Here is a 144179-nt window from a genome sequence, read left to right as displayed (position 1 = left end):
TAGTACCAGAGTCTATGGTTAATCTTAGTGATTGACTTATACGAGTATGTAAGGTCTCCTATATGAAAAGTCTTCTTAATAAATAGTTAAAGTAAGCACATCCTCTTAAGATGAATGACAGTTCGAAATTGGTGTTCATGGTTAATAATATTTATGCTAAATAGAGAGTGGACGAATGTGGAAGAAAATCACCCTTAAAAAAAATGGTTTAGAATCCAAGAATATAAATTTCACTTTCAAATAAAAAATTAAACTATCCCTAAATTGATTGCTTAAATGTATTTTTATTGAAAGTTGTGTTGATCTCTTCTAAGTAATTTAAAATATGTGCAAATTATTATTAAAAGTTAAAATGACTATTTAATTAATAATATAATTTATTATAAGTATAAACTTATAATAATATAGAAACTAAATATTGATTAATATCATAATATGTATATATATGATTAAATTTCTGGTGTTAATTGTTCATTTTATTTATATCAAATTATAAAAAACTTCATTAAATCTATGTAACTAAATTTCAAAATTAACAGCTTAATAAGTGTTTTCTAAAAATATTTAAATAATTTAGATGACATATTTCAAATATGTTTAATTTTGTAATTAAAAATATTAACATAATAAAAAAAATATTAAAACTAAAATAAAATACAATTTTAAATAGAAAGAAATTATAAAAAAAAAAGATCTCGATATTAAAAAAATGGAATATTGAGAAATCGATTCGCAGTCCATCTGATTTCTTAATATTAAGTGTGACTTATTTATATTTTTTATTAGACTAATTTTTTTATGTTATTAAAAGAATTCCCATGTTTACGAATAAAAGCAATGCCAATCGATTTGAACAGTTTTATTGAGCCTTCATTGTACGGCCTCTTGGGCTGAACACGATAACATTAGGCTTCTTTTTTATCCGCGTCCATTATTACTAACTGCACCCCATATTACAAATAAAGACTAAAATATTCTCAGCTTAATTCCAAAATAAAAAACATATTCAAGAATAATTACATGTGTTTTAGAAAGTTTGTTCTGGAAAAACTCATTTCAATATATATTATATATATTTTTGAATGTTTGGTCCAAAAATTTTGTTCCGAAAAACTTACTTCAGATCGCATTTCATGCATTTAAGAAAATTTATTCTAAATATCCAATTCCAGAAATAGTCGTTTTGAAAATTATGGAGGTGCAGAAAGAAAAATCAATGTTTTAGATTACAATGAATATTAGGGACTCGGGTTTTGGCCCATATGTTGGAATAGTTTTGACTTTAGTGAAAATCAAAAGTTTAGTTCGTATAAACACTCAAAGACTCAATTCATCTTCTTCCATTAACCACTTAATTATTATTTTTTTAAAATTACATGTTGAAAAGTTAACTCGCTTAAATAATAAAAATAGAAAGATAAATTTAGTTACGAAAAGGGGAAAATTAAAAACTGAATGGAAAGATATGAGAGTGTGAATAAAAGTACAAATTAATAAATTATTAAAAACATTTGGAAACTTGAAATTAAGAAATGAAAATTAAGAGAAAAAGTGAAAGTAAGATCCAAGAGAATATAGAATATATTGCCTTAGGTTGATTGAAGAATTAATATATATATATATATTATCCAAATTATTAAATGGATTAGGTTAAATGAATTTATTATTACAACCTCCAATAATAGCAAATGAATAAAGTTTAAGCCAATTTAAATATATATTTTTTAAAAATAAAACTGTAATAAATAAAAATTTCAAAATAAATAATAATTCAGATCTATACTGATTGATCTTAAGTATATTATTCAACATACTTGAGATAGGAATATTAAGATCTGTTATGAGTTGATAACCAAATTGGTTTCTTAAGTATTGTATGGAGAATAATAAGTCATTTCTTATACATCTTGACTAAGAATTTATATTTTTATTACATTTAATAGTTTTATATTGTTTAAAATAGAGCTATCAAAGCGGATAACTCGACTCGACCCGGCCCAACTCATCACGGATTGGTCACTTAGTGAGTCAATCCAACTCGGCTCACTTATTAGCGACCTAAAAAAATTTGAACTCGTCTCGACCCACCACGGGTTGGTGAGTTAAACGAATTGGCTCACTATCTCACTTAATTATAAGTTTTTTTTTAAAAATAAAAAATATATATAATTTTTTTAATTCAAATCTAAATAAATTTCACTCTATGTTAAACTCCAAAGACAATTCAAAATAAATAAAAAAATATCATATCATCCAAGCATAATTCAAAAACAAGCACAAAAGGCGAAGAAATAAGTTTTAATATTGATAATTTTTGTATCATTTGTCCATTTATAATAATAGAGTCTTGAATAGATAAATCTATAATATTTTTCTCTTAGAAACATTTTTTTTATCCTGGTCTACAATATAATAAAAAAATGATAACTAATATTATTAAAACACAAAATAATAAATAATTAAATTAAATTAGGTGGGTTGTTGAGTCAATTCGGCTCATCACGGTTCAATCCGGATGAGCCGAGTTTTAAGTGAGCCGAATTGAAAACTAATCTTTTTTCAAACTCCCGGTTCAAACTCATGATGGATTGGATTGACTCATGGGTTACAATCCATTTTGACAATAGCAGTTTAAAATATATTTTCTTTTTTATCCTTCCAAACACAGAGGATATTAAATATATAATTCACTCTAATAATAATACTTAACAAACTCTAATCGAAATAGAAGGCATTATCAGTTTTCGATTGAATGTGAGAAACACTGGAATAGTTATTTGTGCTTAACTTCGTGTCGTTTTCCAAAATGATGAAAAAAGTATTTTCGTACTTGACCAGAACGATGAAAAAATATTTGTAAGAATATTTTATTTTTTACTGTTGATTTATTTATTTGTAAGCAACACATGGGTTAACAGTGTTCCTTAGAATATAAATATTATTTTAGTGGAAGAATACAAATTGGGACAATGGATGACTTTATCATTATTATGAATATAAACCAAAAAAATAAAGGACAAGTCAAGGATAAGACCACTAACGTCCTTAATTCAGGATCATGTAATATTATATATTAATTATTAATATTCTCTTAAAGATTGAAAGGAAGTCACTAATTAATTAAGTAATGTTTTGATTATTACAGTAAACATTGATTACTGATTATACTTCTTTTAAATACTGTAAACATTTTTATTTCAAATTCCCATCTTTGAGAATTGGATTATTATAAGAAAAATTGTACATATAGAGAATTATATACTGATGGATATTTTAAATTACATAAGAATTAATTAAAAGGTATAAATTTGAATATGAATGGTGTGAATTTGAAAATAGAATAATATTACATCAATCTTTTCTTTTTTTCATTTGATATCTGAGTTCAGTTATAGTGTGGCTGTGAGTATCTCCTTCAGCTCATCCTTTCCAACCTCTCATTTCTGAATTCTTCTGAAACTTGTTGCTAACTGAGACGACCACAAATATTCTACACTGCTCTTTCTGTAAAACAAGGGACCCCTTATGCAGATCTTCTTATTAAATCCACCTACCTAATCCAAACACATTTCAATCATATCTTATATCTGATTTATTTTCAAAACATAATAATTAGTAACGTCAAATTTCATTATTTTTTTTAAGAAAGATTTATTTAAGACATACTGACTTTAAATAGCTTAAATAATAAAATATAAACAATAAATATTGTTAAAAAGTAAGACTAATCTGATGCATTTTATTATTTTCTGGTTTTACATTATTGATGGTAAATGCAAAACTTACTTTCTTTAAGCAGCTTTGGAAGGAACTTCACTAAAGTTGGTCTGAGAAGAAGTACTTGTATTGTGAGAAAACTGAAATGAAAACAATATCAATAATTGGAAGGAAAAAGTTTGGTAGAGATGGACCAAACACTATTCAAACACTTGTAGAAAAACAAATAATACAGAAAAACTATATGTACAAACCCTTGATATAATATAGAATTATATAAAAATCCTGATAATCTCGACTAAAAATAAAATTAATTATAAATAAATACAAATTTCATTTTACAATTTGATTTTGTTAAATTAAAATAAATTTAAAATTTATATTTTAACATGATATCAAAATCTATTATTAAATGGGTTTAAAATTCACTTTTTAACTATGTAAAATTTGTATGCCGTTCATTCATATACAATGCATTCATAAAATCATAATTTAAAATCTTACACAATTCCATAAAATTAAAGTTGATATGTTACTTAAAAAAAACAGAAAGAAAACGGGGCCACTATAGGGAAATAGCAAGTGATGGAATCAATGATATCGAAAATGAATTTAATAATGTGGTTCAACCGTAATAAACTCTTCTAAGTTTGTTCTAATTGCTTATAATTGGACACCAGAAACAAGTGGTAGATTATTAATTTTGCCCACACCATTTTTGAGTCACCATCAAATAAAATAACTAAATAATTAATGTGGCTCTTGCTCGATGAGACAGTGAAAGTGCGTGAAAAATTGAAGTTGTTGATTTTGAGTCCTATTTGAAGGAATGGTCTTTGATTTCTTGTACCATTGTTACTATTTCCTTCAAACCCCTTACAAAGATTTGAGAGATCTGACGGTTCACTTCACTGTTGTCACTTCATGTGGTTAAAATCAAAATCATGGGAAGAAAACTCAGAGGGTACCCCTTGTTCAGAAGGGACACTCGACTTTAAATGGCAAAGATATGCATACTATTTAATAGGTACGAACAAACGATAACGTGACATTACCTTATTGGCTCATCAAGTGACAATAAAATATTAGGTTACAAATACCATATGGTCATCTCACCTAACCAAACATTAGATAAAGTTGTTGTATATTTTACTTCAATTTCTGACCATTCATCGGTATTGACTAAAATATTTTATTAATTTTATATCATGATCAGAATTTGTATTTTTCCTAATAAATTATATTAATTAAAGGAGAACCTTTAGTACGTTCAGAAAGAGAGAAGGGAAAACGATAGGAACAAGGGCATTAAGCATTGCTGATCTTTTGCACCCCAATGGAGATCAAGCATTATCTGAATTATGGTTATAATCTATGGCATAATCCACTAATAAACTATTTTATTGGTTATCAAACTTGCTAATTACGTTGCTTGAGAAGCCAAACATACAACTATAAAATGACCAATATTGGCAAAATCAATCATTTAATGATAGAGCAGAAATTAGTGAAAGGGTTAAAATATATAAACTCAAAGCCCCATAAAAAAAACAACTAAAAGAGTAAAGGATCGTTTGGATAAGTTTTACGTGCTAAAATCGCTTAACTTTTCTAAAAAAATTACTTGTATATAGAGTTATATATTTTTAACTTAAAAAATTTGCCAAAAACATCATTATTGGAAAGTTGTATGATTCTGCCAGCGTTAGATATTCATTGATTTTTTCCATAAAAGGACATTTCTTCTTTTCCAATTCTCATGGACACTACATGTGTTTGTATTTCCATGTCTCACGTTAAAATTCGAACCACTGGATTGTGTTTTTGTTGTTGGAAACCATTGGTCATTTCATCAAATATTGTTGACCTTGATGTATCAACTAGTGACTAGCCTTGTTTTGTTGCAAGGTGACCACATAATATATTTTCTATATCCGACATTTACAACATATATTATATATATTGTTCAAGTTCTTTTGTCTCCCACATTGCAAATAATTGAGTATAAACATTAATATAACATTGAAGAATAAAATATCATACTTTGTTTTCCATTTATTTATGCTAAAATATGTTAATATGTGTTAACAGCATGTCTTACTATAGTTTTGATAGGTTGTTAAAAGGATAGAAAGTGGTTTAACAATTTATTACTAGGAAAACTAAGTGTTGTTAATTATACATGTGATATTAAAAATTCTAATTTTTTTACTTAATTTAGAATGAACATAATTAAGATTGAATTGTAATATAAATAATATTATAGATTATACAATTTTCATTTTACAATTCAATTTTATGAAGTTGTTTTTTTTAAATGATTTCAAAGACATTTAAAACTTATCATATTAAAAAATTATTGTTTCTTGAATTTATTATGTCACCAATTATTAGATATGTTATTATCACTCATTAATTCTCATACCCGAAATATAGCATTATAAATTCTCGATGGCTTATTTATAATTATATTACCTATATATCTTAAAATCGAACATTTAAAGAAATGATGTTATCCATATTACTCTTATTTAGTTCGAGCTAGTTGCACCTAAATAATATATAATATAGAATATACACCTTTTTACATGATTTGGCCCCTAACACCACTTTTTGAAATGGTAGGAATCACTTTTTTTAGAATTAGCACCATTAAATATCAACACAAAGAGTGCGTTTATGTGGGTGCCATATTCATTCACAGCCATTGGTGCTTACAAACTCATCAAGAGTTTTCCTCCATTCCTTCTCATTCACTGTTAAATTAATATCATTTTGTGGGATGACAAGGATCTTCATCACCAACACTTTCAGATATATAGAGAGAGAGAGAAAAGAAAAAAACTTTCATTTAGGTGGTGAAATTTACAAAGAAAGGGTATTTTTAGAAAAATTAGATAAATTTAAAAATTAAAAAAAAATGGGTATTAGAAATTCATATATGTGTATAATCAAATCCATGAATAAAGAAAAAAAAATTATGAGAGGTAGGTCATTGTGACAAAGAGAATATATAGCAAACCAACTCATATATACAAAGACCAGATAGTCTTTGTTTTTGTCCCTTTCACACAAAGATAAGGTTTTGATTAATATTATATGAGTGAATAAATACATCTAACATGATTATTTATTTCCATCGTCAATAATTCAATAGAAAAATATTTTGAAAAATAAAAAATAATGACATTGGAGAGATTTTCATGCAGGTCATAAATCTGGAGCTGATTTTTTGAGAAGAGACAACAAAATGACGTTGGGTGTGCATGATTATTACAGGCCACTGGGTGTGTAATGATTCGTAAATTGTGGATGATAATGGAAAACAATTAATCGAGAATTATTTTGCAGGAAACAAAATAATTTGTAGCAGAAAAAAGAAATATAATAATTGCTCAGGCACTGCACACTCGTCACTTGCCAATATTCTTGTTCTTTCACTTGCGAGGTAAATTCGCTGTGTTGTACCAAAACAAAAATGGCGTTTAGAATATGGAAAGAATCTAGCAAGCTTATGAATTTGATTCTTGGATTCTAGATTCTTCTTTTAGGGTTTGTTTGTGACATGTGTATGAATATATGAAAAGAAAATAAAAAATAAAAAATAAAAATTAATGAAGATTGTTTTCCCTGTGATGGTGGCAAATGGGACAAAGGGTGTATTCGTGTGGAAGTGTGAATATGGAAAAGTGGGCCTTGGAAAGACGATGGAGACAAGTAGTTCTGAGAAAAAGAATTTATTTGCTGCATAGCATCTCCATGGAAAAGGATTGAAGAGCACCAAATATGAGAATCAACAAGAGTACTATCAATATCTAATACATTTTCAAAGAGAATAGCAAAAATCTCTCATTATTTTACATTAACAGAAATATTACTTTTATATTATATATAAAATATTACATTTCTTAATAAACAAGATGATCGAAGAAGATAAATATACTAAGAATTTAATAAAGAATCGATTGATTTTATTCAAAAATTCACATCAACGTTAAGTTATATTTATTTGAAAGAGTTTTATTACTGATACTTGGACCTTAAAAAAACATTCATTTTAAAGGTTAAGTAAATGAATTCTGACGTAAATGAAATCTAATGATTGGGTTTAAAAATGATCTTACATAATCTTATATTTACATAATGGAAAACACTTTATTAAGTTAATTAAGGCTTAAGATATTAACAAAATGACAATTATAGATTATGGATAGATGCAAACCTATATATATATATTTCAGTAGCAAAACCGTTAAAAAAGAAAGAAACAAACTTCTTCACCTTTTATTACTTATTTACGTAACATCCCATAATCTCATACTTGATAATTCATAATTAATATTTTGTAGCATTAGTAACATCCCATAATCTCACACTTGATAATTCATAGTTGATATATATTTCAACTACAAACTCATAAATATAACTCGAATTCTTCTAATTTATTCTTTTATTTGTTTCTTCATTAGCACTGAATCAGACGGCATTTCCGTATAACGAATTATACGTTCATCGCACATACACAAACACAAACAAGTAGGGTGAGTTAATATGCAACAAATCATTTATAAAACATGCATAATTACTTTGATACACTCAACAAACATCATATAATAATTATGTCAGACACCCTCATACCATCATACAACAATCGCACCATAGATACTCTTCTTATCATACCACAATCCCTAATAGACATTCATCCCACAATACCCAATAGACACTCATCCCACAATACCCAATAGACACTCATCCCACAATACTCAATAGACACTCATTCCACAATACCCAATAAACACTCATTCAGATGATACGTTGATGAGCGATCACGGGAGGTTATGCACTTGTGATGACTTCTACTTCTTCTTACCAATACACTTCCAAAATACTCCATACCATCCACAAGGTTAGTCCTCAACACTATGTCCAAAACCGGCACATAGACCAGGACCTCCTGCCCCTCTCACCACATAATTCATCCTTCTCTACTTGAGACTGGATGATTATTAGAGTATCAGGATAACCTCCAACAACAGGACCCTCAACATCAACATATACATTAATATCATATCATTACAGAATCTCTCCACGAGACTCATACCATGCTCATATTCCTCAACTCATATTATACCATTACAAAATCTCCCCATAATACTCATATCATGTTCAGATGCATAAATTCAAATCCAATATAATAAAATACAATCATCACAGAAATCATATAAAATGAATGTATCACAAAATAAATTAACAATACTAAAATATCACTATAAATGGTCACCGGAGAAGATTCGAATGTTTGACGAATCAAACTCATCATAAACGCTAGTACATATGACTAATCACAACTTACTAGATTTGACCAGGGTTGCTCTATGATCAGGAATGTACTTCCGGTTTTTAAGATTCCTCTATCCTACCATCACAATTATAACCTTAATATAAACGTTCTGGGGAACTAAGAAGTTGAATCTGGCATAGCCGGTTAGACATCTTCTTATCCTTCCAGAAAGATGAATCCATCACATATTTTATATCAATTGAGTATATTGCATAATAGTTTAACAATACTTAATATGTTCAATAGGATTTAAGTTAAAACCTATCGAGTAGACTTCTACGAAAGAGAGGTGTGTCACCATGGACAACTTAAGTACCAAGTTTTTCCTTAGCCAAAGTTTTCCTCAACTAGTTTTTAACAAATTTCTTATTTACATATTCAAAACAACAACATATAATATTAACACAGAAATTCAATACAACAAACACATATGTTTTTCATTAACAATATTCACACAAAATTTCAAGACATGAATAGTAATAAAACAATACTAAATCATAATATAAAAGCTTAGAAAGGTTAGCTCTCCTACCTCTATTCCAAACTTAATCTCTTGCTCAAAATTTGTTTCTCCGAAAACCCTCAAGAACCTCTACTTTTCTTGCAACTAAAAATTTCTTCCTAACTCTTTCTTCTCTATTTCTCAAGATTTCTCACTTGATTCTTCCTTTCTTTGTGCAGAATAACCTCCCCTCTCATGTCTATTTATAGTCCAAAAATTTTACTATTTAACAATTTTTTTAATATTATTTATTATTTTAATATTATTTTATTATATTAATATTTTAATCACCACTTGACATATTTGATCCTCAATAATGACTTCAAACGTGGAGTGCTTATCCACTATCACTATTTTAAATTTTTTTAAACAAAAAGGTAGAAAAGAGTTTGAACTCATGTTCTTGAAATCATCACAATTTTCTACCATTTAAGCTACCAAAATTTCTTATTTAGCTTTCCACATTTTATTTTTACATAAACTTATAATAAAATTGTTACTACTAAAATAAATATTTTTCGTGGGTGTTACAATTTAAATCAAATGTTAAACATGGAGATGCCAAATAACAATTATTATATTGAGAATTTTCAAGGCATAATAAGTTACTACTTTGGGATTAATTTTCAGCCCTTTTCCTTTTTTTCAAAAAAAATTGTGTGCTTCATGTCAGATGATGCTTTGTGGTTAAATTTTGTTAAAAATGTTATTAAATATTTGAAATATATATATTTTATTTTCTTATTTTAATATATTTATGTTCTTGACTTAGGGTTTTAGATCTGTCACGATTAAAACAATTCTTTTAGCCATAGCTTGTTATGAGAATGATTGGAGAGCACCCAATGAATCAAATTGAGGATATAATGAATTCATTGAAAGGTTCAAAAAATGTTAATGGCATTGATTTTCATTTTTAGTGCTGAAAAAGACTCATTGATAAGAGCTTCGTAGTGCCCTTCTCCCATTGGTGCAATTCACAATCTCATCTTCTCTAATATTCCTCGAGAATTTTCATTTATTGAAAAAAAAAATAGAAGGGGGAGTTAACGAATAATATAAAGGTAAGAAAATAAATAAAAGTTGGATATCAAGATTTCTTGGAGGATGAACTAGATTCTATGTTTATCCAAAATCAACTAACTAATGATGATAGCTTAGAGTTCAAGTTTTGCTACAATTGGAAATTTTGAAGTTCATTGAATGTGTTCCTTTTTGGTATTATTTATATCATTTTCTAGCATATTTGCATTAATAAGTAGGTAGGGAAAATGGATAAATATGGTGTATAAAGAGTTATGATATTGGTAGTAAGTAATTGTTTACACATAATAAAATTTATTTCTTAACCAATATTAGAATAATTAAGACATTCTATACCGATATCTTACCATGATAGTTTTCACATTAAATATTGAATAACATTAAGAAGATGTTACGTATATAAAGAAGTTCAAATATTTCTCTCAACAAATGAAATTTGTGAATTTAATATTGTATAATAACAATTTGAGATAAATACTTAAGTGACATACTAGTAATTATATAATAACTAAAATATTGTATATCGATAAACAAAGATAACGGAGTTCTTCACCTTTGCGTATTGAATATTATGCAATGAAAATTTTAAGATTAAATATTGAAGGACATATCAAATTTAATGAAAATGTTATTTTAATCATTGATAAAACAATTAAAAAAATGTTATTTTGAATCATTCACACAGTTTATCAGAATTTGGGATAAAAACTTAAAATATATACAAAATATATTTATACAATGAAAAATTATTACTGTATTATATTTAGGATTACTAGCTAGATTAACATTTTTTATATAAAAAAAATAGAACTTGATAAAGGTGTTAATATTGTTAATTTTTTCCATCAAGAAGGAGTGAATTGTTTTTTAAAATTTTTTTTTTCAATTTTAAAACAATATCGAAATGATACTTTATTATCAATTGATAAAGTGACTAGATGATGTACAATTAAATAACCTAATCAAATTTTTAAAACCCATGAAAAATATTTACCTTAATAGTAACAATTTTATTACTAGTAGTAATAAATTTCTTTGTGAATGGAAAATATAATAAGTTTAAGTAAAAATAAAATATGGAAAACTAAATAAGAAATTTTGGTAGCTTAATTGGTAGAAAATTGTGGTGATTTCAAGAACATGGGTTCAAACTCTTTTCTACCTTTTTATTTAAAAGAAATTAAAATATTGATAGTGAATAAAGCACTCCAGGTTTGAAGGTATTATTGAGGGATCCAAGAAGAGTAGAGGTTCTTGAGGGTTTTCGGTGAAACAAATTCTGAGCAAGATATTAAGTCTTGAATAGAGGTAAGGGACTTTCTAAGCTTTTATATTATGATTTAGTATTGTTTTATTACTATTCATGTCTTGAAATTATGTCTGAATACTGTTAATGAAAAACACATGTGTTTACTGTATATCTATCTATATTGAATTTCCGTGTTAATATTATATGTAGTTGTTTTGAATCTGTAAATAAGAAATTTGTTAAAACTAGTTCAGGAACACTTTGGCTAAGGAAAGACTTGGTACTTAAGTTGTCCATTGTGACGCACCTCTCTTTCTTGGAAGTCTACTCGACAAGTTTTTAACTTAAATCTCGTTGAATAGATTATGTACTGTTAAATTATTGTGCAATATATCTTGTTGGAATGAAAATTTCTGATGAATTCATGTCATTGTGGTAGATATGGAATTATGAATTATAATTGTGATGGTAGGATAGAGAAATCTTAAAAACCGAAGTTGATACATCCCTGATCATAGAGCATCCCTGGTCAAATCGAGTAAGTTGTGATTAGTCATATGTACTGGCGTTTATGGTGAGTTTGATTCGTCAAACATTTGATTCTTCTCCGGTGACCATTTATGGTGATATTTTAGTATTGTTAATTTATTTTGTGATATATTCATTTTGTACGACTTCTATGATGATTGTAATTTATTATATTGGATTTGAATTTATGCATCTGAACATGATATGAGTATTATGGGGAGATTTCGTAATGGTATTATATGAGTTGAGGAATGTGAGCATGGTATGAGTCTCGTGGAGAGATTTTGTAATGATATGATATTTGTGTATATGTTGATGTTGAGGGTCCTGATGTTGGAGGTTATCCTGATACTCTAATAATCATTCAGTCTCAAGTAGAGAAGGATGAATTATGTGGTGAGAGGGGCAGGAGGTCCTAGTCTATGTGCCGATTTTGGACATAGTGTTGAGGACTAACATTGTGGATGATATGGAGTATTTTGGAAGTGTATTTGTAAGAAGAAGTAGAAGTCATCACAAGTGCATAACCTCCCGTGACCGCTCATCAACGTATCATCCGAATGAGTGTTTATTGGGTATTGTGGAATGAGTGTATATTGGGTATTCTATAATGAGTGTATATTGGGTATTCTAGAATGAGTGTATATTGGGTATTGTGGAATGAGTGTCTATTGGGTATTGTGGAATGAGTGTCTATTGGGTATTGTTGAATGAATGTCTATTGGGTATTGTGGGATGAGTGTCTATTGAGTATTGTGGGATGTGTGTCTATTGGGTATTGTGGGATGGGTATCTATGATGCGATTGTTGTATGATGGTATGAGGGTGTCTGACATAATTATTATATGAGGTTTGTTGAGTGTATCAAAGTAATGGATAAGTATATATGATGCGATTGTTGTATGATGGTATGAGGGTGTCAGACATAATTATTATATGAGGTTTGTTGAGTGTATCAAAGTAATGGATGTGTATCTATGATGCGATTGTTGTATGATGGTATGAGGGTGTCTGACATAATTATTATATGATGTTTGTTGAGTGTATCAAAATAGTTATGCATGTTTTATAAATGATTGGTTGCATGTTAGCTCACCCTACTTGTTTGTGTTTGTATATGTGCGATGATCGTATAATTCGTTATACGGGAGTAGATGAAGGAATGTCGTGTGATCAGTGCCAATGAAAAGAGGGATAGAAGAATAAAGTAGAAGAATTCAAGTTATATTTATGAGTTTGTAGTTGAAATCTGAGTTTAAAACACACACATATATATAAATTATGAATTATCAAGTGTGAGATTTTGGGATGTTACACTTAAGAATTTACATCGAGTTTTAAAAAGTTTCTTATATAAGTTTCAATATATAAGAAAGAACTTGAAACATATTTTAAAAATTACAAAACAAATGCTATATAGAATTACCCTAATATGTCAGCTACAAGGTCAAAACAATATAAAAGAAGGATTATACAAAAATAGAAAGAAAATAATTCACTTGATTTGTGAAGATATTACAAATTGACCTAGCCAAACGATAATTTCTTACCATCAATTGATGTTGATTGATTTTTTTTGAAGACCACAAATAATGCAACATTCTAACACTAGTACAAAATGTGCTTTTAAACTCGCACAATAAACCTCGGTTTACATCAAACCGCTGTCTATTCAGACACGGTGGCAGTTTTGTAATTAACGAGACCTTATAGGCCTCGGTTCAGACTAAACCGGTGCCAAAGAGGAATACCACTTCGGTTGTGAAAACAACTGGTGCCTAATTAGTGGTTTCTGACATGGTTTCTGACGCGGTTAAGAGAAACCCGAGGTAAAAGGGGTATACTGCACCGGTTGGTAAGAAGGACCGAGGCGTATAAGCCTCTACTACCTCAGGCCCAAAAGGACCGAGGCGTATAAGCCTCTACTACCTCAGGCCCAAAAGGACCGAGGCATATAAGCCTCTTATTTCCCCAGACATTTTCCCCAAACACGAAGACCTAGCCCCCTTCACCCCTCGCGCTCGCCTCCCTCCCCTCACTCTCGCCTCCCTCCCCTCACTCTCGCCTCCCTCCCCTCATTCTCGCCTCCCTCGCTCTGGCCTCCCTCCCCTCAGTCTCGCCTCCCTCGGCCTCGCCTCCCCTCGGTCTCGCCTACCTCGGTCTCGCCTCCCTCCCCTCGGTCTCGCCTCCCTCGGTCTTGGTCTCGCCTCCCTCGGTCTCGGTCTCGCCTCCCCTCCCCTCGGTCTCGCCTCCCCCTTGGTCTCGCCTCCCTCCCCTCGGTCTCGCCTCCCTCGCTCTCGCCTCCCTCCCTTCGCTCTCGCCTCCCCTCGCTCTCGCTCTGTCGCTCTCTCGGTCTCGCTCTCTCCTGCGAGTGCGTCGCCTCTGGAGGGAAGAGCATGCGGTGGTGGTGCGTCAATGGTGGCGGCGGTGATAGTGGTGGTGGTGGTGCGAATATGAGATTAGGGTCAGATTGGGGTCAGATTAGGGTTTTGCGAATCTGCAAAAGGTAAATGTGTTAATTTGCTTGTGTTAATTTGCCCGAGGCACCAAAATTAAATTCCTGTGTTAATTTGCCATCATTTTCTAAGCAGGCTAGTGCTCAGATCTGCAAAAGGGGTGAGGGGAGAAAAATGAAGAACTCCATGGTTTTGCTTAATCCAGTTCTCTCAAAGTTTCTTATTTGTGTAATTTGCAACTGTAAATTCTCTGGGCAAGTTTGTGTGTAATTTGTTAATGAAAATTAACTAAGGTAGATTATTTGTGTGTATTTTCTCTGGGCAAGTTTGTGTGTAATTTGTTTAAGCATAACGTTTGAGCATAATAACGCTTGCCACTGCTAGAATACTAGGAAAATTATAATGAAAAAAAAAAGACCCTGCTGCCTCGGTTCAGCCTCCAACCGAGGCAGTAGAGGGAGAAGAACAATCTCGGTTCTGTTAACCGAGGTCGAATCGGACTATTTTTTGTCTCGTTTTAAAACCGAGGCATAAAGTCTATCACTTTTTACCTCGCCTGAATATGCCTCGGTTCATGAACAGGTGCCTATCAATGAAAATAACCGGTGCCATTTCTTTTATCTGTACTAGTGTAAATTCTATCATTCGTTATTTTAATCTCAAAAACTCCTTTTTGAAACCAGAGGAAAGATTATTTTTAATGAAAAAACTTTTTCTGAATATGTTAATCAATTATACTAGTGGGATAATCGATTAAAACTATTTATTTTTTAGTTCTAAAAAATTAAGCTTTTATTGTTTTAATAGATTGTATCAGTGTCTTATTTGCTTAAAAGCATTAATATTTTAAGCCTAGTAACAAAACAAGCAAATTAATCGATTATGTTGATAATTTAATAAATGAAACTCATTTTTCAAGTATTACTATTTTAATCGATTATATTATATATATTTCTAATTTATTATAATAGTTTAGGCAATTAAGCATTTGAAAAAGATATGTTTCAGTGCCACAATAAAACTTAATCAATTACGTTGTAATCAGATTAATTTTAAGGACATTCTAGTTTGACTTTACAACATATCTAGACACAATTTCATCTATCCTAACATAGCTTAACTTTACATTAAGAATAAGAATCATTTTATCATTCTTATTAAATTGCATGAGAAATTTTTATGAATTAATCATACATAAGTTTTTAAAATACATTTATAAAGTAAAGAAGAAAAAACATAAAATATTATTAATCTTAGCCTTATACGAATAATAAAGAAATTTAAATATGAATGAGAAGTATGATTTAATAGTAGGTGATATAACAAACATAAATGCAATTCTTATAATATGATTTCATAATGTATGAAGAAATAAATTTAAATCTAACTTTTGAAAGGTAAAATAGTCTTACTTATATATTTTAAGTAGATTTTTTAATGTTGTGGAAAACATGTGAAGAAATTTTTTGGAAGAATGTGAATAAAGTAACTTGAGAAAATGAATAAATAGTTAGTGTTGTTGAATTGAAGGGGGTAATTAGCTCGTTGGAGCTACGTTTGCAGAGTGGTCACAAGACAGATTTTATGCAGATTTAAGGTTGTGTTTTATTTTCTTGATTTAGGAAGCAGATGGACCCACGAAGGCGATTCATTTTTGGCATGCTGAAATTGAATGGAGCAAAACAAAATAAGAAATTAGGGTTTTATGAAGCAAAGAGTGGTGGCCTTGTGGATAAAAGAAGGGAATGAGATGGGAGAAGCAAGATCGTGGTTGGAACTTATAAGGCAAGTGGCGTAGGAGAGAGACAAACAAAAAGGTTAAGCTTTACGGATTTTCTTTATTTATTTTATTGTTGTTTCGATGCAATATTTCGGTACTTAAGTTAATAATCTTTTCGAACACGTTAAAACAAAGTTTTAAATTTATAATAAATACGATCATATAAAATTAGTAAAATTTTAATCATGGTCTAATTTTGATTATTATACTGATTGATATTTATCTTTAATATCGATTCTTAGCATCTTTTGAGAATTACTTTGTTAGTGGACTTTCATTCATACGTGGTTTAGTGAACTTCATCTTCATTTTATCTTGTTTAGTGGATTAAGAGAAACGAAATCATTCGCTTCTATTACTATGACCGTCCGATCATACAGTATAATTATTATTATTTTATTTAATAATATAAAATAAAAAATTAAATAAAGAATATTGATAATTAGGAAGAAAAAGGGTCGATGAAGTTGAAGAGATGAATTGGGTGTGGGTTTCGAGAAAATAAAAGGACGAAGTGAAAGCTGGCAATAATGCGAAAGCCAAACGTGAATGAATGAATATACGTTCATCCACTCGCTCTGGGACCCACCGCCACCTTCATTATTTTATTTCTTAAAAATTAAAATAAATAAATAATTTTTATTTTATTTTTTCTTCATTTCTCTCATCCAAGTCTGGTCAAACGGGTCAAACTGTGAAAGACACACGTTCACTCTCTCCATATGGATTTTGTAACCGTTACTGGTCACCGTCATCGTGATGGTCACCGTCACCTCCATCCCTCACCAAAACCTTTTTTTTTTCTTTTTTTCTTCAATTGGATCATTAATAAAACAAAATAATTAACATTTTTCCTATCACAGTGTTTTCGAATAACATTCAAACATGTAATTGAGTGATGAAAGTAAATTATTGATTATATTCTTAATCACCACATCATTTCATGTTTAAGTCATGTTTTCACCAAATTCATTATATTTTAAAGTTCCAAGAATACAGTTAACAAATATTGGATTATATGCGTGTATTGTCTTGTTCTTTTTGTTTTTAACCTCGTGTTAAGAGTTCATTTTAACATTTTATATTTATTCAACGCACTTTTATAAATTTACTACAGCAAAGACTCCTATCATTTTAAAAACTCTTCCTTGTCACGTGTTCAATATTTACTAAATCTCTCCAAAATAAATCATTTTTCTATCTAAAATGGTTTGTTTGTTTATTATAAAATCATGTCTTACAAAATGCAATCAACAAAATTATTTGTGACATCAAATTTTTTTTTCTATTTTTTGAGTGTCAAATTTATCTATTTCGGTCTTTGAATACGTATTTTTTTTCAGTCTCTTAATAAAGATATTTTATTTTTAAGGAAAAAAATTGAAGTAAATGAATTTTGTCTTCAATCATTACAATATTTATATGAATTAAATATACTTTTATATCTTAACTTTAAATAAAAATTAAAATTAGTCTTTTTAAGAAAAAATTAGATCAACGTAATCTATTATTTTTAGAATTAATTTAATCAAATTTTGTTAAATTTATATAATCTTTTATATGTATTTCTTAACTAGTATTAAAACAAAAATATATAAAATACTGTAAATAATTCTAATACTATTATATTATAAAACAAGTTTGAAACATCAAATAAATTTAACAAAATTTAGTTTAAACACATTTATAAAATGTGATACTAAATTGGATAATAAATTATAAAAAAACTAATTCTAATTTTTACTTCAAATTAAAGGATAAAAAACATATAATTATTTTTATATATATGTAAGATAGTCAAAATAGAAGTGACAAAACTATCCCAAATGAGATCAAATAAATTAATTATTACATTGGATAAGAGAAAAATAGTATAAATTAAATACTATAAAAAACATTCTATTTACATAAATAGACAAAGTGACGGATTATTATCCTTTTATTTATTGTTGAAATAATAAGTATTCTTTTACATTAAGTTTTTTTTTTCTTTCACGTATGTTGTATAATTATTACTATTGATTAAGAAAAGTATTATAAAATAAAATGAATATCTCTCTATAAAAAATGTAAAGTTTAATTCTTTTTTAAGGTAATTGATAAATCAGGTTAACTTTCAATTGTTTTTTATTTGATGGTCTAACATTTAGACATGTTAAAGTATATTTTGTTGTTTGTTACTTGATTTTGCAAATGACAATCTATTTATACACATACGTGAGATTAATGTTACTAATTCGCTTTATTTTTGTTAAATGTTTAAGAACTTTTCAAAAGTCAAAAGTGAAAGTTTATACGTAAACATATGATAGTTGACTGAATTTGACTTGTAAACTCGTTTACATAAAAATAAATTATATGAATAACATCATAATTCAAACAAGTCCATAAAATTATATAAATTGAAATAAATAAGTTTATAAAAATATTGTAAAACATAAATTGAAATGTCAAAGTTTGTGTCTAATCCTCTAATAATGGCATCATCATTTCTATCATCATCTTCATCCAACTCTTTTCCTGATGAATGTTGTTCATCCTCATTATCTTAAAATGTTATGTTATCAAGATAAAAAACATCTAGAGCAGGATCGGTTGTTACTCCATCCAAGTGAACATTTTCACCATCATTTTCACTTTCAACTTACTCAATCTCACCAACATCATCTGCCTCTTTAATTATTCATTCATCATCTAATTCAATGTCATCAAATGGAAGAATAACCGTTTTTCGAATTTATCTATTTTTCAGCTTCAAGTTATACATCACATAAACTAAATCATTCATCTTTTTCTTATACAAACGATTTCTTCTATTTGTATGAACCTAAAATGAAATATCAAATTTTTAGTAAATATTTAAACATAATAAAGAAAACTATAAATTAAAAATAATTTAAATTACCATTTCAAATGAACTTCTATTGCACTCACATCATGAAGAATTAAAAGTCAAACTTAGAATTCAAATATCAAATATCTTCAACTCTAAAGTTCCATCCCCAAACATCTCCCACCATTCCCTGTGATTTAATTCTTTATTGCATTCTTTTGCATCTTCCATTCCAAAAAGTCTTATAGCAAAATGAAATTCAACAATTTGCAAATTAATTTTTCTTTTTCTACCATATTTGGTACCAATCTTCTCATGCACAAATACAATCATTCTTTCACCTCTCCATCATCATCATATTTAAAGTTATGTTCACAGTGAAAATGGAGGTTTATAAAATAGGCAGTTGCATATAAAGGCCTATGAAGTTGATTATCCCATGGAGCATCAATTATTCTCTAAACCTCTTCATAACTACATATAATGATCAAACCAATTATGCTATATTACAAATAATTTCACACATAAATAATTAAACTTTGAATGAGTAAAAGTTTGAAATTTTACCTCATCTTAATATTGTTAATGTTGAACCTAATATTCTCTTATGCACAATTCATCTCTTTATAAATGGAACACATTGTGGGTTTTAAATCTAAGTCCACCAATATCAAAACCACCATAAGAGGGGCAACAACTTTCAGGCATGTGGAGACATTCACTAATGCAAAATATACTTTTTATAGCTAATTTTTATACCGGTTGAAATCCAACAGATTTAAAAAATGGTGCGATGACAGTATCGTAAATAAGAGAAACTTTTTTATACCAGTTACATCCTAAACTGGTATAAAAAATAATTCTACATCTGTTAAACCTAGAACCGGTATAAAAATAATATAATAATAACAATATAAAATTGAAAAACTTCTTTTATACTTGTTAAACACTATAACCGCTGTAAAAATAAAAATTAGTTCTAATTTAATTTAGAGCTGAAAACGCACATGTGTTGAACCCTAGAAACCAAACTTCTGTTCTTCATACTCGCCTCTGAAAACGCTGAGGCCATAATCATGGTGGATGTCATGGTAATGAAGGAGATCGAAGACACTACACTGCTTCTCGGTGTCAATCTCTCCATTCTTGATCTCGACTCCATTTGTCTTCCTCCCAACGAAACTTGCAGAATTGTTAGGTGTCTATTTTGTGATTTTTAATTTATTTTGTTCTGGCCACTGAACTGAAACCCTAGGAAGCGATGTTCTCACGCTCTTTTTTTTTTCTTGCATTGTTTAGTGATGATGAAGAAGTTTACGAAGAGGATAATCTCGAGTTCGAGTCTGGATTTGGTAACATCATTATCTTCGACAACCTCCCTATCATTCTAAGGGAGAAGTTTGAAAAGCTCGAGAAAGAGTGATTGGTGACGAGAAAGGATAGGTTTTTCATTTACAGAGTTGCTACGAAGCCATCTTCGCTTCTCATCCGCATCATCTTTTCTTCTCCTTCAGAGCATTTTCTATTCACAGAAGCCTTTCTCCTATGTAAGTCATCTTCTCCTCCTCATAGATTTACCTTTTCATAAGTGTTTTCTTATATCTGTAAATTTATTATCTCCCAAGTCATTTTCAATTTTGTTTTTCATTTCAAGTTTCAAATTCTGATAAACCTTAATTTCAAATACTTTGTGATATGTGTTTCTATTTGTTTGTCTTGAATTGATTCAAGTTGATTGTTTTATGTTTTGATTGTTTTGATTTTCGGGTATCTGCTTGTTGAGTTTGTCAAATTTAAAGAGTTTAATGTTGTCGTTGAAGACCTTTCAGCCTGTGTGCAATTAAACATGGATAATAAGTTTGCCTACACATATTTGGTGGGTCCCAAGTCTTAACATTTTAGTCCTCATTGATTATGAGCCCTTTATGTTGGGTTTCTCACGTCACATGAAAATATATCTTTATTATTTTTCTGAGTTAATGCTTTCTTTTACAGGGTTTAGCATTATCTTCAATTGGTGAATATAAGAAAGCTGAGGATGCACATATAAAATCACTTCAAATTGATAGAAATTTTCTTGAAGCATGGGCACACCTGACTCAGGTATCTATCAACCTTATTGTACTAATAGATTGTTGGAACATTTAGTTATTAACTTAGCAGAAAGCTTTTTCTAAACATCCTGAGTCATTTGTGTGCATATTATTTTGTGGTTTGAAATGTAATCTATTGTATCAATGGATGCTCTATGTTCTCTAATAGTATCTTTCCTCACTTCTTTCATTCATAACATTTTTGTCTCGTATACTACTAACTCATTCTACTTGAATTAAAGTTTCCATTTAATGTCAGCCAAGTAACTTAGTTTACATTTGCATTTTTCCTTTAGTAACTTATAGGTTTAAGTTTAACTCTACAAAATAGGTTTCGTCTTTCATGCCTTTTAATGGTGGCTTTTCTGTTTGATGACTTTGTTACTAACCCGGTTCTGAATGTGTGATTTTTGTAGTTTATCAGGATCTATCAGTGTGTGATTTATAAAATTATCTATTAATTATGGGACATAGATTTTGGCCTTTCATTTTATGTATTTTAAATTATTTTGGCTGCTAAATTTATTTTGAACATGAGGTTTTTGGCAGTTCTATCAAGATATATCAAAGCCAACAAAAGCTCAAGAATGTCTAAGTCAGATGTTGCAAATTGATGGAAGGTAATTGTTGTTAATGAAATGGTATCATTGGCATCACAAGCATTTTAGCTGGTAATTGGTTTATAAAGTTTGAAGTACTTTATGCATGTTTGCTCTTTATCAGCAGCTGATTACTTGTGTTGTATGTTAGGTTTTCCAGAGCTCATAATTTGCGTGACGTTTTGTTCCATGCTATGGGACAACATAGGTATGTAAGCAACCTTAACTGTTGTTTAATTGGAGATTGACTATTTAATTGAGATAACTATACCTTGCAAGCCTTCAATAGTATTATGATTGGGGCCATGAATTAAAGTAACACACTTTGAGATATAGTGGCACACCTATAGGTAGTTATTGAAGAAAATATGGTGGTAGAAGTTGGAAATATGATGAAATCTGATAGGAAGAACTAAACTACTCAAAAGTACATAAAATCTTTATCTAAAAGACATTAAAAGACAATATTGATCTTTTTTTCTCCCCTCTCTATTGGTAAGAAGACCATGTTTGTATAACCTAAAAGCATGCCATCAATTAAATTATGACCCTACAAGTGCCATCATATAATTTATCTTGTTTCTGACTTAAATTGGGTTTGATTGTGACAGGAAGGCGATCAATGATTTGTCAATGGGTTTGAGCGTTGATGGCCCCAATGTTGAGTGTTTATATTTGCGAGCTTCATGCTACCATGCTCTTGAAGAATACAAAGAGGTGGTAAGGTTTAACTCTTAACTTTTTGGGAGAAATATTGATTCACATTTGTCACTCAGCAACTTCATTTATGATCTCAGGTCAAGGATTATGATGTTGCTCTAGATTTGGAATTGGACTCAATGGATAAGTTTGTGCTTCAATGCATTTTACCAGGTTTGTATATTGTAAAATATTATATTTGTACAACTTCTGCTTTTCCCCTTAATTCTATTTTATTCATCTCTCAGAATTCTGCATAAACTATTGTTGTTTCATAATAAAAATATGCTGAAAATTGTTGCTATTTTGATTCAAATGTTGTAGAAAATTATTTGATAGTTTGTAATAAACTTTTTCCTCTGGGATTATTAGTATATTATATTAAAAGTATTAACTAGATTGCTGCAAAATTAATTACATTTGGATGTATGAACGTGTGAATGTACCTTGTGATTTTAGTATAATCTTGTTGCTGATTTGGATTCAATTGTTATTAATTAGTTGAATTCCTTTTCATAAAGTTTTAGATAAAAATTCTCAAGAAAAGAAAATAAGAAAAAAAAGTCTTCATCGCAAATAAAAATCAACTTATATATAGACTTATTTGGCGAGTTAATATATCAATAAAGAAAGAAGTTTTGTAAAATTATAAACTGATGTATAGACTCATACAAAAATTGACATATAGTAAATTTCTATTATTTTAATGAGTTAAGTGTAGAATCTTTCAATTAATTTCTTAAAACTATTAATTGTATTTCTTTTTTTCCGTATTACTGCAGGTTTGGGCAATTGCTTTTGTTGCTTTAACAAGACTACTAGTATTGGAGCAGTTGCAGGTTGCTGTTTTGACAACTATTGACATGGTGATAGCTTCTTGTCCTATAACATTTCACACTATGGGAAACTTAGCAATGGGCTAGACATCTTGTTTTGAAAAGAATAGCGCAACATATATCTAGTTGACATCTTTCTCTATCCACAAAAGATATTGTAGTTGTTGTAAACATCTTTCTCTGCCTTTAGACTCAGATATTTTACCATTCTAGATAGATATTTTATTTATTCATTCAAGTATAGGATCCTTATATATTTTCTTGTACAATTTTTTTACTTTAGCATTGTCTTTTCTTGGATATAGAAACCAAGAAAGTATTCTGGGATTATTTAGACTGTATCTTGGGATTGAATTTTATACAGGCCTGAATATGGATAGTAGCACATACAAAGCAAATATTTAAAGAAACGTCACTTTTTAGACCGGTTAAACTCATAATAGGTATAAAAAATCTTTGTTTTTTCACATAGGTTATAACAGTACAAGTATAAAAGTGATACTCTTTTATACCTGGTCTAGCAGCAACAATGTGTGAAAACTAAGCTTTTAACCTAGCAACTAATGAGACTTTTTATACCTGTCTTAAGAATATCAGGCATAAATATAAAACTTTTATACCTGTTGTAGACAGAAACGATGTAAAAGTTGTACACATTTTACACCGGTTTTAGAACCGGTGTAAAAAGCGAAACTTTCTATACCTGCTAAAAAGGGTAGAAAAAACATTTTTTAATAGGTATAAAAACCCTTTTTTGACATAGTGATTCTTCCAAAATTAGCTATCTAATACCACATGTTATACTTTTCTCCCCTCTTGTGAAATTCCAAACTTGCTTGTCTTCCTCTCCTTAGAGCTAAATATGGTTAACAATGACGCCTTTAACTCACGAAGACAAGTAAAAGTTAAATAAGTTGTGGCAAATCTAGTAGCACTAGGTCTCATCAAGTTTCTACCTTTAGTGAACTTTTTCAGCAAGAAAATCAACATTGATCTTCCATAAATCGTAGTGGTAATCTTTCTTCCATTTTTAATTGTCAATTCATAATTCATGTACCTTTATTTTTTTTTTTCAAAATCTTCAAAGATTAAATCAATGTAGTGTAGTGCACATGAAGTCCAAAACAAATTTTCTTTTTTTGCATCAACAACTCTTCAACTGCCTTGAAATTTGCAGCGTTATCAGTGACAACTTAGACAACATTTTTTTCTCCAACAAACTCTAACACTCTGGATACTTTTCAATTATTTTTTAAATGTCTGAGGTGTTAAGTGAATGAAGAAAAATTGTCTCTTTATGACTATTCATCAAGAAGTTGCAAATAGAATGTCTTTTTTTAATTTGTCCAACCATTAGAGTTAATGATACGTCTAATTCTCTTCCACTCCTCCTTATATTCCTCAAGGATTGTATATGTTTTGTTCATAGCTTATTTCAAGAGCTTATCTATAATATCGTGATAAGACGGTGGTTTGTAGTCAACTTCATATTTACCAATCATTTCACACATCTTTGCAAATGTTGGATTTCTAATTACATTAAAAGGAATGACACTGGTGTAAAAGGGTTGAGCGACTTTAGCATTAACTTCTTTTTTGTATCATTTTCCATCATTTGATTTATGGTTGCTTGGACTTCCCCTTGCTAGTTCTAGGAACTTTTTGTTTTTCTTTAAAACTAAATACCTTGGATCCTCCTTTATCCATTAATGACATTTAACTTTCTTTTCTAAAATGAAGCATCTTTAGCTTTTGCAACTATTTTTATGTTTTTTTTTATTTCATCTAAAATAGAAGCATAAGGTTCAAAATCATCCCTGGTTCTAGAAAGATGATGCTTAAATCTAAATATCACTCCACTCATAATCTTTGAGTAATACTTACATTTAACTTTTTTTTTTCCATTACCATTAATATCAAACCCATTTTTTCATCCAATATCAAACTGATTTCCTATAGTACTTTTACTTCTAATTTTAATAGACGAAGATGCACTTAGATTAATATCCATTGAATTTGATGCATTTCCAGACATGATGCTTGAAGTTTTTTCACTAAAAAAACAGTAGCAAAAGATGACTCAGGCTTTACTTTGACGCACGATAGTGAGAGACAATGGTGAAGTGGAGCACAATAAAAACGAAGAACAATGATGGAGCCCTAACCAAGACATTAAACCTTAAACTCAAAACGACATAATCTTTTATTGTTTTTCTCCTTTCAAACTCACAAAACCGTTGCAAAATTGTTATTCTAAATGATCCATCAATTTTAGTTATGATTATACCAAATTTACTCAGCAAATGAATTTATTTTCAAGTTAACTCGAAAAAGTTCAAAAACATAAACTCCAACGAGTTAATTATTGAGTTTAATAAGCTTGCCTTAAATTGATATCTTGTGTTACATTTAAATTGTTGTGCTAAAAATAACTTTTACTTTGATACTTTACTTTTTTACTAACAACATCATATAAAATACACATGTATTTTGTTTTAATAATCATAACAATTATGTCACCCAATTGAAGCATATAAATTTTCTACTACTCTCTGGCCTACAAAAATTTAGTAGAATACTGTATCGAAAATATTTAAATTTATCAAGAATACCACCACTACTGCTAAGAAAATTGAGATAAACTAATTTAAACAATAAACGTATTTTTAAATTTAATTGAGCATGTCGAATAACATATTAATAAAAATAATATAAAATAGTTAATATTGAGAGAGAAAACACTAAATAATATAACCTTTTTTTTTCAATTAACAATATTGAAACGAAGACCTTGCTTTTATCATTTATTAATTACATATTATTGATCTTCTACCTTATTTAAATTGAAATAAAATAAAATACTTTTGAATGCGTGGCAATGAGGATTTTAAGTTATAATATAATTGAAATATTCAAAGTAGCAAAAAAAACAATGTAAAAATAAAATCTAATGAACTTTATTCATGTTGGAATCAAATAACACCAGCAGCTAGTTAAAATAAATATTTCCTTAAGAGTATTTACATCATATTAAAATAATTAAATATCATAAAAGTAAAACAAACTAAGAAAAATGTTCATACATTTTTTTATTGAACTTGTGATGAAAATTCATGAAGAAAAATTAAAATAATACAATATAAAAATTGAAAATAATAAGTAAAATCAATCAGAAAAATAAATATGTGTTCTCTTTCATATTCACCTTATTTAAGTTTTTAGTTTGAGCTATTAGCTTTCAACTGTAAAAATAAAAAATAAAAGTATCATCATCTAATTTCAGTTTATATTGAGAAACATCTCAACAATACGAAAATCTAAACAAATTAAGAAAAGTATTATTGTAAATTTTTTTGATTTGCCTTAATTTAAGCTTGATTCAAATAATAATATCCACAATAAATATATTGTCAAATCTGTTATATATTATAATAGTTTAATGAAGATTGTATTTTTTAATTAAGACCTGTGGTGAAAAAAAGAAGTACGAACCAACATTTAAAATTTGTGACCATTTTAAAAAATACAACTATAATTAATTAGAATCAAGCTTAAACAATATTTTTAATAATAGAAGCAGTTAGTAACATTGATAATTATTAATTTGATATGTTGGTTTGTCACTTTCGCAATACACAAAATAAGTAATAACTTCAAACATAAGTAATCTATAATCTACCAATAGTTTCTATACGAAAATACAAAAAAAAAAAATATAATTACCAAAAGCAGGGATCAGAAGGAAAACTATTTATGCCTTTTAGATTTGTTTTTGAATAAAAATTCGTAATGCAAGTTATCAACTTTGCTTACAGTCTTGAATATTTATAAAAAAAATAACATTACATGAAATATTTTATGATAATTTATTTATTTTTTAAATTATACTAAAAATTTTACATTAACCCATTCGTAATTTTACTAATTTCATAGCTAAATTGTTTTCACTTCAAAATCTTAATAGAAAAATATCATGTCACATACTAAAACACTAATTCAACTCTATATTAAGAGTAGATATTAAAAGTAGATAAAATCATTTGCTAGAAATTTGCCTTAAATTCATTAATAGTACAAACAATTAAAACTCCAAGGGTTAAAACACCTTGAAACTTCTAAGTCCAATATCCACAAAAACATCAATATAAATCATTCATGTGAGCCAATTGAGAAAATCGAAGTTCACAACTTCAAAAACTAAAAAAAAAAACTATAAAAAACAACGAAATTGGTAAATAAAAATGAGCTTACTTTCAAAAAATAAATATGTTTCTTGTCCAACTATAATGTACAAAGTAGTATCTGACGATAAAAAAAAATTAGAACATGTGTTATAATGAAAAGAGAAAAAAAAGTTAGTGTCAACATCCAATTACGTTTAAGTCAATAAAAAAAATAATATAAAACTAAAACAATAATAATTAATGATGGATAAAAAATAAATAAATAAATCTCTTTTGAAGAATATATAAATTTTAAATTTTAATTTAACTAGAGTCCAAGAATTTTATGCATATTTTCACCCTATTTATTCTTCATATCCCTCAAAACAAGTCACTATAAAATATTTTTAAAATATTGATTTCTAGATAAATGTATCCTTTTTAATATATAATAATTTGAATCAATATCATGGTAATAATTATAAGCAATATTCCTTATAATAATATATTGTAACAATACTATAATTTATTGGGTTAACTTCTTTCTAAAAGAGTATAAAAATTGAAAATATTTATGATAATAATTATAATTAATGTCTTAGATATTATATGATTTGATTGATTTTTTGAATATTGCAATCAAAATCCTTTCTTTCTCTATTTTGTTAATTATTAATTGATTCACAGTTAAAACAAGATCATAATATGTGTATATAAATACACATCCTATCATAAAAAAAAGTAGAGAGAGAGAGAAACATAGAAAGAGGGAATGAAAGTATAGATAGAAGGGAATAAGTTCTCACATAAAAAGGACCTCTGTCAACAACAATGACTAAGGAAGAAATAGTTAGAGTACTGAAAGTTTAGATAATCGTAAAGCTTGAAAGGTATGTCACTTTCACTTTTTTTTTTTAATTTGGGCAATATATTATGTCTTCATATTGTATGTGTTTTACTTTTACACTTAACTTTGACCTTTTCTTTTAAGGATGTTATTTTCACTATTCACAAATATTTTGTTTTAAATAATAAAAATCGATTGTAAGGTGAGGTTTATACTCACTTATATACTTTAAAACTTTAAATTGGCGTTATCTTTAGTCGATGTGAGATTTTTAACACTCCCCTTACACCCGAGGTATATACATCTCAAGTGTGTGACTAGACATTAATGGATGGTCCGATAGTGATCCGATAGCGGATGGAACAATATGTCCACACAAATCTTGCTAGGATAGGTTCTAATCTCTTATACCACTTTCAGAAGTGGATTTTAAGCTCGTTTTGTGGGGTTTAGTTAGACCTAAAGTATACTTTTTAACATGGTGATATATCTTTTCAAATTTCTTTTAAAAAAAATAAACAATTTCAAAGAATAAAATAGATTTTCTTATTACATATATTTCATGTTATGAATTTTGTCTAGGCTGAAACCTAAAACATCTTTTGGCACTTTTCTTAACATCTGCATCTCTTCTCATTTTAAAAGTTTTTGCTCGCTTTCTACACCTTTGTTTTTTCATTCTTTATTATCTCATATGTGTGTCCTTTTTTACAAAAAAAATTAAATTATAAAAAAAGATAAAAATGTTTGCCTAAAGGTATGAGTACTCTTGACATGGGTTGCATCGTCTTAATGTTTAATCATTTTTTCTTCTCTAAATAACTAAATATGGTTTTGAAAGTATAAGTACTCTCACATCGTCTTAGTGTTTAATAACTTTTTTCCTAAATAATTAAATGTTGTTTTAAAAGTATAAGTACTCGTGTGACTATCCGCGTCTAGTACTCGTGTGACTATCCGCGTCTAGTACTCGTGTGACTACCCGCGTCTAGTATTTGTGTGACTACTCGCGTATAATACTTGTTTTTTTTCATTCATAATTCCTAAAATACCAAGGTTAATCCTTGTCGGAATCACTTTCTAAAAATCTAAAATAATCCATAATAATTTTTGACAAATTTTGAAACAATTTTTCCACATAAATAATTATGTAACCTTGATTTTTCATTCTGAATGAGAATACGTAGGAGCAAGGTCAATTATTGTCGGTCCATAAAACAAAAAAAATAATTTGTTGTATTATTTTTGGGGAAAATTAAATATTTTGAAAAATAACCTCAATTTTGTACAATTAATTAATATTGTTTTTGGACAGACGCGATATGGTGTTTAAATTTTCTGTACGTGTAATCGATTCTCGAACCCAAAATTCTGTTTTCGTAGACTATATCTTATTATATGTTTTTTCTATTAGTTTTTCAGAATAAATTAAGATGAAGATTTCCAAAACATTCTTTTTTAAATCTATTTATTTTTTGTTCGTCTTGATTCCACTTTGACACTTAGAAAAGCAATTATGTTTGTGAAAATAAAAAATAAGAAAGAAAGATAAAATAAAGAAATGAACTTAAAATTGAAGATAAATATGTTTTATAAGTAATTTTTTTTTATTGTTAACAAAAAATTACATCAATTTATAAATCCAAATTTTACTAATGAATTTGAAAATTTATTTTATTGATAACGATGATAATGATAAAGGTTGATCATGAAGAGAAATAGAAAAAGAATAAAAAAAAGGAAGAGAGGAAAAAAATAAAGAAAATCCAATCAAGTTTTTATCAACGACCAAAAGAATTAATCAATAAATTTATAATTATCAATAATTAATAGCAGATTTTAAAATTCGTTTGAAAATTTCACTGGTGCATTTTATCAATAAATTTACGACTATTAATAATATGTTATCAAACTTAAATTTGTGGTGAACCTTTGTCATTACTAAAAAATTATATCCAACAATAATATACACTGATAGTATAAACAGAATTTCAAATAAAAAGAAAACAAAAACAAATTTTTACATCAACACCATTAAATTTGTACTTGTAACTAATACCTAATAAAACTAATACTTTTATTTTTCATTTAATTTCTTTTAGATTATTTTATATTTAAAATATAGTTTTTTGAGTATTGTGTAGGTGTAAAGTAGAACTAGGAATACCATAAAAGAAAATAAACATCCCACAGACTCATGCATACATTAAAGGGTCTCACATGTGCAAATTATCCAATGTCGTTAACATATTATATATAAATAAATAAGTTGATTCTTACTCTTTCTCCTCCTAACACACTATGAATAATTTCCACACTCATGTTAGGTACATGTCTATTTTAATTAACTTAATTTATTTTAAAAAGGAAAAAAATGTAATTATCAATTGAAAAACAACTATTTTATCGGTTAACATTCCACATGTCATCTCCATAATTACTTTTTTAAGTGGATATCATTCATATATTTTTACCTTTAAAAATAAATAAAACAATCTATATTAATTAAAATTGAAACTCACCCTTCCATCTCTCAAACTACCGCAGTATTTTCACAAAATATTTAATTTACTAATTCGACTATTTAATACGTAATCATTAGTTAACATTTTTTGTTTTAAGAAAAGAAAATCTAAAAATATATTTGGTGGTTGTAAATAGTAAAAGAAACCACTTTCAAGAAATGGTAACAAATATAGTTAATTTGATATGAAATTATATTTAAAAAAAATCATTTTAAATAATTTTATTTGAAATTTAAACACACAAACACTGTTAGTATGAAGAATAAAGAATAAAGAATAAAGAAAGAAACTGCTTGGAGGAGAAGTAGAAGAAGAACTTAGAGAAGAAGGAGAAAAAAGAGAAAAGAATAGGAGAGTGTAGGGACGGAGTGGTCATTTTCAAAGACCTACCCCATCTTTATAACATGTCCAATTCCAACTTCTCATGTGTTTTCCTCTTTCCTTCAAACCAAGGCACCTTAGTCACTCATTTCTCTCTCTCTATTCTGCTTAGTCAGAGAAACCCACTCTTTCTCTCCACTCTCCCACCTTCTCTCCCTTCCATTGCTCAAACCGTTTCTGCTATATATATATTTTTCTCTTTTTGCTAAGGTAAAGAATCGTTCTGCACTTGCTTTCTTCTTTTTTTCAAGGGTTTTTATCTTCTATTCGGTCTTTCTTTGCCTAGATCTACTGTCTCTGCCTTCTGTGGTGCTTCTTGATGTAAGCAAGATTGACTCTGATCTGTGTTTTCGTTTGATTTCTCTGGTTTTTTCCTTTTCTGTTCTTTTCGTGCTTTTGTTTGTTAGGTTTTCAGCGGCTTTCAGATCGTTTTTTTTTGTATCTTTTATACCGATTTTTTTTGGTTTGGGATTTAGGTTTGGCGGATTTAGCAACATTTTTGTGTCGGCTTTGCATTTTGTTGCAATGTCTGTGTGGTTTTTATCGAAGTTTTAGAAGTTTGTGTTATTTATGGGTTATTTGTTCGTTTTAGTCGGTTAAATTTTTAGCGTTACGTGAGAAGAGAAGAGTAGGTTGTGACTGTTTGTTTGTGTTTGACTATGTCGGGGGTGAAAATAATCACTGTGTGCTTTGCTGGTTTGCCTTTATTCTTTCTGTACTGTATGAAGTATTTTTGCTCGCTCACTATTTTCTTAGGGTTTCTAACCTCCGATGATGATTTATGCAGTCCGTGGGCTTTGTTCCTGTTATTTTAGTTGAGTGTGTTTTCGTCTTGAGTTGAGCCTGTGGAGTGTTTTGTCATTTAAATTTAAATTGGTAAGTTGTTGCTCTCGAGGTTTTGAAATGTTGTTGCTCACGTCTCACAGTCGTGGTTGAAGTTGAAATTGCGGAACGGAGTTTTAGTTTTCGTGTGTATCGCATACCCTTTATCCTGGAGTCATGATAATTTGTAAGTAATGTATGTTTAGTAAGTGTGTGCTCGGTGTTGGACATTGTCTTGATTGAATATTTTGTCTGTTTGACTGTGTTGTTTCACCTGCTCCAGTACTCGTCCTCCAACTGGTTGCATTTTTCGATTTTGTTGCTGCCATTTGGTTATTTACTTCTTGATCTATCGGCATTGCCAAATGCTGATAGTAGGTTTGCCTGTTGTTATTGGATTGTTAATCACGAACTTGTGTTCCATGAGTGTAGTTTCCGTCATGGGTAGAAAGAAAAGAACTGAAGGACCTAGTGGGGGTGAAAGCTCTGAGGCTCAACGCCCTGCTGAAAGAAGTGCACCGCCCCAACAACAGGCTGCTGCCCCTGGTGGGACTGGACCCCAAGGAGGTAGAGCCTGGGGTCCCCAAGGAGGGCGAGGAGGTTATGGTGGAGGCCGTGGCCGTGGGATGCCTCAGCAACAATATGGCATCCCCCAACAGCAATATGGCGCTCCAGCTGATTATCAAGGTAGGGGAAGAGGAGGGTCTTCTCAGCAAGGAGGCCGTGGGGGATATGGTGGTGGCCGCAGTGGTGGTGTCGGCGGTGGTGGCCGAGGAATAGGTCCTTCATATGGTGGCTCTTCTAGGCCACCAGTACCCGAGCTGCACCAAGCAACCTCAGTTCAATCATATCAAACTGGGGTGAGTCCTCAGCCTACATCATCTGAGGCGAGTTCTTCCCTGCCGCCTGAACCGGTGGATTTGGAGCCATCGGTGGGGCAGATGGTGATTTCTGAAGCTACTCCTACCCCTCCTCCTCAAAGTAAATCATCCATGAGGTTTCCCCTTCGACCTGGGAAGGGTAGCTATGGCATAAAATGCATTGTTAAGGCTAATCATTTCTTTGCGGAGTTACCTAACAAAGATCTTCATCAATATGACGTAAGTTCCCTTTTTAGCGATTGTAGGTGGAAAATTCTTATTCTCTTGCTTTAACAAACTATTTGTTTTCTGTCTTGTTGCACAGGTAACCATTACTCCAGAAGTGACGTCTAGAGGTGTGAACCGTGCTGTTATGGAGCAATTGGTCAGGCTTTATCGGGAATCTCACTTGGGCAGGAGGCTTCCTGCCTATGATGGACGCAAAAGCCTCTATACTGCTGGGCCCTTGCCATTTATTTCAAAGGAGTTTAGAATTACTCTTATTGATGATGATGAAGGAGCAGCAGGAGGACAGAGGTTTACTTGTGTTTATTGCTTGTGGTTGTTTCTTAGTTTTTGATTTTATCTTTTTTTTTATGTATTTTCTTTTATTTATATTTTATATAGGAGGGACCGAGAGTTCAAGGTGGTGATTAAGTTGGCTGCACGGGCAGACCTTCACCATTTAGGGCTGTTTTTACAAGGAAGGCAGACTGATGCGCCACAAGAGGCTTTGCAGGTCCTTGACATTGTACTGCGTGAACTCCCTACTACAAGGTTCCTTATACAATTCTTTTTAGTGCTTGTTATTACAATTTTCTTCAGTGTGTTGCAACTCATTTGTTAACTGGATTTTTGATGTTGTAGGTATTGTCCTGTAGGAAGATCATTTTATTCACCCGATCTGGGAAGAAGACAACCTTTAGGTGAGGGATTGGAGAGCTGGCGTGGTTTCTACCAGAGTATTCGTCCAACTCAGATGGGGTTGTCACTGAATATTGGTAAGTAACACCAAAATTTGGTTCCCTCTTTCTTTAATTCTTTATTCATTTTTATTAAATCTGTTATGTCAAATAAATTTTATAATCTAAATAGTTCCTTTGGATATGCAGATATGTCCTCCACTGCTTTTATCGAGCCACTGCCAGTTATAGATTTTGTTACCCAATTGCTGAATAGAGATGTTTCTGCTCGACCTCTGTCTGATGCTGATCGAGTGAAGGTTAGATTTTGTAGTGTCCTTTTTGATATTGCCATTTAAGATTATCTTTTGGTTTGATTAAATTACCTACAATTTGTTTAACACGATAATAATGCACCATAGTTATACAGAAATAAAGATATAATTCGCTCTAATAAACACAAATACTCACCCTCTGCTTATGTATGACAGATCAAGAAAGCTCTCCGAGGGATCAAAGTTGAAGTGACACACAGAGGGAATATGAGAAGAAAATACCGAATTTCTGGCCTGACTTCTCAGGCAACAAGAGAGTTGACGTGAGTATGTGTGGCAGTTTTTATTTTATGGAATGAGTTTTTATATTGATTTGGTTTTGGTTCGGTTTTAGGTTCCCTGTAGATGAAAGAGGAACTATGAAATCTGTTGTGGAGTACTTCTATGAGACATATGGGTTTGTCATTCAGCATACTCAGTGGCCTTGTCTGCAAGTTGGGAATACACAAAGGCCAAACTATTTGCCAATGGAGGTAAACTCCCTTGTTGTTAGTTTTTTGCTATTTTTGTTGGACTAGCCTTCTTTAGCTAATAGCTTCTCTGGAGTAGGTATGCAAGATTGTGGAAGGGCAGAGATATTCTAAGAGGTTGAATGAGAGACAGATCACTGCTCTTCTGAAAGTTACATGCCAGCGTCCTGTTGAGAGGGAGCGTGATATCATGCAGGTAATTGATGTTTTGGGATTATATTGTTTATTTTTTCTAAAATTAGTGAGGTGTTATGTTTGTATTCTTTCCATGTGGCAATTTCTTTGTATGTTATTTTTTCCCGGTGTAATCTCTCTCTGCATTATGTAGACTGTATATCACAATGCATACCATGAAGATCCTTATGCCCAAGAGTTTGGAATCAAAATTAGTGAGAAGCTCGCTCAAGTTGAAGCACGCATCCTACCTGCACCCTGGGTACCTTCTTTTAATATCAAGATCAACTTATTAACTTATAGGAACTTAGGTATTCTTTTTCTAATTAATAACCATTGATTTTATGTTTCCTTCAGCTCAAATATCATGATACAGGTAGAGAGAAGGATTGTCTTCCTCAAGTTGGGCAGTGGAATATGATGAATAAGGTACTTGTTTGGCGCCTTTTTGTGTGGTGGTTATGTACAGTATACAATGATAATATAAAAAGTGTGGTTTTTCTTTCTTGAACGGTTTTAAGGTGTGAGGTGTATTGGGTTAGTTGGTTTTTAAGATTTCGTTCGAGTTTGTAAGTTTGAGTAAAGTTCTATTTGAATGTATCATGTTGAAATACATGCATGGTGACGAGGTGTTTGTCTTTGGAATGACTTTACGAGGGATAGAAAATGTCTGGCTTATGGTTTGCAATCTGATTATTTGTTGACTTTTATTTGATGAATAATAACAAATTTCTATTTCTTTCAGAAAATGGTTAATGGGGGTACTGTTAACCATTGGTTCTGCATCAATTTTTCAAGGAGTGTTCAGGATAGCGTTGCCCGTGGCTTTTGCTATGAACTTGCTCAGATGTGCTATATATCTGGAATGGTTTGTATATATTCCTTTTAATCAAATTGTTTTGAATTGAGTGTTTTGATGACTTGACTCATTAGTTTCATGTGATTAGGCATTTAATCCGGAGCCAGTTGTCCCACCAGTCAGTGCTCGCCCGGATCAGGTGGAGAAAGTTCTAAAAACCCGTTATCATGATGCAAAGAATAAGCTTCAGGGAAGGGAGCTTGATTTGCTCATTGTTATTTTACCTGACAATAATGGATCTCTTTATGGTTGGTGCATGACCATGATCTTTGTAATTTATTCTTCTGTTGTACCAATCATACTTGTGAAAATATCGTAATATGTATTATTTTTTGTGTAGGTGATCTCAAACGTATATGTGAGACAGATCTTGGACTGGTTTCACAATGTTGTTTGACTAAGCATGTCTTTAAAATGAGCAAGCAATACCTTGCAAATGTGGCATTGAAAATTAATGTCAAAGTGGGAGGGAGAAACACTGTACTTGTTGATGCACTTTCACGGCGCATCCCCTTGGTTGGAGACAGACCAACTATTATTTTTGGAGCTGATGTGACTCATCCACATCCTGGAGAGGATTCAAGCCCATCAATTGCAGCTGTATGGATTTTTGATCAAACAACTCAAGTTATTGGCTATTTTTCTTTAGCTATGTAAATTGTAATGAGGTGTTAAAACTGTAGGTTGTGGCTTCCCAAGATTATCCTGAAATTACAAAGTATGCTGGTTTAGTCTGCGCCCAAGCTCATAGACAGGAACTCATTCAGGACCTTTTCAAACAATGGCAAGATCCAGTCAGAGGAACAGTGACTGGTGGAATGATCAAGTACTCTCCTACCCTTCTCTCATATGTGAGCTGATTAATGCACATTGGGGGTTGCTAGCTTTTTTGATAGTTTTTAAATATTAATATTGATTTTGTAGATTTTCATTTTCGCTTGTGTTTTGGCAGAGAACTTCTTATATCTTTTAGGAGGGCTACGGGACAGAAGCCACAACGCATTATATTTTACAGGTAGTCTTGTGTTCTCAAATTGTTTGTTGTGACCAACATATCAGTATTTCTTTCAACATAATGATGATTCTCAAATATTATTTGTCAGGGATGGTGTCAGTGAAGGTCAATTTTACCAAGTTCTACTGTTTGAACTTGATGCTATTCGAAAGGTAAGAATGGTTTTACGTTTTGTTCAGCATCAATGTGAGAATTTAATGTTTTTAATGCTAATATGTTCATCTTTCTTTTGTTCCAATCCCAGGCATGTGCATCCCTTGAACCCAACTATCAACCTCCTGTTACATTTGTTGTGGTTCAGAAGCGTCATCACACGAGGCTCTTTGCTAGCAACCATCATGACAAGAGTTCTGTTGACAGGAGTGGCAACATATTGCCTGGTATATTTTTTAGTTCATTATTTGATGACATACTTTTTAAAGGAACTTGTTTAGCTATGTTGTTAAATGATTATACTGCCTCAAAATATTGCAGGCACAGTTGTCGATTCCAAAATCTGTCATCCAACAGAATTTGACTTTTATCTTTGTAGCCATGCTGGAATACAGGTGTGATTTGCTACACTTTGTGCTAAAAAACATATAATTATATGTTAAACTGCATCCTCATTGATGTAAACCATGTGTTACACAGGGTACAAGCCGTCCTGCTCACTATCACGTGTTGTGGGATGAAAACAATTTTACTGCAGATGCTTTGCAAACTCTTACTAACAACCTTTGCTACACGTAAGTTAATTTGCGTTGCTTTTCAGCTTCCACTGTTCCATTTTTAGACAGGATACTGAATTTGATATTTTTGTTTTGTTAGATATGCTAGATGCACACGATCTGTTTCAATTGGTGAGTTTCCCCCCTTTTGTCTTGTTCAATAGAGTCTTATTTATACGTTTATGTATATTGTTATGTATGTGATTAACTGATTGTGTTTTGTTTTGATCAATTGCAGTGCCTCCTGCATATTATGCCCACTTGGCTGCTTTCCGAGCAAGATTTTACATGGAACCAGAGACGTCGGATAGTGGGTCCATGACGAGTGGTGCAGTTGCTGGCCGTGGAATGGGTGGCGGTATTGGTCGAAGCACCCGAGCACCTGGAGCTAATGCTGCTGTGAGACCACTACCTGCTCTGAAGGAGAATGTGAAGAGGGTTATGTTTTATTGTTAAGATATTTTGTTGACAAAAACCTTGCTTTGTGGAGTGGTTATTCCTAAGTGTGTGCTGTCATTTGGTAGGGACCGAGTTAATGTGGTGTTGTGAATAATTTGTTTTTAGATTTTATGATTTTGTCAAATCCTCGGAACTCCTTAGTAGAGTCATCAGGATCCTAATTTGATGCAGACTATGTTGTGGTCAGTCTTTGTTATTGCTCTTGAGAAGTTTCACTTTTGTTGTTGCACGGACGATGTTTTGTTTAACGTGTTTTATCGAGTCTAGGGATGATGATCTGGGATTCGGATGAGATGTTTTTAGCGTGTAAAGATTTCTGTTAAAAGGTTAAGGTTCTGTTCCGTGAATGGGGTAACAATGGTTAATATAAGTATAACCACAGTTTTAGTAAAGATTATGATAGGTGAACAACTTTTTTACAACGGTCGTATCAATAAGGTAGTAAGGTTCTTAATTTGATTTTCGTTCTTTTCCCTTTCTTAATTTTAGTAAGGTTGCGAAATTGTCTCTTTTCTTTTTCCTTTCTTTGATTGTAGGTTGTTAAATGAAAATATCCAGTGATTTTGGTAATGGAAGTAAGCTATTTTTGTTATTTGTTTTGCTATTTTTCCTTTCACGTTTTCTGTTTCATTATTTTATTTTATATTGTTATGACGTGAATTTGTTTATTTTTGATATAGTTGTGTGTGTGAAATTGTTGTCTCTTTTCTTTTCCCTTTCTTGGATTGTAGGTTGCCAAATGAAAATATCCATGATTTTGCTAATGGAAGTAAGCTATTTTTGTTATTTCTTTTGCTATTTTCCCTTTCACGTTTTCTCTTTCATTATTTTATTTTAAATTGTTATGATGTGAATTAGTTTATTTTTGATGTAGTTGTGTGTGATATTGTTTTAAAACGAAGTTAGTTGGTGGTTTGAATTGGAGACTGATTTCAGAACAGAAAAGCTTTAATCAAAAAGATATATTTAGTATAAGTGTCTTGAAAGAGTCGTTAGATGGGTTGATTTGAGGGATGAGTTTTGTTTCAGAGAGAAAATTATAAAATTTAAAGAAATGGATGTGTACAAGTGCACGAAGGAAAGATGATACGTACGTTACAAACAGTTGTTTGCTAAGGAAGAAGATTTCCTTACTCTAGATATTCTCAACGACATTTATATGCATATTAAATGTTTTTTATTAAATGAGGTTGAGAATACTAAATAAAGATCACATAGTCCTGGTAATTACCATAAGCATTTTGGGAGTTATATAGAAAGTTGGAAATGACTCCTCACTCAGGAGAATTAGGTTCTTTAGGATTGTCTGGACCTTGTGTTTGAGTGATTTTTTTAATTTTTTTCCTTGGATAAATGAGTTGCCTCATCATTTATGGTCTTTAGGAAATCAAAAGAAATCTTAGTTCATTTAATTGTTTAATTGTGAAGGCCAAAGTTTAGATAGGTGGTTTAAACATAGATGTGTCAAAATCATGAGGGTTGGTGTCCAACACTTGGCCCTGGTGATAGATTACATGTTCCTTGTAATTGGTTACCTAAGGTATTTTAGGAAGTTATACAAAAAGTTAAATGTGTTAAACTCTATAATTGTGATGGTAATACACTGTTCTATTCAACGACTTACTCTCACTTATAAAGTTAGTTTTTTATACCATCATAAGAATCGTGAGACCATCCTTATGACATGATCTTATGTCACTTTCACCATCCAACCATTCTCCTCTACATGAGCATAAAAGATTAATAGAGTTCAACATAGTTTCACAAGATGGAACAATTCTTAGTTCAATGCACACTCTAAAGATTTACATAGTAGATAGGATTTTCTTCTTCAAAATCATTAAATTATTATTCACAAGCATATTTATCCATAAATATATTAACCATTCTCAAAATAACTTCATAAATCAACAATTACTTTAATGTTCAATAAATCATACCTAAATAAACAACATAATACTTTTAAACATACATAAAGTCCATTGTGAATTCATTTTAAATAGTCAAAGAAAAAGATAATTCAAACATAAACACTCATGCTAAAAAATGTCATCCAACGCTAGACCTCTCACAAAACTTGGTGCTGAGCGATAACATGGCACTTAGCTCTATTCTTCTGGCAAAAAGGTGTGCTCAATAACATTTTCTGGCGCTTAACATCTTGGAGTTAAAATGCTTTAGACCTATAATATAAGGATGATGCTCAGTGGCACCTTGACGCTGCTCAATGCCAAACTATTTGCAAAACTAGGCATTCAACGTCAATCCAACATCGTCGAACGCTACCCCATTCTTAAAATAGGACGCTCAGCATAATCTTGGCGTTGCTTAGTGCTATACCAAATGTAAGACCTATATTTTGTACATTTTAAGCAAACTTATACCTACTCAACTCATCAAATGAGTACTCTTTTATGAGTGAATTAGTTCAAAGTAGTTTTAAATTTGAAAACTCGTACCACTTGACCAAGTACTTAGATTATTACTCTCTTAAACACAAAATCAAATCCAAACCAACAAATTCATGAATTAAACATTTAAACCATAAATTTGAATTCATCAAATTTCATCACACAATTCAATTGTGCACTTCAAGAGCCTAACCAGAGTTCAACATGTCATACTCATCTCACATATCACACCTAGTCAATTACCATACAATCATACAATTAGAAGTTTCAAGGTATTATATTTTTAAAAACAATGCAATTAACTTTTCTTATTTGAGAGGTAGATGAACTTGTTCTAAGGAATTCCAAATCTCTTTCAACTCATAAGATATCCTATCTATATCTTGGAACAACACAAACATGATCCAAATACACCATTAGAACCATTGATTAGTAGAGATTCATATAGAAAATTCAAATGCTACATACAAGCCATAAAGATTCACATACAAAGAAAGAACAAACAGACCATGAAAAAGATTTGAAACTTAATTTAAGCAAATGAAAAATTGATTGATCCAAACTGAAGAACTTATTGCAAGATCAATCATTCAATCCCAATTCTTCAATCAAACAAGCAAAGAGGAAGAACCTTAAGAAAATTCTAAAAAAATGATTTTTAGAGAAATGATATTTTTAAAATAAAGAAATTCGTTTATAACAAAACTATTTATATTAAAATATTTTAGTATTAAAATAATTCGAGAGTCTCACAATTTTTAAACTGTTATTATTTTTCAAATACAATTTTGTATGTGTACTATATATATATATAGTACACATACAAAATTGTATTTGAAAAATATGAACTTTTATTTATATATATATATATATATATATATAAAAGTTGATATTTATCCATTCAGTTAGTTGTAAAACAATTATAAAATTAAATTAAAATTGTCAATTCATGTTTTGTTAGCTGAAGTTCCTTTATGATGTTAAATGGAATAAATAAATGGTTAGCAAAAATTAATAAATAAAAAATCATGGTAAGGAATTCAGATTTTAGCAAAACAAACTTCATTATTGTAAATAAAACTTAATAAAGAAAAAAATTGGATATCAAATGAAATAAATAATTAAAAAAGTTAGTAAAGTAAATTAAAAAAAATTATAATATCAATTTTATTTTTGTTTCTCCGTTTATTTATTAGTATGACACAATTAGCACAAAGATAAATTAAAATATCATACACTATGACGATAACCTAATACTTTTCACTAATTTTAATAATTCGTACTTTGATATCATGGAATAAGTAAACCATTTATATAACCATTAACTGGTTAAGTTAGTACATAGGGTTTATAATTAAAACAACTCTCACTACCTATATTGGATATTTAATACAGTAAATAATTTTCTTTTTTGTAAAAATATTAATGCACTCTTAAACTTTCATAGTTATCCGTATAAAATTTTAGTTTTGTGAATACGAAAAAAAACTTTTCTTAAAGAGAGACGGACAACTCCTTTTTCTTAAACGCCACCTATTTCCCAAACTTTTTTAAAGATAGAATATTAAATTAAGATATTTAGTTAAAGTATAAATAAATATATTTAATAAAAAATCAACAAAAATAGTTATATGAAAATGTAAAGTTATCATAAAACCCTTCTCCTAAGAGATAAGGAAAATTGAAAAATAGTAGAATAGGTGTTAGGAATGTTGTAAGAATATTTGTAAGAATATTTGTAAGAAAATGAAACTCACTATCCTAAACAAGCATGCTTTAACACATTCATTTAAATATACTATTTTTTAATAATACCACTTTCACCTACTTAATCTTCAAATAAGTATACTTTGTAACATAAATAAAAAATGGTCGTGATTTATTATTATTTATCACTATTAAGTGCATGAGTTTAAATCTAGTTTGCATGATTAGGAAGCAATATTAGTGAGAAAAGTGATGAAGAACAACGTGTGCACTTGACATGGAATAAAGAAAAGAACAAGAGTGTTACCTCAGAGAACAACTTCATGTTCTTAAACATTCTTTGCCTCCACTTTTAAATATGACTGAACGGAGCAATCTATATTTTGCTTTGTCCCTCATGCACAATATTTCACATATTCTTTCCTTGCTTCTACTCTTTCTTTCTCATTATTCGATATAAATACTCTCTCCATACCCTCCAAAACACCATGCACAAAACTACCCTTTCTTAATCAACCACTGCTACTCATTCTCCTCAAATGGCTTCCTTTAATACCTCATCCTTGTCCTTGAAGAGATCAGATTCAGTCACAGATAGCATGCCAGATGCCTTGAAGCAAAGCAGGTTTCATATGAAGAAATGCTTTGGCAGGTACTTTATGTGAAGGAAACTTTGGTATCCTAGTTTTTTTTTTTTCTTATCAGAATTCAAATTGTATGATGAGGATGCATTAAAAGTCAGCATAAATTTCTGAGGTGCATTCTGATTGGAAAGTGTATCAAAAGTTCCTTTGCATTAGTTTTATCCTATGTCAATAAGCTATACTCAAAAGGGTTTCATATTTCTGTTCTACAATTTGTGTAACATGGGAGGGAAATGTGAAACAGGTTTGTTGCGAGTGGGAAGAGGTTAATGAAACAATATCATGTGATGGATGATTTGGAGAAATCAGTTGAAGACAAAGCTGAGAGGAAAAAACTTTTAGATGGCATGTTGGGTTACATCTTCAGTTGCACTCAGGTACAGTTGTTTCATTTCATAGCTAACACTCAAAACATAGGTGGGGTTTAAGATCAAGAGGAGGACAATATAGCTTATGGAACAAATTGGAATTGTGTTCAGGAAGCTGCTGTTGTTCCACCGTATGTTGCTTTTGCAGTTAGGCCTAATCCTGGTTTCTGGGAATATGTTAAAGTGAATGCTGATGATTTGCAAGTGGAAGGTATTGATGCAGTGGAATACTTGAAGTACAAGGAACTGATATTTGATGAGAAATGGTAAGTTATGCTCTCTGAAGCTCATTCACATTCCCTTTTGGCTTGTGCCAATGATTAGTGCAAATGCTGAACATACTTGAATTTGCAGGGCAAATGATGAAAACTCTTTGGAGTTAGATTTTGGAGCTATTGATTTCACCACCCCTCGCATGGTTCTTTCCTTCTATAGGTAGTGGACTGAACTTTACCACCAAGATCTTGACATCAAGGTTGAGTGAAGGCTCCCCAAGCGTAAATCCTTTGCTGGAATACTTATTGAGCCTTAACTATCAAGGAGAGGTAAATAAAGGCATGAGTGAATCAAATCAAACATTGAAATATATACACAAATGATTTTGCAATAGTGGAAAAAGCAGAGTTCAACAACAGTGACTGCATATTTCTTTTATCAATGTGCAGAATCTTATGATCAATGACACTTTGAATACCATGCCAAAGCTTCAGCAAGCGCTGAAGGTGGCTGAAGCCTATGTATCTGCACTTCACAAAGATACACCATACCACAAATTTGAAGACAGGTCCACATCTAACTCTTTTTCTTTATTCCTCCATTTTGGTATCAGTGAATAAGTATACATAAAATGATTGGAAAAAAGGTTAAGAAAGTTCAATCTGATGTTCTTAAGATGCCAATTAGCTTCATTTGAAAATTCTATTGAGAGATAATAATGAATTAACATTATTTGTTGTTTTCTTTATTTTATCTTTCCTGAGATTAAGTAAAATAGCTTCCTACTGTCTCATTCTCTATTACTGTCTGCAGATTCAAGGAATGGGGATTTGATAAAGGTTGGGGCAACACTGCAGGAAGGGTTAAAGAGACAATGAAATTACTTTCGGAGGTACTAGAATCTGCAGATCCGGTGAAATTGGAATCACTTTTCAGCAGGCTTCCAAACATGTTCAACATAGTTATCCTCTCTATTCATGGATACTTTGGCCAAGCAGATGTCCTTGGATTGCCAGACACAGGAGGCCAGGTTTGAATTCCTCCTCTTACTAGGAAACAGTACTCAAAACACTGTTCCTGAATATTTGACTTAAATGCATCAATCATGACTATTTTTTCTTCTTCTGTAACACTACATTTTAATGCATAACTTTGATGAGCTTGAGGCTGTTCTTTTTCTTCCAACAGGTGGTATACATTCTTGATCAAGTGAGGGCCTTAGAGGAGGAGCTACTTCATAAGATTGAGCTGCAAGGCCTTGATGTGAAGCCTCAGATTCTAGTGGTAGGCCACCGAGTTCTAGCTAATAACAATAAAAAACTAAGCTTGAAAACGCCAAAGCCATTACATACATTATTCTCTTTTGCTTTTGCTTCCTATATCTTCAAAGGCTCTGAACTTTTGTTCCATGCACAGGTAACTCGTCTTATACCAGATGCCAAAGGAACCACATGCAACCAAGAACTGGAACCTGTCACACACACTAAGCACTCCAACATTCTCAGGGTCCCTTTCTATACAGAAAAGGGAATGCTTCGTCAATGGGTCTCCCGTTTTGATATCTACCCTTATTTAGAAAGATTTGCTCAGGTATGTAAACAATCATATCCTCCATTTCCCATATATCAGAGAACGGAGAAGAATAAAGGAATGTAACATGAAACATGTTACACTCGTGTTTCTCTTTTTATTCATATGTCTTTATCATCAACAGGTTGCTACTGCCAAGATTCTCGACCTCATGGAAGACAAGCCTGACCTCATAATTGGAAATTACACAGACGGAAACTTGGTGTCATCCTTAATGGCCTCGAAACTTGGAGTGACTCAGGTTCATTCATTCATTCATTCATTCTCCTTTAGCTTTTGCACAATCTTTTCTTATCATCACTTTGAACTAAAACTTATATCCATAACAAATGAAGGCAACCATTGCTCATGCTTTGGAGATGACCAAATATGAAGACTCAGATGCCAAATGGAAGGTGCTTGATGATAAGTACCACTTCTCATGTCAGTTCTCAGCTGACATAATCGCAATGAATTCAGCTGATTTCATTATAACTAGCACATACCAAGAGATAGCTGGAAGGTACACCTCCTTTTCTTTTGAGTGAAACCTTCTTTTAAGCTAAGTATTCACCCTGTGGTCAAAATTAGCATGAGGTAACATTTCACTACTTTGTTTCATCAGCAAGCAGAAGCCAGGACAATATGAAACACACACTGCATTCACCATGCCTGGACTTTGTCGAGCAGTCTCCGGCATCAATGTGTTTGATCCAAAGTTCAACATTGCTGCACCTGGAGCTGATCAATCTGTCTACTTCCCTCCCACAGAGAAGGACCAGCGGCTGACTTCATTTCATCCAGCTATTCAAGAACTACTTTACAGTAAGGTTGACAGTGAAGAACACATGTGAGTTTCATTCATTCCACTTTGCCCTCATCGTTTCGTTGTAATTCAAATGTGTCCTGATTCAAACTAAAATATGATTTGACTCAGAGGATTTTTGGAAGACATGAAGAAGCCAATCATATTCTCCATGGCCAGGCTTGACAAAGTGAAGAACCTTAGTGGCCTAGTTGAGTGGTATGCAAGAAACAAGAGGCTCAGAAGCTTGGTGAACCTTGTGGTTGTTGGAGGATTCTTCGATCCTGCCAAATCCAAAGACAGAGAAGAAACTGAGGAAATCAAGAAGATTCATCTGCTAATGAAGGAGTACAATCTCAAGGGGCAATTCAGATGGATTGCAGCTCAAACTGACCGCTACCGCAATGGTGAGTTGTACCGGTGCATTGCAGATACAAAGGGAGCCTTTGTGCAACCAGCATTGTATGAGGCTTTTGGTCTGACAGTCATTGAGGCAATGAACTGTGGATTACCAACTTTTGCAACAAATCAAGGTGGACCTGCAGAAATTATTGTTGATGGGGTCTCAGGTTTTCACATTAGTCCTTATAATGGAGAGGAGTCAAGTGATAAAATTGCTGATTTCTTTGAAAGGTGCAACACTGATTCTGAGCACTGGAACAGAATGTCAAAAGCTGGTCTTCAGCGCATCAATGAATGGTAATTCTTAACCAACAAATGTTTTGCTTTTTACTACATTCATGGTTGGATTTGTTAACGTAAGTCTTGTTTTTTCCTTGCAGCTATACATGGAAGATATATGCAAACAAGGTCTTGAACATGGGATCAATTTATGGCTTCTGGAGAAGGTTGAACAAGGAGCAAAAGTTGGCAAAGGAAAGATACATCCACATGTTCTATAATCTTCAATTCAGGAACTTGGTAAGTTTGCTGTAGGATATTTCTTTCTTTGTCACAAATTCAAGATCAATACTTCATACTTTCTAATTTCTATAGGTACAGAATAAAGCAGTCAAAAGTTCAAGATCATATGAACATAACTTTTTACAACACACTTCATTATTATTTTAACACAACCTGAGGTTTTGACTGGTTGTACTTTTACTTCAAATTCAATAGTTACTGAAATACTATGGAAAACTTTTTATTGTATTGTAGGCAAAAAAGGTACCTATTCCTAGTGAGACAGCCCAATATTCTACACAAATGCCAAAGTCTTCTGCTCCATCTCCAGCCAGAAGACCAGAAGCAAAATCCAGGCCTCAAAGAGTTGATGGACATGGTATAGTTGGAGCTCCTATAAGCCTATTAACAGCAGCAGTTCCACCAAAAGTTAAACATCAGCCAACTACACAGTAAGTCATTTAATGCATGATGTAACATTTGTCCACTTTTACTTGTCATAATGGTCCAAGCCGGTCACAGAAACTAACCTAGGATTATGATACCACATATGGATTTTTTTCAAGGAGTTATTAAGAAAGAGATTATATATATGTGATATGAGTCAAACTCATATAAACATTAATATTATTTTTAATCCAAAATCTAAAGTTATTAAGTTTAAGAGTGTCTTCTTTTTTAGATGGTGTTTAACTTTATCATTTCTATTTAAGGTGTAAGAGTCAAACTCACTTATATTATTTCAAACACATATTAAAATCTGAACTACAACTCTAGATGAATGTTTTATTTTAATCCAGTTTCGAACACAAATCAAACAAAAAAACAAGCAACATGAATGAATGTCGAGTTTCTTAGATCCTGCAGTATTAATGCAAATGTTTTTTAACATTGTTATTCACAAAAATTCGTTTCTGGTATGACTCTTAAGATGTATATCATAAAAATGAACAAGTTCATCAGATTAGTCTGTCTGTGAATGAATAACAGAAGAGTATTATGAATATTTGCATGAGGTTTTGGTAAATGGTGGGAAGTGAGTGATTACATTGTTTGATTTGAATGAGAAAGAAAATTGTCTAACACCCTTGAGAACTTTCCATTTGCATTGCAGTGGTGAAGGTGTGAGAGAAGGAACAGCTATTTCAGAACAAAATGGTGGTGCTGTCTATGGATTACGTTGGATGATCTGCTTAGTTGCTTTTGCATACGCCATTCATTATCTCTTAAACAATTTGGACCATCTGTTGTTCAAAAGGGAGCAATGATGGAATCAAGGAATCACACTCAAATGTCGATGATGTGATTTTAGTTTAACTCATTTCTATAGGTTTTACTTTTAGCCTTTCTATTTCATTCTTGTTGTAAATAAGTTTATGTGCCAAATAAAGTGTAATTTCAACTATGTTGAAATTAGTGGCACTTGAAAGCTAAAACTTTGCAAATTCTATTTTACGTGAATAGTACCTCATCTTTTCTCTTGTTCAAAGAACAGAGATTATCAGATTTCATTATTAAAGATAAAAAAAAAATTCATCATTATTGGTTAAATATGTTTTTATCTTTTAACTTTAAGAAAAAATTAGAGTTAGTCTCTTTTCGAAATTTTAGTCCAATTTAGTCTCTCACTTTTAGAAATGTTTGGATTTAATTTTTTTAACGAAATTTTGTTAAGTTTATTTAACGTCTCAAACACATTCATGATAGTATTTGAGTTGTTTACACAATTTAACATATTTTTTTCTTGAATGTTAATTGAGAAATGTATTTGAAACGTCAAATAAACTTAACAAAATTTGATTAAAATAGCTAAATTTATACTGTTCTAGAAAACTAAATTAGTATAAAGTCGTAAGAAAAGACTAATTTCAATTTTAACTAAAAGTTAAAAGAACAATAATCCTTCTTAAAATTATACACTTGGTTATAATCAACTGAACATAACATTCTTGTATTATGTGGGTTTGTTTAAATATAAAAAATTATGTAATTTAAATATAAAAAAGTATGATACCTTTGCTTACACAATAATAGTAAGACCATGATAATAAAATAAATTAGTAGCACTAGGCAGCTATACCGTTAGTGACTCAATGATTTTGATAATGCAAAGTTAGGCCAATAATTTTTTTTTTGGATTAGGAAAATAATGATAAAAATTGAGTTGAGTTATAATTTTTGATTCAGTTTTATAGATAGGTGTTGAGTTTTTATTTAATACAAGGTATTGTGCTTGAGAACAAGATCTTAAGTTAACAGATGATTTTCTAAAATACTTTTTTTTTTCCTAAGAATTGTTTGGGATTATTTCTGGTTGTAATTTTCAAATGTTTGAAAAAAAGTTAACCAACTTTAGACTTTACAATTAATTTGACTTTTTTCAAGTCTGTTTGAGTTCAGATTGATTTCAAAAAGTTCGTAATTATGTTAAAGTTAACTTTACTATTGTGTTAAAACTTGATCGTAAAACATGTGCATGTTCTTAATGAAAGATTCAATTTAATTGATTTTAGAAGATTTATTTTAAAACAAAAATGTTTTTCTTAAATTATAAATAAATTTAAATAGTTCATTCTTTATTCTAATAAAATTTACATTTCTAGAAATTTAAATTTTCTTTATACTTTTTAAAGCTTTGGTGTTGATTATCTATCATTTTAAGATCATATATATCATGTTATTAGGAGCTAATAAAGAGGAATTCAAGAGAGACGAATTAAATTTTGATCTCACTAAGCTTTTAGTTTCCTTAAAATTGATTATATTTCTGTTTCTCCTTTTTCTGAGTTAATGAGTTTTAATTATACTCTATTATTTATCTAAATCAATTAAAAAATAAAAAAATTCTATTGATCGTAACAGTGTTAATTTTATAGGTTGAAGTTTTGAAAATTTCCTTTGATAAGTTGGGAAGTTGTTTATTAGTAGTTCTTAGCTTAAACGATAGATATCTTCAATCAAGTTTGAATAAAACAATTATTATTATTTTTCTAGAATTCTAAAATAAGTTGATTAAACTTTCTTCTTATATGTCTTAAAAGAATAAGTTGTTATTTTTTTTAAGCATCGAATAATTTATATACAAATTATAGAGCAAGCATTTTTATACCAAAGTAGAAAAATTAACTTTTCAATATTTTTTTAATTTCTTGTTTTGAGACACATGCTAGTAAGAGTTTTATATAACTTCTTAAAAGTATGCAACATTCTAGAAATGAATTTGAGTTTTTGTTTTCTTTTATTATTATTATAAGATTAAGAATTTGAGTTTTGGTTTTGTTTTATTATTATTATAAGATTAAGTTGTGATTACTGGTTATAGAACGATGACTTTTACTTTTACATAAGACGTCTGATTTACTTTTTATTTATGGTTGTTCAAAGTTGACCATAAAAATTTATTACTTAAATTCTTCATAGATATCAATGCAAGACGTAATACAAACTCTTTCTCCCTAAACCTTTTATTACTTTATGGATCAAACGAGTAAATTGTGTGAATTGTAGATTAATTCTTAACTACGTTTTCATCACGATCACTCAACACTATTAAATTTATTTTTGGGAGATATCCAAAGCCATGTGATAAATAATTAATAACTTAAACTTCGACACTTTATAAATAATTAAACTTTCCAATAGTGTGATTTGCAAGGTCTTTGTCTGGCTGTATGAAAATTATAATTTATTGATTAATATTTGGAAACTTAGTCGTGAAAACCAATGCAGATCCAAGTAGAATATTCATTTGGGATATTAATAAAGGGATTGTGATTAAGATGGTTCTTATATTTTAATCCAATTTGTGTTGATTTTTGTGTTTTTTAAATATGTTGACTAAAGTTTGATTCTTATTGTTACGGTAGAAGAAAGTTGATCTATTAAGTAATTTATTACGCCGATCTACACTTCTGAAAATTTCTGTCCACAACTATTTATTAAGTATCAGAAGAATATATTCTTACGGTCATTGTTGAAAGTTTATAAATGCGACAATAATAATAGAGAAACGGCTCTTGATTTATAACAATGACTTTATTTAAATCTAAAATCTTAAGTGAATTATTCAAACCCTCTATTATTATACTAATATTGTAATAATAACCAATATTAAATTTAATGTAGATATATAATATTATTGTAATTTAAATAATTAATATTTATAAATTATACACATATGATATAAATTAATATTTAAATATTTATAAATTTAATATTTAAATATTTATAAGTTTAATTCGATACCAATAATACTCATACAGATCTCATACACAAGTAACTATTACATCAACTTATAAGATCAGGTAAAACACACAAAAACGGTGAAATGGAACTGATTGAAACTCTGCTAATCCCGTTTAGCGAGAACATTCACTCGCTCAACGAATAGTGCCTGAAGGTCCACTTGTCTAACGACTAGACATCTCGCCCAACGACACTAGCGCTGGAATTCTTAGAGATTAAATCACTCATAATTCATTCAGTGATTTATATAATTCCAACCATCCTAATTCAATTAAACAAAATATACAGAAATCAATACATACAAATTTTGAATTATATAACCTACATGAACTCAATTCATCCCAATTGTGATACAACTCAGACAACATTCTCACATTTCATCATATAACCAATTCATGCAGTTTAGGAATCTAATCCCAACTCAAGAGGTCATATTCATCACAAAGCTCAATCATTCAGGCAAATCACAACACAATCATACAATTAGTAATTTCAACATATCTATAACTTAAAAACATTATAATTAGCTTTCCTTACTTGTGAGAAGCTAAAATAGCTCAAAGCCCCAAAATACTCTTAAACGTACAAGAAACTCTATCTGTACTTAGAAACAACAGAAACATATTATGGCATGCTATTAGGATCACTCATCAATAAAGACTCTTATAGAAAACTTGAACACTACATGCAAGATAGAAAAACTCACATGCGAAGAAGATGAAATATACCAAGAAAATAGTAGAAAGCCAACTTACTCTAAAAGACAATGACTAGTTAAAACGTTGGAGAGCTTGTCCTCAAGATCACTTTATAAATCTTCTATTCATACTTTAATTTTTTAATATTAAAATAATTGAGAATTGTCATTTTAAACAAACTATCAATTTTAAAATACTATTTTTTAGGTTTAATACCTCTTTTGGTCCCTAGAAAGGGGGCCAAAGTTCAATGTGGTCCCACCTTTTTTTAGAAGTTCAATGTGATCCCATCTTTTGTAAAAAGTGTGCAATCAAGTCCTTTTTGCAAACGGCGTGAAGTTTTTAACGGAGCAGCTGACAGGGTGAACTGAGTATCATTACGTGGCTTTGTGTGGGTAAGACGTGGCAAAGAGAGGGTGATACGTGGCTGTGAGAGGGTAAATTTGGTAATATTAGTGAGGTTAGGAAATCAGAAATTAGGGTTCAGGAGTTTTAGAGAAATTGCTAATTTGGGATTGATCATCGTGGACGAAGTGCACATTGAGGATCTCAAGCGCGAATTGGAGACCACAAATCTGAAGCTGAAATTGGAAACCGCAAATCAGGTTAGGGTTTATGATATGTATTTGTTGTATATGTTATCACTGTTGTCGCTTTATAGGGGGATTAAGTAGGGGTGAAAAGTTGTCTTGTTTTGATGGTTCATAGTGGTCCCATAGATATTAGTTTAACTTAAATTAGTGGTCCCCGTTTGCATTTGCAGGGTTGGGGTAGGGATGGGTGATGACATGTTTCAGGTTGTGGTCCATCACGGTGGGACCTTGATCAAAGAAGTCCCCTTTAAGTATATGGGTGGGGAGATAGTTTATTGGGACGTAGATCCCGATAAATGGTGTTATTTTGGAGTATTAGGTTCACTTAAAGATCTGGGTTACATGGAAGTAAAAGAATTATATTACAATATCCAACATGTTTTACATAAGCTTGATGATGATAAAGGAGCCATGAACATGATGAAGGTGGCTAATTATTTGGGGAAAGTGAACCTGTATGTTGTGCATGGGGTGGACGAACCAGCTATTGTAGAAAATGATGACAATGAGATTTTGTACCTATGTGAAGGTCCAGCAGACAGTGGTGAGGGTAGTGACGTTGGAGGAGAAGCACATCTTGAGGGTGACAAGGAGGATGGTGAGAATGAAAATGTCTGGGAGGAAGACAAGGAGGATGCAGAAGATGTTGAGGTTGAGAATGAGGGATTAGTGGAAGTGCACATTGAGGATGGAAGGGAGGATGGAAGGGAGGTTGAAAGTGAAGAAGAATTGGAAGTGGACATTGAGGAGGGAGGGGAGGTTCGTACTGAACAAGAGGTGGAAGTTGACATTGAGGATGGAGGGGAGGTTCCTACTGAACAAGAAGTGGAAGTTGACATTGAGGATGGAGGGGAGGTTCATACTGCACAAGAATTGGAAGCAGACATTGAGGATGGAGGGGAGGTTCATAGTGAACAAGAATTGGAAGAAAACATTGAGGATGGAGGGGACAGTGATGATGAACCTGGAATGGATGATCTCAGTGGTGATGAGTATGTGGATGCAGACAATGATGAAGAAACCCAACAACAATGCAGGGGTTTGTCAGATGATGATTGGGAGTCTGATATGCTTGTAACTCCTGAAAACAGTTCAAGTGAGGAGGATTACAACGAGGATAGACTATGTATGGGTGGTTTCTCAAAATATACAAAACAGAAGTCCATGGCAGATTACAAGTGGGAAGTGGGCACCATTTTCAGTGGGAAGGAAGAGTTTAAGGATGCTATTAGAAGGTATGCTGTTCATGCTGGGAGGGATCTAAAATTTGTGAAGAATGATAAGCGTAGGGTGAGGGTGCGCTGCATGGGTGGCCAAGGGAAGTGCCCATGGGTAGCTTACTGTGGGTACTTGCCATCACGCAAAATTTGGCAATTAAGGAAGATAATTGATACTCACGGTTGTAGTAGGCAACTTAACATCAAACTAATGAATGCTCAGTGGTTGAGTGAAGAAATAGATAGGTCTTTAGTTGACAATCCTAACTTAAAGGTGAATGATATTCGTACTAAAGCATTAAGAAAATGGAATACAAATGTGTCAATATCCAAGGCACGAAGGGCAAAGTTAATTGCCACAAGACAGCTTGAAGGAGATTTCAAAGAACAGTATAAAAGGATATACGACTATGGACATGAGTTGTTGAGGTGTAACCCAGGTTCAACAGTGCAGATTAAAGTTGACTCGCATAATGGTGATACAATCTTCCAAAGAATGTATGTTTGTCTGAAAGCTTGTAAAGACAGCTTCAAAAGTTGTAGGCCCATAATATGTTTAGACGGATGTTTTTTGAAAGGTTATTACAAGGGAGAGCTTCTCACTACTGTTGGTAGGGACCCAAACGATCAAATGCTACCACTTGCCTATGCAGTAGCAGAAGTGGAGAACAAAGACAGCTGGACATGGTTCTTGCAATTATTAATTGAAGACCTCGGGGGTAGTGAAGTATGTGGGGGGTGCACGTGGATGTCAGACCAGCAGAAGGTAAATATACACCTTATATTCAATTTTAGTTAATGCTTTGTTAAAGGATCTTGTTTTATGACTAAAATTATTTGTGCAGGGGTTGGTCCCAGCTATCCAAGAGCTTCTTCCTGGGGCAGAACAAAGATTCTGTATGAGGCACCTGTATGCAAACTTTAGAAAAAGGTTTGGTGGTCAAATTTTAAAAAACCTGATGTGGACAGCTGCCACAAGCACATATCCACAGGCTTGGGAGAGAGAGATGCTGAAAATTAAAGAAGTCAATATTGAAGCATATAAATACCTCATAGCCATTCCCCCGAGGTAACCCATTAGCCATTACATACAATTTATTGTCCCTGATGCATTGTAACCCATTTGAGTGTGCAACAGGTTTTGGTCAAGATCTCGCTTCACAGGTCAAGCAATGACTGATACACTAGATAACAACATCAGTGAAGCTTTCAACAGTGTTCTTATTCATTCAAGAGGAAAACCTATTATAACCATGATGGAGGATATCAGAGTTTATCTCATGAAAAGGTGGGCCACCAATAGAACTAAGGTGGCATCTATGGAGTTCACAATATGCCCAAAGATAAAGAAGAGACTTGAGAAGGAATGTAATCTGTCAAGATATTGGGTGCCAAGGTAATATAACTCCATTTATTTTATATACAAGTTATTTATCTACATTGTTCATGTGCTTCATTTGTTTCAGCTGGTCTGCACGAAAGATTTTTGAGGTTAGGCATACTTCTTCAGTTGGGAACAAGTTCACACTGGACCTGGACACAAAGGAGTGTAGCTGCAGAAAGTGGATGATTAGTGCCATTCCATGCTGTCATGCAATTGCAGCAATGAACTTCTCCAACGTTGATCCACAGACTTTTGTCCCCAATGTGTTCACAAGATCCACCTATGAAGAGGTCTATGCGTCCATCATTTTTCCACTCAATGGCCACCTACTATGGGAAAAGACAAATTTCAATGATGTACTACCACCACTGATCAGGAAGATGCCTGGGAGGCCAAAGAAAAAAAGGAGGTTGGAAGCATGGGAGCTAACTAAAGATCAGACTCAAATGCGTGTTGGTGGCCATAAGAAAAAATGTAGTCTTTGTCGTAACATGGGGCACAACAAGAGTAACTGCCCTTTAAAGCCCCAGCCAGCAGAAACAACACAACCATCACAGCCACCTCCAAGTTCACCAACCCCTGAACCATCACAGCCATCAAGTCCCCAATCATCCCGGCCAACAAAATGCAAAGTCAGAAGAAAACGTACTTAGATGCAAAGTCAGAAGAATTGTTATTAGATATTTAAATTTTGTGGTGGTGTAATATGTACTATTTCTTACATGGTGGTGTAATACATACTTAACGTACTTACTGAACTGATTTTCTGTATTTCGTTTATGTGTCGTAATGAATGAAACTGCTTTTATGTATTTGTTTTATGTACTTGTTTTATGTATTTGTTTTATGTATTTGTTTTATGTGCCAATATTCAACATCATATGCATTATTTGGTGACCTTGGTGAACAGTTTTAAAGCAAATGGGGGACTCATTTCAACATTTTTAAAACATCAGGGGACTGATTTCAACATTGTTAAAACATTAGGGGGACTGATTTCAACATTAATCACTAAAATTTACTCATTAAAATAGTCAATACGTAATACATTGAATTGCATAATTCATCTTACACCTTACAATCTAACTAAATGAACCTAGACAGAACCTGAACAAGGCACACCACAATACACACACACAAAGCTACAACTAAGATCTTCATCATTTTCTGCAAGTCCTGCACTGATTTTTCCAGCTGACTTATCCTCCTCACCATTGTGCAATCTTTTTCATCAACTTTGTCTTCAACACACCACTTGAAAAAGTTACACGAGCTGCCAATTGCAGATCCACCCTGTTATTCACCAAGTTATGGATTCTATCAACAAATGCATCATCAATTCAAAAAAACTTTAACTCAAACGGGTATAATTCAAACCTTGTAACGTGGACAACCCCAGAAATTTCTCCCAGCATTCTTCGTAGTTCTCGCCACTTTGGTTACAGCAACATCACCACAGTAACAAGTAGGGATTATCCCACCTCCTCTCACACCACAACCATGGGACCACCCAGAAGATCCTTTGCCCCAACTTCTCGAACACGATGAACATCCTTCAGAAGAAGCCATTCGTATCCCAAATTAGCAATTTCTCTAAAACTCCTGAAACCCTAACTTCTGATTTCCTAACCTCACTAATATTACCAAATTTACCCTCTCACAGCCACGTATCACCCTCTCTTTGCCACGTCTTACCCACACAAAGCCACGTAATGATACTCAGTCCACCCTGTCAGCTGCTCCGTTAAAAACTTCACGCCGTTTGCAAAAAGGACTTGATTGCACACTTTTTACAAAAGATGGGATCACATTGAACTTCTAAAAAAAGGTGGGACCACATTGAACTTTGGCCCCCTTTCTAGGGACCAAAAGAGGTATTAAACCTATTTTTTAACTTTACATAAATTATATTCTAATTATTAATTATAATAGAATAGTAAAAATAATAATTATTTTAGTAGAAATATTAATTAATTAGTTACAATTAAAAAATATGATTAAATGTTCTTCTAAAAATACAGGGCAACAGAGGCTCAACCTGTACCTAAGTTTGATTTTATATAACATTAAAAATTATGAAAGAGAAACAATAATTTGTAATATTAATTATAAAGATGAAATATGATCTAGAGAAAGATAATATCCTTTATTTACGATTGTGGATATATATAAATATATAAATATGCTTTTATAACTTTTTAATGACTCTCTCAATTAGTTGGATGAAAAAGAAAGTGTGTAAACTATTGCTTGTCTCCTTCAAAGAACTAACAAAGTGGCTTAATTGGTTGGTCTATATTTGCCGTGTTAGGCCAAAATTTGTACATTGTCCTTTTCTGTTTATTATTATTATTATTTATTATCAATGCATTATTTTTAAAGCATAGCCATTTTGTTTTATTCAATGTATCATGTAATACACCTAGCAATAGGATTCTAACCACATCACAACATTCCAACTAAATGTACCTTTATCAGACATTATTCTTATTATGATCAAATGTCATTTAAACATTATCTTTAGTTAACTTTCTTGGTTCAAAATATTTTACTAGAGACTGATTTTATACCTAGAATTACTAGTTAGTAGGCCGTGCTAGTTTGTGTTTCGTTTTCAAATAACAATATGGATAATTTACTCTTCTGTATTAGTGTAAAAAAGAAACCTTATACGGAAATTTAAATCACAAATATTAATTAAACAACCTTCTTAATTGGATTATGTTTCTTAGCATAAAAAATTAAAAGATCTTTATGTACGACTTTAAATTTTATATTAAATATTAACATATAATAAATAATAGAAAAGTAATTGAAGGGTTTTTCAATAAACAATTAATGAAACATTAATAAGATATGAGTTGATATTACTTTCACAGTTAAAAATCTTATATTGTTTGAAACGAGAGATTTCAGAAAATGAAATATATAATATTTAAATTACTATAATTAAATTCTATTAATTTTTAAGTATTTTGGGTGGATGAAGTTATTAAAATATCTTATATTTCAATTTTCTTGTTTGGACAAAACAATTTAATCTCTATTTTAAAAGAAATTCAACTGAATTTTTAAACACGAGTTGAGTTAGCTTAACCTTTGATTCGTGTCGATATGTCATGACTTTCAACCGAATATTCAACTTGGGATGACCATGTCTGACTTTTGCCATGAGTTGATTCGACACAACCTTTAATAGAGCAAGCTCGGGTAGACTTTGGTCTGGCTCACTCGGATTGACTTCGACCCGGACTAACTTGGGTCAACTTCAGTCCAGACTGACTTAGGTCGATTTCATCTTAGGATGACTTGATCAACTTAGGTCGATTCGGCCATCCATCGACCTGGATCGACTCGACTCAATCTTTAGCACAGATTAACTCGATTCAACATTCATCACAAGCCGACTTAGTTCAACCTTCGACATAAACTAACTCGATTCAACCTTTATTCAAGTTAATTCTGCTTAACCTCCGGATATACCAAAATTTTGAATATACCTTTTAAAATTTCTTAAATTTGAATTTCTTACTAATCACTTTATTATAGTGTAAAAAATTTTAAATTCTTCAAATAAATGAATTATTCTTTGTAAATTACTTCATCCACACGGAACATTAATACAATGAGTATAAATTCTTTTAATATAATGTTAAACTTTTTTTATTGTTATCCTATCTCAGACTTAAATTTCCAAAAATAATAATATATAAAAGGAAATACCTTTAATTTTACTCTCTTAAAATTAAATTTTGAGCTGAAAATAATTTCTTAATATCTTACCAAATTTATACCTCTAAAATTTTTTTCTATAAAAACCGAAAAAGATTACTATTAAAAGAAGAGTTTTATTAATATGTAATGGGCTTACATACTTTCTGACGAAACATACATGTTTTTAAAACCTCCCATATATATAGTTGCGTCATAGGCATTAATATTTGATCCGTGTAAAAGAGAAAGAGATGAAGAGAATAGTAGAAGATTCAACTATGGTAGTGAATAGTGAAGTTTGGACAAAAGAATTTGGTACGAGAAAGAGTGGTGCAAAACGGCTAATGTTTGTAACCTAAAACAAAACCTCAGATAACAACAAAACACAATAAAAGAAGAATATAAAATAAAAACTCATGGTCCACAAAATAATAATACTTTCGCAATAAATGTATCTACGAATGTATCTCATTTAATATTTAATATTAAATAATTCTGTGGCAAAAAAAAACAAAAAAATCACCCATGGCAGAATATTCCACCTCTGACTTGCATGAACTATATGACCTTTAGCAATGGCCGGATCATCTACTTTGTTTATTTTTAACGGCTAAAATAAAATTGTGTCTATATTTGATTATTATTTTTAAAGTTGAAAGTTAGTATTATTCTTTTGTTATTTATAATTTTTACCCAACATCAAATCTTTAATTAATCTATTATTATCTTATGAGATAAAATATAAAATCTTATAAAATATTATTGAAATTTAAAAATTTATCTGTTTATTAAAGAAATGTTAAATGGCACTTGGAAAATCTTAAATAAAACTTGATTCAGTATGATTGTTTTCTACGATCACATTTATGTATATATAAAACTTAAATTTGAGACTTTTATTTAAGAGAACTAAATATAGTGTTACTTAAAGTTTTGTCTATCTATGTTAGATATTTATGAAAATATACTAAGTATGAAAGTGATAATTAAATTTAATACATGTTTAATCTTTAATTTAGTTAATTGTGTATTTAGGGTATGCATGAGTTTTATGGATTATGTAACGCACACTTTCCCGGGAAAACTTCTCATAAGGTCACTCATCCCTAAATTACTTCCATCCTTAAATTACTCCATGCTAAGCACGCTTAACCATAAAATTCTTATGGGTTAGGCTACCGAAAAGCAAATGCATTTTGGTGATATGAGTAGCCAAATCAATCCCTTTAAGCTATTCTTCAACTGTATAGTCTCATACCTATACAGTCTCTAGATCCCTCTCATTCCGGTGTATGTTCGATTCATCCATGTGTTCCTTCCACTGGAAGCCTGCCAGGAGCCGCTCTTTGTTTGTGCCCCTTGTACTATGCCTCTTGCACCAACGATCACTCCTCGTCCTCGTTAGTGTCCGGGTGTCACAAATTACTTCTATTTTTATAAGAGAATGGGAGTTGTGCTTAGGTCAAGGGGTGGGACTAAAACTTTGAGTAATACAGAGAGTGAAAACAACTTAACTTTGTGGGATGTGAAAAGATTAGATGCAAGAAAGAGTTAAGCTTAGTATTTTGTAGTGGTGCAAATAGAAGAGAAGTCTATTTTTGTCTTCCACAATGTAGATTAATTTGTCCTTCTTCTTCTTCTTTATTCCTTTCTTTTCAATCATCTTCCTCCCCATCCTTCCTTTCATATGCAAATAACCCTAAAAATTGTTATTATAAGTAAATTCTACTAGTGCAAGGTCTCGTCCCAACTATTCAAATGCTCTAAAATAGATGTCTAATCAAACTATCTCATTCTTATTAAAGGTTTGTACACACTCTAAACTTGGGTTGGATATAAAGTTTTACACTTAAGACAAGAATTATTTCAATCAGAAGTGGAATAATTGATTGACTTTGAAGTTCTTAGGTTCTAGACTACGAAAATAGGTTTAGATATACCTTAGAGTACTTCTACGACATTAAATGAATTACATCTAAATATAAATATAAGTAATAGTAAAATAGAAGAAGAAAAAATGAAATTCAATTAGTCTCAACTCCACTTAATCTACATATATTTATACGTACTTTTTTTTATTAAATTCCATAAAACCCAAAAACCAATTATCAATATAGTTGTGTGGATATACTAACTCTCATTCTACTAAACTATAATTTGTCAATAGATTGTAAAATTAAATAATTCTTTTAAAACTCAATATTGTGTGATATTGGGACTTAAACACAATGGACATAAAAATCTTAACCAAAGTTCTTCCATCAAGTTTTTATGTTACTGTAGAAAATTTAGTTCAAGTATTTTTTATAATTCTAACCATCAATAATTTTTGTTTTTTTATGGTAAAAGCTTTGGAATAATATATGTGTATATATATATATATATATATATATATATATATATATATATATATATATAATATCATAGTTAAAGTTTATGTTAGTTTGACCATTTTAATATCATAGTCAAAGATTCATTATATTTTTGCATGTATATTTTTTTAAACGACTGTGGTTTTATAATTATAGCTGAGTCTTTGTTTTTTTTTATTATTAAAAGAAATGACAACTTCGTACAATTTCTTATTTTATAAATAAGATAGCAGGATGTTATATATATATATATATATATATATATATATATATATATATGTATATATATATAATATTATATTATATACTATAATATTATGTTGGAAGTTTGGTGTATAAATGTATATAACTTATAAACATATTATATAATTTGCTGAAAGTTTTATATAATTGGGAATTTTTAGTGAAAGTTATGATAATTCAAGTAGAAGGTTTTGAAAATCTAATTAGTAACCGAGGAGAGGACTATGTATACAAAATAAATAAATAAATAGTTTTAATGAACATTATTATTAAAATAAATAAATAAATAGTTTTAATTTTGGGAATTTTATATTATTAAATATATTGTAATTTAATGAGTTGGTGCATGTGGTATTTGAGAGATTGAAAATGATAGAAAAGTGTGACTGAACAAAATGTAGGAGACTACCAAATAGACTTTCTGGAAAAGTGTTGAAAAGTGAAATTGGAGGACTCCACTTATAAGTTTGTCAGGGAGTGAACTCTGGGAGTAAGTTTTAGTTTTCTGACAATAAATAATTGATAAATTATGCATAATAATACAACTGGTTAACTTTATCCGTAAATATTTAAAATATTTATTTTTCCAATTTTACGTAATAATGTATTAAGAATATTAATTTTTTTATAATTAATTTATTTGATGAATTACATTTTTGGATTTTGAATTTGATTTTGAAATCTAATAAAGATTTTGAAATTTCCATTCATAGTTATAAGTTTTAATTATGATTAAGCTATTTGATAAAAGGTTAATAACATCCTAAACAGATTACTACATGCATCGTCAACCTTTATTAATGTTATATTAAATATAATATCATATGAGAAAAATGAGATTATAATTTAACCATAAATTAATATATTAAGTAGTAAAAAAATGTAAGATATTCTCACTCACATCAAGTTTTTTTACATAACACGTCGTGACTGATTTTTATCTTAGATATTTTGAATGGTTTAAGTTTTAGTTTTTGACATAACTTACCTAATAAATACATGTATTTAGAAAGATATTTTATTATAACAAATAACGTTGATATCATAATGATATAATTCCTATTATCAATAACGTACGCTTATTGCATCAGGAGTGTGATGCACTAATAAATCTAAGTTTTACATTAAATAAAATTAAGATAATGATAATTAAAATTAGAGTTTCCCATTAATCCTCCTTCTTTGAAAAACTTAATCATATATTTAATTTTAATTCCTTTTATTTGTACACTGAAAACTAAAATATTAGAAATAAGGTTTTCATAAGTAAATATTAGCAATTAAGGTCTTAGTCTTTATTAACGCGTTTTGCGATAAGATGTAAAAGAGTAATTAATTAAAGCTATAGTAATTATATTGATAATAAATTCTATAGATACGTTATAGTTTTAATCAAGTGTCCATCCTTCCTTATTTAATATAAATTGATAAATAAAGAACAAAAAATGAATACGTATCCTTGGGATGACTTGATCAGTCTCACTCCTCCAATGTCTCTCTCTTGTCGCATCGTTCATCCATAGACAATACTTAATAATAATAATACCTTCTCCTCCAACACACCACCATCTCCACCCTTTGCAATCATCATGTGACTTCCTAAACTGTCGCAAAAACATCTTATGACAATCCTTACTCCTTAACTTTTTGTAAATACGCGCATACATATATACAAACATGTTGTGTTTTGCGGCTGAAGCAAACGGCTAGGTTGTTCAAAGGCACACCACAGTGTGTTGTGTATATATAACAGTCTCTCTCTGCAGAAAAAGAAGTCAAAGAGACTAACTTTGGCACCCCAATTGAGCTCTTGCAGCAATGAAGGTCAACTCCCCCGGCGCCGCCGTGGAAAAGGCCGCCGGCGATGGCATCAAGGCGTGGAATTCCGGAGGAAGCCACCTTTTGGCCAAAAGAGTCATACAATTCACCATGTTTCTCGTTGGGTTTGCTGTGGTGTGGATGTTTCTCTACAGCTCTGCTTCTCCCTTCGGATTCCCTACCTTCTCAAATTACTTCATGGATGACTCAGCAAAAGTTAGTCTCTTTCTTTCTCTCTCTCTCTCTCTCTCTCTCTCTCTATATATATATATATCTCCATCTCCTTCTCTCTCCATATGTTTGTGTGATGCCATTGGGGTTATTGGTGGAGGTGAAGGGAGGATAATGAAAAGAGTGAACTTTGGGAGTTTTTTTGGATTTTGATGTTAACCAATAAAAAAGTTGAATTTTTTAATTTTGGTTTTGATGCCTTTTCATTTTATGCACTAGCTGTTGTCGAAGCTTGGTTTTTGATTGGTTGATCAAACTTTTTGCTTGTGGGTCAATTTGGTTTATTCCTGAAGCCAACCTTGAACAGAACACATGTTTTATGAAGGTTTGCTTATGTTATTGTGTACTCACAATTTCATTCTTTTTGTTCTTTCCCTTAAACTGTCATGGAGCTATCCAAAAGGGTGAAAAGATAACCCTTTTTGTTTGGTTTGGCTTTCATCATGGTTCCAAAGTTAAAATCAACCGCACAAATCAAGCAATATTAAGACAACTACTTGAAAATTCTGAGATTCTTAGAAAGATGTACCAGAAAGATCATGGATTTTATAACTGATTAGGGAAAAGAGGGCCACAAAAAATGGGTACTGATGTGCGTGTGGGACCATTTCTAAAATATTACCGTTGCTGATTGGACATGCATCTTTTTGTATAAATTTTCATTGTTGGTAAATTTTGTCACCGTTGCAATTTGTGACTTCAAAAGATGAGTCTTTTTCTCTATCCTCTTTATGACCCTAATGACCATTGAAGCATGGCATTGGGTGAAAGATTCATATTCCCCATGCCTTTAATTTTCACAGCCATGCTTTTTCTGAATTGGTAACTTCTCTTTTTTTGGTTTTGGGAATGACCAATTAAAATTATTTGAATATTTATACTTGGCTTGAGTTTTTTATGATGTTTTAACATAATTTCAAGGACCCAACTTCAAATTTTTCAAAATTGATGACATAAATTGATTAATTAATACTTTGTTGTGATTTGTTTCTTCTCTCTCTAGACGAAATATCTCCTTAAACGGATATATCAATGCGAATTTTGGTTTTATATATAATCTACTTGATAGGGACTAAAATAGTGTCCAATAATTAATGCACATCATCAAACTTGGTTGGGTATATTACTCCATTTCTATATTTTCTAATTTTCTTATTGTTAAGAACTAACTATATTAATTGTCGAATCAAGTTTTTTAGGTAATATAAATTTTGAAAACCAAGTTTTTTAGGTAATATAAATTTTGAAAATCAAGTTGTTTAGGTAATATAAATTTTGAAAACCATTAATTAAATGAATCAATATGATAAAAAAATGATTTTATTAAAAGAGGCCAATGTAAGTGTTGATTCATTAAGTAATTTGCTTGAGAAAACAATAAAGAAGACATTGTTGAAAAAATAATTAATGCGATTTTTGAATATTAATTATAACTAATTTTAAGTATTTGAAAGTGATGTTTTTATTAAAAATATTATAAAAAAATAAGATATAAAGTGAAAGAAATAAAAATAAATAAATAAATTGACATTGTATATGATTAAAATCATCCTTAATAATTGCTCTTACCATTTAAATTTTTAAAATTTCTGTAATTTTCTTTTCATTTGATTCATTCATAAATATTACGTACATTAACAGGTTATTTCTTTTATATATCTTATAGCCTGTTCCATTTGGTCATAAGGATTGCTTTGAATCTTGAACTTGAAAACAGATTATGGAATTTTAATGACACTTTTATTACCCATTATCGAAATATTCTTGTGTGTTTAAGAATTTATCCAAACCAAAGTATATTTATATAATTTATCATAAAAAAACCCATTTTATCGAAAATCAATTTTATAATGAAATGGAATATATTAAGAAATATCTGAAAGAAAATGTTACCAAACTTGCATTAATATTCTTTTTGGATCAAATCTCAAAGAAGAGAACCTATCACGACAACAGCCTTCAATTTTTTTAATTATTATAATTTATATGGGAATGATACAATTTAATTAATTAGTGTTAATGATTTAGGTTTATTTTATTTTGGTAGTTGATGTTTTATAAGGAACCCCACCTTCTAATTAATATTTTTCTAATGTCTCAATTGTCACAATATTGGTGTACATGTGCAACATAATCGCCACAGACATAACCAGCTGTTCACATGGTTGTCCCAATGAAGACTTATTGGTAATACCAATGTTTCATCGTATTACCATTTTAAACCTCTAAAATGGTAATTTTTTACATATATTATCGCATTAAAATTATTATTTATTATTAAAAGTCTCAAATCCAGTTCAATTTAGTAAATATTATTTCATAGTTCAATTTTATTATAAGATTAAGTTAAACTTAAAATTTATTACTTAATTATTTTTAGACTCAAAGTTTCGTTCAGTTTTATTTTTAAAATATGTTTCGAAAAATTAGATGATGGTGAAATGACAAATTTTGTCAAACAATTCAAAATGTAGCAGTGGGTAAAACCCTGATTGCTTTTTAGGTGAAAGGCCATGAAGCATGGTGGCTATTGTTTCATTATTGATAAATAAGTGGGAAAGGAATAAAGGGATGCAATGATATTATTATTGTGTGGATGACAAAATCTATTATGATAGTGTGATGATTTCACACAGTGAGCTACTGTTCTATAGTTGCATATTGATGTGAAGTTGGAGTTCACAGAAAATGTAGAATTTTTCCACAATTTTCACAAAATTAGCCGTATGCGCCACTAGTTCAGTGGTCATAAGTGCAGAAGAAGGGGACCATTTTGTTTCTTTGACGTTTGAAAGTTGTGTTTATGTCCCTATTGGAAAGATGGTATATGGTATATTCACTTCCTAATTGTTGTTTTGTTTGTACATTTTGTCCATTGTTTTTGTGTTTTCCTTACTAAATATCAGATTCTTGGATATGATGAACATTTGATGCCACTGTATTCTAGAAATGGAATGGATTGTTTTATCTTTCTGGCAAGCATATTCGAATTGAGTTGTTAGCTTATCTTTCACTTGTCTTATTATCCCTCCCACGTGTTTGATGAAATTCTTACCAGAAATGTGAACTTTGGTTACCAAGTGTTTGATGAAGTCTTGGTTTTATGCATCAGGGGAAATATGATCCAAAGCTAGAGAAAGTTCTTAGAAACGCGTCTATGAAGGATAAGACAGTGATAATCACAACTTTGAATGATGCATGGGCAGAGCCAGGTTCCATATTTGACCTCTTTCTTGAGAGTTTTCGCCTTGGAAATCAGACAGAGAAGTTTATTAAACACTTGGTGGTCATAACTTGGGACCAAAAGGCACATGCTCGTTGTCTTGCTTTGCACAACCATTGTTATCATCTTGAAACTATAGGTGACAACTTCACCGGTGAAGCATTTTTCATGACAGCAGACTACCTAAACATGATGTGGAGAAGAATTGAATTCCTTGGTTCTGTCCTTGATATGGGGTACAACTTTGTGTTCACGGTATATTTATATATATATATATATACATATACATACATATTTTATTTGCAAAGTAGCTTTTTAAAATCTTCACAATGCACACCACAAAACCACAAACTAGGAGGATTTAGTTTCAGAGTTGAATTCACTGATTTACTGTGATAAAATAATACATGCACTTGTGAATCAATCAGAGGTTTTCCTTTGCAGGATACTGATATAATGTGGCTTAGAGATCCCTTCAAGCGATTTTACAAGCACACAGATTTCCAAATAGCTTGTGATTATTTCAATGGCAATTCCTATGACTTAAACAACTTTCCAAATGGAGGGTTTAATTATGTGAAATCGAATAGCAGAACTATTAGGTTCTACCAGTTCTGGTTCAACTCTAGGAGTTCCTACCCCAAGTTGCATGACCAGGATGTCCTGAACAAGATAAAAAAGGATTCCTTCATCTCCAACATGAAACTGAGCATTAGGTTCCTTAGCACTGATTATTTTGGCGGATTTTGTCATCATGCAGAGGACTTCAACGAGGTCTTAACAATGCATGCCAATTGCTGTGTTGGTTTAGAAAACAAAGTCAGTGATCTCAAAATTTTGCTTGAGGATTGGAAGAAGTATGTGGCATTGCCTGAAAATAAGAAAAAGCAGTTTCATCCTTCTTGGAGCATAAGCTGCAGGTAATGGAAATAACTTTTGTTAACTTTTGGTTCATTTAACAAATAAATACATTGATTTTACAGAGTAAAATACTTTTCAATATATTTAGTGGTAATTATCAGACAAAAGCACAATAAGATTAGTCCATAAAATTAATATAAGACAAAGGTTTGTTGTCTTTTACTATAATTACTTAACAAATTCATCCTAATAGTGCATAGAAATTAAATATATGCAATTCCACTTAGAAGTTGTAGTCAAAAGAATATAAATCAATAATCAAATTTGACTTTGGGAGTTGTTAGATAAGATGAAATGACATATATATCACAGGTACAGATAAAAATAATAACATGTCAATTTATTTGATTGAAAGTTTTATAAAAACTATGTAATATATATATATATATATATATATATATATATATATATATATATATATATATATATATATATATGATGTTTTTTCTGCCACAAATATATATTGAGATGTTGCTATCATTAATTGGTGGACATCGTTTTCTGGTACTGTTTTGTATAATTTTTCACATTGTTGGCATCCTTCAGCACGTCGTTTCAACGTGCCAAAGAAAGAAAGCAGAAGAAGAATAATAAAGGGAGGAAGTTGTGACAGACTCTGGCTGTAACTGTTGATTCATGTACAAAAAGGTATGTGAAATTTGTCTGTAATTGTATGATTCTTTTAAAACTCATTGAGAATTTTTTTTATCATTTTTTTTAAATTTTACTGACAATTATTAAAGTATCACTTTGTTTTTACTTTATTTCTTGTTTTATAAAATTGTATATATAATTGCTTGGACTATTTTTTAGGAGAGAGATAAAGGAAACATGAAAATTTTATAAATTAGTGAAAAAATATATTGCTCAAAAAGTCTCATAATTTCCAAGTTCTTGTTGACTTGTTTGTTGCAAGTAGCATAGTGTTTATATACAATTGTTGAGTTGATATACTGTTAAAATGGGAATAAGTTTTTTATTTAACTACTATGTTTTTGTGGAAGAAATGTTTTTTTTTATAGAATTAAAGTTTATTATAAATAAATATTTTTAATACATTAAATTATGCTATAATTAAGTTTTAATAAACAAGTATTTGTAACATATAAATTATATTTTGAATCTATAGTAAGTAATTTAAATTACGATATAAAATATTTGTAGTTATTGGTATAAACTTTTATATTTATTTTAAAAAATACAATTTAATTTAAAGTAAACAAAAAAACAGTTTAAGTAATTAATGTCATCATGTAACTAATTTAAGTAGTTTTTATTGGTTTCAATAATCTAATGTTGAAGTGATATAAGTATCTAATTTAACCTTTTTTTATATTTGTTTTGAAGGTTATTTGAGAATGATTGACTCAAATTTGGGGTCACAGATTAAGGTCAACAAAAAAGAACTGTGGAGAACAGAAGTGCAGGAAAAAGAAAAAACTGTTTTGTTTTTTAGTCAAATTTCAATTTCTTACTCTCCTTATTTAAATTTAACCAGCTATTTTTTCTTTAATTTACTTGATTATACCAATGTTTCTTTAATTTCAATCTCATACGATAAGTTAGGTACGATAGGATAATGTTTTACGCATTCACTTAGTTGTTGATGAATCCGCACTCAAAAATCTTCATCAATTATTACTTATATTCATTTATGGGATTCAAGTCATAATATAATACTCAATATTTATACTATACATATGTATAAAGGTATTTTCTTTTGAAAATTATAATTCAATAGCTGTTAATTCAATAAAATCATACAATATGATAATTATAAACATATTTATATGAATGTTAAAATAAATTAAAATTTTATATATCACAACTCTTTTAATAAGATTAATAATTAAATTGAAGTTTTAGGAATTTTATTGAGCTAATTTCAACTGATTTATTTCTGGACTATTTTCATTGGACAAAATTAGATTTCATAGGTGTGAATTTGCACTTGGTGAAATTGATTTTCCCGAGCAAGTATGATCAATAAATTATCAATATTTTAGAATCACATTTCACTATTTGAAAAATAATTTCCTTAAAGCAAATTATTAACTTTCTGATACATTAACTTACATATAACAAACTAAAACAAAATAGAGTTGTTCGTACTTAAATCCTTCATCAAAATTTCATATAACAATAACACAAATATTGAATTGTAATAAAGAAAAAAAAATCATTTATACAATCCAAAACCACCCACTTATTCATAGCTAAGACAAAACTAATTTTGATTACTTGAAACACTGGAGTTGAATAAGAAAATAAAATAAAAGACCAAAATTCCTTAGATAGTCTCAAGAATCCTAAGTCCATCCGTTCTTAAAGTTGACCATTTCTACCTATCTTAACACGTTTCATAATTTCACTGTATGCTATCGTTACATTCAATAATTTATTGCATTTTAATAAAAAATATTCCTCCAAAAGTACTACATTGCATCTTAGCATACAGTTTCAAAATCAAAACCATTCAATTTCAAACAAAAGTTGTGTTAAAACATCTTTTGCTCACGTTTTGCTTGTTCTAACAAGATCAAACTATGTATATTTTTGAATGAAAAAAAAACTAAAAAAAAACTGAAATCGGTTTTCCAAGGGCTGAGAATTGTTATTGGGTCAGGCCCAATTGGTATGCATGTTATTTTTAGTCCTATTTCACTAAAAATTTCAAAAAAAAAACAAATAAAAGGAAAATTTAAAAAAAAAAGTCATTGAAAATTTGAATTCATATTGTTCAAAATTATTTTTCATTTTGATAGTTGTCGAGTTCATTGAGCCTCATTTCCATCTGAGGCCTACTTTGAGCCCATTTCTTCATGTTTCAAAAATTTCTTTTAGCATAATTTTCACTTCACACCTTATTTTTTATAAAATTATTTGAAGATTTTCCGTCTTTTCCTTCTCTGTAAAAAGAAAAATATATAAAAAATTAAAAAATTAAAAAAAATGAGAAAGAACGGTTCTCGAACCCACTAGGCTTGATTGCCGTTATGGTTTTCCTAGAGTCTAGTTCATTTGAAAAGTGATGAAAAATACATTGTTTTCATAATTTTCTTTTGTGTATAAATGTTTTCATCATGAGATTTTCCTAATTGTAAAAAAAAATAATCAAACTCACTTTTAAGATTTTTCACTTTGACAACAAAAAAACAGTTTTCAGGCCATTGGGCCGATTTGTCCCGAGTTTTTGTTAGTCCAATTCTTAAAAAAAAATTGTTAATAAAAAATAAAAAAAAATCGGGTTTTTATTCGACATGATTCATCATCAAATCATTCTTTATTCTTCCATAAAATAAAAAATAATAATCTTTAACCAAATGAGACTTCACATTTCATTCCGTATGACCAATTAGGCCAAACCCCTTATGATAAGCTCAATTTCCTTCAAGTCCAATTTTCATTCTAGTTTCAAAGTCCAGTTTTTCACATTGGTTTCAAAACCCAATTTTTTCACTAGCCACAAAGCCCAATTTCTCATTGATTTCAAAGCCAAGTTTTCACACTAGGCCCTAAGCCCAATTTCCACGCTGGCCCACAAAATTCAGTTTTCCACACTGACTCCAAAGCTCAGTTTTTTCAAATTAAAACAATTCATGTTACTCAAATTAATGGTCTAACCAAGTTCTTTTCCTTCAAATTAATCATTAATACAAATCATCAATTAAAGCATTTCCAAAATGGATTATACAACATTGGCATTTGACTCTACTTTCGAAAGATACATGCATTGAGTAAACCCAAAGATTTATATATTTCACTCCTACCTTTGCCTCACAAGAGTTATAATTATATAATATAGGATCGAACAACCTTCATTCCATAAAGCATAACAAGGTAAATTATATATTTGATAGTTTGGTCAACCACCGAAATTCTCAATATTGAACTTTCTTTAACTCTCATAACTATACATCTTTCTCTATATGAGTAGGATTCAAGTAGAGCTAGGAAAGTAATCTCTTTATAAAGATCAACGTATCAATAAACTCTAACACATTATCAATGTAATATTTTCTCCTTGAAAATTTCTATAGTATCCCCATCCATACAATCAAACTAACAAAATTCTCAACACATTTCTATTACATACAGTTTATTCAATACATTTATCTTTTCAATAATAAATTAAACTCGATTTAAAACATTTTATACTCAAATCTTTTTCAAAAACAAAATAAATGTTATACTTGAAAATCCCTTTTCTCGTGACCGACACCATGGCTCACTCATCAGGTGGGTACTAGAAGAAATTCCTCAAAAATTCGCCCAACAAACATATCTGTCACTTAGTGGATAAGGCCACCAAAAGAAATTTCCAAATTTTGCTCAAGGAGTCTTGTTTCGTCTAGTGAGAGAACATGCCCTTACTTCTCTGATTTTTCTAAAACACTTCTTGCTTAGCAAGTAGATTACTCACCTATTTAGTGAGGCTTCCCTACCTCTCTAAGTTGGTAAATTATGTACTTGTTCAACGAGTGAAACACTCATTTAACAAGTTTGCGTAATTCATACTTGTACTAGACATACCAAATCTATGATTTGGTCCATCTAGTCCTCTAGGTACGATTTTTATCTTAGAAAGACAACCAAGTTGCAAAATGACATTTAACCAAATCACTTAAATTATATCTCTCTACAAGATCTCTCAAGCCAATCACATAAAAATCAACATAAAGAAGTTTTAACCATCTATAACATACAATACTTTAGCATATTCACTAGGCACAATCAATCAATGTAGACATCACAACAATGACTCATAACCATTGAATTAAACTCACATATTCATCTCATGTTTCAATTGATAGTTGGAATTGTATAAAAACACAAACTTTCCTTACCTGATTGATGCTCCTAAACTCCAAAAGGTGCTCTTCACAAGCTTAAATCTCACAAACTCCAGAAACTTTATCTCACACATGTTACTTTACTTGAATATATAGAACTATGATCAACAATTATAACACACTTTAATAATCATAACCGAACAAAATTCATTATGTTCCTTTTATCATCATATGCAAACATTTTAACTTCTTTATATAAAGAGATTTATTAAAAGATCAAATGGAAAAGCAAAAAATGAACTTACTCTATTGAATATTATGATCGGGTAGGATTATCGACCTCAACGTTAGGAATCCTATGACGTACTCTGATCTTTATACATAATACATATCAAAGATGAAATTGATAATCTAGGATGACATTGATAATCTAGAAAGAAGACAAAAAAATATTTTAAAAAAATTGTGAGATAATAATTTTTATAAAGTGAAATTAGAATATTCTATTTATAATCTGACTTTTAATAATAAATAATTAAGTATTATTTTTTAAGACCACTAATATTTTCAAGTATTTTCTAAGTCCTACAATTGTAAAATAAGAAAATATTTCATACCTTAGAAAGCATCCAAAACACATAAAATTAAAAGATGGTATGAAACGTTTGTCATCTCAATCCGTTAGAGTTTATCTTTACTCAATAAATGTCTCATATAGCATTTTATCGTAAGATAATAGAATCAATATTGGAAAAGGATAAAAAAGAACTAAGAAGAAATAAATTAAAAAGACAATTTCACACAATTTCTAAAAATTAATTATCCGTAGTTATCTAAAAAAAAGTTGTAATAAATTAGTTAGTTTGTTCTGTTTCTTTAAAGTGTGTAATAGTAGGTTGTTTTTTCTTTCTTTTATCAGCTCTACGTAAATATCTCGTTCTTTAATATGATTTTGCATAAGAAATCAACACAATTATATATGATTCAAGAGAGTGAATACATCTTGCTCAGCACTTTGATAGTTAATAGTTAATATTTTAACCTACACACTCAATATAAATAAAAATTTGACTTTATATATATTTTAATCATATTTACGGATAGAGTTAGAATCTCACAAATTGAGAGTTATGTTACTTTTACTTATATATATATATATATATATATATATATATATATATATATATATATATATATATATATATAATAACTTAATTACAATAATTTCATTTAAAATTTTTTAATTTAAATTACAAATTTATTTCATATTACTTTTAAATAAAAGAATATAAAATTTGCAAAATTTTAAATTTTAATATATTTTCTTTTTATTTAATTAATCAATTTCAGTATTTTACTTTTTAAAGTATAAAATTGAAAAGAAAAAAGGCACATACCAACTTATTCCCTTCCACTTGTGCCCCCAATAAACTAGACAAGACAAGTTAGAAGTCTGAGTGTCCACCCACACTATCCAAACCATTATCTCACGTCATATAGAATTTAAAATAATTAATTATTCGTTAAAATAATTATAAAAAAAAATCATAGAAGTCAACGGTTGTACAATCTACTACATTTTGTTAATCTTCGCATAATGCTTTGTATAATATTTAGATACGATTAAGGTTGAAAAACATATCCTAGGTGAGATATACAAGTGTTCTAGTTTTGTAAATGTACATATAATATTCAACTCAAGAATATTCGATATTCGTTGATTAATTTTTGCACAAATACCTTTTTAAAATTAAGAAGTAAAAATAAAGTTGTTCGTAAAAAGTATTGATGATTGGAAATTCTTTATATTCTAATTTGATATATTTAAATTTGTATTAAGACTTATAAAATTAAATATGTTTTAAGAGAAATTAATTTAGTTTTAATTTATATTTGTAGTACAAGTTACTTGAATTTATTTTTCAACAAAATTAATTCTGTTTGTACTAATATTCTGTAATATAACATTAAGTTAATATTTTTCCAGTATTTATATTTAAAATTAAATATATTTTAATTTCAAATTTTAAAATTAAGTAGATATGTTTTTTCTAATTTAATATTGTTATTTTTTTACATATTAAATAATATTTAAACTATTTCTATAATTTATTACATTTAAATGTCAATCTAAACATCTTTCAATACATAAAAAAATTAATATCGTTAGATTAAAATAATTATATTAAATTATTTTTAAAATTTAAGAATCAATAATAGGTTCATTCCAATTTCACGTTAAAAATTTGAATATTACAAACATATTTAATCCTATAACTTTATTTGAATTATAGTTTAATATATATTTTATTTGAGTTAATATATTATATAAATGATTTTAAATTATATTATTTAAAGAATATGAACTATTTTTTTTAAATTAAAATAAAATATTCGAGAAAACTTTTGTATATGTATTTATAAATAGTCTAGTTTTAACTTATGAAAGGAGTCGTTTTTTTTTTTCTAAAATTATTATAAAAAACATTACCGTAAAAATTTAAGTTATTAGCATAAATGCAAGCCGAAATAGTACTAACATCTTTCATTTATTATATTACTTTGGAAGTGAAATGAAGCATTTTCCGCGCCCTATAATAGCTTATGTTAATAGACTTGTACTAAAGAGAAGAAAAATATCAATCTTCCTATTTTAATAGTCATTTTTTTTAGTTTTTTTAATCTTATAAACGATATTACGTAAATATTGTTTTATAAATAATTTGTAACGTTTTTTTTTACTTTAAGTATTTTTATCTATACAATACTTATTAAATTAGTGTTGTGTTATGATTTAAGATAAGATGATTAATGTTTTATTATCCTGTTTAAAAAATGTAGGTTTTGTTATAATTTACGATGTATAAATTAACTTAATAAAAGTATATTTACATGTGCTCCTTTTTCTAAATTTTACATTTATTTACTACTTTAAATAAATAATTTTATCATGGATTTATCGTAACTTGTGAGAATGTAAGTTGGGTTGATATATACGTTTAGTTTAATTAGTTTAACAATTTTTTTAATTAATAATATCTCATAAAGTTGACTTAAATATATAGACTTGCCAACCCTTCTTCGCCTTTTTCTCCACTAGAGTCGTCCCAACGCCATGGTCATCACATGTAACAACTTGCAGATTACATTACTTTACGTTTAAGCTAATTACATTTGACTTTTCAATTTTAATTAATTTTGATTAAGCTGTTTTGCCGCCACATTCAATCATATTTCTTAGAAAATGACTTAGTTCAGTCTCTTTTAGTATATTACACCCGACTGACTTTTATTTTATTGTATAAAAGTTGAAGTTTGATTAGTAATTTAGTTTTTATTTTTAGGTCTTTATAATTTTTAAATAAAATTAATTTGATCTCATTTGCTAACAATGTTAGATTGGTTAATGATAAACATAACATACTCGAAACTTTGAACATAATCTTAAAATTAAACATAGTCAAATCAAATAATACAATGTCTCCTTTATAGCACTATAAAAAAATCCTAGAAACCCAACAATTTTAGGAACTTCAAACCAATCCTAAAAAAGATGGGGTTCTCAGTGAGAATTTTCCTTTATTTTTTTTCTAAAATCTAATTTAAATAAAAATATTAAATAAATATTTTTAAAAATTAATAACTTATTCTCTATCACCTTTGTGAGTCTTATTTAATTAATCTCATAAATTTGTAAGAAATGTTAACCTCGGAACGTGTGTTAAAAAAAATATGTACTTGAGACTCTCTTCATATATAATCACGTAAAGAGACACATTTTTTTTAATAATCATATAGTTTTATGGTTTATGCATTTAACTATAATTTAATGGTTTATATTATCAATCTTTAATTTTACATAATTTTTATTAATTTGGTTTCCAAAAAGAAATAAAGATAAACTTACTTCTTAATCCTTTGTTACGTTCTGGATTTTAGTTTTCTTTTGTTTTTCATTTGATTCGTTATGTCGTAAGTTAACACTTTGGATACAAGCTAAATATTTTCTTATTAAAAATATATAATTTTTTCAATAAAGAAGTGCTCCTAAATTCTTACAAATCTTTCTAATTGTGCACGAAGAAAACATATTCTATACCACCTAATAAATTTTTATTGTAATATTAGAAAGCTACATTTTTATAAAGTTTATCATCTATATCATTAATAAAGAAGATTTTCTTCTTTTACCGTATACAATTCTTTAAATTTTATTTTTTAAATAACTTTTCTTTTAATTTAAAATAATTATTTTATTATTTTTATATTTTAAGTAATTATTTATTTAAACTTGATTATTCTTTAAACTAAAATGATTGTTTTATTATATATATAATAAATTATAATATGATTACATACTTCCATATTCAAATAATATATATATATATATATATATATATATAACATGTTAAATCTTTTAAATTTTAATATTAATTTTATTTTTATTTTTTAATTTATTTACAAAAATTCACTAATTGTATTACATTGTCTTTGATATGTCAATTTGATGAGGTAGAGGAGATAAACCAAAACAAATTAATAAAAGTACACCGTATGACTGTTTGATAAGTCATACAATAAACATTCTACTTCATCTTAATTTATTAACTAGTGAGTTTAGCCAAACCGATTGGTCATTAAACAAATCGACCGATTATAGATAGAAATGATTCATGAGTTATACCAAAAGATTAGTCTTAAAATTGATAAACTTAAAGGTAAAGTATAATTACTCACATTTGGACCATAATTAGAGTAGTGTTAATAAAAAATCTTTCCCTGTATAAATAAAAGTTTGAGGTAAATATGTAAATTATTTACATTTATTAGTACATTAATTATTAATTGTCAATATTGAACTCTTGTCAGAATGCTTTTTCCAACTTAAAACTATATACATTATTTAACTATTGGCCTCGATCTCATATCAAAACAAAATCTAATGAGCTAATCACTTGCACCAAAATTTACGAACCAAATTCAACACAAAATGAATTAGAACATACGAACCAACTTAATTGTTAGAAGTCTCACATCGACTAGAGATAAGGCCAATTCATAGTTTATAAGTGGGTGCAAACCTCACCTACAAGCCGGTTTTGTGGGGTTGAGTTAGGCTTAAAGTTCATTTCTAACATGGTATCAGAGTCATGGTTAGAGCCTATCCTAACGATATTTGTTGTTTGCTGGGCATATTGTTCCACCCCCTATCGGGCCGCTATCGGACCACCCATTAAAAATGTCTAATCCCACTTGGAAGTCCCACATCGACTAGAGATAAAGTCAATTCATAGTGCAAACCTCACCCTACAAGTTGGTTTTGTGGGATTGAGTTAGACTTAAAGTTCAATTCTCGCAGTGCCTTTGTTTATTTATATCCCAAATGCATATTCTACTTGGATCTGCATTCATTTTGACGAGTAAGTTTCCAAATATTAATCAATAAATAAATACCTTGCAAATCACACTATATTGGAAAGTTTAATTATTTATAAAGTGTCGAAGTTTAAGTTATTAATTATTTATCACATGGCTTTGGATGTGAAATTATCTTCAAATAAATAAATTTCTTAGTGTTGAGTGATTTTCATGAAAACGAAGCTAAGAATTAATATACATGAAGGGATGCACACAATTTACTCGTTTGACCCATAAAGTAATAAAAGGTTTAGGGAGAAAGAGTTAGTATTACGTCTTTCATTGATATTTATGAAGAATTTAAGTAATAAACTTTTTTTGGTCAACTTCGACAACCATAAATAAAATGTAAATTACGATGTGTTAATATTAAATACTTGCATGTAAAAAAGTAAAACTCACTGTTCTATAACCAGTAATTACAACTTCATCTTACAATTAAAAAAATGAAAAAAATCTCACATTCATTTCTAGAATATCAGTCTAAATATATAATCAATGCTAGCCATATTATGAAATGAGACTTGTAAAAAAAATAAGTACCTCCTAATTTAAAGCTTATTAACAGAATTTGATAATATTAGTATTTTTTACACTTGGGTGTACTTATATACTGTTAATCTTTGAACAGTTAAATTGAAATTAATTAGCTATTACGAAGGATGTGAATGGATATTATACAAATTTTTACATACTGTTTATACATAAACTCTAATTTGTTTGTAGAAACAAAAATGTGAATTAATAAACATATATTAATCTATCTAATCTATATATATATATATATATATATATATATATATATATATATATATATATATATATATATATATATATTTCCTTTGGCAACGTGAACACTCTCATAGCATATATAGAGGGAAGAAAAGAAAGAAGAAAGTAAAAGGTGTTCATATGAAGTCAAAGAATGCATCTTTGGCACCCCCAATTCAGGAAACAACGATGGAGGCACGCGTCGGCGCCGCCGTGGAAAAAGCTGCCGGCGACGGCATGAAGGCATGGGATGGTGGTAGCAACATTTTGGTGAGAAGGGTGATGTATGTGGCCATGATCCTTGGTGGAGTTGGAGTGTTGTGGATGTCCTTTTATCACTTTGGTTCTCCCTTGGAATGCCCCACCTTCTCACGCTACTCCATGGATGAATCATCAAAGGTCAGTATCTCTTTCTGTCCATCTTTGAGTCAACATGGTGGTCAAAATTCAAGAGAATCAAAATAGTTTTCTGTGATGCTATTTTCTCACTTAATATATATAACTATAATTTTATAATTAATTATTTGTAATAAATTTTAGTTTGATATTAAAAAATGTATATATATATATATATATATATATAGTATGATTTTTTTTGGTGAAATAAAGAATAAACATAATTAATTATTACAGTATCATTTTATTTAAATTATTGAAATAAATTAAATTGTTAATATATATGACTCAAAAATAGGAGAATAAGAAAAAGTCAAACTCGACGAATAAAGATAATGTTTTTAATTTGGGAACTTAAACCAATTGTCTTGCTAAGTTCGATAGGTCAATCTTGCAAGTTAGTCGAATTAGCATAACAACCCAGCTTTATTAAAATTAAATCTAAACCGCACCACGACACTTTGTATCAACACAACCCGACCAAAGTTTGAAACATCTCGAACAACATCCATTTTCAGTCTGGTAGCCCAATATTAGCCTACTTTTATGTAAAAATTAAAAATTTCAATCTATTTTCATGTGATATTAGATTTTTTATAACAGAAAAAAAAATGACAAGTCAGTCCGCCAGCCCATCAATTTAACAGACCGAATTGTAAAGTTTAATTCGTTTTCAATTGACACACTAGTTCAACCTAATCATTTTTGATAGGCGAATACCGAACCAAACTTAAATGGATCGGTTTTGACCCATTTTTCTATCCCTACTAAAAAGTTTAAATTTAATTAATTATTTGCATATAAAAGTATCACATAAATTATTATATCTTATTTTAATCTCTACAATATCAAAAAGAAAAATAAAATTAAGGGAAAGGCAATTTTCCTCAAATTTCATTCACCAATCTCGAATACAGACATTCACTGATCTTTCATTACAAACTTTCACCAAACAATCTATTTATTTTCATCTATGGTGATATTCTAAACTAAAACTATACAGAAGCGACATTGTTGCATGCAATAAAGGCAGTGCAGAATTTTGAAACTATCTTGATTTAATTTCTAATAATTGTGCATCATTTGTCACACATCTCAGATTATCTCACTTCTCTCACTCTTGATCTTGAAGGGATTACATTGTTCTGTCATTTGTCCTCTCACGTGTTTGATAAATTTCTTGAGTGAATTTTGAAGTTGGATTACCAAGTGTTTGATGTTTGTCTTGGCTTTATGCATCAGGGTGATCATGATCAAAGGCTAGAGAGTGTTCTTAGAAGGGCAAGTATGAAGGATAAGACAGTGATACTCACAACTTTGAACGATGCATGGGCAGCGCCAGGTTCCATATTTGACCTCTTTCTTGAGAGTTTTCGTATAGGAAATCAGACAGAATATCTTTTAAACCACTTGGTGGTAATAACTTACGAACAAAAGACACAAGATCGTTGCCTTGCTGTGCACAAGTATTGTCACAACCTCATGTCTAAAGGTGACAATTTCACTGGTGAACAACGTTTCATGACCCCAAACTACCTACACATGATGTGGAAAAGGCTTGAATTCCTTAGTTCTATTCTTGATATGGGATACAGCTTTGTCTTCACGGTATGTACATATATGTTTGTTTTGCAGAAAAAGCTTAACATCTTTGCACTCACTCAATCAAATAACGAAACAAGGATATGTCATGAAAACGTTAGGAAAACTTTTCACTAACATCTGTGAAGTAAATGGTTTGTTTTTTGTTTTCTTTTGCAGGATTGTGATATAATGTGGCTTAGAGATCCCTTCAAACAATTTTTCAAGGATGCAGATTTCCAAATAGCTTGTGATGGTTTCAACGGGAATTCCTCTGACATACACAACCCTACAAATGCAGGGTTTAAATATGCGAAATCTAATTATCGAACAATTTGGTTCTACAAGTTCTGGATAAACTCCAGGAGTTCAAACCCAAAATTGAATGAGCAAGATGTGCTGAACAGGATCAAAGGGCACCCCTCAATTTCTGACATGAAGCTGAAGATGAAGTTCCTTAGCACCACCTATTTCTCAGGGTTTTGTCAGGTTAGCAAGGACTTCAACAAGGTCACAACAATGCATGCCAATTGCTGTATTGGTTTAGACCCCAAAATCAGTGATCTTAAATTGGTGCTAGAAGACTGGAAGAAGTATATGGCATTGTCTGAGTATAATAAAACAGAGTCACATCTTTCTTGGAGGGTACCAAAACGTTGCTAGTTCTAATATCTCATAATTTTGTAATTTAATGTATACGAGTTATATGATTCATAAATTTTATATAAATATTTTTATTCTTTTACAACAATGAAATATATATATATATATAACTAAAAATCAATCAATTAATAATAATAATTAAAAATTATCATAGTAATATTATTACAAAATAAAATAAGATGAATAAAAAAATAAAAGAAAGAAAAGAAAAATTAACAAGATTAAGTACATTAAAGATATATATAGAGTAAAAAATATTCAACTTTGTAATGATTACTAGATTTAAAAAAAAAAAATTACTAAGGGAGTTACTGATAAGATGAAGTTAGATATAAATCTCTCTTACATATAACAAAATAAAAAGTCAATTCATTTGGCAGAAAGTATTAAGAAAAATCTAATATTTGCCTATCACAAATATCATTTGATGGAGGCTCCAGTTACGTTGCTATTATAAATGGTTTTCTGTCTTTCTTCAAAGTTCAGGGAGATTGTGAGATGAGCTTTTTTGGCTCTAAATGTCTGTAATTATTTATATACATATATTTTAAAATGAACACAAGCTGTTTTTATATTATTAGAAAATGTTGTATGTAGTTTTTTGTTTTAATATTACTAATACTTATTAAATTATCACTTTATCTTTTGTATAATGAAGAAAATGGTATAAACAATAATTGCTTTTTGTAGAAATCTTTAAGGGAAGAAATAAAAGAAGCATGTCAATTTTATAAATTAGTAAAAACAACTTTTTATTTTCTCTCAAAACAACATTTGTCTTCTTGTTGATTTGTTATTGTTTATTGTAAGTAGCTTCGTTTTCTTTAGTTATTTATTTGTTGTAAATAGCTTTTTTTTCTTTGTAAACTCTAATGCTTCCTCTAGTTAAGGGTTGAGGAGAAAGTAGTGACACAAGTATAAGTTTTATAAGTTAACAAAAAGGATAAGTTTAAAATAAAGGAATAATAACTATTTTATTATTTAGAACTTATAAATGTTATAAATAATAAAAATTTATTCATTTAAAACATTTCAATTCCTTAAAATATAAAATGTTAAATATGTTTTCAGTCTCTTAACTTAGTGAATATTAGAATTAGTCAATTTTTAAAATTTTTGACTAATTTAGTCCCATATATTTAAAATTGCATGAATTTAGTTTTTTTAACCAACTTTTGTTAAATTTATTTGAGTTTTTAAACATTTATAAAGTTGAAGGATGAATCAAAATTTTCGGAAAGAGACTAATTTCACCTTTTACTAAAAGTTAAGAGATAAAAAATATATTTAATCCAAATATAAATTATTTAAAATATTTTTTTAAGTTATTTATCATTATTTGTGTTTTGAGTAAGTTTTTATTTGTTCTAACTTTTTATTTTTTTATGCCTATATAGTCTTTACTTGTATCTAATACTTTACCTAAATAAATGAATTTATGTCAATCTAAGTTTTTATCATACCTTTAACTTTAAAATATGCTTTTGAGGATGTTTCACTTGTGAGATCAAGGTTATCTGTTTACTAAATCTGTAAGTCCTGATATTTGTCTTTGTCACTATTCGTCTTTCACCCGTCTTTCAACCCGTTATATTGAAAGGTATTTTGATACCATAGTCACTAAAGGTATATATAATAAATGCAATCCTTATTTTTTTTTTTATCTTAAATACGTATTTATAGATTTCGGGATAGATAATCATGTTTTACTGTAAGTTAATCTCCCTCTCGCTCTCTTTCTTTCTCTCGTAGAAATGAAAAAAAAAAAAACTATTTTACTATTATTAATTTATCTATATTGATATTAATTAGCATAGTTTAGATTAATTCTGCACAGTATAATTTTCACAATGTAGAATCTAGTGATATAGCATCGTTGTTTACAAGAAATTCTAAATTTTACACATGGTAACTATTGAAGGTGATGAAGTTATTTTGATTTTCTTTTAAATAAATAATGTGATTTCTTCCATAATTCATGCTATCACAAAAATTACTCTTCTCGAGATATACGTTCACACTCCATATGTAATTCATAATATCAAGAGAATCAAAATTAGCATTTCTGGAACTAATTACACATTAATCATGAAACCATCAGACAAAGTAATGGATTATAATTATTTGCTAAACATAGAAATCTCATCGAAGGTGTTCGTAACAATTTGTTTAGCTGTGAGAACATTCCGTCTAGCCTCCACTTTCTTAGAGTTTTCGCTCTTTCTTTTCTTGCAATAAGCTTCAAGATAATTTTTTTTTCTTCTGAAAATCTCATTGCGTAAGAATGTTTCATTTTCTTCAATCAAATACATGCATGGAAATGGAGTCTAACTTTGAAGTAGCATATTGCTTTTCTTAACCATGAAGGAGAAGATACATTGGCATTGTGAAGGTTCAAGTTACTGTCAACCACCACCGTAAAAGAACATCATTAAGGTTCACAAACTCAAACCACCGACCTGTTAAATCCATCAATTATACCTACGAAATCCTAAAAATCAAAGTTCTATATCTAAATGGTCAAGTGTGGTTCAGAATATACTATCGTGGACTTTGAATGGTTCAACGATTTTGTGAAAGAACCCAACTCTAATCGTCAGCATCTCATCTCCAGACATAACAAGGTAATCAACCATTGCTTTTATCATAATAGATTTTACTTTCATTTTGTATTTATGTTCTAAATTTAAAATTACCCATTTTAATTTCTTTAATTAGAACAAAAACTTGTAAATTAAATCAACAATAATGTAATGTAACTTCAGGATGGTGGTTCCTCGTCGAAGAATGAAGCGAGTCACCTTTCTCACCCCAATTCAGCTCTTCAATCAGTGAAGGATATCTCTCCTACCTCCGCCGTAAAGAATGCCGCCGGAGAGAATAATCCATGGAATGCCGGTAATCACCTTTCAGTGAGATGGGTGATGCAATTTACATTGTTCATTGCTATCTTTGCAGTGTTGTGTATGTTTCTCTTTATATCTTCCATTACCTTTCGGACTCCTATCTTCTCCCGTCACCTCGCTGTTGGCTCAAAAGAGGTCACTCTCTCTCTCTTTTCCTTTTTTTTCAGTGGGTGCTAAGTTATGTTGTTTTTTGCATTGAATTTGGAAATATTGGTGCTGAAAAATGAGCAGTGGTGAAATGGGTTTTCTTGCGAACCAATCAAACAGTTGAAAATTCTTGAATTTTGGGTTTTGATGTTTACTTATGTTCTTATGGGTGGTGAAAGTAGAGGAGAATGAAAGGAGTGGATTTTTTGAACATTTTTTGAGAAATTTAAGGTCATGGAAGGGACCATTTTGTTACAAAGATGTTTACTTGATTAGATATATCCCTATTAGCACACATACTATTCACTTCTCACTTCTGCCATAATATTTTGGATTTCTTTTCTAACCATTGCGGATTAAACATGTTAATTCGATTTCTTGCACGTGATGTGTTTTATAAATTTCTTCTGTGAAATGTTCACCAAGTGTTTGATGTAGCATTGGCTTTATAATCAGGTTTATACCGATAGCAGGTTGGAGAGTATTCTTAGAAATGCATCAATGAAGGATAAGACAGTGATAATCACGACTTTGAACGATGCATGGGCAGAGCCAGGTTCCATATTTGACCTCTTTCTAGAGAGTTTTCGAGTAGGGAACCAGACGCAGCAACTTTTAAACCACTTGGTTGTAATAACGTATGACCCAAAGACACATGAGCGTTGCCTTGCCATGCACCATCATTGTTACCTAGTTGAAAACAAAGAGGGAAATTTCACCGGTGAAATGTTTTACATGTCCCCAAACTACCTACAATTGATTTGGGGTAGAGCTAAACTCCTTGGTTCTGTCCTTGAGTTGGGATACAACTTTCTGTTCACGGTATATACATTCATAATTCGTACATTTCTTTTGGAAGAAAAAGCTTCTTAAGATCTTCACCATTCTGTCACTCACCCTGCTACAAGGAGTTCATGTTTTGACGACTCTTTTCATTAAAGGGGTTTAGTTTGGTTGTTTTTGATTTGCAGGATACAGACATAATGTGGCTCAGAGATCCCTTCGGCCTATTTTACGAAGATGCAGATTTCCAAATAGCTTGTGATTTCTTCAATGGAAATTCCAGTGACATCGGCAACTTTCCAAATGGAGGGTTTAAGTATATGAGATCGAATGAGAGAACGATTTGGTTCATAAAGTTCTGGATCAACGCTAGGATTTACTTCCCAGGATTGGGAGAGCAAGCGGTGTTCAACATGATCAAACTGCATCCCTTGATTGCTGACATGAAGGTGAAGATCAGGTTCCTTAGCACTGATTACTTTGGAGGGTTTTGTGAACCTAGCAAGGACCTCAACCAGGTCTCAACAATGCATGCCAATTGCTGTATTGGCATAGAAAACAAAATCCATGATCTCAAAATTCTGCTTGAAGATTGGAAGAAGTATATGGCATTGTCTGACCATGACAGAGAACACTTGAGTCATTCTTGGACCGTACCACAACGTTGCGGGTAATGTCAATTACTGTTCTAATCATTCTTATTAGACAAGTTTTTACCGCAACGTTTGATATTATCAATGAAGAGATGGTTCTTTTTGTCTTTGAATAATTGTGCATTTTGGCATCATGCAGACCTCAATTACCAGCAGATCCCTTACCAGAAAATCCCTTGCCAGTAAATTCTGAACCATTGCAAAAGGTAGCACAATAAACAAAGGTTGTGATTACACTTGTTGCTGACATTTTATAGGTAGAACATCAAATAATACACAAAGAGTCTTTAATACATAGTTTTCTTTTAAATATAAGTCTTACTTACTTACAATGGTATATTTTATTACAAAAATATGTACAAAAATAAATATTACATTTGAATTTGAATAGGATATGTTGACATTTGAGAGATGAAAGAGGCTTTGAGAGGTGAAAAAGATGAAGTTCCTGTATCATTACTAGAAAAGAATTGTAAACTTGTTTATTGTTACAATAACATTATGTGTGTATATATGTATTGGGTTTTCTCCAATTGGGTTTTGAATCTTCTGATTATTTTTCTTTCTGACCTTATCAAATTTATTCTGCATCTCATCATTTCTGATTTTACTTTTCGGAATATACTAAAAATAAAAGTCATAAAAAATAAATTTTTATATTTTAAATAAAAATAATAAAAACTAAAAAAATAATAATATTAAATAAATGTAAAAAAATTGTGTATTAAAGTATCGTTTCTTTTATTCTTTATGTAAATTTATTGAGTAATTTTGTTATGGGCCCTGCCCAATTTCAGTCTCTTAATCTTTGGACATTTAATGTTGGGCCTGATGCTTTTATAAATAAACCAGCCCAAAATAGTAATTTAAGTAACATGCAATTGTTTTTAATTTAAATCTTCAAATTTTACTCCTAGAATAATATTATGTTTTTTCAAATACTAAATTTTAAGACATTCTAAAATGTATATTCTAGAAGTTTCAAACTTTCAATTCGTTTTACAATGTACTTTAAATTTTTCAAAAAAGTGTTAAAAATCTGACAAAATTATTTTCTGGAAGTTAATTTTTTTTGAGAAAGAGAAAATGACATGAATTGTCTCTAGGTTAACGTGTGTTTGTTATATGTTGATATACTCACTTTCTTGATTTTGATAATAATGGTAAGGTAAAAAAAATCCCAAATAAAATATAACTCCTAGAAAACATTGGTATAGAAGTAAAAAATAAAAGTTGTTATGTTTAATCAATCCTTTGCATATTATTTATTTGTTTTGGGTATCAAGGTTTTGTAAATAATAAATTGCTAGCTTAATTAATTTGAATGTTAATATGAATAAAAATCATTACTTGTTGAAAATCTTTATCTTGGGGTTCTCATCCATAATGTAAATTTATCTTGTTTAGACTTGATAGCTTGAAAATTATTATTTTTTCAAAACTTTTTTTTATTTTCACTCAAAAGTGTTAAATTTGATTAAATTTATTGTCTCATCATAACTTTTTTTCAAAAGAGAGCTATAGAAAAAAAATGTTCTTTTAACAACTTTTTCTTAGTAACTTTTTAATAATCGGTGGCGTTTCAAATATTTTTCTGAAAATAAATTTAAACCAAACTAATAAAATAATAAAATAGTAACACTGTTAAAAAGTTATTAAAATAAGTTGTTAAATAATCATATAATCCGTTATAGAATTTAATTTCTTTATTTTTTTAAAGTATAAAGAATATCAATATGCAAATATTAGAAAAAAGGGACGAAACTGAGCAGTAATATAGTTTATCTCACATACAAGTTGTATCTATATGACACGTATTTCATTATATACCTTTTTTTTACTTAATTATAAATCAAGACACGAATGTAACTATCAAATGAATATATGATAGAAAATTCTTGATATCTTTAAAAAATAACTTATATTGAATATATCTTATCATATATTGATATAATTCTTAAATGCTTTGTGTCTACACCTCCTCTGCATAAATTAAAATAAATTAAAATATTTATTAATTATTGATGATTTTTATTAAGTGATATAAATTTCTATTGACTCTTATTACATATACATTTATTTATACGAGTTGAGAATTATAAAACATATCATCGTAAAATTTTGATTACTAATATAAACTTCTCTTAAATGTATAATTAATGAAAGACTGAAAAAGTTTCAAAGGTCCGTTAACATAAAAAATTATTAAAAAACCTTTCAACAACGTATCAATCTTTTAAGGCAACCTCTTTTCTACCTTTATATATTTCTTTCTACACTCTGTATAAAAAAAGAAAAAAAAAACATATTTTATCTTGGATGGTATAATCTAAAGTAAAAGCTACTTTCAGATTGTATAATCTAAAAATTAAAAATAATTTTTTTTAAAAACCACTTTTTCAAAAAACAAAAAACCTTTCGCATTGCATAATGTAAGAACCCATAAAATAGAAGTAATAGTGTATATAGATGTATTAAAATAATGGAATCGAGCTTTTAGTGGTGGTAAAATACACCAACAGTATAAATTAAAAATTTTATCAAACAGTTCATTATATTAAAACTGTATATCTCTCTAAAACCTCTGTTTTCTACCTCTGCTCTCCCTTTTCTCTAGATTTCTTCCATATCACTTTATCTGTTCTACAATATGACCGTGCTTAAGCAATCCTGGTGTCAAGAGCTTCCATTCCACCGATCAATTTTTTGTTTTAGAGCTGGTAAGTTTGTCTCTCTTTAATTCTTGAAATTTCTGCAATTTCTTGTACATGCAAACACTGTTCGACTTGCATGTGTTCATGGGTTCTTCATCTGGGTTCTGATTTTGTTCCTGATTCGGTGGTTGGTTTTCTTTCACCGATCCAATGTCTGTAGGTTGTCCTATAATCACTTTCGGTTTAGCAAAACTGTGAAGAAGCTTAAATCTGTCAACTTGCTTTAAGGTAAGGGAAGCTAGTTAATTTAATTGATGAATTTACTGTGTATGTAACTGCTGTTTTGAAGATTGATGTGTATGTAATTGAGTGATTTTGGTGATCGGTATTGCTTGTTTGAACTGTTAAAATCTGTGATTATGTTGAATTGGTTTTATGCTGAGTTACTGGTACTGTCTTACAGTGAATCTTGAGGAAGTGAGGTAGTGAAAAGGGGAATTTGGGGTCACACGTTGAATTGGTCAGTGGAGAGATTTTAGGAAAGATATTTAGGACTGGTTAAAGACCCTAAGTCACTCAAACTGTGCCAAAAACTAGTAGAATCGAATTTGAGTCTTTAAGTTGATGATGATGCAGTTTTGGATCGTGAATCTGGTAGCAAATCCTTTAGAAAATGTATAGAAAGGTTTTGATATCCTTAGAAGAATGTAAATAGGTATATGATACAAGTCTGGAGGATTAGAAGTTAGGAGAAATGTTGGGAATGGGTAAAGATGTAGTTCATAATTCTACAGTTATACTGCAGAATTATGCAGTCTGAGAAGAGGAAGCCGATGACTGTTCGGCCTTCCTCTTGTGTTCGGTCTTAACTAAGTTCTGATTTCGTGGAGCTTTTCAGTTAATGACTGATCGGTCTTGTACTAGTATTCGATTGAATATAGCGTTCGGTCTTACTAGCGTTTGATCTTGGAAGTGCTCGGTCTTGTACTAGCACTCGGGCTTAGTAGTGCTTGGTCTTGTACTAGCGCTCGGTCTTGGTAGTGCTCGGTCTTGTACTAGCACTCAGTCTTGGTAGTGCTCGGTCTTGTACTAGCGCTCGGTCTTGGTAGTGCTTGGTCTTGTATGTGTGTTCGGTTTTAACTGCGTTTAGCTTCTTCTCGGTCTTCTGCTAATGATCGTTCGGTCATGCTCGTGTGTTGTTAGTATTTTCCCGTTCGGTCTTGTTCGTAGGTTATATTGATCTTTTCCGTTCGGTCGTACTTAGGGGTTGTGTTGTTTCCCGTTGATCAGTCTTCTTCTACGAAAGGTTATTTGGTCTTTAAATGTTGATTTCACTGTTTGACTCTGATTGCTTGTTATAGTTTCATTGATCTACTATGTATGAGAAATTATATTGATATTCAAATAAGGTATGTTGTTCCTATTGGTATTATAGAGAATTCCAAGGAGGGATATCTCTGTGTTGGTTATTAAGGTGGTAAAGTATGAGTATGGACAACGAAATCCACGGAGTTCATCCTAAAATTCTGATGATTACCAATTCTCAAGTAGAGATGAGTAATGCATTGTGTGAGAATGGCACGAGATCCTAGCCCATAGGTTCTTGGGTGAGTTATAACGGACTAACATCGGGTGGCAGCTGATGGTTTTCCAGTTATTACACCACCCGAGTGCATGAACGGCCTCAAGCTACATATTCATACAATCCGGATGGTCAAGTCATTAATTCGGTTATAGTATGTATTTCATGATTATTTTGGTATGCTTGATATGTGTGTATGTTGCATGTTCGTTTATATTCCTTTTAATTGAATGATTAATTAAATTACTCTATCTTACCCTTTTTGTTTTCTTTTTTGTTATGTGTTCCGTTAGGTATTTATTCTTTGCGATAATCACCTTTTGGGTGTGAGCAGGGGGGAGGAGTGTTCGTTGGAGCAGGCGTTGGAGGGCGAGAACCCTGCTGTTTAGATTATGATCGTTCGGTCATACTACTGTTTATAGTTTTGGTTGAACCGTTCGGTCACAGTTTTAATCCTGTATTACCCGGTCGGTTAGGTACATAGTTTTGGAATAGTGTAGGACTTTTGTAAAGCTTTAAATTTTATGGTTATTTTTGTAATAACTGTAAGGTTAATTTTATTTTCAGTAACTATTTTATCATATTATTAAATGATGACACATGTATATAGTTTTATGCTATATTTTTGGGATGTTACACATATTAAAATAAAAATCATACCGTTTAAAGACCAAATTTAATATTTAGTAATAATAACTCTTTTAAACAATTACATATTAGTTATCTGGCTTTCTTTTCATTTTTATAAATTATCCAATTCAAAATATATTTATGTATCATAAAACATAAAACATGTATAACTAGTGGTCTCATACGAGGAACAAAAGGAGGTTTAAAATAGAAAGAAGTTGACATCAGAAAGAATGAAAGATAGCTGAGAGAGCATTGAGAAGAAATAGAAGCAGCAGCCACCTTGAACTGCTTATGTTTTAATCATCACCAAAAAGAAAAAAGAAAACCATCATACGTGACTCATCCAAGAGATAACCATTAACCAACTACTGCCTTCTCAATTTTCTAACATTCTTTGATAATGATTTTTCATTAAAAATATTACTAAAGTTGTATTCATCATACCAACAATTCATCAACTTTTAATTTTCGACTACTATTTCTTTCTTACTTTAACATGTTCCGAATATTCTCTAAATGATACTTTATACGTAAATTTTCATAGTAATCAATCACAAACTTTTAAAAATATTTCGGTTTTGTCAATCTATCTATATATAGATATATAATTGGGAGGCAAAGGCACCTATATAAACTTTGTAAACTCTCACTTATAATAATGAAAATGTTCTTAAATTTGTATATAAAATAAGGAATAAGTTATTCTACATGTAATTTATACTTGCTTTTATTCAATTTTTTTAAAATATAACAATTATAATGAATAATTAATTGATTTAATGAAATAACACTTTTATATATGTTTGGTACTAGAATTTTTTCACATTCAAAAATCATATTTTAGGAATTATAAATTCTAACAATTATGGTTTTTAGTAGCCACTAAATTCTATTTGAATAGTTAGGAATGTTATGGGGAATATTTATACAAGGTCTTCATAAATCATATAACTACTGTCATCTTTATTAAAATGTTTTTATTACCATATTAAATGATTTAATGAGAAAAACCTGATTTTTTTTAAGTAAAAGTTTATATCAACCAAGATAAGTTAGATCTATATCTCCATGATGATGCTTTGTATCAAACTTGAATTTAAATAAATTTTAAAAAAATATTGCTTAAATTTTTTTTATATTCCATTTTTAATAGTATTAATAGTATTCAATTATTAAAGGAAACATCGTACCTTCAATATGAAACATTAGATAACGCGAAGAAATATATATACAATTCTATTATAGTTATCTCAAATATAACTATAACATCAAAATATATACAAGAATCATATATGACTAAGAGTAATGTTACACTCATTTAATAAGCATAATAGAGTTTTTCAAAACATAATTGGAAACAAACATCCTAAGTTTACAATTCAACAATACTCTCATCTTGCACTAGATCTACTAGAATATCTTCATCTGCTTACATCATTAAAGTGATCATTACAAACAAGAAGAAACACTAACAAAAAAAAAGGATAAGCTAATGTACAAAAAAGAACAATCATACATCATTAATAGAGATATTAACACATGTAGACATTCATATTAATAAATCCTAAAACATGCAATCATTCATTCAAGACTTGAACATGTGGATACATGTATTGATATTAGACTCTAGCGGGTTCTGCATATGTGGTGGCCTCTGCAAAGTTATTGTCATTGGGTTTCACCCTACCACACACAAGGTTAGTTCGTTAACACCTTTTGCCAAGGTGAAGCCCCTAGGCTATGACCTTCTACTTCTCTCACCACATACCTCACCATTCTCTACCTTTTTCTACATAATTCATATATCAATACACATACTACTTTGAGCACCATCAATCCTCCTTGGATTAGTACCAATCATTCACATATCATATTATAAATCAACCCTTGTTTTAATATTCACATAATCACACACCTTAAACACATCATAAGAGATATATGCAAATTTAGTCCAAATTCTGATATTTTAGCTCAACCCCAAGATCTACTCACTTAGAAAGTAGTGTCTGATAATACACTCACTCAACCACTAGATCTGCTTACTCAGTGAGTGATGTCTGACAATACACTAGCCTAGGATCCAAATAACTTGCTCAACAAGAATACCACTTGAACTTACATACTTAAATTCTCCCAAAGGTTGCCCAACGAGTATATTCTTGCCTAAAGACTGTCAAGTCAGCGAACTCTCTAACTTTGGTCTCGCCCAATAAGATTTTTCTTGCCTAGTGGCTACCAAGTTAGTAGCTCTCTAACTTTGACTTTGCCCAACAAGTTTGCATAATTTTGCGAAACATGATTCTGCAAATTTATGTCATTCTAGTCTTGCAAAATCAATCTAACACCAACCACATATGCTAAATCAACCAACCATCAGACTATACACAATCAAATGACTCAATTAAGCTCAAATGCAATCTAAACCATACAATATATCAACATTTCAATATACGATCACTAAAGAAAATTCAAATCTCTCCTAACTCAACTCAACAAGTCAAAATTACTCAAGCATCTTAATTTCACAAACCAACTATCATATAAGCCTACAATTAGTAATTATAAGTTTCCTATCACTTAAAATCAATGTAATTAGCTTCCTTTACCTGACAGATGACCAAACGAATCCAAAGATCCTACAAGTGTTCCAAAAGCATAGAAAAATCTATATGCTTCTACGAACAATATAAACACGATCAAAGTACACTGTTAGGACCACTGATTAACAAAAAGTCTTATAAAAGACTCAAACCCCAAATGCAGGCTATAACCATCCATATGCACAAGAAAATCATAGACTAAAGAAAAGAGAAGAAATCAACTTATTCTTTTGTAGAAACTAATTAGATAGAGTTGAAATCTCGTATCAAAGATTATTTTAGTGATTTTTAATCTTCAAACAGATGGACATGTGATTATAAAGCTTAGAGAGAGGATAAAGTTATAAAGAAAGAGGTTTTTAGAGAAATAATATAATTTTGAATGATGAAACTCCTTTATAAAAATTATATTTATACGTTAAACTTTTATTATTAAAATAATCAAGTAAAATTGTTATAAAATAATATCAATTTTAAAACATGACTTTTTTAGGCTCTTACAATATATTTTTCAATAATAAATAAATAAAAACCATATGCTTTCCCACTTCAAAAAAAAACAAAATATATATATATATATATATATATATTATCATGTTATTAATATATACAAATCGACCTGAAATAATTATTTATCAGTCATTAATTTATAAAAACGTGATTTAAATCATTGAATGGTGTAATACACCATAAAATGAGTCACAAATCTCTAAAAAATTAATTAACTGAAGGCTACTTAAGGATTAGTCCTTCCATTTCAACTAATGCATTAATTTAAGATGTTATCGTATACCTTTGTTTAAGTGACTTTCCAAAAACAATTTTGTTTAAGTAAATTTTAATGTATGATAAAAACAAAGGGGTAGTTGTGACGTTACAATAATTCCTATGTAGAATTTATAAGTGGTTATAGATATAGCTACGTAATTAACTATTAGTTTCACCGTGATTAAGACCAGAAGATCATTTTACAAGTGTTATGATTAAGAGGTTTAAACTTTATTAATACTTTTACTACGTCTAATACTCTCACATCGTTTAGGAATCAGATATATTATTTTCTTTTCATAGTTAAAGACGTCTTCTAAAAATAAAATTATAAAAAAAAATTACACTCCAAAATAAATAAATAAATAAGACCTCAAATGTATAGAGATTAACTCTAATGTAATAAATAAATTTGGGATGAAACAATTAATATAAACAAGGTCTATTATTAAACAAATGAAAGACTTTAGGATTGTTATCTTACTCATATACCACCTCTGATTTTTTTAGGTTAATCAATTAATAATGGAATTATTATGGACTTGCATAACACGTCATTTGGCATTATAGTTGGTGTAGGCATTCCACCATTGCATGCATGAGTGGCCAACAAATCATCAATTCATCACTCACTCTTCAACGTATCATTGCACCAAATTTCATCATTAGAGTCACAGAAAAACAAAATATTGTTCATTTTGCTTATTTAAGACAATATTTTCTTGAATTCATCTATAAAATTAACATACTACTAATTAAGTTTTGGTGCAATTAGATATTACACTAATTAAATTGATCTTCTCTGCATAATATAATATCACTATATTGATATAAAAATTAACACAAATTAACCCTTTCCACTGCACTTAAAATAGGCTTATAATGATGGTTTTAGACTCATTTAGATTCAGCATACCATTATAAATTAGAGAAATCAATGACAATTTTAGAATCATCGTTAAAAGTAGAACAATAACCACGGTTGAATAAAATCAAGATACGAATGAACTAAGATTTATCTATAGTTATCTATCTATCTAAACTTTAAACAAACTAGTATAAATGATGTAGAATTAGATACTTTAATGTGATATAAAATATTTAGGGTAAAGAGTTGATTATGCAATAATAATTAGTTTTGTAGGTATCAAATGCTTATATAGTCTTTAATATAATCTTTTACAAGTCGTAGAATCTTCTAACAGGTGGTATGAATTTTGATCTCATGGATATATATATATATATATATATATATATATATATATATATATATATATATATATATATATATATATATGGTTTTGTATAATTTTTTGTCTGTTACACACATTTGTTATAAAGATTAAAATTTTTGTTAGTTCACATATTATATATTGTTAAGTACTCTGCTAGACGTGTTTTTACACATAAGAAAAAATATATATACATTTATAAAACTAACTAGTATTAAGAAGTAGAGAAGAGTTGGGAGATTTTATTTATGAATATTAAAAGGAATTATCAAATTACTTTAGTATAACTTTTTATCAAATATTACACAGCTAATAATTTATTATAAAAATTAATTTTATTAATCTACCTATTAAATATAATCTCACATAATCTTAATTGTTTATGCTATTTTTTTTTAAATGATAATAATAAAATGATAAAATAACTTATATTTTAGTTTAAAATTTATAAATTAATTTATTTTAATATATATATATATATATATATGATATTTTGGCATGAGAACCATTCTTAAAATAAAAAGAGGAACATATAAATATAACCATTAAATTAAAATTAAAAATAATGAAAGACTATGATAAGAAAAAAATCAATCAAAATTAAATCATATGCTTTTTTTCTATGCAATTATCCTATGTCATGATAGCAAGACAAAATCACTATATGATTATAATATCCTAGTTATAAATTATTTAATTAACATAAACTTATTTGGTAAAAAGAACTAACTTATAACTTACACATGCTTGCAGTTCCTTTTCCTTTTCAATATCATCACTATACTACTTAAAGATGTTTTTTTCCTTTCATCTACTCTTTCTTTAATAAAGTATATGTTATCATATCTTTTTACTTCACCAAAATTTTTAAAAATTTCTTTCAAAATTTATTAAAGATACAAAATTACAATTATCAAAAAAATATTTTTTTATAAATAAATAAAAATTAAAAGATGAATCTTTATTCCTTTAAAATCTCGACTGAAACTTGTAGTACGATTCATTCTTTAGAAAAAGAGACTAAAACTATAATAAAGTTTTGAAATTTAAAATAGAAAATATTTAAGATGTGATTATTTGTTCTATTATGAGAATATACTTAAAATTAGTACGGTTAAAAATAAGTCATCTGCTTCAATTCGAACCGGTTCATAACAGTTTGGTTACTTATTGAGTCAATTTAACATGATTTATTTATTATTAATATGAAAAAAAATCAAACCTAACTCGACCCATTATGTTGGTGATCATATTATTGACTCGTTGTTTGCTTAATTACAAATTTTTTTAATTTAAAAAAAATCTAATTTAAATCTAAATAAATTTCAACCCAAGATGGTGTTAAACTCTAGAAAAAATTAGAAATAAAAAAATATAATACAATCCAAAATTATCATAAACTCGATGAAAAACAAACCTAAAAAACAAAGTTAAGTAGGTTAGTGAGTCAACTCCACTCATCACAAATTCAATATGAGTAAACCGGATTTTTAGTGGATCTGAACTCAAAATTGGTCCGTATCGAAAATTCAAATTTTTTTTAATCCATCCCCGTCCGAACCCGTAGTGGACCCGGTTAACTCACAAGTTTCAATCTATTTTAACAACATTTGTTAAAATTATATATATTATATATATTTATTTATTTGGACAATTTTATATTTATAGTATATTTTCGTGAAATGTACATCTCAGAATTTATGTGGAATGAGAAATTGGTGTCCAAAATTCGTGAAAGAGTATATTATTTAACCACCTTATTCATAGTTTCGTGAAAGATATATTTCAAAATTTATGTGAAATGAGAAATTAGTGTCCAAAATTCGTGAAAGAGTATGTTATTTAACCACCTTATTCATAGTTTCGTGAAAGGTATATCTCAAAATTTATGTGGAGATAATAATTTTGAGGAGTCTCCAAAAATAGAATATATTTCCTTCATTCGAGTGAGAACAAAAGAGAGTAAAATAAAGGTTCTTTTAGCAGTTACCAAAAAAATAGACTTTTTCACCGAATATTAAAAATGCAAAATGAATGAAATAGGCGAAGAAAATTTGGTTCTAGCTTATCTTTAATTGTTGTCATTATCGTAAGAAAACAATTTCAAAATGCTAAAAGTGATGCTTTAATTGATGCATGATTTTCAGGATTAAAACTTCACCAAACCCTTTCCTTTTGCATTAATTCATGGCTAATAAGATCAAACTATAAGTAAGAAATAATTTAAGAAATGATAATTTAAATGTGTATCAAAATGTGACGATCACGACAGATCAATGAATTATAAATAACCCCACTTGGAATATTTTACAAAATAGCATCTATGCCGTAAATAATTTATATAAGTTTTTATGTATATTATCATTATTCACAAGTCAATAAAATTTTAAAAATTTTAAAAAATATATATTATCATATTAGCAATAAAAGTGTTTAAATTGAATATAAATCGTGAAAACAATGTGTCAAAATCTAAATAACAAGTGATGAATATCTTTCGAAACAAGTAACAAACTTACCCCAACAATTTAAATATGCACACAATATGTTTGTTTCATGGCCAAGATATCAGCCATTTTTTCAGTATCTCAAGAACAGTATGTCAATTTTCTAGCTCTGCTCAACCAAACTTCCACTCCTTTCATTCAAAAGGTGTGTCAGACTTTGGTTCTCAAACGCCAAAACTTCTCTTCCCAGAACCCTTTCATGCTTATTATGTATATTATATATACATATACATATATATACATGTTATTCAGTGTGCTTTTTTTCTCAGGATCATATGTTGAACTATCACTAACTCTCTTCTTGATTCTTGCACCAACCACCACAAATGTGAATACCATGGGCCCCAGATTCATCCATTACCATTACCATTAGCAATAACTCATCAATCTTCCATCACTTTGTTCCACATTATCCCACCAATTAATTCTATATGCTAGGTGCTGTTTTCATATGATACGTGTGTCATCAAATTTTGGAATATGGTATATTCTAGTTGGTATCCCTCCACTACCACTCACTTTCACCCCAAACACAGTGCATCCACCAAAACTGTTTCACTAGAAACACTCAGCACATATTTTCCAAACCAGCATTTTATTTATTATATACACAAAAAAAGGGAGGTTTTATGTGTTAGATGTCATGTCACCCCATGATTTTTTAATGAAACCTCTGTATAGAGTAATGTCAGCAACAAAATATGTATATATATATATATATACATGTGGATATACTTACATTTGGATCAAGCTAGGAACTGATTGGTTTCCCTTTTCTTTGATTGTAGGAACCATGATGGAAGAGGAGCAAACGCTGGTTAAGGGTGGCACTAATTTGGAGGGGAGTGAGGCCAAACTTGAGCTCACTGTTGATGAGGTGGTGGAGGAATATGTTGGTTCCTTAGGATTCTCTCAGCTGGTGCATGTGCTGTTGGTATCATTGGCATGGATATTTGATGCTCAGAGTACTTTGGTGACAATCTTCACTGATGCTCAACCTCCTTGGAGGTGCAAAAGTGGATTGTGTCAAGGTTACAACAACAACAGCAGCAACACTGGTTCTGTATGTGAGTTGGTACCAGGGACTTGGGAATGGGTTGGTGGCCATACTAGTTCCACCATAGCAGAATGGAATCTTGTATGTGATAGAAGGTTTCTGGCTGCTGTGCCTGCTTCAGTCTACTTCCTTGGCTCTCTCATAGGTACACATATTCCTTGTTCTTTTGTTCTCAGAGCAATAATGGTATCATACTGTGTAACATATCAGTTCAAGTTTCTTGAAACAAAAAGGATGAGTTTCATTTCTTTCAACAAGCCTCATTCATATTTTTTGTGAATCTCATTAAACATCAACTGATAAATACACATTGCTTGTTCTTTTGTTTTTTACAAGGAATGAATAACAGTAACATGCTCTTTAGTCTAATCAGCTCAAATTTTTTTGAGTCACTTTTTTCACTCAGTTTTGTAAATCTGCTAGTCATGGTGAATTGAATGTTAAGTGGTGTTGTTAGTAATACTATGCTGAAAATTTTTCTTTGTTACCCGTCATGTATTACTGAACCATGTGCACTCTACCCCACTGACTAGAACGTTTTCTTTTATCAATTTGTCTTGCAGTATTAGTTTGCACAAGGGTTGCTTTCTCCTTTATTAGAGCTCTTTTAATCTGTTACAACTTTAGCCATAATATAGTAAAAGTCAGCAAGTACACGCAACTCTATTAGATAAATAGTTGTAAACCATTTATATATGTGAAACTCTGCAAAATCTATTTAATATGATTATGGCCCGTCAAATATTTTTGAACAAATTTAGTGGATGAAAAGTTATGAGTGGCTGTCTTTGTAATGAATGTTTTATATAATAAGACTCTTCAATAAATCCTAGTCCAAAAAAATGTTGTTCTCCTACTGTTTAACTCATTAACTTGTTTTCTTATTATCTTACTGTACGATAAAAGAATTTTATGTTTGTGCTCAGGATAAAAAAAAGTTCTATACTGTGAATAATTGAAAATCACGATATTAACTATTATAACTTCTAATACAAGTACAGTATATAAAAATTCATATTATCTACCATTCATTATTTTACCTACTTAAAAAAAAATTGTCCTGAAAACCCCCGTATCAAGCTGTAAAATCATTTTTTATCCCTGCCCAGTGCATTTTTCTGTAGTTTTCCAACAAAACACGTTATGTAAACATGTTTGCAATTTTTCTAAGAGACGGAAGCATTTCAGTTCATTTCTGTTACCTTTACCTATCTACTACAAAAACCAATGGTAACATTTTTCTGTCTCCCATGATTTGACCTTTTGTCCAGTAAAAAAGCAATGTGAAACCAAGTCTGCATAACCATGTATCATATTCTGGAGAGAAAATTACATAACTAATGAGAAAATATTCTAAGCATAGATATCATAAAAGATTTTACACTATTAATCATCTAAGAGCATATAAATCTTAAAAGTTGTACTCAGGAAAATCTGTGATTGATTGAAGGTATAATTGTTTAAACTGTAACTAAATTTGCTGATTGTAACACCAGTAACAATCATCTACATGCACTTGTTGCAGGGTCTGGTGTGTATGGCCACCTATCTGATACATGGTTAGGAAGAAAAAGAACAGTGCAACTTTCCTGCATCTTAACCTCCATCACTGCCTTTGCCACCTCTCTGTCTCCAAACATTTGGACCTATGCCTTCTTCCGGTTCACCAATGGCTTTGCAAGGTCAGGAATTGGCATATGCTGTCTTGTGCTCACCACAGAATCAGTAGGCCGCAAGTGGCGTGGCCAAGTAGGCCAATACGGTTTCTTTTTCTTCACAGTAGGCTTCCTCACACTTCCCCTTGTGGCCTATCCAACCAGAACAGATTGGAGGAGCTTGTACAAAGTCTTGTCCTTTATTCCACTAGCATATGCTGTCCTACTCCTACCTTTAGTCTCAGAATCCCCACGTTGGCTCCTCATAAAAGGGAGAACCAAAGAGGCCCTTCAGGTTTTGGACAGGTTTGCAAGACTCAATGGGAAGCAAAAACTCCCCAGCAACCTCTCTTTAACCGACCCTACTGGATCATCAAATGCTGCACCATCCACCACCAGTGAAGGTGCTGAAATAACTCCAAACAATAGAGAGAAACTTTGGACCACAAAATGGGCAGCCATAAGAATGATCACTGTTATGTTAGCTGGCTTTGGAGTTGGCTTTGTTTACTATGGAGTTCAACTCAATGTAGAAAACTTGAACTTCAACCTTTATGTCTCAGTAGCAATCAATGCAGTGATGGAGATTCCTGCTGTTGTGATTGGCACCTTTCTCCTGGGGTTTACCAACAGACGTTTGCTGTTATCTGTGTCCTCTTTCATAGCTGCAGTGTCCTCCATCCTATGCACATTTTTTTCACACAAAGGAGGAACATCAAAAGTGCAGAACAATCATGGAGGTAGTTGGGTCCAGTTGATCATTGAAGGAATAGGATTCATGGGGGCTTCCACAACATTTGATATTTTGTACATATATTGTGTGGAACTTTTTCCTACCAATGTTAGGAACTTTGCTGTGTCAATGTTGCGGCAGGCCATAATGTTGGGGGCTTCTGTGGCCCCTTTGCTGGTTGTGTTGGGCCGTTTGAGTCCCTCTCTTTCTTTTCTTGTGTTTGGAGGCTTTGCAATTTCTAGTGGAGTTTTGAGCTTGTGGCTACCTGAGACAAGAAATGCTCCTCTCTATGAGACTCTGAAACAGCAAGAGGAGGAAGAGAAACACACTTGGATCTCTCATAATGATGGTGCCCTTGAGCTAGGAAAATAATTCATCAAAAGGGTCTTCTTCATGTTAATTTATATACATTATTAATGTAAAGTATTTTTGTGCAGGTAGCTATCTGATCAGATTTAACCATTTTATCATCATCTGATGATAAGGTAAAGTCTTGTCTGATAATGTATAAAAATAATTTATATTGAAAATGTATACAAGTTAAACTCTTGTAGAAATAGAGCAGTAGGGGAAATCAAAATCGCAATGAAACTGCTTGATTATCACGACAGTAGCATCTGAATCTCAGATCAGTAATGTATTTTTGCTTCTTGTACTGCAAAGATGCAGAATATAAGACCATCCATCTGTCATTGAAGTGTGTAGTAACTATCATAAGATGTTAATTTTTCTAGTAGGTTGGATCGTGAAACATTTAAAATGGATTATTTTTTTATTATCATAAAATAAATCATGATACTTTTAAATGATAGTTCATATATGTTAATTTTACTTTCATCCAAGAATAAGTAATACACAAAGACTCGATACATAATGTGATAGTCCCAACGAAATAAATTCTCTTTCTAATCAAAGTGAGCAACAGATAAGATAAAATTATTACAAAATTTATAAATCAATTAATTAGTTTATAAATTAAAACTGAGAAAGTATAAAGCACTTGTATTTGGGAAAATATAATGCTACTGTTGTGCCACTTAAATTTTGCATATATAAAGACTCTAATGATAGTCATTATAAGTAGATAATATATAACTATAAAATCAAATTATTTATCGTAGCCCTTAGCTATAAGGATAATTAAATAGCAATGAAAGATGTATTTAATGAGAAAAATTAATTAAGGAAATAGGTAAAATAATTTTAAAAATAAATTATTGACAACTAACACATTTGTATTTAAAGATTACTAAAATAATAAAATTTAAGCATAACTCAATATTTTAAAATAGTTTAGTAAGGTTATTTTTTTTCTCTACTTATATATTATGATTTAACTTAATTTTTAATCATAAGATTTAAAACACTTTTTCATATTGAAGATATTAAAGGTGAGGATTGAGAGATTTCAATAATAGATGATACAAAAAATGTCAAATAATTTTTTTTTGTTTGTTAAAAGATTTAATGTTTATTTCTTTCATTTTTTGTATTTATTATTTTTTTTATTTCACATGTTTTCATTTTTTTCTTTTTTAATTTTTTATAATTTTTTTCACTTTAAAATCAAGACCTAAGTCATTGTTTAGACAAATTTTATGGGTGAAAAAATAAAAACAAAAAAAAAATATTTGAATTAAGAGAGAGAAGTGAAAAATTTATAAGTGATTAGGATTGATCTAGAAATAACTTTTGTGTGGATTATAAGTTTGTTGGTTATCTAATATTTCCATTTTAGTTATAATTATAAATATTGTATCTTTTTTGTAGAAGAGTTTGTTAGAATTAATAGTATGTTCTGATTGGCAATAAAAACAAATATAAAAGAAAACAAATAGAAAGAAAAGATGTTGTTAAGAGAATCAAATATATAAACGAAAATCGAATAGAATGACGCTAACAAATATTCTTTTAATCATTAATTAAAATAATGGAATGTCATGGAATATTGTGTCTCAACATTTTATTTAATGTTTTCTATTTGCAATATACAATAAAGTAATCAATAAAAAATAATTTAAAAAGAAAGAATAAGAAAATGTGCTGCAGAAACTTTAATTTGATAATCGTAAAATGTAAAATACACACCTATCTCATCTCCAATTTTATAATTTATAATACATAATTAGATTACTTTTATTTTAGTCAGTTTTTTTTTTTGTGCGAGATTACGTAATTATATTGTAAACCATATATGACATGATAAACACGAAATCTAGGTGAATCAAAACCATACGAGGTTATATTTTAACCTAACAAACATCAAAACATACGCAAAAGTTATTTATCTGAATGAGATCATCCTCACTCAAATCCCACTGAAACAGTGTTCTTCACCCAAATAACAACAAATACCTAAACATGAAGAAGATCACAGAATCAAGACAAAATCAAATCTCCACAAATCAATTAATTATATGAAAGTCCAAAAGTAGCATATCACGTATTATAAATTTTAGAAAATAGAATATTTTTGGGTGAAGATTGTTACAGTGTCACACTGTACTCCAGAATTTTGAGTTAATGCTTTTGACTATTAGTTGTTGCTATTGGACTGCGACACTCGAGATTTTCTCACTCCTCTACCTTTGGTCCCACTCTTTCGATCAATCCCTTTTCTATTTTATCATCACTCACATAAACATACATAACTTTCTTTCAAATCAAGTTCCTCTGCGCTTCTAGAGCTGCATTTCAACCCTTCATCCTGCACTTCTCACAGTGAGTTTCTTCTTCTGTTCTAGGATTTGTCTATCAATTCTGCTAAAGTTCTAGGATTTGTCTTTACCATTGTTTGTTTTATAATTTTGTAAGTTCATTCTTCTGTCCTGCTTTTTTTTTGAGAAATTAGCAGAGTACTATGTGACTATGAACGTGATTCTTGAGGGGCCATGAGATTGCCGCTTGCTGCATTGTTTAACAATGTATCTTCTCTTGAATGGGTGTGTTTCAGTTTTCAAATTTGATGACGAATGTTAAAAAGTTTTCGACTTTTTCTCTCCCTCTTCCTCTGTTTTTCTCTCCCATTAAAACAGAATATGAAAAAAAATAAAACAATAAAATTGTTCATGGTTTTTTTTGTTATTCTTCTGTTGTTGGTTCCTGAATCTTTACATATGTGTTCTTTGAGGTCGTCACGTCGGTCACATGATCTTCATTGATTCCCGGTTTAGCCACAGAATTTGAAGACTTATAAAAAATAGGAAATTTCCCTTTTAGAATCTCAGAATTCTCAGGTTTAAAATCCCTCGGGATTTGGGCTATTTGCTATATTCTGAATGTTCAGATTGCACCCTTCCTCATATTTTAAACAATATGGCTTTGTGCAGTGTGAAGTTTTGCAATACTTTATTGGTAATTAGTTGCTCTGAATTGTCTATGGAGATCTGCGCTTGTTTATTTGTTTGTGTTGTGTTTACCTTCTTAATTTCAATATTCATACCTTCTTAATTTCTATATGCTTTTTTTCTTTTCTTTTGCTCTGTTTTTGTTCTGTGCCTTGTTCATCCTTCTTAAATGCAAAGGACCCTCTATTTCTGGCAGCAGGCCTTTTCCAAAGATTCTGTTGTTGTTTTGATCCAATGTGTTATGATTGCACTGCATAGGAGGCTTGAAGCAAGGATATTGATGGTGAGGGACCCCAACATGGGCAAGGAAAAGGTGATTTCAAATTTCACATTGCTTCACTCATCATCCACAAAAGGGTCCAAGGACAAGAGCATCCCCAGTAATAACATGCCCTCCTGGCTTCTCACCAACATTTCTGGTATGCATTAATTTTACCCTACTCTACCAACAAAAGCAGACTTTCTTTAACCAAGTAAAACTCAATGTTGCAACTCCCATCTCTTTGTTTTTTGTCTGTATTGTAACCAAGTACCCTTTTAACTTAATAATGGAATGTGTATCAATTAATAGTTGTATACTAATATTAATACTAGTGAAGGCTTTTACAACATAACGGTGTAATTTGTTTTCAGAATTATGGATATATGTAAAACTTTAAAAGTTACTGATGTGAGTAATACTTTGATGTAGTACTTCTATTTTTACCTTTTTAATTATGTTGGAATATCTATATAATTTTTTTTTTAATTTAGATTCACTATAATGTACCAGAAATTATTCATATGGGAACTCTCATGTTAAGTTTTAAAAGCAAATTGAATCACTCTGGTGCAAAAACCCCTAATAAATGAAGGAAAGAAGGAGAAATCTGAATTAAATGAAATCACATGCATTAGGTGTGGTACAAGTAAGGTTGAAACGGTGGAAACCTTTTTCTGGCATTCATCAATGAATGGAAGGAAGAAGAGAGAAATGAAAGAGAAGAATCCCCCATACAGGACATGTCCCTGTCAACTGTCAAATGTCCAACACCTCATTGGAAACAACAATGCCGTACATAACTATTTTCCTTGTGCAATTTCTTATCATCAGACGCCACTTCCCACGCGCCTTTTCTCACGCACCTATAAAAAATTGATTTTTTTCTAGATTTTCGAAAGATTGCAGTTTTAACTAAAGAAATTTTCAGTTTTCGTTGTGTTATTTACTGTTTACTAGATGCATGGATTCTGGGGAGGAAAAACTTATATAAAGTTTATATCTTTTCGTATAGGAGGCTGTTGACAGGTCTATCTTTTTGGTGTGTTTTTGTTTTCAAATTTCCAATTTGATTTGAACTAGACTTGTATACCCATTGTCCCTGTTCTGGCGATTGATCCATTGTCCCTTTCTCATACCCTTTTGTTCTTTTGTTTGGCCTTTGCGGTGCTTTTTGGACACTCATCTTGTGTTTCAAATTTTGAAACTAGAATGGACCTGGTGGTCACACACACAACTCATTGGTTTCTGGCCACGTCACTTGCCTTGCTGCAGTGCACATTAGATTTTGGTGGCATTTGTAACGGTGACTTTTCCATTTAGCCTCGTGGCCTGTGCTCATATTCCCCTAAACTTTATTGGCTTTACCCTTAAAAAATTTGAAAGTTGGAGAACGTTAGCTTTTCTGTCAACAGTGCACATGCTCAGGTATAGTACATGATTTTGACCTTTGCATTCAAAACTAGAGGTAGTAGATGTAACTCTAGACCAGACACTAGAGTGGCAATGTGCCATACCCTTGTGGCTAACTCGTGTTGCAAATTCAAATTCTGTTTTCAAATTTAGCCCTCCACTATTTAATTTCCTTGTAACGTTTTATCTTGCGTACCAAAATTATTTATAGGTTTTGTCAGTGTTCCCTTTTATGTTGTCATGGTTTGGTAACATGTCCCTTTCTCAGTGCTCAATTACTCATCAACCAAGTTTGGATAGGGTCTATTTAACCTCCTTTGTGTACATCCCATTTGTCAATCTTTTTACAAGTTGAAACTTAATGGTTCTGAAGCTATGGACATGTGTAAACCCGGTAAGGAAAAACATTGTTCTCTGTGCTTTTTTTCTTGTAATTACTAATGCAAAAAAGCATGCAGTCTTATTTTAATTGCATTGAAAAGGGTTGTTTGATCTATGTAGCCAGCCTCACCTAGTGAGAAAAGAAAAGGGTCTTTCGTTTTTATTGTTGGGCTAATGAAAATGTGAAACTATTGGTGTTTGATGGCAGAATTGGAGGAGAGGATGAAAGTGTTGACAATGAGTACAACCGAAGAAGAAGAAATTGGTGATACTTTTGCTGAAAGAGCAGAATCCTACTACCAAAAGAGACCCCAGCTACTGTCCCTTCTGCAGGACTTGTACAATGGCTACATAACCTTATCTGATCGTTACATCCAAACACTGGCCAAACACAAGCATCATAGTAGACACTCTTCCCAAGTCTCAGCTGTTGATGAAGGCTTCTCTGACCAGGAAGAAACAAGTGGCGTGAGCCACTTTGATTCAGATATAGAGAGCTCAATCTCCTACCAACACCCTCCACACCTAGTGATGCCTGTTCTTCTCGCTAAGAGCTCCATGCTTGATGTTGATGCCGTTGTTGCCGAGCTGGTGGTCAGGAATGTTGAGTATGACTTGTTGATGCACGAGGTTGGTGTCATGGAGAGGAGGTATTGTGAGTCCTCAAGAAAAAGTGAGCTACAAAAGAGCCTTCTTGAGGTGTTGGAATCTGAGAGGATCGTTCTGTTGAATGAGAATGCTAGTTTGAGTTACAGAATCAACACTTTGGTGGAAGAGAACAAAGAGCTGGCATCTGAATCAGTTTTTATCAAGAGAAAGGCTGGTGAGCTGGCAAAGTGTGTGCTGAAGATGAGGGAGGATCATAGGGTGTACATGCTACACAGGAAAATTGAAGATCTTCAAGCACAGATACATGGTTTGGAGAAGAGGAACAAGGAGTACTATGAGAAACTTCTTAGAAGAGATGGTCAAGATGGTAACAAAGGGAAGAGTGGGGAGGGGATAGCTTTGGAGGTTTGTGTTCAGATGGATAAGTTTAGGAGGTTCAAGTGGAAAGACGGTAATTCTTCTAGGAAGAGATTTGATGGGAAGAAATCCCCCAGTTTGTGGAAAAAGCTGAAGAACATGGATTTGTTATTGTGTGGCACTAATCCAACCTGTGCTTGATTAGTGTGATGACTGGTAGTTTTTTTGGAGTCCACAAAAGTTCTATCAAAATTTATATGCATACTTTTTGGCACTTTAAAGGTAGCAGCAGTAGCCTACTAGGTTTACTTATAAGCCATGGTGTACATTCCAACATGAGGCCTTTCAACATAGAAATGCATGAGGATCCTCTAGCTGAATCCATGACAAACTAATTGTAGATCAGTTAACATCATCTTTGTAAAAGCTAGAGTGTGTCTGTACCTTTGCCTCCACTATTTAAGTTCATCAATTCTGCAATATTATGTTATTAGTTAACAAAAAGTATGAGATCCATCTTCCATCAATGGTGTAAGGAGTGATACAAGAGCTATATAATAATTCAAGCACCAAACCAGCTTTGATGCCATTTTATCCATCATTTTAATTTTTCACTTTTCACACATTTAATAACTCCAACTTACAAGATGAAGAAGATCACAACACTAGTTTTACTTCAATAAATCAAACTTAAAACATGCATTCCATAACAAGTAACAATTGATGTATATCAGTGCACTTGAAACTCTTTAAAAATGGAAATTTGGTGTGTACAAGGATAACCAAATTTCTTTAGTGGTTAGCTGGAAACATGCGTTGGATTGCGTCATTGAATTGTGTTTTGGCAAGTCTTTTAAGATGGTAGGGTCGTTTGCGTGTTTTGAAATTTGAAGTTGCTACTATACCTTGTTTTAGGCTTCATTTTCCAACAAAACGTCAATTTCAACTCTCACGCAGTGCCCTACTTCAGTAAAATGTTATCATTTTCTATCAAACGTTTGTTTTGTAAGTATCTCTTTTTCAAATTTCAATTTGATCAAACCAAATCAAAACCAATGACAGTTTCCATGCTAATGATAAGAGTCATATTTCTCACATACCCCCACAATAATAATAAAAAATCACGTCACTCGTTACGTAATGAAAGTGAATAATGAAATTGTCTCCATTCATTTCTTCATAAGTCAGTCGTACAATCAGTATAATAGATTGAACTGAACAACGTAAAAAAAGAGAGTAAATTGAACAGATAAAATTTAAAGCGTATGAAAATCTTCTTATTTATTTATTAACCCGTGAGTTTTATTACATTATCATCATGGATGCTTATGAAAAAAAAATAAAGGTTAGACAGTTATCTTTTAGTCTTCGAAATATGATATTCGGATATTTGAAAATATTTTAAACAAATATGATATTTAGAAGTAGATACTGGATAGGTGTTTCATACAATGGTTATGAAACTATAAGATATCTTGCACAAACAAACAAAATTATAATATGTAAACAATACTTTTTCATATCAATAATGTACAAAAAGTGTTGAATACTTTATCTGAAGTTACAATTTTTATAACATGTTTTGTTAACTATCTAGACATTAACACGATATACGTGACTACCTAATTTGTGACATCAGAATGTTGTGAGACACCAGTGTTTGGTGAATCATGTTCTTTCTTATCCTATGGTCGTTTTTCATATTGTAGTCTCTTAGAAAAGAAGAAAAGGAAAAACAAAAGATGGGTGTTGAGGCTTATAATTACTCCAGTGTAATCATGTTCTATCTTTTCCTCATAACCTCCTTCATTGTGCCTCATGCAAAGGGAGAAAATTACATTGTTGGTGACAGTTATGGTTGGATTGACTTCGTAGATTTCAACAACTGGTGTGATGGAAAAGAGTTTCATGTTGGTGATGTTCTAGGTAAGGGTAGAGTTTCACATTTCATAATAAGAAATATGACTAACATACTCTTTCACATGTTGTTCTATTATCATTCTTTTTATTCTTTTTTTACCAGCATTTTCTTTTTGTTAACATGTTCTTTTTACTGGTAACATTTAGGACATAATACAGAGAAGCAGAAAAGATTTTATTGTCACCAGTATGTTTGGTTATGCATAGGAAAACACCAATATATTTGCTTGATGTCTTTGAAAATAGTGTCAAACATGATTGTGACTTATGAGTGATTCATTGTTTAATGGAGTAAAAAGTCACTTTAATCTGAAAGAAACATTGGTATTACACTTTATGGTGACTTTTAGTAAGAAAAAATTATTGATTCATAACCACCGACACTCTTAATACTTTTGGTTTTATAAAAGTTTAAAAAGCCTCATGATTTTATTTTATATTTTTTGAGTTAATCTAAGAGCATAAATACCTACCTTTACCAATTACATGTTTAAAAGTTAGATTTATTAAAATTGTCAAGAAAACATAAATGACTGCATACAAACTAAAATCAAATTTGAAGAGTCAATAACATAATTTTGCAAAATAGAATACACACATTTTACCTACATCTTCGCATTCATAGCATATTATCCCGAAATATGGCATTTTTTTGTATATTTTATTACACGAAAGTTGAACATTTTCACTAGCAGTTATATTGAACAAAATATATATAAACATGTTGATACTTCTGTTACCAGTGTTCAATTATGACAGCAGCCAACATAATGTATTGCAAGTTGATTCCACAGTTTATGAGAGTTGCATAAAGGACTCGTATATGAAAAAGTTGACCAGTGGCAACGACTCAATAGTGTTAGAGAAAGGTGGAGCATGGTTCATATGTGGAGTTGATGATCACTGTGAAAATGGGCAGAAGCTCCACATCAATGTAACTCCTTAACTGATAATCATGTTTGATATTGGTGTTTTAGTCACTTTAATTGCTACTTTTCATAATATTTCAGATTTTATGAATCTTCTTTGAATGGAATCATCATCGTGTTCAATCAACCAACTTCAGAATTTATTTTCTAAATATTGAAAAAAAAAATTATATAGTGAATTTTAAAGAATCTTATATTTTTGTTCTTGCCAGTATTATTTACCCAACAGAGTCCTTTTGGTTCGAGTAGATGATCATATCAGCTTTCTAAAAACAGATCATATAAAGGGAAAAGATAAAATGATGTAACCACCATACTTTCCCCCAACGTGGTTAATCTTATACAAAATAAAGTGGTAATTAAGTTATCAGATCAAACCAAGCCATGATCATCAAATTGTTCCTCCGTTAATCCTTGCATCATGGCACAAACACCGGATCTAGGATGTAATCAAACCATTGCTTAATTTATTTATTACTTGGTAAAACTAAAGTTATAATCATGGTTAAGAGAAGTTCTATGTCCCACTTAATCATTTTTAACTGACTATCAAAGAAAGATGCTTAAACACTTTTAATGAATTAGAGAACTCATAAAACAAGTTGATCTCAAGCAAGGTGACAGCTCTTTAGGAAGAATTGCAAGATAAATTCCAAAATTGAAAGCAACACTATTGTTGTAACCCACTTTGGAGAATGGTCAAAATAACTATCACAACATAGTGCTTACTAACTTAGTTCTTACTCCTATGGATGACCATCACAAGTTTCATTGCCAAAAACACTTGTTTGGTTAAGTTCTCTCCCATTATGAGTAACAAGTGACACTTTAGTGCATAAATATGATCAAAATGGATGTACATATATGATGTCCAAAACTAAAGAAGGGTTCTTCTCTCCCACATACTGAGAATGAAAAAGCTCACTGCTATCTATAAATAATGTAAGTGCCCTTACAGATCAAGGGCGAGCACGTGGCGACATTTCGCTAATCAACTGTTTTGTAGTCATCATTGTAAATTAGATTACTGTTCTTGTCCATAACGGCATTTAACTTCTTCCCCGTCTAAAAGCCTCTCCACGGCATCTGAAGGAAGGCCAATCATCTCTAATGTCTTCTCCCACACTTCATATGATGTTTGAACACTGTGTGCTTCTTCTGATGGATTTGCTGGACGACAATCTTGAGAAATAAAGGCACAAACGGGCCACTCGTCTGCTTTCAACATGTCACAATACTCCGGAACTTGAGGATCGGTGGCAGCAAAAAGAGCACTCCTTGCACCTGCATTGCAGCACAAGTGACATGTATTCAAAGTCAGTCTTGAACATCTTTTACTTCTGCAAAAACATTCCATCAAATATATGGTAGGACAGTTGATTATAGCATCGGATAATGTTTACATAATACTTTGCTGCCAATAGTTAACTAAAGGAAAGGAAATGATTTCAAGAATACAAAAATGTTAGAACCAAAAGAGAAACGGAAAAGGGAAAGAGAGATCATATGATTTCATCATGTTTTCTAGAACAATGGGTTCCAAATCCAATCACAACTCACATATTACAGGGAACAGTCATGGTAATTCGTGATGTCTTAAAAACTCAAGATTGTTAGGTTGTTATAGTTCTAGTTTGAATATATTGAAGAAATAGACCTTCTTGAGCACTAAAGATGAAGTAAGGGATCAAATGATACGCAGCTTGAACCAGTTTTGGAAGATCTCTTGCCTGAAATAGATATAGTAGAAAATATAAGCAAAAACAAAAGCTTGATTTATAAAATGGCGCAGAAAGATCACGTAATCAATGACTGCATATATCCCATCATGCAACAAAAAAATTAAAAAGTCTCACTTAACTACAGAGTAATGGTAAAATGGAAGGATTGGGCTAACAATCAGATAAAATGTACAGTTTCAGACTTTGAATTTTGAGCCCAAATTAACCCTAAAGCCTTTTCAGGCTTAGTCCTCTCAGCCCAAAACATTGGGCTTTCAACATGCTTGGACAACATTTAGAAGCCAAAACTGAAACCGGGACTTTTTGGCCCAGCCAACCAAAGCCAGCAGCTTTCATCAGGCTGAGTGGCCCCTTTTGTCATCTCTATCAATTCCTGGGATTTACAATCAGCTATTTTAATCCACAAATCACATGATAACAAATTATAGCCCTGAATTATCCAAACCAGATGAAATTATTTTTGGTCAATTCCAAGAGGACCCCAAGAGTGTACTTAACATATCATTTCAGCTAACTTATTTCTCTGGCTTATACGTTTGTCAAAACCAAAATAAAGGTTTGGTAATTGAGCTTATCTTATTAACATATGGCGTTTTAGTGTTTTTTTAAAATATTACTTGAAGTAATGTTTGAGACTTCATCCTTATAGCTTATTATTAATTTTCTATGCTTATCCACAATTTCATAAAATTCTTCATCTACCTGCTCCTTCAATGATAGGTAGATAATCAACACAACACATCTATGAGGATCATAGTTTATAAACCATTTATTTTCTACCTAATACCTTCTTAATCCGTTTTCCTATTGCCAAAGGACATGAGCAAATTAACAGGTAGCAAATTAACAGGGCAATTAATCTCTTGCAGAAGATGATTCTGAAGGTTTTCTGTAAAAGTTATATTCAATTTTTGACAGATATTTGTAAAAACAAAACTAGATATTGAGAGATTTAGAATAAAATCATATATGTTCCATCCAGATACATTCCAAGTTTTAAAAAGACTTACAACATTGGTCTGGACAATTCCAGGCGATACACACAATACACTGACGCCAGATTCAGCAGGGAGTCGTTTATTAAGAATACTACTAAACATAATCTGCAACAGAAAATGCCAAGTCTTGTTTCATTCACAACTTCAAGATGAGAGGTAAACCAAGCAATTCATCTTCTTCATGTGATTTTGCAACATTTATTAGTAAGAATAAATATTAGAAGTCAATATTAATAACCAGACTTTAAGAATCAACACAAAGGAAAAAACACAGGGAGAACATGGATTCCATCTATCAAAAACTAAACAAGACACAAATATACCAGGGTAAGAAGTGCTGAAAATTTATATTTTAAGTAGGCAATTTACCAGCATGTGATTTGTTGGCTAGTCCGGCTAAGAAATTATTCTTGTGAGTAAAAAGAAAATACCAAAGTCCTTGATTCTGAATGCATGTGTTTTCAGTGCTGCAATGTGTGTGTGTGTGTAAGGAAAAGACATTAATAAAACATTGCACATAAGTATATTTTACATTGATATTCATTTTATATAATCGGTTAATTAGTAATTAAAATAGTATAATTTAATACAAAAAGAAATGCTCCACAATAAAAAGGGTATAAAAAATAGGAAAATAGGAAAGCCAAAGTGAGAAGATACAATACAGAAATATTCCCAAATGAATAAATACACCATCAATGTTACAAAAAAATTTTATTAATCCATAATTGTTTTGTACTCCAGTATCCTAAAATTAGTGTACATTATTATACACTACAATTTTTGAACATTGTGTGTAAAATCATTTAATGGTGTGCTTATTTTTGTTTCAATTCTACAAAAATTAATATGCAAGATTGAGATTAGTAATAATGAAATGGTCAACATTACACACACAGAGAAAACATGCATTTAATTTGCATCAAGACCAGACACTATCAGTTGAATTGTGGACGACAAATAAGGCTGAGTATATATGATTTAGCAGTGACAAAAATAACTAGGGATAATTGTGCTAGTAAGTTCACTAAACGAAAAACTTATATATAAATTGTAAGCCATCAAATTGACAAAAACATGTAAACCAAGTGTACCTCTGCCAACTTGCTGCTTGAGTACCCTACCAAACTAGAAAATTTCCTTTTTCCAGATGTGACATTCATGTCATCGGTGTCGACAAAGCCAACATGATGCATCTACAGAAAAAGAGGGAAAAAGAAAAGAAAGCACATTGAGATTTTCTTAAAGTCAGAGAGTAGTAAAGGTTAAAAAATAAAAAATAACAAAGTTTATAACAACAAAATACTTTTTTTATTTTCCAGGAATTACTTCACCCACTGTGATGACAGCAGAAAAGTTATCAGCATTCAAAAGTTAAAGTTCATAGAACAGTTAAACAGAACAACAATAATATTACAGAGAATATTAAATCCCTGCCAAATATCAATCTACAGCCTTTACTTCTGCACTCATTACTTACTTGACATTTTCCTTTATATTATGCATCCAATTTTTTAATTCTTTGGAATACACCAATTAATCGATTGTCAACAATTTTATAAGCCAAACTCATGTCCTGTTCTCTTTTTCAAGTGTTCAAATAAATGACTTATTCTATATTTGAATTTTTGGAATACAATTATTTCATCCAGCAAGGATCACACACATATACAAAGGGAAACCTCAGAAATAGCATTATATTTTCACAATTAAACTGTTTATACTTTTGCATTGAATAGCTAGATACATTTGAGTAAGAGTATATAATGATATTGTTGTCTGAAGCTAATTAAAATGTCAAAAAAAGTTGATAATATACCAGAAGAAAATTCAGTAACTCGTTAATTTACTGAAAAAGTAAAAGAAAACGAACTACCTCAGAATTAATGAAACAGTACATATTGTAGGGTTACAAGTGTCTCATGGTTTTTACTCAAAATCAAATTTCACTGCCCCAAGAAAAACGCCTAAACAGAAGAAAGAAGATATCTTCCAAACTAACTTAACCTTTCATAATAAGTAATTTCTACTAGATTTGAATTCTAGAAAGCATTAATCCTGAATTCCTCATCATTGCAAACAAAATAGCTCTAGATGATTGATTATATGAAGATCAAGCATAAAAAACCAAAAGTAATAAATGTTGAATTAGTCAAACCAACCTCTAGCCAAACAAAAATAAGTTTTCATGCATATTAGTATAGTACAAATCAAAGGCAATAACACTTAATGGATTATATGGCAGTCCCAAAGCCACAATGGTGTGTTTATATGGCAGAATTTTGGCCTCCCATCCACCGCTGATAATAACTCAGGTTAAATCCTATGGGCTATGATATATAATAATATGCTCACATAGTGAGAGACTTACTACGGAATTCACATTAACAATGCGACTAGGAGAACCCCTAATAAGGGATGGCAAAAGAAGTATAGAAAGCAACGCAGGAGCCAGATGATTCACTTGCAAGTGCTGTTCATAACCATCTTTCGAAAATTTTTGCGGCTCTGAATATGAACAAAAACAGTGGATGGATTAGTTACGTTTGTGATCAATGAGAACCAATCAAGAAGATATTATAATTAATTCTAATAATTTTGTCACAACAGTTGATGAAAAAGAAAAGGAAAAGTATAATTACTTGAAAGTACTCAAACCATTAAAGGATTGTACCAATAGTTGGTGCTGTTTCCAGTTCAGAATGATTGACAACAGAAAGACCAAAATACAGGAACAGCTTTTATTGATCAGAAATACCAACCTCCAATGGAAAAAATTCCAGCATTATTGATGAGAACATGCAAGGGTACTGAGCGAGCATTCCATGCTTCAGCAAACCTCACAACAGAGTCCAACGAGAGAAGATCAACTTGCATTACCTTCATAAGCCAAAAGGAAATGTCAATGACGAGAAGTAATCCCAAAACACTTTGTTAATTAAGCTTATCTGGCATTTAAAACAAATATTCAACCAAAATCTCTCCTCAGAGCGTCGTGTATAAAAGCTTGTAACAAAATAAGTTAATCCAAACACAGTTAAACACATAAGAAGATCCACGGATCATAATCATCTAGATGATTTAGCAAAGCATGCTCAAGATTGCGGATTTAATGTTCCTCACACAATAATGAGTAATGGATATACAAGTTACCTCAACATTAAGAGGAATACTCAATCCTGAAGAGTCAATCTGCCACTTCTGGATCAACTCCTGGGCTGCCTTTGTGTTCCTGACGGCCATAACAACATGAGCACCTGACTGTGCCAATTGCCTGCACGATGTGAAGAACAACTAAATAAATGCATCACTCCATTTTTTCTGAACATAAAAGCTCACACTTCATAATGTCCAATCTAGAATTTAAACAAAAAAAACCCATACACTTTACATAAGATCCAGTTTAAGAAACTTCTGAAGAAGTACTTACAAAAAGAAAATAATTGAATTATGATAAATCAAACTTTACAGATTTGTTATCCACTAGTTAGCGCATCTCCAATGATACATTTAAAGTGAAGGTTCATAACTCACTTTTAGCAGGTCTTACATGTTTCACCAGATTTAAGAATTTTCTACTCCAATGATGAAATCATTTAAGCACTTGTCTCATTATTTCAGAAAACGATTTTTTTAAAGGTTAATATCTTCTGGTCTCTACATATGATAAATCAAACTTTACACATAAATTAAAATCAATACAGATTTGTTATCCACTAGTTAGCGCATCTCCAATGATACATTTGAGGTGAAGGTTCTTAAGTCACTTTTAGCAGGTCTTACATGTTTCACCAGATTTAAGAATTTTCTACTCCAATGATGAAATCATTTAAGCACTTGTCTCATTATTTCAGAAAACGATTTTTTTAAAGGTTAATATCTTCTGGTCTCTACATATGTGTCAACTTCAGTCCCTAAGAGCTTTACCATTAGGTCCCTGTACCAACCAATTTTTGCACTAGTCCCTGTTAGTGTTCTAGAAGTATTAAACTGACACAAAATGGAAACATAAGGACTAAAACATAAAAAAATTGGTAGTATAGAAACTAAAATAGAGTTTTTTTTAATACAAAGATTGAAAAAGTTGGCACAAGTATAAGGACCAAAAGATTAATTAAACTATTTTTGGTCATAGGACCAGATTGCTTCTGTAAGAACCAATTCTTACAATTGGAAGTCATGTCAGCCTCCTCCAAACGATCACCTGGTTCTCAAGTGAGAACCTTACAACAGGTGAAGGAGATTCTCCTGAAGAAACAATTGAAAACCTCTTATAAAACTACTGCAAGCTGGTCCACAGTGGGCCAAACAACCTAGCCATGGTAAATAAGGCTCACTTCGCACAGTAAGCAAAACGGTAAACATCATTTATAACCTATCTCCAAAACCGCAACCAAAACAGCAAAGGTCCCTGCTTTAAAACCGCAACCACAAAACCAAGACAGACCCACTTCCCAAAACCACCCTTTCACCAATGATCACTCAACAACCGCCCACCCCAGACAACCCAAGTTCATCAAAATTCCAAAAGCTCGAGTTTTTACACCCAAAAACAAAACCCCGTCATTTAAAAGCATGAAAATGTTTTTAAAGGGAAGTGAACCTTGCGATTTCGAGACCAATGCCACTGGTGGAGCCTGTGACAATGCAAGTGAGGTCGTTGACGGGAGGGAGCGGCATGGGGTTGTGCAAATGGCTGGCCATGATGCGCTGAAAGAGCATTTCATAGATCAAATAGAACCACCCTCTTAACCACTCTATCCAACCCAAACACTCCTTCTTCATATTCTTCGTCTCCGGCGCTTCATTGCTTGAAGACGACGTCGTAGTTGCCATCTCCCTCTCTCTCTCTCACTCTCTCTCTCTCTCTCTACGTTAGCGTACAGAATCTGAGATCTGTCTCTAGCAGGAGGAGACGATGATGTTACTTTTTGCTTCGATTCTATATTAGTGAGTGAGAGACGAGTTTCTGTTGACTTGGCTCGGGTGAGTGGACTCACCCGAGTTCTAAAGTAACTCCGGTGCCGGCTTTTATAATTCGAGAAAAAGTAGTTCTTTTCCAACAATTACTGAAAATGGAAGATTTAAGTTTCGGTCTATAATGTTACTTTATAGTTTTTCATTATTTTAGTATTTAAAAGTAAAGAATTATAGTTTCAATCTAACTTTTAATTTTGCATTAAAATGGAAAATTGCATGTAGTCCTCCAAATTAACTTTCCCTAAGTGAACATTTTTATAAAATGTTGTTCTGTTTGATACTATATATATTTAGATAATAATATTATGTAATATTTTTGATAATATTTTATTATTATTTACGTATTATTATATGATTGATGTGGGTTATTTTATGATTATTATTATTAATTATGAAATAATTTTGGACGAAAATGACATATAACAAATATGTAATATTAAAAAAAAATTGTCAAAATATTATTATCTTATATATTTCTTACACTTTTCTTTTAATTGGTGCATCCATCTTATTCTTTTACAATTAGCGTTTGACTTTTTTTTAATGCGTTAGGTAATAATAAGATATGACCAAACATTAATTTGGACCAGAATAAAAATGCTAATATTTTTTTTTCTTTAAGAGAATGGAAAATTGTTAGATCAAAAGTTGAACAATGACATTTCAGAATTTTCATGGAGACAAATTAAGTTTGAGTTTCTTTTATAAGAGTTTTGATCAAAAGTGTTGTAGTATGATTTATCGACAGATTTTGTCTCTCGATAATTATCGATAGATATATTTGATTATTGATTATTTGGTTGTTCATTTCCAAATTTTGAATCTTTTTTGTTCCAATTAAGAAATTGATTTTTATTGTTGTTCTTTATATATTCTCCTTAGTTAATTCATATTTTTCATCCCATAACAAGAATCATAAGAAAAGTAAAACACATGACATAAAATTAATTCACACATTCATAATTATAAAATAAAGTTCAACGGAGTTTCCATTACCATTCTTTAAGTCCATCAACTATCTTTGCCTCATGTTTTAAACCAAAAAGATTCACACAAATTATTTTCGGATTGTAACTTGTAAATCCAGCAAAATAAAATAACAAAATACAAAGAGTTATCCCCAACATTGTTCACCTACACAAATACATGCTTCAACCAAAAATCAAAGATTCAATCATCTTCATCACTATTATACAAACAAAAAAACACTGAATAAACCACAAAGATATTGTTTTACGGTGGTTGTTCGAGATGTTAGGTCTATTGAGGATGAGGTTCACTGGGAAGATACAACACCAATGAGATATAAGCCTAATTACATAAGGAATTGACACCACTCTCTACCCAAAATCTTAAGCCAATAGATTAATAGGTCTTCACCTTTATATAATGTTCTACTTTATCATTTCTATCCAATGTAAGACTTAGACTGACACTTGGAATTCTAACAATCTCTCCTTTCAAGGGTGAGTCCCTTTCATATTGGTATACTCCCCCTCTAGTGAAAGCATTCGAGTACCACTTTTCGTACAAACCATTGACTCTAATATCAATTGTTGGGTCTATCGATAAGGAGGTTCATCGGAGAGATACAACATCAATTGACACCATTCTCTACTCAAAATCTTTATATAGTATTGTACTTTTTTATTCATATTAAATGTGTGACTTAGACTCGTTTTGAATTTTAACACAAGAGAAACCAACCGGGAAACAAACACTCACACAAGGATGAAGACGGAGATGGTGTCGGCGTGGCCAACCGACACTGCTTTCGATCACGGAGAAGCCAATGGCGAAGGTGAGATGTTGTGTTAGAGGAGTTGAAATTCATGAAGAAAAAGAAACCATCGTGTTATGGAATAATAGGTAAAATAGGCAACGACAACAAAGGGGATTAAGGTTTTGTGATTGTGCTACGACGATGCCTCGTGAAGTGGAGAAAAGACAACATATAAATTAGAGTTTCTTGATGAAGAGAAGACAATTAGGATTTTCTGTGCTCGTGAACTTTTGTATTAGACTAGTCTTTCCTTTCCAAAACTATTATAACTTTATTATTATTAGTCCTTGGTGTTTTAAATTTATAAATATTGAGTTTAAATAAATGGAATAAAATTATTGATAGATTTAATATATCAAATAATAATCACGAAATTTATACAAGAAATAAAACTATAGGAGTAATAATATGAATTAATTAATTAACACAAAATTTAAAAGAATAATAAAATATCAATGGTGAAAAAAATCTTATACTATAATGTTTTAAGATAAATGTTTTCCTATAATTAAAATTATTTTTATAAAAATAAATAAATTAATTAATTAATTAATTAACACAACAATTAAAAAAAGTAATAAAATATAAATAATTGATAGTGAGAAAATATTATACTATAAAAAAATTTGAGATAAATGTTTTTCTATAATTAATATTATTTTTATCAATAAAATTTAAATAAATTTTAATTCATTAATCCAAAAATTAAAAAAGAAAAAATATCAATAATTGATTGTGGAAAACATCTTATACTATAAAAGAAAAAAAGGAGATATATGTTTCCTTACAATTAAAATTAGTTTTATTAACAAAATTTAAATGAATTAATTAATTAATTAACATAAAAATTAAAAAAGTAAAAAAATGTCAATGTGACAAAATATTATACTATAAAATGTTAAAATAAAATCGTTTACAAAACTTATATGTCTAAACGCTTTTGTATACTTTAAATTTTAACCAAATAACATTAAACGAAATGAGAATATGAAGATGATATCATTAGAATAAAAGATAAACAGAAACATAAATGTTAAGCTCAAAATCCCTAATCATCACTGAAAAAATATTAGAAAAACACTTAGACATAAATAAAATATAAAACAACCAAAGTTAAGGCATTCAGACGCAATATCAAACAACTTCCAAGTCAAAATGTCTATGAGAGTTAAACTAAGCGAGAAAGTTATATTATATTAAAATATATTTGTTGCATGCACGTCTACTTTATGTTATGCAGATAACCTACTACACACATCCACCTGCTATATTCGAAATATATCAGAAGTGGATGTTAGTGACAAAAAAATACATTCACGTAATGTTCTCTCCATTAGAAGTCGTGTCAGAAAATTAGTACAACCTACTTCTATCAAAGTACTAAAAAAGCAAGTATGCTCTGATAAGTTAACTTTAACCAACGACTATTTCACATGTGAACGCAGAGAAGACACAAGATCAAGGCAAGATCTCAGTCTAACATATATCTTTAGAAGAGCCTTTAAATAAAAGATGATTCAAAGAAAGAATAAATATGATAGCTTATAAAGAGAATATCATCATACAAAGAGAAGGAACATCGTTTAGAGAAAAGCACAGAGAAGCTCAAGCTCAAAGATAATATCTGAGAAAAGAAAAAAACAAGTTAAGAAACACTCTCAAGCGTTATTGTAATATTAGCTTACAATTTGTAAGTAAAGAGAAAATAGAGAAACATTCATCGAGTCTGTAGACTGTATTATATTAAACATATATCCTTTCTATGAGAGTAACCGTCTAATGAATTGTACATAATCAATTGATTGCAAATTTTGAAGAGAATTAAAACATTTGTTGTTAACTAAAGCGGGTTAAGGATTACTAGGGAGCATATCAAGTTGATACCAGGATTGTCTAGTGGAAATCAAGAGTGGGTGAAACTTAACTAGACGACGTATCAGGGGATACCAACAACGTTTAGGGATAACAAGAGTGGTGAAGAATACTACACAACTAGGAGTGGGTGAAACTCAACTAGGCAACGTATTAGGTTGATACCATGATTGTCTAGGGATACCAAGAGTGAATTAAGGATTTAGTAATGATAAGTTTGCTTTTTACCAACTAATTAAATGAACTTCTATATACACATTTGCACCCTTGCATTTTCAAATTCACTTTGCATTTCTTTATTTCTCAATCTCTTGTTTTGTGCATTCCGGTGGTGGTCCTAATGGTGATGGTGATGGCTGTCATTGGTGGTTTTATTCGTTGAGAAGCCAACATTTGATGTAAGATTTACATTTGGAACCCTCAACCATACTTTGAAATACAGTTAAAGTCTCACCGACGTTCAAAAGTTGGTTGAGGATTCTCATATTTTGAAGTATGTCAAGGCCTTAACCAACTTTCGAACCTGGCGAGACCTTAACCATATTTCGAAGTTTGGTTAAGGCCTTTGAGCCTCATTTTACAACATTGCAACACATACATGTTTGAATTTAATTCATATAATCCATCTATATGAATTCATATAATGCATCTAATGCATACATTATAACAATGAATCCAAATTAGCAGAAGCCATTCGAATGAGTAGAAAGGTCCAAACAAAACATGAATGAGAAGTGGAGGAAGGAGATCAACATTTAATAGCACAGAAAAAAACACAGAGAGGAAAGGAGATCCATTATACTACCACCACTAATGAAGATCTTTAAAACCAAAACAAGAGAAAGAAAGCGCAAAAGAAAAGAAAGGAGAAAGTATGGATGAGCCAAGAAGGATAATAGGGTGAGGGGAGGAGGCGCGAGAGAGAATAAAAGTGAGAGAGAAGATTGAAGAAGAAGTGAAAGTGAGAGAAAAAGCCTAAGATAGAAAAAAGGATAAAAATATAAAGAAAGTAAGAATGAAATAAATGGGTGGTTTCCATTTTTAAATTTGATATAAAATATTTTTTGGGTCCAATATTCTTACTTTATATAGAGTATATGAACGAGTAAAATTGATTTTTTTTAATAAAATTGATTTTTTTTAATAAAATTGGAGGTGTAGAATGAAGTGATGGAGTTGTTACAAACTAGCATTATAAATACGGCCTTTTTTAAATCAATCAATATAAGCACACGTTGAACTTACGTGTCAGACAAACTAAAAACTTAGACAGAAACTTAATTTATATTTATAATTGCAATAAAATTGATAAATCCCTTCCAAAAATATCAAGCACCGCATAAGACAAGTAAGGACTAAAATGTAATTCCCCATCACACCTCAAATATAAAATCAAAACGGAGCATCGGCGACGACACCGTTTTTTGCGCTTCAAAACCACTAACGCATACACTCTCCCTACGAACAAACTCACCATTTCATAGTTGAGCTAGGGCACGCTTCTCTCTCTGCGGCCTCTTTTCTCCCTCGCCGCCGCTACAATAAAGGTTAATTTCTTCGCCAATTCCAATCTCCGATTCCGCAATTGCTATAATCCAACTCTCGATCGTTCTCTTATTTATATATTTCGATTTTTTGTTCTTTATTCTTTCGATCGCTTATGGTTTCTCGCGCTGTCGGTAGTCGTCATCATTCCTTTTATTATTTTATGGTTCTTTTGTCTGGATTGATCGATTTAATGGTCATATACTGCTGTTAATGGGATATGATATGCCCTGATTTGTGATGCTTTAGAGGCATGCACGTGCGTGAATATATGTGTGTTAGTGTTAATTTGTGTTATTGTGAATCTGCGCTTGTGGTTCGTTCTATTTTAAAATTAGCGTCTTTGTTGTGGATTTTATGGTGTGAATATTTTATTTGCAAATTGGCACGAGGGAGAAGGTGAACATGGAGGAGAGTGAGAAGAAAAGTTGTTATCATTATTTTAATAATAATAATATTATTTTATTATGATTTAAATCTGTCTGAACCTCACATCTTTGTTTTTTTATTTGTTTCTGCTGCAACTTATGGGGAAAGTAGCGATTACATGGGGGATTTGGAATTGTGAGTATATGAAAGTGCTTTCAAAAGACTGTTTGAATGTTAATATGATACGATTGTATGAGAACCTTTCGGCCGATTTGTGTGTCAAAAGAAATGAGTGGGATTTTGAGTCTACTTGTTGCTTTATTCATTAGTGGATTGTGTTTGGGGTTTTGTGAGTTTTCGGAGAAATGAAGGTGAGCTATGATAAATGGGATGAGGCCTTGGTGTTTTTTTGTTTTGTTTTTGAAGTATTCCTATGTGGTTTGTTCGTATTTGTCCTTGGAACTGGTATATTCATCTTTATGCCTATTGACCCAAAGAAATGGATGTGTTGGCTTTTATCTATAAAGAAATGAATGTGACTTATTTGTTGTACTCTTATTTGTTTCAAGGTTTTTGGTTTATTATTGTTTGAAGATGGCTGACGGTCATGAGACTGATAAGAACATTGAGGTGTGGAAAATCAAGAAATTGATCAAAGCTCTTGAGGCTGCTAGAGGAAACGGGACAAGTATGATTTCACTTATCATGCCCCCGCGAGATCAAATATCTCGTGTCACTAAGATGCTTGGTGACGAGTTTGGAACTGCTTCAAACATCAAAAGCAGGGTGAACCGACAGTCAGTTCTAGGTGCTATAACTTCTGCTCAACAGAGGCTTAAGCTCTATAACAAGGTTCCTCCAAATGGGCTCGTGTTGTATACTGGCACAATTGTGACTGAAGATGGGAAGGAAAAGAAGGTCACTATTGATTTTGAGCCTTTCAGACCTATTAATGCATCTCTTTATCTCTGTGACAATAAGTTTCACACTGAAGCTTTGAATGAGCTCCTGGAGTCGGATGACAAGTTTGGATTTATTGTCATGGATGGTAATGGTACTTTGTTTGGGACATTGAGTGGTAACACAAGAGAGGTGCTTCATAAATTCAGTGTGGATCTCCCAAAGAAACATGGAAGAGGAGGGCAATCAGCTTTGCGTTTTGCCCGTCTTCGCATGGAGAAGCGTCATAACTATGTCAGGAAGACAGCAGAGCTTGCTACCCAGTTCTATATCAATCCTACCACCAGTCAACCCAATGTTTCTGGATTAATACTGGCTGGTTCTGCTGATTTCAAAACTGAGCTTAGTCAGTCAGACATGTTTGATCCTCGACTTCAGGCAAAAATACTTAATGTTGTTGATGTTTCATATGGAGGAGAAAATGGTTTTAATCAGGCTATTGAGTTGTCTGCTGAAATTCTTTCCAATGTAAAGTTTATCCAGGAGAAACGATTGATTGGAAAATACTTTGAGGAAATCAGCCAGGATACGGGAAAGTATGTTTTTGGGGTTGATGATACCCTGAAAGCGTTGGAGATGGGTGCTGTTGAGACACTTATTGTCTGGGAAAATCTGGATATGAACAGGTATACCTTGAAAAATGGTGCTACCGGAGAGATTGTCATTAAGCACTATAACAAGGAACAAGAGGCCAACCAAAGCAATTTTCGGGATCCTGAAAGCTCTTCTGATTTTGAGGTTCAGGAGAAGTTGTCTCTTTTGGAGTGGTTTGCAAATGAATACAAACGGTTTGGTTGCACTCTTGAATTTGTCACCAATAAATCTCAAGAAGGTTCACAGTTTTGCAGAGGTTTTGGTGGGATAGGTGGAATCTTGCGTTACCAGCTTGATATGCGAACATTTGATGATTTCTCTGATGATGGAGGCGTCTATGACTCTGAATAGCAATCAATGAAATACTTCCTACCGCTGGTGCAGGGAAGGGGAGCCAAAATACCTGCACCAGTGTTGGAGGTGGTTGCACTCGCTGCTGCACCTCCTTCATATCTGTCCGTGGTGTTGCTTGGAATGTTTGATTGTGAATCAAGGTTTAATTTTATTACCCTTTTTCTGTTTCATTTTTGGAATAGGTTTTTTACGAATATTGTTCTGTTGAAAATAAAGCAAGTTTCTCTAATTCTTTTCTTAATATGGTTTTTTTAGATGCTTTGCCTCTGAAGTGCCTCTTTCTGATACGAGTTACTTTCTTGTTCTCCTATCTTGCACACTCTGGCTCCACAAATTTCTACAAAGCTTCTGGCAACACCTGGTGAAAATTTAGCATATCCTCTTACATGTAGTTTATTGCTATTATTTTTACTTAATGTGCGCATAATAATTTCTCTAAACATTGCTGTTTTTTGTTTTCTAGCTCCCCAGCTCTCTACTGCTTGCCCCCAGAAAAGCCAGAACAAAAATATGTTCCTCAGAGAAACACTGTCTGGAATCAAAGAAGGTCAGTACTCATCAACGAACATACAAAACCAAAAATCTTTTATTCCTTTGGACATTTAATTTTAAACTGCGGAAAAGCAGAATGTAGACGTTGAACTGTTTCTCATGCTTTCAGATCCCTCACACCGGCCGCCATCTTTTTCATATTCTATGCTATGCTAATACACTTTTCTTGACCATAGATCCAGTGTGTCAAGAACTTATTTTTCTGGCTTAAGAATTGACTGACTGTTTCTTCATTGTTGGACATAATTGATGCCAATAACATTGTTTCGTAGAGACTGTATGTTAAAGATACATATTCTAGTTGGATTATTCAGTGAAGGATTTTTTTTTATTTAAATACCGGATATCTAAATTTTAACCTTATTTTTTCGGTTATCTTTTGAATTTTGAAACGTATTTTGTGGCTCTAGTTAATTTTGTCTTATTCTCCGAATATATATCTGAGCTTAGATTGCAATCTTTGACTATAGTTTTTTGTATTCTGGTGTATTCTTTTTTATGGTACAAGATTTCAAACAAATTGAAAGATTCTTTGCATTGTAGTTTTTGTTGAACTTCTAGCTGTCCAAAGTTTATATTTAGAACCTTACTTTTTAAGTTATTCTGCCTTAAGGTGCATTTTTACTTTTACATTTTTTAATTGAACATGATGGCACATACAGTTCTTTGTTTTTGTTGAATAATACAATGTTTTTTTATTAATGATAAGGTGGCTAGTGGATTTTTTGGTGCTTTTCCTTTAAAATTTTCTACCAACATATTTTGTCTGCGGATATTGATTTCTAGTTGCCATGATTATGTGTTTTTTTTTAATCTATATATATATATATATATATATATATATATATATATGAATGGCCGGTTGAGTGTTAATAATGATTAGCTAATAAAGTCTTATGATTAATTTGTAGCATGGTTGACTAATATTCTTCTCATCCCTGCTCCATTTCCATTTCACATCAAGTCATTTTCGCATTGTCAATCTGTCTTCTGTTATGACTGGGGTCTACTACTTCATGCTCTGAGTGGCACTACCCCAGTCATTAGGATAATAGTCGGTGCATAAATGTCTTTTACTTCTCATATTTTCGCGTGCTGGATGTGTCTTTGCATGGGGCTGCATATCTGCCATCACTTACTACTGCTGTGAGGGTTTTATTTGTTTCATGTTCTGAGTTGAGTAATGGTTTTGTAGGTGAACCCAGATGCTTCGCTGAACGCAGTGTTCTGAAGGATGCCCAGCATATAGGGCACCCGGAGTGCTCGAGTCTGTGACCATACCTTTCATGCATTATGATCTATCTTTCAAAACTTTACCCTGTTGAACTGATGTTAGTTTTGTTTTCCCGGTACTTGAAACATGTGATTCTAGTATGACTTGTATTTATTTATGGTACTACTTAATGGTATGGTGATGTGTTTTTTATGAAAATTTCAGTTTGTTAATATAAAATGGTATAAGCACCGATGCCCAATGATGCCACGTGTTTTATAAAGTGCTGGGTTTGGGTTGGGTACTTAATGGGCATGTTTGATTGTGCTTTCATAAAAGCACTATATATGGTTTTCGAAACGATATCCTTCTCTCTAAGTTGTGATATGTTTGTAGTTTTAGAACATTTAGGGCTGCTAATGTTTACCTAAACTACCATCTATCTGCATCGAAGCACAGAAGTTTTACTTGGGGTTTTCAGTTGACGCTGTAGCCACCTGCCCTCGATGAAGGTGGCTTTGCTAGGCAGTGAGTTTTAAAAAAGTAGTGCGTTGGTGGAGTAGTCCAAGTGTTTTTTTAGAATTGTTTTCTAGTTAAAATATATTTTGAATTGGTGTCTGCAGTGTAGGATCAAATGTTGCATGTCTGTGTTTGCTGTGTGGAAGCTTAGCACCAGTATTTGCATGTATAAAGAATCTGAAAATATAACTTTTTTTTTTAATTTACTTTTTGATAACCAAACATTTAGGTGAAGGAGGGTTAGGTTTAAGATTAATAATATTTAATAAACCAAGGATTCCATCAGATTAGGCATTCCAAATGGTTTTTTCGGTGGAATAATTTTTAATTAAGAACGGTTTATATAAATTGATTGTTAGTACAAATTGATATGCTGTTTAAGGAAAGTTATGGTTTTGGATTGATATGTTTCGGCTTTGATTATTAGTTATATCAACTATTACCTACCATGTTGGGGAGTCTCGATTGGTTGCGAATAAGTTATGGTCTACCCGTTTCTTGGCCCAATCATGTATGCTAAGGTTTATTTGTCGATTCCTATAATGTTGGGTTTAAAAAAATGTGCATACGTTGATCTTCTGCCTTTCTCCAATACTGTTTTCACTCTGAGTTTAGTGTAGTTGTTCACACAGGTTTGGTAGGCTAAATTATCAAGAACCAATACATTGTTTTTTTTAAATAAATACTTTTATTCTACAAATGTTCATACACATTTTCTTAAACAATATTTATGCATCATCAATTTTTGGAACGGTCGAATAGCCATAAACATAATCCAGGATTTCTCTATTCAATCTGTTATGGAATGCTCAATCATAGTCCTGTCCATTGGCTTATAAGAAAAATGATATAATTTTCTTTTATATTAAAAACTAGTAATTTTAGTTGGCTATTTTTCGCCACAGAGAAATCGAAGGAGAGGGGAAAATGATCCCTTTCCAAGCCTTAAACACGGTGCACTTTTTAGGGAGAGCCTACATCACCACTAAAGTTATAGACAATGTTTCTTTTTTATAGATCAAAGGATACACTTTAAACGCAATTGCTGTATGGTTTTGCTGCAACATCGTCATTGCAGATCCAATAAAATGGTTAGAAAATAGATAGAAAAAAAGCAATAATTGTTGTTCGCTAACAAGCACAATTATCCAAGTTTCTTGTAATAGTTGTTCGTACTAAATAATACTTTTTCAGGGACATGCTACGTACATTCGATTATTCAGGAAATAAAAATGAGAATTTATTAAGAACATTGTATATGAAAACACAACTAAGAATTTTTAGAAAATATTTGCTTGAAAGAATTAAATAACTAATACCTTTAAGTACTCGTTAATAAAACCTGACACGTATACTAATCCTCTTAAAAAAATTCAAACGAAGAATTTACAAATATGATTCAATAAATAATTAAGACAGATGATTGAAGAATAACAAATATTAATTTCTTTTAGGTAGGGAACAAGACCTTAGCTAAGTCATTTCTTTTAAAGTAATATAGCTACTATAATAGAGGATACTTAATTAGAAAGCAGAACAAAATTGTACTTATCCCAAATAATAAACACTGTTCTTCTTCTCCTTGGAGAGGGCCACCAAACTCAGCACAAATCCATATTTTATCAGTAACATCATGGAACCCTAGGACCACAATTATACGATTTCCAAGCATTGATTCCATGTACTGATCTCCACTTTTAAAACAAATCAGAAAAATAATGTTTATGATATTTGAATTTCATGTTTTTGAAACATAACCAAATTGAATACTTCAAAGCTATGATGGTTGACCCGTTTGGGTGCAAGTACAGCAAGGCATGTTGCAATCAAAATCAAACAAATTTCAATATCATTGTTAAGTTGACATCTCAACTGTTCATCATGGCCCCCTCCCACATATAATTAACTGAACATAATCAACAAAAGTTTCATTCAAAATGCAAACCCATGATCAAGATATTTGGTCAAGTCCACATGAAATACAAGTGTATGTGCTACATCTTTGGTTCAACTTATAACTCAAATAGCAATCAATAATAATAATAAAAAGAATATGTTAGAAGGTGCCTTGAAATTTCTTAGAAACAATAAAGTTCTATTAATCAAACATAAAAAAGTATTCCTTGACACTTATAAATTTTTTACATTCATTTGATACTATCATTTCTTATTTTTTATTTTATTTTTTTAAAATACAAAAACTTACTTTTTATTTTATTTTTTTAAAATACAAAAACTTAATTTTTATGATCATTTTACTCTTATAATGTGTCTCAATTAAATGTAAAAGTGTATCATGATACTACTACTCATCGAACTTTTTTTTAGCTCCTAATAGATGTGGATGTAAGAGGGTATGAATATTAATAAGTTCTAAGTATTCAACCAAAACATGAAAAAAAAAATTGAAACAATTGACATGAAACCGACAATATCATGTGCAAATTCGATTATCTATTGGATTGAAAATCACTTTTGATACTCACATATCCATCTCCCTTCTGTCTCATGTAAAATTGTGATGGAGATGTTTGAGGCCATCCGTTCAGAATAATATATAATAAGAAGATGCCTTAACCTCTCTTCCTCCAATTTCTTTTGTTCCTTTTCATTTGTCCCATTCACTCACAATTTGAATGTTTAATTTCCCATTCTTTAGATGCTTCCATCAACTTTGAATTACCCTTTTTCCATAAAAAAAAAGAAGCTAATAAACATATAACGAAACGCGTAGAAGATGGGGTACACACCAATATAATACACAAATCCTTTTGAGAATCGAGGGCATCATCACAATATGAAAGTTTATACTTTGAAAGTGATGCTTTTATGGAACATTTGGAAAGTTTGAATTTAGGGTAACATTATAGTTAGGTAATATATAAGAGAATCCCACCCAACTCTCAAACCATAGCATGTTGTACAAGTTATTCAATTTCATTATGAAACTTAGATTAAATATACTTTTTCATCACTCAACTTTGAACCTTTTTTTTTCTTCTCCAAACCCAAAATTGATATATCTCTGTAGTTTCTATAATTGAAAAAAAGTTTGTTTTTTTTTTAATTTTTACATCCAAACTATGTCAAAATATATATACCCTTTGGAAGAAAAACACACATGCCATGGACTTTTCAATGAAAAAAAATATATTTCTCATGTAAATAGTCTTGTCACAAGAACAATTTTTGAAATAAAGGTGGGAATTTTCCTAAAGAAAGAGGAAGTACAACAAGAATAAAGATGAGTGTGGAGGCCCAAAGATTGGCCAAGGAAAGTGACATTTATGGCTTCACTTTGAAGAAGCAATTCAGGTGCCATAAGCTTTAATCCGAAGCTATATAAATACACATAAATTTGATCATTCTTCCATGACTGTAAATTGCAAAAGTATATCTATATACTAAGCTTGATATTTTATGAAATATAAATTGGTTATAATCTTAAACTTAAAGTTAAGGCATGAACTATGTACAGTGGTTAGTGGTTGGATTTGGCCCTACCCACTTTGAGTATGTATGTATTTATTGATGGCATGTGTTAGTGGATAAAATTTCCTTTTAGGTACCGAAAAAAATGGCTTTTGTCCTCTGCCTTTAACCCACCTAATAACGACAGGGCTGTGCAAATGCTTTTTCATTCTTATTTCTACATTTAATTCTTTGTTTATGGCTACACATGCATCTATTACAATCAATAATAACATTCATAATTCACAAACAATACCATCAAATATCATCAATCTTTCCAAGAAGAATTAATCATGGAGATTCAATAATAACAACCAAGTTTTACTTAAACCTAAGATGTTAAAATGGATTAAAATACATTATTTTTCTTTGGATTAAATATGATTTTATTTCTTTAACTTTAAGTAAAAATTAGTTTCTTTTCAACATTTTGGACCAGTTTAGTTTTTCATTTTTAAAACTACCGTGAATTTAGTCTTTTTAATCAAATTTTATTAAGTTTATTTGATATTTCAAATACGTTTCTTAATTAACATTGAAGCAAAAATGTGTCAAAATAAATCAAATACTATCATGAAACATGTTTAAAAAAAATCAAATAAACCTAATAAAATTTAGTTAAAAAAATTAAATCCACAAATTTTTAAAATTCGAGAACTAAATTTGACCCAAAATTTTGAGAAGAGACTATTTTCAATTTTTACTGAAAATTAAGAAACTAAAAAATATTTAACTTTTTTTATTATAATTTTTTATCTGAGATATTATTTAAGTGATTTGAACTAAATTCCATTTGAACTGTAACGGAATGTTAGTTTATAGAAGTATGTAATTTTCTAGTTCATTTCAATAACCTTTTCTGGAAAAATGTATTGTTTTTAATAGCTTTTAAATCAGTATATTTAATTATAGGGTTTCTACAATAAAAATTGGAGACTGTGCTTATGACTGGGAAATGGTACACGGTATTCATACAACAATTGAACATTGAACATCCAACTTAAGACTACTTTTTTTCTTTTAATTTGTTTTTAGTAATTGAGACATCTATCTTTCCAAATAATGAGGGTCTGAATGTGGTTAATTTCTTTATGAGACCCTGCATGGAAGCAAATCTATAGATGAACCTCATGGCCTAAACATAAAGGTAAGGCCAAATTAACCAAAATCTTGTACCATGAACATTAGGCTAATTTAGCAATATATGCTGAAAGTTATGAAGAAATTGCTGGTTTAAAGGGTCAACTGTAACAGTTGAAGCCTCATCCACTATTCTGTATTATCTTTGTCAGTCACTCTGCACATAGTAAGACACCAACTCATTAATTCTTCTTATTCATATATCCTTTTCACATCAAATTTCTGCTTAAACATTGTTTTCCATGATGGAACTTCTACATTGAAGTTTTTGTGAAATAGTTATTGAGCAAATTAAAATGACTGAGAAGGTTAAGGTAATAACTTGCATGTTATGTCTTATACTGTTTTGTTTGTGATCTTTATATACCCTAATGATCACCAAAATCAATCTTGGGTTTTGAAATTGGGTGTGGGTAATGGAATTTGGTAAGTGGTTTGGTATTGTTGAAGGCTATGGATGGAGACATAGTGAGAGGAAGGTAGGTAGGTTAATTTGCCACCAATGATCTTTATTGGTGGTCTCCACCAGGCGGCGTCTTGCCTCTTTCATTTACAAATCCATCTCTCTTCATCTCATTTCTCAGTTTTTCTTTCTCTCTGTTCAATTCATGCTACATCAGATGCACCCTCTTCTTCCTTTTTTAACTTCAATAATGACAAAAATAAGTAGTGAAATCTATGGGAATATGGGTCCCAAAGTTTGGAAGCATTGGTCTTTGGTTCACTCTATATTTTTTATTGGACATGTACAAATAACAAAAATAAACAACTTATAAAAAAAATTACATATAAATTCATTGCTTTCAGGTTTAGGTTAAAAGTGATATTAATTTTTATATGGGTTGTGTTGAAATCACACGTATATATATTCATTCCAAAACCAATCTTTACAAAAATAAAAAATCAATCAATTGTTAGAAGTCTTAATTATATTGATTAAAGATATGACTAATTTAAAGTATATATACATGGTGCAAATTTCACTTTATAAATCAGTTTTATGGAGTTGAATTAGACTTAAAGTTCACTTCTTAATATTATATTAAAGTCAGGATTAAAATCTATGCTAACGAAATTTATGTTTATTAAGCATATCATTTGATAATAACATCGAACTCTTATCATTTGACCACAATTAATATCTAATCTTACACACTTTATATGTAAAAGTGACTCAACCAATTTTCTATTATTAAATTTACACTCATATATATATATATAACAAAATCATCTTTATCTCTAATTGACGTGAATCTTCAACACAGTTTTCTTGTTTAAAAACATGTACCTATCATATATGAATATAAACATTAATGATAATTAATAAATCTCTAATTGACGTGAATCTTCAACACAGTTTTCTTGTTTAAAATCATGTTCGTATCATATATGAATATAAACATTAATGATAATTAATAAATTAAGTTAGTTAGTAAACTTAAACATATTTTCATTTTGACACCTCTATTCACATTAGACTGTATCATCCATTTCTCTCTCTCTATATAACATTGGGTGGCATGCAAGATAAGTAGGTAGGTCAGTGATGAATATTTTTAGGACGGCACACACTTTTGAGGGAATGTATGTGTGTGCATGCACTTTTGTTCTCATAATGGCACCATGCTTACCTTCTCAATTACTCTTTCTTCCACTCAGTTCCTGCACTTTCTCACTTGCTACTCATCTATGTATATATATCACTATCACAAATACTGTGCTGTGTAAGAAGACCATTCTCTGAACATCTAGAAGATAATATACAATTTTTCGAAGTGGGAAGAGAATTATAATGTAGGAAATTTGTTTAGAAGTTGAATGTCCATATTAAATAAGATTAAGAAAATTGAGTGAAAAAAAATTAAGACCCACAAAGATTAAGTTTTAAGGTTTTATGTTAGAGTTGATGTAAGAATTTTTTTCTTATATTTTTATATAAAAAATGATAAATTTCTTTTCCTTTTAGAAATTCTAAGAACGGTATTTCTATCTTACCATCTTTCTAAAATAAGTAAAAATGTAAAATTCATATAAATTATGCTTCAAGAATTTATGTTGAATGTAATGTTATGATCTTTTATATAAAATCTTTTACATTAGAAGTAGTATATTTCTTTAAGACAATCTTCCTAAAATCTCCTAAAAGTGGTATCAAGGAGTTTGTTAAACATTGACTTTCTAAATTACTCTTAATTTTAAGTATTCAATCTATTCCTAATAAATATAACCAAAGATGTTTTTTTTAGAATAAAACCAAATGATTAAAATCATTATACTGAAATTAAGTACTTTTATGTATTTTTAAGCATAAAAAGAGTATTAAACCTTTTTGGAATTGGGCTTTTTCGACTATGTTGATACCGAAGTTATTTATGTATAATTCTACAATACTAAAACATGTCTATTTTAGCGTTTTGCTAGTTCAAGTACAAAGTTAATATAATGTTAATAATTGAGTTTTATATGAAACTTTGAATCTTCAAGATCTTATCATTGTTTTTTATATAAAATAAGATGGATTATTTGGGAGTATAAAACATTTAACCCTTTTATTAGATTGTAAAAGTAGACTTAATATCTAATTTTAAAATTTTTAATTTTTCATAGTTACTAAAAATATAAATTAATTGTTGTTGGTTCAATAATTTAATCTATGATATTTAATTAACAAAGTTTATAGATCAAGTTATTAGGAAATTCAAGTATGAGTCCAAGTCTCGTATTGGATAAAACTGGGAAAGTAATAAAACATTATATAAAGGGAAAAGACATATTAATCCATTGTCTTTTGGGGATAGAGAGTAATGTTAATCCCTTATATGGTTGGGTTAAATCCTCTCACCTTAGTTATTAAAATAAATAAAAAATTTGAAAATATTTAATGGCAAAAAGAAAAAAAAACTTATGCATATAAAATATTGGACAATAGTTCGAATGAATAATGAAAAGTGAAAACCAATACGTTTTTGGTTAACATGAAAGATGAAATCGTTACATCCAATATTAATTATAAGCAGTTTATGACATGAAAAAAAAATCGTGAATTAAAAAACCCTTTGGGACAATAGCAAATAATAATTTCCCTAACTTTAATGCAGAATAGTTTAGTGTATTCTAATTACGATTAGTGAATGATTAAAAGCTATGCGAAAAGTAGACGTTAAAGAGAGTGAACAAGAACATCTCTACATGTATTAAGCTGTCGTTTTCTCTTTGCCACTTCCATTTCTATATTTTAACAACCTCCAAGCTTCTGATGAATTTCGTATCATATTTTTATTGAATCTGAATTTTTTAATGATTATGGGTTTGAATTAACTTCAATATGATGATGACAGATAGCAAGTAGTCTGCATGGTATTTGTTGTTATTTTAATGTCGGTATTAAGAGATATTTGACTATAAGATTAATAAAATAAATAGTAGATGATAAACTTCTACATAATCTTTAATCATAGTAATAATAAATTGACACTTTTGTATGTGTCAAGTGTCACTGACTCTTTGCCTTTAAGTATTAGCAAAAGGCCGTGTAATTAGTTCACAAAGTATATATTTTTGTTTAAGTTTTGGATAAAATTAATTTTGAATCATTCAACGTAACTGAGATTTGTATTCAAATTAATTTCAGTTTTCAATTTATATTTGAACTAGGCTAAAACAACTTTGAATATATACTCCTATGAACCTATTTCCAATTTGACACGAAATATGTATTTCGGCTGAATACATATAAGTTTTTTTTTTTAAAATATTTGTGATGATTTATTTTAAATTATATATAACAAATAAACTGTTGATGAATTTAATCAAATTATTAGACCGTTTAATAGAAGGGACAAAAGATTGTTTATTACTATTAAGATTAGTATTGATTTTTTTTTTCTTTGAGAAGGTTTATTAAAAAAAGATTATGTAAGTTCAAGTAAGTATTGTGACATCCCAAAATATATAACAAAGTATATACGTAGAATGCATCAATTATAATAATAGAAACAGTTAGGAGTACGCAATAGATGGAATTAGGAGTACAGTTATCCAAGTCTGACTGGAAAACTTTAAAATATAAGTACAAGCTCATAATTCTCCAAAATACAGATCATGCTAAAATGAAGGCTAGAAGTTTTTCAAAATAAAAAGCTATTGAACATCATAGCTAGAAGAAATCCTAAGCACTAGGAGCTGGGTCTTCCTCATTCTCCAACGCTTGCTCCAAGGGTACATCATCACCTACTGCTCACATCCAAAGGATTGGATGATCATCGCAAGAGGGAAATCAAACACATGCAACACACACAAATGCAAGGGTGAGCTAGATCTCAAACAATCATACAATTCATTTTCAACCAATCTAGCATTTACCAGAATATCCATACACATAAGTCATCATAAACATAAGCATTTATTTAATAACACTCATCAAGACAAGTATCCTATCATGTTAAGACTCTAGACACGTCCGGACATAGAATGTATGTAGAGCTGGGGCGGGTTGTGCACTTGTGATGGCCTCTACTGCTTTGCAAAGCCATTGCCGAGGGGTTCCACCCGACCATACACAAGGCTAATCCGTTACCGCGGAATAGACCTCCAGTGATAGCGTCTACCCTAGGACCTCCCACTACTCCCACCACACGCGTCGATCCTCTCTAAGTGAGAATGAAAGACCGTTGGAGTGTTAGGGATAACCCCCCATATGGAAGCCTCTTACATTCATTCAATACACTAACTGATCTCACCGAGAGATCTAAATTTCCGATTTAATCCGACCATTTTAAATCTCATAATATTCCTTTTGAATCAACAATGTACATCATAAACCACTTATAATCATACACTTTCAACCAATCTGGATCACATGAAGATGCATTCATAAATTGTAACCGAAATATTTAATTAACAAAGCTTACTGGAATGAGAGAAAGCACAAAAGAAAATATCACTGGACGAACACTGTTTGGACGAGCGTCCAAAAGCCCTTGGGCGGACACTGTTTGGACGAACGTCCTAACACCATTGGACGAACTACTTGGACGAGCGCCCAAAAGTCCTTGGACGGACCCTGTTTGGACGAACGTCCTAACCGCTTGGACGAACTGCTTGGACGAGCGCCCAAAAGTCCTTGGACGGACCCTGTTGGACGAACGTCCTAACATCTTGGACGATCCCTATTTGGACGAACGCCAAAAGCACTTGGACGAACCCAATTTGGACGAACGCTGTTATAACTAGGACGAACGCTTCAATATCAAGCCTCATCATGACCGAACGCTAACTGATTACTAACACCGGCTCAAGGACGAACGCTAATCCCCCAACATTTGACCGAACGTCCCCAGACAAGGACGAACGCTAATCACACCAACCTTTGACCGAACGTCCCCAGACAAGGACGAACGCTAATCACACCAACCTTTGACCGAACGTCCCCAGACAAGGACGAACGCTAATCACTCCAACCTTTGACCGAACGTCCCCAGACAAGGACGAACGCTAATCACTAACACATTCCCATGGACGAACGCTATTACTATCATCTCCTAAGACCGAACGTTCATCCAACCAACATTTGACCGAACGTCACTCAGCACATGCATGGCCGAGCGTTCAGCTCCGCCATGGACGAACGCTCAGTTTGCGCGTTCTGCAGAATTTAATTCTGCAGAATTCTCAGAACTCTGCAGAATGGTAACAGAACCTCCCTTAACCATTTCTAACCACTTTTCCCAACTTCTTAGACTCTTAATTCTCATTTTAGACTTAATTAAACTTATCCAAATGATTCTAAACATTTCTACCACCATTTTTAAGTGATTAAAGTTCACTTTCAGCATCCAAAACACTAATTTCAACAACTTAGGGACCCAAATTCGATTCCACTACTTGGAACCTGTTTTCAACTACTGTTATGCTTCTAACAAGTCACAATGGACTTGTCTAGGCTGCCCAAACAGTCCAGGAACACTGCAGCCTTCATTTACTCAAAATCCCTACCTCACTTCCTCTAAAATGACCAAAAAGTGACCCTAAGACACTTGATTTTCCTTCCTATCAACACCATAACAAATTTTACACACCAAAACAGTTCCAACATACATAATTCATCACTCAAAATCATCCCAAACAGTTCACATCCATCAATCACCACATTCACGTAGCACTCACACTTTCATACATGCATTTCAAGTTAGCAAAATTCAAAATTATGCTTCCAACAACATACCAATTTGAAAATCATTATGTAATCACGTCATACAGTAAAATCAAAAAGAGAACTAGCTCCCCTTACCTCTAGTGTAGACAACCAAGCTCAAGTAGAAACCCTAGACCACTTGCTTGCACTTTCAAAAGGTTAGAATCACCTATAAATCATCAATTGATGATAGAAAACGAATCTTAGCACCAAATAGAAGCTAGATTATGGAAGAAAACGAAATGGGTTGCATGCACCAAGTTCAATCACATGCTTACAACCCTAGGGCACATGAGAAAGGGGGTTTTCTTACCGGTTCAGATTTGGGAAAATTGACCGACTAAGAGCAACACCCGCTACTTTGTGATCGTTGGGGCAGCACCTAATCAAGATTTTAATGGTTCAGTGTGAAGGATGGAAAGGGAGAAGATGTAGGAGGAGGAGAGAGCTTGCTGGAAGGGGAATGGTTTCTCAGACAAGAGGAATGAGTTAAAACCCACTGTTTCCAAACTAATGTAATTTTATTTTAAAGTACTCAACCTCTCATCCTTTGCCACTTGTCATCCCCTTTTTGCTGACTCAAATCCAAGTCCTTACATTCTCCCCAACAACAAGAATTTTCGTCCTCGAAAATTAGGACTTACCAGAAAACAAGTGAGGATATGACTTCTTCATCTCTTCCTCTTTCTCCCAGGTAGAATCGCCGGTTCTACTGTCCCAAATGACTTTGATCAGTCTGGTAGCTTTCCCATCTGGTCGTTTGGATAGCCTCTCATCTACTTTGACCGGTTGCATCTCTATAGAGAGATCTTCCTTGACTCGTACAGTGTCAGCTTCCAACACATGAGAAGGGTCGGGGACATACTTCCGAAGCTGAGAAACATGAAAGACTGGATGGAGATTAGCTAGCTGGGGCGGCATAGCTATCTCATATGCGACTGGTCCGATGCGTCTAGTAATCTGATATGGCCCAAGGTATCTGGGAGAAAGCTTCTTAGCACGGATAGCCCTCCCTACTCCAGTAGTAGGTGTCACACGAATAAACACATGGTCATCGGCCTCGAACTCCAAAGGCCTGCGTCTCCTGTCAGCATATGATTTCTGCCTACTCTGTGAGGCTCTCATTCTCTCTTGAATTACTCTCACTTTCTCAGTCGTTTGTTGCACTATTTCTGGCCCAGCCAACACAAACTCCCCATCCTGGAACCAGCATAAAGGTGTCCTGCAGCGCCTCCCATACAGAGCTTCGAACGGTGCCATTCCAATACTGGTTTGAAAGCTGTTATTATATGTGAACTCCACCAATGGTAGCACTTCATCCCAGACTCCCAGATGATCAAGTACACACGTCCTAAGCAAATCCTCCAATGACTGTATAGTCCGTTCTGACTGACCATCAGTCTGAGGATGGTAAGCAGAACTCATCTGGAGTTTACTGCCCATCTCATTCTGTAAAGTCTGCCAGAAACGCGAAGTGAAGCGGGGGTCTCTGTCCGATATGATGCTGGAAGGCACACCATGCAATCTAACTATTTCCTTGATGTACAACTGAGCTAACTTCTGCATAGACATCTTCAAATTAATTGCTAAGAAGTGGGCACTCTTGGTCAATCTATCAACTATTACCCAGATGGCATCATGCTTTCTGACAGTGTGTGGCAAATGGGTTACGAAATCCATGGCAATGCTGTCCCATTTCCACTCAGGAACCTCAGGTTGTTGTAACATACCACCTGGCCTCTGGTGTTCTATCTTAGCCTTCTGACAGGTAAGGCAAGAGGAAACAAATTTAGCTATATCACTTTTCATTCCTGACCACCAAAATGACTCCTTGAGGTCCTGGTACATTTTAGTCATGCCGGGATGCATGCTAAAACGACTGCGATGTCCTTCTTCTAAAATCACTCTTTTCAGCTCTCCATCATTTGGTATACATGTTCTTCCTCTGAATCGTAGAAGACCGTCTGTCCCAGTGTTAAAATCTTTTCCTTGTTCTTTACCAATTAAAGCCCTTGACTTCTGAAGCTCGGGGTCTACTAGTTGTCCCTCCTTAATTCTTTCAAAGATACTACTTGATATAACCAATTTGCAACATCTAATGCCATCAGGTTCAAATTCTACATCCAGCTTTAAATCACTGAAGCTCTCAACTAGCTCCAACTCTTTAACCATCAATGCAGAAACATGTACTGACTTTCTGCTTAAGGCATCAGCAACTACATTTGCCTTCCCGGGATGATAAAGAAGGTCAAAATCGTAATCCTTCAAGAATTCCATCCACCTTCTCTGTCTCATATTAAGCTCCTTCTGATCAAAGAGATACTTCAGGCTCTTGTGATCACTGAACACCTGAAATTGAGCTCCATACAAATAATGTCTCCATATCTTGAGAGCAAACACCACTGCAGCTAATTCCAGGTCATGTGTAGGGTAGTTTCTCTCATGAATCTTTAGTTGTCTTGAGGCATATGCAACAACTCTTCTTTCTTGCATCAAGACACATCCTAATCCCTGATAGGAAGCATCACAGAAAACCTCAAAAGGTTTACCTGTGTCAGGAATGGCCAATACTGGAGCGCTAGTCAATCTCTGCTTCAACTCCTGAAAGCTAGCCTCACAACGGTCTGTCCATGCAAATGGAGTGTCTTTCCTAGTTAGCTGTGTCAAAGGGGCTACAATCTTAGAGAAATCTTCAATGAAGCGACGGTAGTAGCCTGCTAACCCAACAAAGCTTCTGACCTCAGTGACTGACTTTGGTCTTTCCCATTGCAACACGGCTTGAACCTTGGCCGGATCTACAGAAATCCCATCAGCTGATATAATATGACCAAGGAACTGCACTTCTCTCATCCAGAACTCACATTTTGAGAGCTTGGCATACAACTTTCTTTCTCTCAATATCCTCAGCACTGTTCTAAGATGATCGGCGTGTTCTTCTTCACTCTTAGAATATATTAGAATGTCATCTATGAAGACGACAACGAATTTATCTAGGAAAGGTCGAAAAATCCTATTCATGTAATCCATGAATATGGCAGGGGCATTAGTCACACCAAAGGGCATGACCACATACTCGTAATGGCCATATCTGGATCTAAAGGCTGTCTTCTGAACATCATCAGCCTTAACTAATATTTGGTGATAGCCGGACCGTAGATCAATCTTGGAAAACACAACTGCCCCATGTAGCTGGTCCATCAGATCATCAATTCTAGGCAAAGGGTACTTATTCTTGATGGTTAATTTGTTAAGTTGCCTGTAATCCACACACAATCTCGAACTGCCATCCTTCTTCTTTACCAGTAATACCGGCGCACCCCAAGGAGAAACACTAGGCCGGATGAACTGTTTCTCCAACAACTCTTCAATCTGCTTTTTCAATTCGGCCAATTCGGCTGGCGCCATGCGATATGGGGCTATAGAGATAGGCCCTGCTCCAGATACAAGGTCTATAGAAAACTCTACCTCTCTTGGAGGAGGTAAGCCAGGAATCTCCTCAGGAAACACATCAAGAAATTCACTGACTACCGAGAGGTCTACGTCAGCATCTCCTTGCTTTACTTCCATGTGTGATAGTATCAGGAAACAACATGCACCTTCTATTAGGTCTTGCCTCAACACACCAAGAGTCAGAGGTGTGTAATCCTCCTCATTGGGAAATACTAGCTTCTTCTCTCCACAATCAATGAGAATACGATTGACAGACAGCCAATCCATCCCTAGGATGACATCCAAACCCTGCAAAGGCAAACATATCAAGTTTACCTTGTACTGACGCCCCTCAACCACTACTGAACATCTAACACAAACTGTAGATGTCTTCACTATCCCAGAAGTAGGAGTAGATACAGTCAAGTCATACTGTAGCTCTCTCACTGGTAACCCCAACTCTCTAGCACAAGTCTCAGACACAAATGAGTGTGTCGCTCCAGAGTCAAACAACACCATGCAAGATCTACCACCCAATACACATGTACCGAAAATCAAATCACCTGAGCTAGCTGCTTCTGTCCCTGTCAGTGCATAAACACGTCCAGTGGCCTGAGGTCTGATGCCACCTCTGTGCTGAGATCTCCCTGCATGCTGTGGCTGGGAAGTAGCTCTCCTTCCCATAGGGCAATCACGCTCATAGTGGCCCTCCTTGTGGCATCGGTTGCACCTCCGAAAATTAGTCCTCTGGGGACATGAAGACAAGTAGTGCGAACCGCCACATCCATAGCATCTCACGCCACTCTGAGATGAGGACTGGCTCGGCTGAACGGAAGGCTGAGAAGATCCTCCAGAACTACGAGAAGAAGAAGATCTGGAGTATGGTGTCTTCCTGGAACTGGACCCGCCTCTAGACATGGCTGGTCCCCCAACCCTCAGGGGCTGGGCCTGACGGCTCGAGTATCCCTCAGCTTCTTTCTTTGTCTTCTCCATATCCCTAGCCATCTCCACAAGAGCTGGAAACTCCCTCAGACGATGACCTCTCACCAAGAGCTTGATGTCGCCACGCAACCCGTTTTCAAACTTGCGGCATTGCCACTCTTCATCCACTGTCATGGTGTTAAATCTAAGAAGATGTTTGAAGCGGTCAGTATACTCAGATACCGACATATTCCCCTGCACTAGCTCCAAAAACTCCACTTCCTTAGCATATCTAAGAGTGTCAGGGAAGTATTCCCTATAGAACTTCCTCTTAAATAAGTCCCATGTGACAGGGGTTCTAGCTCCCTCCAAGATCAACCGTGTACTGCTCCACCAGTGGCCAGCTTCCCCGGTCAACAGATATTGAGTGTAGGCCAGCTTCCTCTCATCAGGACACCCCTTAGCCTCATAGATTCTCTCCATGTCCCTAAACCAATGGTCTGCTTCATCAGGGCTACATTTCCCAGTGAATCGGGCTGGATGATGTTGGAGAAAACTCTCCAGACTCCACTCCTGGGCAGGAGTAGCAGAGGAAGAAGCACCTGGAGTGGCCCTGCCGCTAGTCAACACTTCAATGAGCTGTCTTTGAGTGTTCTCAGATGCCACTCTAGCATTCTCAGCCGACATCCTAGCAGCTTCCAGGTTTTGTAGTGCAATGGTATTCTGTTGCACCAAATTAGCATTCTGTTGCTGTAATGCTTGCAGCACCTCATTCAGCATCTGATTAGAGTCAGACGGATCGGCCTGTGGGGGAGGAGGAGGAAGCCTAGGTGCCATATTCTGTTTAAGAGCAGAGAGTAAAACAATTAGTCTTACTCAAGAATTTAGAATGCTTCCGTACAATTAAGGCACATAAGCACAAACAAAGGATGCACACACCCTACAGGTTCTTTAAGGATAAAAACTGCTCTGATACCATAAATGTGACATCCCAAAATATATAACAAAGTATATACGTAGAATGCATCAATTATAATAATAGAAACAGTTAGGAGTACGCAATAGATGGAATTAGGAGTACAGTTATCCAAGTCTGACTGGAAAACTTTAAAATATAAGTACAAGCTCATAATTCTCCAAAATACAGATCATGCTAAAATGAAGGCTAGAAGTTTTTCAAAATAAAAAGCTATTGAACATCATAGCTAGAAGAAATCCTAAGCACTAGGAGCTGGGTCTTCCTCATTCTCCAACGCTTGCTCCAAGGGTACATCATCACCTACTGCTCACATCCAAAGGATTGGATGATCATCGCA

At 31.2% G+C, this 144179-nt stretch overlaps 11 protein-coding genes, 1 long non-coding RNA gene and 1 pseudogene across 20 annotated transcripts; 11 read left to right on the top strand and 2 right to left on the bottom strand.

Moving 5' to 3' along the window:
• Window positions 1-31641: 31641 nt before the first annotated feature.
• On the top strand, window positions 31642-38428 carry LOC124821240 (protein argonaute 1-like). Its single transcript, XM_088111206.1, has 22 exons — window positions 31642-31803; window positions 32848-33515; window positions 33601-33812; window positions 33903-34052; window positions 34143-34276; window positions 34388-34497; window positions 34669-34775; window positions 34847-34985; window positions 35062-35178; window positions 35311-35418; window positions 35514-35585; window positions 35902-36024; window positions 36104-36263; window positions 36356-36615; window positions 36699-36841; window positions 36968-37030; window positions 37119-37182; window positions 37275-37410; window positions 37505-37578; window positions 37664-37758; window positions 37841-37872; window positions 37979-38428. The coding sequence occupies exons 2-22, from the start codon at window positions 32856-32858 to the stop codon at window positions 38194-38196; spliced, it is 3177 nt and encodes a 1058-aa protein (XP_087967332.1). The 5' UTR covers window positions 31642-31803; window positions 32848-32855; the 3' UTR covers window positions 38197-38428.
• A 4392-nt stretch (window positions 38429-42820) lies between these two features.
• On the top strand, window positions 42821-48350 carry LOC124821239 (sucrose synthase 5-like). The gene is made up of 15 exons (XM_088111911.1): window positions 42821-42969; window positions 43206-43338; window positions 43441-43595; window positions 43684-43874; window positions 43995-44113; window positions 44359-44575; window positions 44734-44829; window positions 44962-45135; window positions 45260-45376; window positions 45471-45637; window positions 45740-45964; window positions 46052-46618; window positions 46702-46840; window positions 47078-47274; window positions 47937-48350. The coding sequence occupies exons 5-15, from the start codon at window positions 44001-44003 to the stop codon at window positions 48088-48090; spliced, it is 2166 nt and encodes a 721-aa protein (XP_087968037.1). The 5' UTR covers window positions 42821-42969; window positions 43206-43338; window positions 43441-43595; window positions 43684-43874; window positions 43995-44000; the 3' UTR covers window positions 48091-48350.
• A 4419-nt stretch (window positions 48351-52769) lies between these two features.
• On the top strand, window positions 52770-54374 carry LOC148199790 (uncharacterized). The gene has a single exon (XM_088112785.1). It carries the CDS (start codon window positions 52770-52772, stop codon window positions 54372-54374), a length of 1605 nt encoding a protein of 534 aa, XP_087968911.1.
• An 11-nt stretch (window positions 54375-54385) lies between these two features.
• LOC148199789 (uncharacterized) lies at window positions 54386-55612 on the top strand. The gene is made up of 3 exons (XM_088111912.1): window positions 54386-54644; window positions 54714-54971; window positions 55042-55612. The coding sequence occupies exons 1-3, from the start codon at window positions 54475-54477 to the stop codon at window positions 55610-55612; spliced, it is 999 nt and encodes a 332-aa protein (XP_087968038.1). The 5' UTR covers window positions 54386-54474.
• A 343-nt stretch (window positions 55613-55955) lies between these two features.
• On the bottom strand, window positions 55956-56790 carry LOC148199788 (uncharacterized). The gene is made up of 2 exons (XR_015785574.1): window positions 56337-56790; window positions 55956-56252 (listed from the first exon to the last, which is right to left on the bottom strand). It is a non-coding gene; the product is annotated as an uncharacterized LOC148199788 (long non-coding RNA).
• A 5937-nt stretch (window positions 56791-62727) lies between these two features.
• Window positions 62728-68994, top strand: LOC124822725 (uncharacterized protein At4g15970-like). Of its 2 annotated transcripts, none has more exons than XM_088113723.1 (5): window positions 62728-63322; window positions 66450-66815; window positions 67005-67480; window positions 68028-68129; window positions 68829-68994. In XM_088113723.1, the coding sequence occupies exons 1-4, from the start codon at window positions 63107-63109 to the stop codon at window positions 68089-68091; spliced, it is 1122 nt and encodes a 373-aa protein (XP_087969849.1). In that variant the 5' UTR covers window positions 62728-63106; the 3' UTR covers window positions 68092-68129; window positions 68829-68994. The 2 variants fall into 2 exon arrangements, with proteins under 2 accessions (XP_087969849.1, XP_087969850.1); XM_088113724.1 differs by lacking the exon at window positions 62728-63322 and adding an exon at window positions 66224-66312.
• Window positions 68995-78549: 9555 nt separating this feature from the next.
• Window positions 78550-81190, top strand: LOC124847092 (uncharacterized protein At4g15970-like). Its single transcript, XM_047324518.2, has 3 exons — window positions 78550-78862; window positions 80102-80467; window positions 80621-81190. Exons 1-3 carry the CDS (start codon window positions 78605-78607, stop codon window positions 81101-81103), a joined length of 1107 nt encoding a protein of 368 aa, XP_047180474.2. The 5' UTR covers window positions 78550-78604; the 3' UTR covers window positions 81104-81190.
• Window positions 81191-83619: 2429 nt separating this feature from the next.
• LOC124846763 (uncharacterized protein At4g15970-like) lies at window positions 83620-86050 on the top strand. Its single transcript, XM_088112784.1, has 5 exons — window positions 83620-83727; window positions 83869-84144; window positions 84613-84978; window positions 85128-85609; window positions 85732-86050. The coding sequence occupies exons 1-5, from the start codon at window positions 83620-83622 to the stop codon at window positions 85808-85810; spliced, it is 1311 nt and encodes a 436-aa protein (XP_087968910.1). The 3' UTR covers window positions 85811-86050.
• Window positions 86051-97562: 11512 nt separating this feature from the next.
• On the top strand, window positions 97563-101778 carry OCT1 (organic cation/carnitine transporter1). Of its 3 annotated transcripts, none has more exons than XM_047324813.2 (3): window positions 97563-97713; window positions 98357-98770; window positions 100151-101778. In XM_047324813.2, exons 1-3 carry the CDS (start codon window positions 97596-97598, stop codon window positions 101383-101385), a joined length of 1767 nt encoding a protein of 588 aa, XP_047180769.1. In that variant the 5' UTR covers window positions 97563-97595; the 3' UTR covers window positions 101386-101778. The 3 variants fall into 3 exon arrangements, with proteins under 3 accessions (XP_047180769.1, XP_087967472.1, XP_087967473.1); XM_088111346.1 differs by lacking the exon at window positions 97563-97713 and adding an exon at window positions 97810-98006; XM_088111347.1 differs by lacking the exon at window positions 97563-97713 and adding an exon at window positions 97810-98051.
• A 1811-nt stretch (window positions 101779-103589) lies between these two features.
• On the top strand, window positions 103590-107980 carry LOC124847578 (kinase-interacting family protein-like). Of its 5 annotated transcripts, none has more exons than XM_047325351.2 (3): window positions 103590-103734; window positions 104619-104779; window positions 106622-107980. In XM_047325351.2, exons 2-3 carry the CDS (start codon window positions 104641-104643, stop codon window positions 107578-107580), a joined length of 1098 nt encoding a protein of 365 aa, XP_047181307.1. In that variant the 5' UTR covers window positions 103590-103734; window positions 104619-104640; the 3' UTR covers window positions 107581-107980. The 5 variants fall into 5 exon arrangements, with proteins under 5 accessions (XP_047181307.1, XP_047181095.1, XP_047181238.1 ...); XM_047325139.2 differs by having other exon boundaries at window positions 103602-103734; window positions 104557-104779; XM_047325282.2 differs by having other exon boundaries at window positions 103613-103734; window positions 104560-104779.
• Window positions 107981-109114: 1134 nt separating this feature from the next.
• Window positions 109115-110346, top strand: LOC124846942 (Cupredoxin superfamily protein). Its single transcript, XM_047324346.2, has 2 exons — window positions 109115-109305; window positions 110043-110346. Exons 1-2 carry the CDS (start codon window positions 109122-109124, stop codon window positions 110243-110245), a joined length of 387 nt encoding a protein of 128 aa, XP_047180302.1. The 5' UTR covers window positions 109115-109121; the 3' UTR covers window positions 110246-110346.
• A 509-nt stretch (window positions 110347-110855) lies between these two features.
• Window positions 110856-118013, bottom strand: LOC124847898 (dehydrogenase/reductase SDR family member FEY-like). Its single transcript, XM_047325524.2, has 8 exons — window positions 117572-118013; window positions 116122-116242; window positions 115731-115848; window positions 115340-115476; window positions 114063-114164; window positions 112981-113073; window positions 111886-111958; window positions 110856-111512 (listed from the first exon to the last, which is right to left on the bottom strand). Exons 1-8 carry the CDS (start codon window positions 117802-117804, stop codon window positions 111253-111255), a joined length of 1137 nt encoding a protein of 378 aa, XP_047181480.1. The 5' UTR covers window positions 117805-118013; the 3' UTR covers window positions 110856-111252.
• Window positions 118014-122994: 4981 nt separating this feature from the next.
• On the top strand, window positions 122995-127409 carry LOC124848058 (eukaryotic peptide chain release factor subunit 1-3 pseudogene; annotated as a pseudogene). The gene is made up of 5 exons (XR_015786054.1): window positions 122995-123150; window positions 124087-125565; window positions 125681-125786; window positions 125889-125972; window positions 127173-127409. The product of XR_015786054.1 is annotated as a eukaryotic peptide chain release factor subunit 1-3 pseudogene (transcript).
• Window positions 127410-144179: the final 16770 nt, after the last annotated feature.

This window comes from Vigna umbellata, chromosome 4, assembly GCF_029865625.1.
Source record: "Vigna umbellata cultivar VRB3 chromosome 4, Vumbellata_1.0, whole genome shotgun sequence".
Classification (NCBI taxonomy): Eukaryota; Viridiplantae; Streptophyta; class Magnoliopsida; order Fabales; family Fabaceae; genus Vigna; species Vigna umbellata.
This window is presented reverse-complemented; position numbering and strand designations above follow the sequence as displayed.

What these genes read in the sequence shown, in the direction of transcription:
- LOC124821240 (XM_088111206.1), top strand. Translation starts at nt 32,856, where the DNA reads ATGGGTAGAAAGAAAAGAACTGAAGGACCTAGTGGGGGTGAAAGCTCT. An exon ending in CAGGCAACAAGAGAGTTGAC is followed by an intron (nt 34,776 to 34,846) that starts GTGAGTATGTGT and finishes GTTCGGTTTTAG; the next exon opens with GTTCCCTGTAGATGAAAGAG. An exon ending in GTGACTGGTGGAATGATCAA is followed by an intron (nt 36,842 to 36,967) that starts GTACTCTCCTAC and finishes GTGTTTTGGCAG; the next exon opens with AGAACTTCTTATATCTTTTA.
- LOC124821239 (XM_088111911.1), top strand. Translation starts at nt 44,001, where the DNA reads ATGATCAATGACACTTTGAATACCATGCCAAAGCTTCAGCAAGCGCTG. An exon ending in GTTGACAGTGAAGAACACAT is followed by an intron (nt 45,965 to 46,051) that starts GTGAGTTTCATT and finishes GATTTGACTCAG; the next exon opens with AGGATTTTTGGAAGACATGA. An exon ending in AAACATCAGCCAACTACACA is followed by an intron (nt 47,275 to 47,936) that starts GTAAGTCATTTA and finishes TTTGCATTGCAG; the next exon opens with TGGTGAAGGTGTGAGAGAAG.
- LOC148199790 (XM_088112785.1), top strand. Translation starts at nt 52,770, where the DNA reads ATGAACATGATGAAGGTGGCTAATTATTTGGGGAAAGTGAACCTGTAT.
- LOC148199789 (XM_088111912.1), top strand. Translation starts at nt 54,475, where the DNA reads ATGAGGCACCTGTATGCAAACTTTAGAAAAAGGTTTGGTGGTCAAATT. An exon ending in CTCATAGCCATTCCCCCGAG is followed by an intron (nt 54,645 to 54,713) that starts GTAACCCATTAG and finishes AGTGTGCAACAG; the next exon opens with GTTTTGGTCAAGATCTCGCT. An exon ending in TCAAGATATTGGGTGCCAAG is followed by an intron (nt 54,972 to 55,041) that starts GTAATATAACTC and finishes CATTTGTTTCAG; the next exon opens with CTGGTCTGCACGAAAGATTT.
- LOC124822725 (XM_088113723.1), top strand. Translation starts at nt 63,107, where the DNA reads ATGAAGGTCAACTCCCCCGGCGCCGCCGTGGAAAAGGCCGCCGGCGAT. An exon ending in TCATGGATGACTCAGCAAAA is followed by an intron (nt 63,323 to 66,449) that starts GTTAGTCTCTTT and finishes TTTATGCATCAG; the next exon opens with GGGAAATATGATCCAAAGCT. An exon ending in TCTTGGAGCATAAGCTGCAG is followed by an intron (nt 67,481 to 68,027) that starts GTAATGGAAATA and finishes GGCATCCTTCAG; the next exon opens with CACGTCGTTTCAACGTGCCA.
- LOC124847092 (XM_047324518.2), top strand. Translation starts at nt 78,605, where the DNA reads ATGAAGTCAAAGAATGCATCTTTGGCACCCCCAATTCAGGAAACAACG. An exon ending in CCATGGATGAATCATCAAAG is followed by an intron (nt 78,863 to 80,101) that starts GTCAGTATCTCT and finishes TTTATGCATCAG; the next exon opens with GGTGATCATGATCAAAGGCT. An exon ending in GATACAGCTTTGTCTTCACG is followed by an intron (nt 80,468 to 80,620) that starts GTATGTACATAT and finishes TTTCTTTTGCAG; the next exon opens with GATTGTGATATAATGTGGCT.
- LOC124846763 (XM_088112784.1), top strand. Translation starts at nt 83,620, where the DNA reads ATGGTCAAGTGTGGTTCAGAATATACTATCGTGGACTTTGAATGGTTC. An exon ending in TCATCTCCAGACATAACAAG is followed by an intron (nt 83,728 to 83,868) that starts GTAATCAACCAT and finishes ATGTAACTTCAG; the next exon opens with GATGGTGGTTCCTCGTCGAA. An exon ending in GATACAACTTTCTGTTCACG is followed by an intron (nt 84,979 to 85,127) that starts GTATATACATTC and finishes TTTGATTTGCAG; the next exon opens with GATACAGACATAATGTGGCT.
- OCT1 (XM_047324813.2), top strand. Translation starts at nt 97,596, where the DNA reads ATGCACACAATATGTTTGTTTCATGGCCAAGATATCAGCCATTTTTTC. An exon ending in CCACTCCTTTCATTCAAAAG is followed by an intron (nt 97,714 to 98,356) that starts GTGTGTCAGACT and finishes CTTTGATTGTAG; the next exon opens with GAACCATGATGGAAGAGGAG. An exon ending in CTTCCTTGGCTCTCTCATAG is followed by an intron (nt 98,771 to 100,150) that starts GTACACATATTC and finishes CACTTGTTGCAG; the next exon opens with GGTCTGGTGTGTATGGCCAC.
- LOC124847578 (XM_088111430.1), top strand. Translation starts at nt 103,936, where the DNA reads ATGTATCTTCTCTTGAATGG. An exon ending in ATGTATCTTCTCTTGAATGG is followed by an intron (nt 103,956 to 104,618) that starts GTGTGTTTCAGT and finishes TGCACTGCATAG; the next exon opens with GAGGCTTGAAGCAAGGATAT. An exon ending in GCTTCTCACCAACATTTCTG is followed by an intron (nt 104,780 to 106,621) that starts GTATGCATTAAT and finishes GTTTGATGGCAG; the next exon opens with AATTGGAGGAGAGGATGAAA.
- LOC124846942 (XM_047324346.2), top strand. Translation starts at nt 109,122, where the DNA reads ATGGGTGTTGAGGCTTATAATTACTCCAGTGTAATCATGTTCTATCTT. An exon ending in TCATGTTGGTGATGTTCTAG is followed by an intron (nt 109,306 to 110,042) that starts GTAAGGGTAGAG and finishes TTCTGTTACCAG; the next exon opens with TGTTCAATTATGACAGCAGC.
- LOC124847898 (XM_047325524.2), bottom strand. Translation starts at nt 117,804, where the DNA reads ATGGCAACTACGACGTCGTCTTCAAGCAATGAAGCGCCGGAGACGAAG. An exon ending in GTATTCCTCTTAATGTTGAG is followed by an intron (nt 115,849 to 116,121) that starts GTAACTTGTATA and finishes TGGCTTATGAAG; the next exon opens with GTAATGCAAGTTGATCTTCT. An exon ending in CATCTTTAGTGCTCAAGAAG is followed by an intron (nt 111,513 to 111,885) that starts GTCTATTTCTTC and finishes GCTGCAATGCAG; the next exon opens with GTGCAAGGAGTGCTCTTTTT.